Below are 135,176 nucleotides of genomic sequence, written 5' to 3'. Positions count from 1 at the left end.
GACATTTCGAAATCTAACATGAATTACTGTACTATTATTATGGCTTCTGGTAGACTTTTGCAATATAGTGTTGCGCAGTTTATTTGATTACATGCTATTAAATAAAAGATCCAAATTGTGTTCATACAGTTTTTTTTATTACAGTGTTCATGCACTATTTACCAACTTTAAAAAAAAAAAAAAAATTGTATGAAAAAGCAATAAATAAATAATAATAATAAAACAAATACATATTTGCTATAAAATGACTTGGATAAATTAAGTGCTGTGATTGGCGTAACAAGATCACATGACCGTGCGGTAAGAACTGTCTTACCGCACAGCTATGATATCATAGACCAACTGGCTGTGTCGTCCAGTGGTTAACGATAAGGGCTTGTAACCAGGAGGTCCCCGGTTCAAATCCCACCTCAGCCACTGACTCACTGTGTGACCCTGAGCGAGTCACTTAACCTCCTTGTGCTCCGTCTTTCGGGTGAGACGTAATTGTAAGTGACTCTGCAGCTGATGCATAGTTCACACACCCTAGTCCCTGTAAGTTGCCTTGGATAAAGGCGTCTGCTAAATAAACAAATAAAAAATAACTTACTTACTTGATCTATTAATATTACTACACCTTCATAGTAACAATGATCTAAACAGTGTTTCTGTAGGTAAAAATGTCAACATACAACTGAAACAGCATTTAAATCACTCAACAAACAATGGCTTTTTCATCTCTGTCACTAAGAATTACAGAAAAAAATGGCAAATATACTGTGGTATTTAGTCAGAGAACAAAACAAAGAAAACTCTGAGGTAAGCAGTAGCAGTAACACTTTATTCAAAAGCCATCTGAGAAATCACCACGCAAGACTCACTCAGCATGTAATATATATGCAGCAGCGGCATCTACTTATTAAACTAAATATCGCCTTATAAAACTGACTAGTGAGTATGTGATGTTTAAATTAGACACAGCAGATACATCTCACCACAACCCTCTGATTTCAGAAACATATTTAAAACAAAATTAAAATCTCTCCTGCTCTCTTCTGACACAACCGTTGGGCTTTTAAACAAGGTTGGATTCGGCATAGAATTCTATTGTGCTCACCGCGGACGGGAAGGACTGCAGCACTGCGCAAACTGACTCGGAAGTCATTTAGTCCACATATCATCTAATGCTGGTTTACAATCTAGGGAAATTATGCCGGTGTCCCAGGAAATAAGTAGATCAGGAAATAAGTTGATCAAGCTCTAGAATTTAAAGGAGAGGTTCCATTGTTTCTAATGTAAACGAGCCTAGGCCAGGAAATAAGTAGATCGAGCCAGGAAATAAGTCGATCGGATATATTAATGAACAATAAATAATTTAAAATTAATGTTGTAAGTATAACTTATATCAATTAGTAGATCGGATTTATTTGGCAGTATGCTGCTAGATAAGATGATGTGAATATTGCTTTAGATCTGATATATTAGCCTAACAAAAATGCATATTTAAAATGACTTTTGTACGTATAATTTACATTAACATGTAGATCGGATATATTCAACAGTATTACGCTAGATAAGGGAATGCGAATATCGCTGTAATAATATATTAGCAGTAAATAAATAATTTAAAATGAATTGTATGATTGTAGATTTCTGATTGTGTATTTCTGTTTGTGTAACAAACGTTAACTAGCAAAATGTGTTACGTATTGACGTTATTTTGCATTTCTGGAGGTGTTTTTGTTTTGGGAAGCACTACAGTATGGACAGCAGGTATGCGAGCGATTGTTCAAAAGTTAAAGCATGAGTTTCAATCATGGAAAAAATTAAGCTCCATGCTGCGATTACTAACTAGGCCACGGTGCACATCAATCACATGATGTACTTGAAAAACGTTGCTTATACAGTATTATTATTTTATATTTGTTCTTTCATTTATTTTTACATACAGTACTTTGTATAATTAGGACAGAAAACGAACAGGAGACTGGTTATCATAGTGCATGTATTTCAATTACAAGTGTGGGAAGAAACAATACATGCAACAACCAATAAGACATATAACGAGAAAGAGATACAGTATATTGAATTAAAGTGAATTATCACGATTTAAAATCATGTAGATATACACATATATACGGTATCTCTCTTCCTCATTATATATGTCTTTTTGATATATCTCTATTCCTCATAAATTCCTGTAGTGCAACAACCATGTAAGACATAATGAGCAATTATATCTACCATGGCATACGTTTTTCATTTATGTATTTGTCTTATCAAGAGGATTTGACAGGGTCCCTTTTTTTACATAGTACAAATCTTATCTCTTAGTAATACTATATATTACTGCAAGGAATACAATTGTCACGTTTATGAAGAATATGGTATTTATGTTCATGTATCGTGTGCAAACAACATGAGATTATTTTTTTAATTCCCAACCTGAGTACACGACACAATTCCTTTCTAAAAAAAACTTTCGTTGGGCTATTTGTGGTTAATTTTCTTCACCCTATCCTAATTTAAAAATCACAACCCTAAACCTAGAACCTTTTTTTAAATAAACATAAGACATGCAGACAAATCAAGGTACTGTATATACTATCCTTTTTTTTTTTTAACAGGCAGTGGTTTTGCCACGTCTAAACTGTAGTAAAGTTACAGCTACACTAATATTAAAATGTAAAAATACGACCTTGTCATACTAATATGATGGATGCAGCATGTCATCAGATTATATTACTGAAACATTTTAATTTTGATTAAAGATTGACAACATTTTGACGTGTAAAATAATTTAATATATAAATAAATCTCCGCGATCACACATAAACTACATCTGATTGACAACGATGTTATAGAAACACAGGGCTGCCAACTTTTAGGAAACTGTTTGAGTGAGACTTTTGAACAAGTACAATTTTAGCGCGCGGTGAAGTGCTGTGAGTGACTTAGTTGCAAAACAAATAGACATTTTTTTTTAAAAGATGGAAAATCATTACCTTAGGTGCATTCTGAGCCAGCATTTGAAGCTGCTGCATGTTCACGGTTGTAACTGGAAGCAGCTGACTTGGAGGCCTTGATTACTTCTGCTGGGGGCTCATACTTGAAGCAGTTGGGCTCCATACCGGACATCTTTATTGTCATTATAGAAGACAGTGTGCCTTCCAAGGCCAGAGCATTCCGTGTGTCAGTCTTGTTTAGTCCAATCATTGAAAAAACTCTTTCTGCATCAGCATTAGAGTGTGGCAGGGTTAGAATTAGTTGTGCCACCTTGCTCAGCATGGGTAGCTTAGGCATTCCTGTTACTGGACTCTTGATTGTGGCCATGTGTGCCCACACTTTATCCATCCTGTGGTACACCTCCTGCTCACTGACTCTGCTCACCGCCTGCTCCCAAATGCTTCTGGGAATGTCCTTTTCCTCCATAAGTTGATAGTCCAGGAACTCCTCACTCAACTTGTCCTGTTCTTTGGGATCTCCATATGGAAGCAGATGACTAAACCTGAAATATTTAGATTGAAAGACATTATATAATTAAAAACCCTTTACTTTTCTGTTTCTTTCACATGTTTTATCATTTTTTTAAAACATTGTATCTGTTTCCTGTGTTGCTATCTTTAGTAAATACATTACCATGAATCTAAGAAGCATACCTGTACACAAAGTATAGGGCATCATTCACATCACAGTCCATCTTCTGTTGAAAGTCAATGAATTGTGAATGTTCAAGGACTGGCTCCTTGAAGGGCAGCTTCTTAAAGGCATAGTCAACAGCTGCAACAAAGAATGCCCTCACAGCCTTGTGGAAGTTGTCTACCTGGTACTGACTGATCTCACCAGCTTCATGCAGACGGTTGAGGGTTGTTCTTGTTGTCCAGCCAACATTAAGCTTGTGATCTAGTTAATAACAAAACTTAGAATAAATATATTGTTCCCTTTAGTGTTTATTGCTTTATGCAAGTTTTTATTTTGTTATAGTCAGATTCAGTTTGACATTGTTTTACAAAGTTTAAGATTACCCAAAAGAGTAATTAACATCAACAGTAAACATTCCTAGAAATTAATCTTTTCAAATATTTTTAATACCTGCCTTTGAATTCCACATCTTTAAAATTATTTTTACATAGATTTCTATTTTTAGCACATACCTGCCACCTGGTTCTGTTTGTCTTTATACTCAACTTCACACACATCAGCATTTTTTATTGCAGTTGTGGTAACAAACTTGGACATGAGTTTCTTAACATAAGACCTCATCTGAAAAAAAAAAATCACAAATTATATTAATAATAATACAATGGTAAAATGTTCAAAACAAATCATTATTTAATTATACAACTTTAATTATAATGTTGTGGAAAGAAGTGAAGAATATTATATATTTACCTGTCCATGGAGAAGATACACAGATGGCTCTTGGCGCTGAAAGAGTAAATTAAACTCTGTGAAGACAGGCAGTGTGGCCTGGTAGAATAAGAGGTGTACCTCTGTCATTGGATCCTCAAAATGCTTCCTAAGCCTCTTAAAGCGGGCTTGTTTCTCAACTGTAAATGACAGAGACAAAGATATATCAAGCATTATAGCAAGATGCAACTGGCATTTTAAATATCTAGGTGGATGAGCTAGGGTTGTCACCTGCCACCAGAGTCATTTTGTACAAAAAAAAAAGTATACTTTTAAGTATATTTAATATTTAATGTCCCGGGAAGTCTTAGAGATTTCCCGGGACAGCAGCCTTAAAAAGAGAACAATCCAGGCAAAACCAGAACGGGTGGCAAGCCTAATTAGTACTCACTGTTAGACTTGAAGTAGCTGACAAGTGCTCGATACAGCTGTAGAATGCGGACTACTGCCGTCTCCAGACTCAGCCACCGTGTGGAAACATGGTCTATGACAGCCATGTACTCAGTATCACAAAACACACAGAATTCTGAAAAAAAAAAAAAAATTAAAATGCTGTGATAGTGGCATTTTATACAACTAGGAAAAAACTTTTTTCTATTGCCTGAAACTGTGTGCTGGTAAAGACTGGCTTTTCATGATTTATTGTTATCATTTCAAAAAGGCTTATTATATTATGAAAAACTCTTACCATCCAGTCTACATTTTCTCTTTGTGCTTGCTTTGAACCAGTATCCAATATCTACAACCACATCCTCCACATCAAAGTCTGACAACTGAAATAGGAAATTTAATTTCAACATTTATAATTTAAGCCAAAGTTTTCTATCTACATATCTTTTTAAATTATTGTTTTTTCTTGTGCATAATTATTTTTGTTTTATCAGAAAATTATCACTCTATAATTATCAGGTTCTAACTAGATTGTTTACACTAATTTGAATCCTCTAAATGATACAGTGAAACTTGAAGGAATTGAAACTTAATGCATATCATCAGTATAAAGTGTCGGTACAAACCTCAATATAATGAGTCCCAGCAGCACTGGCATTGTTGTGAACTATGTGGCAAGGACAACCATGGACATAAACAGTCGGATTTATGCTTAATATCCTTGATTTGATAGAGTTACAGACACACATGTTCACATTGGCATTGTCCACTGACAGACCTACACAGTTTTGCCATGGGATGTTATCCTTCTTGAGGACACTGTCCATTTTTTCAAAAATGGTCTCTGCTGTGGCAGCATTAGTGCCAGTTGTGATGCACATATCTAGGAACATGTGTTCCACCCTGTCTACATCAAACAGCTTCACAGTCAATGGGTTCATCTTTTCCCTTCCTAAAAAAAATGAATTGATAAAAAAAATAAACTGTGGATAAATACAAACATCACAGTTATTGTGCTTCATTTAATCAAAAACTAGGATTAATGAAAATCATTAAAAGTCCTTCTTTTCTCTAAAATGAGATGTACCTGTATCATTTGATCCATCAGTTGACAAGGTGTATGGCCTGTTTCTCATCTTTTTGACCAGCTCATCATGAAGGTATGGTGCTATCGCCCTGTTGATAATACAAGTAGTCTTGGTCCTTGCAGCACCATATCTCTGTGCCACATCTGAATCCTTAAAACACTCTTTCATCAGTGGGCTGAAGTGGTCAGCAACTGCAAGGGGGACATTGTGATTTACCATCGTCACAGCAACTTTGATCTCAGCTCGTCGTGCCTGAAAACAAAGTATAAAAAAAGAATACTTTTACAGTCAGAACAAAAAGCTGTTTCTGTGGTTAGTCTTCCAGTGTAACAAATGGGAAAAGTACCAGTCAAATGTGTTTGCCAATATCTTCTGTACAAGAAGAAAATAATTTTGGAAAAACAAAATGTTAAAGAAGTTATTCATTCATACCTTCGCCTCAAGTTGTGTCATGTTTATCCACCTTTGGAGCTGTGTTCACTGTAAATTTGGTAATTTGCTGCGATTGCTCCACTGCCTTGACCTTCCTCTGGTGTGACTCGCTCTCTATGTGACGCTCCACATCTGCATGGCCCATATGGTAACAAGCATTCTCAGTTCTGCAAATCTCACACCAAAAATGATGCTGCGTGAGTCCCTTCTTAATAAAGGGCCATTCTGTTGTCCACCCGGGCTGGAATTTGGATTTATAAGTGGCTGCCCCACATTTGGTTCTTGATTTTCCAGAAGAATTTGACTTCTTGGCTGGCACAGACTTTTTTGTAGAGTCATCTGGTTCTGTCCCATCAGCTGAATCTTCCCCTACACACTCTATCCTGGCTGCCTTTTCAGCAGGTACATCAGCATGACCAGGTTCTGGTGACAGTGGTGTGTCAAGCCTTCCTAGGCCAAAGAAGGCTGTCAGTTTTTGGCTCTCTGGTACTTTTCGCTTTGATCCTGGTGGACACACTTTGGGTTGTTGCTGTCTTCTAGAGCCCTTTGCATGGTTTGGCTTGTTTGATTTACTCATCTGTAAAAAAAAAAACACACTTTTTTTGTATCGGTGTCTAGTGCTCAGTTAAGAGATCAAACACTGGAGTGTGGCAATTCGTTATTTAGACAGTTCAAAGTTATTCATTTAGACAGTTTTTATTTAGACAGTTATTTAGTTTATATTTGAAAATGGTGTCTGACAAATTAATAAATAATAACAACAACAATCGTATTAATAATAATACTCCTGGTCTATAATTTCAGTAACGGATATTTGCATATTTATAAATCATTCAACATCGAGCTCTAGAATGCTTTTATATATATATATATATATATATATATATATATATATATATATATATATATATATATATATATATATATATATTTATATATAACAGTTTATCTGTCAAAAAGAACTCAAAGCAGACAGACCATCATCAAAGCAATTTGAACTTAACCACGAATAATATAAATAAACTATAATAAAGTTTTTTGTTAAAATTACAATTGATGTCATTAATCTGATTTTATAATAGCAGCGAAGGATACTAGCTATATCTATGAACTTCAAAGCAACGCATAATTATTAGCATCATAAATAATCACGGATGATCAGATAAGCACAAATCTTAAGAAGATTAAAAAAAAAATTGTGTGTAACCGTTTTCCTACCTCTCAAGCTGTACCGGGGTTTGTATCTGCACCTCTCACTGCTGTCTCTGTCGCATTTCCCGCTCGCCGCTGCTTAAGCTCGCGGAGGACTTGTGATGGACTGTTACAATTCTTCCCGCGAACCCCTGACTGGTTAGCAAGGTGGTTCATTCCGGCAGATGAAGTGCGACACTCTGACTTTTCAGCAGTAATAAATAAAAACATTACACGTGCAGCCATTCAGTTACAGTGTCTTCCAAGAAGAGTGTTAGAAACTGACCCCAAAAATTGCGTGACACTTTTTTACCAATGCGTGTGAGCGTGAGAATATGCTCAAATGTGTGAGTCTCACGGCCAGTGCGTGTGTGTTGGCAGCCCTGAGAAACATAAAAAGACAGGGATTTAAAACATTTTACCGTATAAAGAACCGTCGATCACACATTTTAAAGTTCATACGAAAAGACAGTGGCACGAACACGCAACAACAGACACAGTCTAGTAACTAAAACGGCCAGATAAAAATAAAAAGCCATGCAGTGAACCTCCCCTTTAATCAAACTGTAGCCCCGCCTTACTTTTGTGTACTTTTGCCTTACTGCGCTTGCGTGATCAACTTTTTTCCCGCTCAACTTATTTCCTACGACACCGGTACCGGCCATCGATGTGAAAACAGCCTCTGAAATTATTGGTCAGCTTCTCTTGAACTCCGGCAAACCTGAGCAGGATCATGTCCTACCCACACACACACACACAAAAACACTCGAAAGCTCCTCCCTTGATGTCAAGTACCAGTGCACTGTTTAGCTGTTATCCTCCCTCAGATATGGGAAATCAGTCTGCTTTCAATTCCCAAATGCCATTTTATCTCGGAAATGTTACTATAAATGGGAATGGTCAATGTAATGTTTATGGCAAATAAAAAAAGTACAACATATATGTATTCAAGGATTGTTTTTTTTTCAGTGGAAGGATACATAATACATTTCAAATTTTGTCCTTAAAAAAAGCTGGTTTGTGTAATTATTTTCAAAAAAAAAAAAAAATGAAGCCATTTTATAAGCGAAATAACCCACTCCAGTGTGTGCGGTAAGACTGCACTTCCTGGGTGGTCGAACTCACAACGCACCCAGGGCGTGTAGTAAGAATTGTCATACCGCACACCCTGTCGTGGGCTATTTCTTACATATTTCACAGCAGAAATAAATGCTGAATGTATTTGCTTGATTAATTGTGTTCTTCACAACAACTGCGAAAACTGTTAACTTTGAAAAACATACATAAAGCTTTCGCTATATATCTGGTTACTGAATAAAGATAGGAAGATTGTGTTCAGAAATCTAATATGTAAAAACCTTTATCCTTTATTCAATAAAACACAAAGCTCTTTTTTGTTAATTGAAATCTATTTTTACACAAAATGTGCATATTAAGGCTTTTCTTGGAGTATCGCCTGGATGTCTGCCTCAGATATGCCGGGTGCTGGTTGTATGCTATGACGCATTTGCAATTCTGCAGAAACTAAAGTGCTGACAGAGATTCTTCGGACATTAAGCCCAGGTGTGTAACTCTGATGTCTTTACAATAAGAAGAACAAAGCAGTTGTTAGTTATGTAACCCTTGAAAAAATATTCTTGCATGCTGGCAAAAACTGATAACTGCAACATGGTGATAAACTACAGCCTCTTTCAATATTGTGATGAACTGGTTCTTTTTATGTTATTTTACATTTGTTCATACAACCCAAATACATTTCTAAAATTATGATTCCAATAAAATGTAATCTTCGTTGTAAATCTAGTAATCTGTACTAGCAGTTTAATACCTGATTTACGTAAATCCTTTTTTAATTCAGTTGTTAGTTACAGTCTGTAAAGGCATGCCACACAGCTACCAAGCTGTTCATTCAAAATACATAGTATAAGAAGAAAATTAAATCAACACTTTTATATGGTTCTTTCTAAATTCTGAATATTACTATTTGTTATACCTGAATATCTGCACGGAGGAAATAAAATACGTTAAAGTGTGATTGTGTGCTGATAGTTTTGTTTTTATTCAGTTATTTTTTCAAATCAATACATTTCCAAGTTTCAGGTGTCAGTTATGGAATTACTGCAGGTAAATATATAGGTGTGTCATCACCCATTAAGTGGCCATACAACATTGATCAATGCTGCTATTTTAGCTTTACATATTTAATAATATCTTTTTTAGAGATGTTATTACATCATCAATATTTAGATGGCATTTTGCATATCTTCAGTTGCTATTATGGTTGCATTGGTGGTCGTCAGATGGGAGTTTAAAAAACATGAAATGGATAATATATCATTGGTGGTTTGCAGTGCGCAGGTATAGAGGTGATGTAGTACTCAAGACAATGACAAACAACAAAGTACTGGTGACCGTAACCCTGGTTCCCTGAAACAGAAGACGACCACCAATGACATTACGTATGGGATATGCCTGCCCATTGGGTAGGTATTGCTGAGCTCTCTATACCAGAGCTGCTGATAGGCCCCTTCCTGGGATGATGCACTCGGTCCCGCCCACCGAGGGGATAAAACTACCATCCAAAGGAAGACATTTCTCTTTTTCCATCGACCTCGCGGTTGGTGGTTGGTGGTCGTCTTCTCTTTCAGGGAACCAGGGTTACGGTAAGTAACCTAACGTTCCCTTTCAATTCGAAGACAACCACCGTATGGGATAATGTATACCAGAGCTGTCGTGAGGGAGAAGGAACGGCAGCATATGAGGGACGCACAAGCACTGTCTAACCCAGAGGTTAGCGGTGTGAACTTACACACTCAAGGACACTTGTGCCCAGAAGGCAAGGCAGGGTCTACCACATTAAGACGGTAGAACCTGGAGAAAGTATGTGGCGTAGCCCAGCTAGCCGCAGTACAAATATTAGACATCGAGTCACCTCTGAAGAGGACCCAAGATGTAGCCAACCCTCTAGTGGAGTGTGCGGCTACCCTACCAGGTGGGGGCAAGCCAACACCATTATACGCAGTCGAGACTGTATCCACAATCCAATGTGACAGACATTGCTTAGAGAGGGGCTGTCCTAGGGTCCCTGTCCCATGACATATGAAGAGCTGGTCAGATTGACGCAGAGCTCTTGTCCTATGCACGTAGCATCTCAATGCCCACACTGAGCAGAGGAAATTCAATCTCTCATCCTCTGTTGAAGCAAACGGAGGTGGATGGAAGGACTCAGGTTCCACAGACTGATTAATGTGGAAGGCTGTGATCACTTTGGGGAGGAAAGCAGGGTTGATGCGCAGAGACGCCCTGCTGCCATCCTCCCAAATACGCTTGAAGGCCTGGTCCCGTAGGCGTTCCATTACCCAAGTCGAGCGTTCACACGATCATCCTTTATACATAGCAAATACCAGCATCCACCATATTTTCCCTCTCTGCTTTAGCCTGAAGAGCTGGACTCTCTTTCTTTTAAATATATTGCATCACCTTCTTTGCAATAAAATACACAACCTACATTGTTCCTCAAGATCCTACAATTTGACACTTAACAGGTTGTTACATTGTATAATATAACTGAAAATTAAAAGCAAACAAAATGCAGCCAAATTTACTGTCTTAGTTTTGTTTTGCATTTTGTTTTGTGATTTTGTTCGGTTTCCATTGCCATAAAAACGATCAGTTGATTGACAGGTTTGTACTCACATGATCCCTTTGGCTGTGTGAAAGGAGTCGGTATTATACTGGCACAGATTGCGCAATTTCGTGCTGTGTGAATGGGTATTTAAAACAAAAAAAATTGAAATGTCTCTGAGATGGCTCAGTAGCGGCATTTGTGTTTGAAAGGGGTAAGAGATTTGCTACTCTTTGGAAAACAGGCATTAAAAATGACTCACAGTAAACACTGGGTCAATTTTAATAGAAAAGAAAAATAAGTCTCACCTTTTTCTTACTCTATTTTGGTAGTACTTTCAGGTTGTGTGTGTTTCCATGTATTTTTTTTATTGTTTATTTAACCTAATATTAATACAGGAAGGTATATTTCAATATTTGAGTTCCAATTTGGCCTTGCATGACTATTGATATCGTACAGCTTTCTTAAACTGTATTTCCACAAACCTTTTAGGTTGTGTTGTAGTCTGCCTCATTTGGCCACAATAATACAAAAACTACAGGAAAGAACGCAAAAACCGAGATAGCGTTACACAAATACAAGAAAAAAATGTAAAAAAATTCCATAAGAAAGCACTGTATACTATCTTTGTATTATTTGCTAAACATTTTTTGACTTCACACAAACTGCAACCAGGCAACGGGCATGAGGAGCAATCTACACTGGATAGTTTTTTCAAGAGAAAGGAAATGTAATTACTGTATTCAGCATGTAAGTGTAGCTTCTTTCCTTTTTCATTTCTTTACTGTTTTCTTTTAAACATACCTGTAGCAAGGCACTTGCCCTGAACAAGGGGAATTAGTGTTGGTGTAATTTATATGTGGAAACGGGTTTGTTTTGTGTGCTTTTTGGAGTTGTTATGTTTGATCAAATGATTGTTTACAGACGGGCGCTCAATTGAAACTTGCTGCCTGCCTGTCTTCTGTATGCGTTACCATCGTTGGTATTGTCACATGACCTGTTTGTTTACTTTCTGTTTTGTGTTTAATAAATCCTGCATCTTGCAATGCAATGCGGATATATATATATATATATATATATATATATATATATATATATATATATATATATATACAGTACTGTGCAAAAGTTTTAGACAGGTATGAAATAATGCTGTAAAGTAAGAATGCTTTCAAAAATGTTAATAGTTTATATTTATCAATTAACAAAATGCAAAGTGAGTGACCACCCTTTGCCTTCAAAACAGCATCAATTCTTCTAGGTACACTTGCACACAGTTTTTGAAGGAACTCGGCAGGTAGGTTGGCCCAAACATCTTGGAGAACTAACCACAGTTCTTCTGTGGATTTAGGCAGCCTCAGTTGCTTCTCTCTCTTCATGTAATCCCAGACAGACTCAATGATGTTGAGATCAGGGCTCTGTCGGGGCCATACCATCACTTCTAGGACTCCTTGTTCTTCTTTACGCTGAAGATAGTTCTTAATGACTTTCGCTGTATGTTTGGGGTCGTTGTCATGCTGCAGAATAAATTTGGGGCCAATCAGATGCCTCCCTGATGGTATTGCATGATGGATAAGTATCTGCCTGTACTTCTCAGCATTGAGGAGACCATTAATTCTGACCAAATCCCCAACTCCATTTGCAGAAATGCAGCCCCAAACTTGCAAGGAACCTCCACCATGCTTCACTGTTGTCTGCAGACACTCATTCGTGTACCGCTCTCCAGCCCTTCGGCGAACAAACTGCCTTCTGCTACAGCCAAATATTTCAATTTTTGACTCATCAGTCCAGAGCACCTGCTGCCATTTTTCTGCACCCCAGTTCCTGTGTTTTCGTGCATAGTTGAGTCGCTTGGCCTTGTTTCCACGTCGGAGGCATGGCTTTTTGGCCGCAAGTCTTCCATGAAGGCCACTTCTGACCAGACTTCTCCGGACAGTAGATGGGTGTACCAGGGTCCCACTGTTTTCTGCCAATTCTGAGCTGATGGCACTGCTGGACATCTTCCGATTGCGAAGGGAAGTAAGCATGATGTGTCTTTCATCTGCTGCAGTAAGTTTCCTTGGCCGACCACTGCATCTACGGTCTTCAATGTTGCCCGTTTCTTTGTGCTTCTTCAAAAGAGCTTGGACAGCACATCTGGAAACCCCTGTCTGCCTTGAAATTTCTGCCTGGGAGAGACCTTGCTGATGCAGTATAACTACCTTGTGTCTTGTTGCTGTGCTCAGTCTTGCCAGTAAACTGTCTTCAGCAACCTCACCTTGTTAGCTGAGTTTGGCTGTTCCTCACCCAGTTTTATTCCTCCTACACAGCTGTTTCTGTTTCAGTTAATGATTGTGTTTCAACCTACATATTGAATTGATGATCATTAGCACCTGTTTGGTATAATTGTTTACTCATACACCTGACTATATGCCTACAAAATCCCTGACTTTGTGCAAGTGTACCTAGAAGAATTGATGCTGTTTTGAAGGCAAAGGGTGGCTACACCAAATATGGATTTGATTTAGATTTTTCTTCTGTTCACTCACTTTGCATTTAGTTAATTGATAAATATAATCTATTAACATGTCTATTTTTGAAAGCATTCTTACTTTACAGCATTTTTTCACACCTGCCTAAAACTTTTGCACAGTACTGTATATATATATATATATATATATATATATATATATATATATATATATATATATATATTAGCTCAAAGAGCCAGCTGCCCTGTACAATATATATATATTGCTGTTATTGGGGATCCGATAGATCCAGTAGACTTTCTGGAACTGTATTATGTCTTGCAGCAAGATGATGTTTAGCCTGTGTTTGTCTTTTTGAACAAATTCGTGGAACTTATTTTTATTTTAATAACCTTGTTTATAAAAAAAAAAAAAAAAAAAAAAAAAAAAAACTTAACTACAAAGCACTTTTTATGAGTCAAATGGCAATAATTTGAAACATTGAATAAATGGTGTGATATTAAAAAAAAAAAAAAACACTGAATGAAGAGGTATCTAAACCCCTCGTACTGTATGCTTATTTTTTCTTATTTGGTCAAAGAAACGACAGGGCTACTTCCAGCTTGATACGGCTGTTACTAGAGTAGAAGGTTATTTCACTAACAGTATTTTCAAGTCTCCTCAGCATAAGGTGCAGCTGCTGGAAATGTTTCATGGTCAATTGTACAGCTTTTTAGTGTGAAAAGACGATTTACCCACCCGTTAAAGTCTTTAAATGTTTTAGACGCGCACTTCCTATAATGTGTGGTATGTGCGTGCTACGTCACATAATTAATGACTGTGGACAGAGGTTGACGACTTTCTAAGCTGTGTGGAAAGCAAGCCACTGTTTCCTAGTGGGACTTTTATCATTATTTTTTTTAATTATTGATAGATTAACCAAATGCTTATGGGTCTTCCAATTGAATAGCTGAAAAATAATTTCACAAACTGTACTATATTCCAGATTCAAAACATTTCCATGACATCCCCCTTTGATCTTTTGATTGATTAATTCTAACTAAATGTGGCTGTGTGGCTTTGAAGAGAAGGGGCGTGTGGGACAGATATATTGTTGATTAACAAATCCACACATTGTTACAATTCCACAGAAAACTCTTGATTCCTCAGCAAAATCAGTCAGAACAATTCAAAAGAAAATTGAATACCATTTCATTATGCAACAATCATTTCAACAATTAGTTAATTATAGTAGTACACATTTCAAACAGTAAAACTTACAAAAGGGCTTGCGATTTCAGTTTAGCATTTCATATTGTTTGCTAAAAGTAACACAATTATACATGAACATTTCATAATTACAGTTCTTATAATTACACATTCATTTCACATTTCTTCTAGACACGTTCAGGAACAACAGCAATTTCATCGTCACTTATTAAAATCTCCATCAATTGCACAGACGTTAGATTTCAATTCAGCTTTTGCTTTTCTTTCATTTAACCATTGTTCAGACAAGCTTACAGCCCACTTATTACAGCCCACTTATTTCTCGAAAACCGATCCCTGGCAATGATATTCATCAATAACGATCAATAACTTTAATTTCTGTTCCTGGCTCACATTTGTTTGTATTTTGCCTTTTTATTTTTCTAATGTCACTTTCATGTTCTACATCTAAAACCTAGTCCTCACTACTACCTTCACTTACAACAGACACTTTTGTCTCTGTGTAAGTGGGATTTCAAACTCATACTCAGAGGAACTCATGACAGCATTTCCACAATGTGAGAGACATTTTAACTGTTTAAACTAAGTGTAACAAAAGAGCAAAAACCAAATCCATTGACCAAATTAGCAATCAATTGAATCAAGTCGAACAAGTATCAATTAAGAAGAAATGTTTTAAGTGGCATAAACAACTCACAGTGTTGAATTGGTAAGAAACAGCACTCAAAACAGTGAATTATTTTTACAGATTCAACACTTTGAGTTGTTTATCCCTTACTTAATAAACAGTAATATACAGTGGTAACTGATGTGATGGAGTGAAAAAAATTTCTATAGTGGTCTTAATCTCTGCATTAAGACCCCAGCATTATGTCTTTACAGTACCTCTCCAGGGGGAACACTTAAATGATAGAATATAAATCTATATTTTTTAAAGCTTATACTCACTGAATAGATCACATACCAATCCACTGTCACTTACATTATTAAAATGGGACCTAATGTATGATCTTTTTTTTTCTAAATGGATATGTCATCTTACCTCCCTGTCCCACCCAATAGTAAGGCAGAGTAGGAGTATAACCCTGTAACCAGAACATTTTAAACAAGATGCTGCATTTCAGAATGACTTTTAGAATGCAAATACACTGGTTGTAGTCTTCAGAGCATTGCAATAGAAATGTAGATTTAATTGCAAATTCTATTCCAATTAAGCAAAACAGCAGTTGTGACATATTGCCCTGCCTTGGGGTTTTACATGGAGCTGAATAATGACCACAATCAGTGTCTTCAGAAATAGATCTAAAAGGGGGGAAAAGGGAAAAAAAGTGGTGAAGGTATGAAGACAGTTAAGATTTAAAGCACACTAGGTACGTCTCACTTCAAATATCAACATTGAATAAAGAAAGCAACCACTGTGTCTAAACAAAGATGTTGCTTTCTGGTTTACCAGAAGTGTAGTTCACTTCTTATAAGGTAGGAAAGTTACTATTGTTTTGCTTGCCTAGCTTAACAAATTCTCTCAATCAGCACATACTAGGAAAGGTTGGCTGTGTCACAATTTTGGCGAAAAACTGTAAGCAAAGTAAAAATACTTTAAACAAGCATTTTAAAGTTCAAGAAAGCAGCAACTGAACAGATGGCAATGCATTTCATAAATATTAAACAGTATAATATACTATTCATGTTTTATACAGTATATAGTTTTCAATAAGAACATACAAAATATATAAAATAAAGACTCAATTATTTTTCTTTTGTCAGGCAAAAAAAGAAAAAAGATACAGATAATTATTCCTAAAGGATCTTGTTCTAATCTAGGAAACAGTGATGCTATACACAGACACGTTATCACAAGTTATCTGTAACACCTTGTCCTGCTAATGCTTTGAAGAGGATTATTCCTGCTTATTTTATTTGATCCAGTGTTGGAAATCTGCAAAAAGCAGGGAAAGATGTTAATTTTGGTACATAAATACTTAGCAACATTTTAGATAATTAGACTTGGTACCAAGATAAATATACACACTATCGTGCCCCCATCTGTGGTAAATTTATTTATCTCCCCCAGTATAATCAACAGGACATCTCCATAAAAGAGATGCTTCTTAGTGTACTGTTATGTGTCGTATAGTCATACCTATAGTATTACTAAAAGAAACTGATGAAGATTCTTTGGCAAACATTTTGACTGATAGTTTTTCTCAGTGTCTTCAATGTCTTAATTCTTTGTAAAAGAATGAATGTCAGCTTCTGCAAGGTTAGATTTCAGCGCTCCCAGCACTGCTTTCAAAGGTTGTGTTTGCGCTTTGCAGCCCATGGCATTTTGAGTTGTTCTCATCATGAGCAATGATGTCATCATCAAAGGGCATGCTAAAGCCATCTTCAAAGTAAAAATAAATCAAACGCCGTGCTTGACTTAAATACATACACTAACAAAATATACAGCTATGGCCAAAAGTTTAGCATCCCCTAGAATTTTAGGATTGAGACATCATTTTTAAAAAAATTACAAGTTTTGTATATTAAAGTAGTAAATGTCTCTTTTTCAGGTTTCAAACACATTTTAAAACAGAAAAGCTATACAAAACCAACTGAACTGCCAAATAAAATAATGTGAGTAGTTTTTTTTTTCTAACTGAAGGACGAAAAATACCCTGAACTTCAAAAATACACAACGTTTGAATAAAACTATAAAACAAGTAGACAGACGTTTCGATAAGAAATCTTTTCAATGAGATGCTGTTGAAAGGTTTATCTACAGGACTTCTTATAATTCTGTTTCAAAATGTCACATTTTTAAATTTGTCAGTTTTTTGTTAAATATATGGAAAACTACAAAGCGGTTGATAAAGATGAGCAAAAAAGGCTGTATAAAATAAACAACACAGGTAATGAGCTATATGTTATGCTCAAATATATGGGAAAACCATATTCTTTAATTCTAATACAATTGCTCAGAGAAAAAGTTTTTTATTAACAAATAATAAAAAATGTTCTCAAAAAGATAGGTGTAAGAATTATTGGCACACCTAAAGATTCTTATAAGTAAAATCAAACAAAATTAAATCTGCATTAACATTCTACTTCTTTAAGTTCATCTCAGTCTTAAGGAACTGTATTGTGGCCTTCCATGGCTTCCTGTTTTACTGGGGTATAAAAATGAGGTAACATGCATGTGAAATCCATTTGTCATCCATCACCATGGGGAAAGGCACTCACAAATGAAAAGAGACAACTGGTTGTTGACCTTCATAAATCAGGCAATGGGTACAAAAAATAGCTAAAAAACTAAATATACCACTTACCACTATTCGGGCATTAATTAAGAAGTTCAAAACCACTGGAACAGTGGTAAACTTGCCTAGTAGAGGATGCAAGTGTATCTTGCCCCCACGCACAGTGAGGCAGATGGTTCAGGAGGCAAAGGGAAATCCAAGGGCCACAGTTAGAGAATTAGAGAACTTGGTTGCATCAATGACGCCACCATGCCAATAGGCAATTTGGAAGGGTTGCCAGAAAAAAGCCTTTATTGAGAGCAACCAACGAACGTAAGCACCTGGAGTTTGCTAAACAGCATTGGCACTTCGATTGGAACCGGGCGCTATGGTCAGATGAGACGAAAATAGAGCTCTTTGGCCACGCACACCAGCGGTGGATTTGGCGTCGAAAGAAGGATGCGTGTGCAGAAAAGAACCTCATGCCTACTGTAAAATATGGTGGTGGATCTTTGATGTTATGGGGCTGTTTTTCTTCCACTGGTCTTGGGGCCCTTATTAAGGTCAACGGCATCATGAACTCTACCCAGTACCAGGACATTTTAGCCAAAAACCTGGTTGCCTCTGCCAGGAGGCTGAAACTTGTCCGCAAGTGGATCTTCCAGCAAGACAATGACCCCAAGCACACACCAAAATCCACTAAGAAATGGTTAATTGACCACAAAATCAACATTTTGCAATGGTCATCTCAGTCTCTGGACTTGAACCCCATTGACAACCTGTGGTTTCAATTGAAGAGGGCAGTCCATAAGCGCAGACCGAAGGATATCAAGGATCTGGAAAGATTCTGTATGGAGGAATAGTCTAAGATCCCTCCCAGTGTGTTCTCCAATCTCATTAAACATTATAGAAAAAGACTCCATTATCCTTGCAAGGGGAGGGTGCACAAAGTACTGAAAACAAGGGTGGCAATAATTGTGACTCTTCATTTTTTTGGGGGAAATAAATTTATAATTTGAGAAATGTGTAATTTTGGTTGATTCCATTGAATCATTAATAAAGTCAAATATATTCCACATGTTGGAAAATTACAATATAGCTCAGTACTGGTATTATTTATTTTATACAGCCTCTTTTGTTCATTTTTATCAAGGGTGCCAATCATTTTGGAGGTGACTATATATATATATATATATATATATATATATATATATATATATATATATATATATATATGCAACATGCCCCAGTCCATGCTATTAAGCTATGTTATTGATGATATACATTAAGAAGTTTGTTTCTGGAGGTGTGCTTTTCTTGAAATTATAATTACAATATTCAGTTACATATTTAAATGTATTCATTAATGTAGGGACCAGGGACCTTTGGGCTCTTTTCTGTGTAATTTGAAGTGTAATCACCACAGACCGACTCAATGTCCTCAGGTCATTTTGCAATTAACAATATACAGTGACACCATAAGCCAAATGGTAGCTCATGTTGCACCGTATGTTACACACATATTTTCTTTCTGCTATATGATTGTGCTAATGCAGATCTTGTGTCAAGTAATCTATTATATAAAAGAGGAACAGCCATATGTTATTCTTAATGACTTTACCACTATGTATATCCAAGATGTAGAGAATTATTGCAGTGTAATTAGTTGACATGGCTGTTTGTTATTAATATAATTATGTAATTCCCATGGCCACCCTGCCATGAGACTTGAATATGAATGAGCAAGTTGAGATACCATTGTGCCATTGTTTCTTCTAATGGAATTTCTACAGATTAAAGCTGTTCTGATATTTTACTTAGTGACTAAATGGTTAGGTGGTGATACTAAAAGGGGTATGGGAATTCTTGTTGTGGCTATTTTTAGCATGGTGAACTGACGAATCCCAGTTCAGCTTAGACTTGCCAGATGTGTTCTGAGCGATTCTTTTCACTGAAGAGATTCCTTTGTGTTTACGTAGGTAGGGTGATAGTAGAGGTTCATTCCGCGGGCAGGCATTGTCAAAGCCAATGAGTTTTTATGCTGAGAGAATCAGACATACAGGTCTAAATTATTTAATAAAAAAATAGAAAAATGTCAAGCACTCACCAAACAGTAACAATCTAGATCATTCATCGCTTTATTTACATTAGAATCACCTGTCCCATACGTAAATAAGCGGCTAGAACTGATAGGAGATATTGATGGTGAAAACGTCTTGAAAACGGTGTTGTGTCGGAGTATAGAAATAATAGTAATTTTGTATTACTATTATTTGAATGTATGATTTGGTGTATTAAAAACACTGTTTACTGTTATTATTGTTTTACAGCCTGGGTGGGGTTAAAATGACCCATCCAGATAAAATCGTGAGAATGCGTGGTCAACAGCGAGTGCTTATTGACAAACTGGCTGTTGACCACGTGTATTAGAAACCCCTTGCCGAATGTGGTTGAGGGATAAACTAGATAATTGATAACCAGTTAATCCCCCCGCCACAATATAAAAACAAGCAGCTTTGGCTGAACAGAGTTGGTATGTTCAGAGGCGGAACGAGAGATGTGAGTCAGGAGAAACAAAACTTAAAAGACTCAGTTGCTACCCGTGCTGGTTTTACACTTGTTTGATACAAATGATACTTGTTTTTTCCATGCCTGTTTTGGCCGCTGTGCCATTTGTTTTGTACCAGTGTTTTGTTCAAACCATTTATTAAGGCAGCAGTGTGGCGTAGTGGTTAGGGCTCTGGACTATTGACCGGAGGGTTGTGGGTTCAATCCCTGGTATGGGACACTGCTGCTGTACCCTTGAGCAAGGTACTTTACCTAAATTGCTCCAGTAAAAACCCAACTGTATAAATGGGTAATTGTATGTAAAAATAATGTGATATCTTGTAACAATTGTAAGTCGCCCTGGATAAGGGCGTCTGCTAAGAAATAAATATATATATATAAATATATTTGTTATTAAACATGCACATCAGTGCTACCATGCCCTGGAGTACTGTCATGTCCATTCTCCTTCCTGGTCTGATGTCACCCGCAAGCCAGCGTTGCCACAGGTTAACAACATTAACAACTATAATCACTTTAGGTGCTAATCAAAAATTGTTGTTAAAGAAATCAATTTACTCTTAGACCTTAAAGGAAAAAAAACTGGTGACAGTCAAGGGGTTAAATTATGTATAGAAAAAGAAGAAAGCAATTAAGTCCAGGATGATTGGTTACTGTGATATTGGGGTGGGGGGTGGGGGGGGGGGGGTACTTTATAAATGTTGGCTCCATTCCTCAATACTTTTAATGGGGAAATCCTTCAGTTCCTGCACAGTGCAGAACCAGTATTATGGCTGCATTTCTTTGAAATGTTTCCTGCACTGTTTTGCTCATGCAGATTTTCTTTCTTTGTGTCTTTTTGCCCTCTGGTGCACTCAGTAAACAAGCATTTTATTTTTATTTTGAATCTTAGTATGGCAAATACATTTCTTCCTGTGTGATTGTGAAAGAAAGATAATGATTCTTGGTGGTAAATCTCCCTCTCGACCTGTGAGGGCACAAAGTAATGGGAACAGAGTACTCTGGACTACGTGGCCTGACACTTCGTTCCGAGGGGTAAAAGGAAGTCGGTCATGTAGAAAAGAGACGGAGCTTCGGTACATTAACTCATTGACCCGGAGGGGAAATGATGTGGCAGCTGCAGATCATAAAAAGCAGCTGCAATCGTTTACCAAGAGGTCATGAGTGATGGTATAAATAGGGGTCGAAGCAATGTTATCTGTCCCTTCATTTTAGTTATTTAATAAGTGACCCGGAAGGACCTGTGTTTGGTGAAATAATCGTGAGTGTTTGTTTTGTTCTGTCTATTTGTTTGTTTGTATTCACTAAACAGCTAACACGTTCTGGAGCTGTCGCCAGAAGCCAGCAAAAACCCAGAACAGCACTGCACTCGTATCACTGTACTTGTGTCTTGCTCTTAATTGTACTGTACTCTGTGATTCTTGAAATGTATTTTTGTTTACGACTGTAAGTCGCCCTGGATAAGGGCGTCTGCTAAGAAATAAATAATAATCACTAACTGTATTTGCACCACTAGCACTAATTCACGCACTAACGGACTTGTGTATGTGTTTTGTGTGGGTGTATAATAAAAACAGGACTATTATTTGCGGGGCAAACCCGGGGATTATAAATTAAGTAATACACACTGCTGTATTACTTACCTTCATTATTGTTTACTGTTTGTTTCGCCATCAGGCACTGGACAAAAACAAATAAAACAAACATTTTCACCTGGATTACAATTGTCTGTCTGTTTTTTAATCACTTACATCTGTACACTATTAACGACTTTGCCACAGTGATCTAGTGGGCCTTTGATTTTACTTTATCTTCACTCAGCGGTACTGTGACACCAAGTTAAGGATACAGTACTCATCCATAAAGGCTTTTTTTTAATTCACTATATATTGAACCTGAACTAAATCTATTGTTAATTTTGTCTGTTACACCAGACTTGTCAACTTCACTGCAAATAACAATATTTTACTGCATTGATTTAAAAAAAAAAAATAGACAAAGGACACAGGTGAAACTAACTAGTGAAACAAATTAAAAACTGCAGAAGTGTTCAACACCGATAACCCAATGGTGAATTGCAGTAGCAGGTTATTTGAAAACCCTGATGGTCCACTAGCATGTCCAGTTGTTGTTTGTGGGTGTGGCAGTGAGGCTGCAGTGGTGATGTCAGACCAGGAAAAGAAAACCAAAACTACGGGGCTAAACTGAGCCGCAAGGGTGTCCTGTTCTTTATTTATTAATTAAACAAACAAACAGTGTAAACAAAACACAAAGAAAATGGGCACATTGGCCAAAGTAAAAATAACACAAGCAACAATAATTCTTTCTATAAACCGAGTTCGCTTATTGGTAGCATTTGCTCTCACTCTCGCTCTTACTCCTACACTCTCCTCCACTCTGAGCATGGAGTGGGTATTTTATACTGTGGCTTGAGCCTTAATTACCTATTAAACAATTACCGTATTATTACCTTACAAGCTACTTAGGATGGGGATTCAACCCCATCCATGCCAACCACATTTTACGAGACTTTTTCGCCAATCTCAAACAATAAATAAAAATGACGGACGTCTTTCGTCCGTCTGCACACAAACACATACAATGATAATAATACTACTACTACGACTAATAATAATGCAATACAAATAATATAAATGAACACATACATAGATAAATATCCACAAGGGAAGGGTAGCTCGTCACAGTGGGAAATATGTTTTATATGTGATAATATGTAAGTAAAATTCCAGCAAACTGGTTTGTATCTCAGTTCAACTGAGACCTACCAAAGTGGTCAATACAGTACATCCACCTGGTATCACCCATGGGAAAAATACTTTAGGAAATATGTCCACAGTTTGCACAAAACAAAAGACATACCTTCCAACATTTTTCAAAGAGTAAAAAACAACATTGTTGGGCTTTTTTTTTTTTTCTTTTTTTTTAATATAAATCTCTGGACTATTTTTATGTGAACTGATGGATACACAACATGGAAGTGTATGGTGTGGTTCACATGCAAAAACAAGAATAAGTCTCACCTTTTCTGCCACACTATTTTGGTAGTACCTTTTAGGTAATTTGGATTTACATGTAGTTTTGTTTTTGGGGTAGAAATTCTGCAAATGCAAATGACCTAATTAACCCTTTAACACTGGCTTAACCCTTAGCGGTCCATTTATTCAGCACGTCTCAGGCGCGTCGGGTCCAATTTATTTTCACACGCGCAGTTTATTTTAGACACGCTGTTTAAAAGTATCTTTTCACAGTAAAACAGGTTTAAAAGGCACTGCATATCAACAGGACACTCAGTAATGCATCTCCAGCCCCGCCCCACCCCTTGTTCGCTGTATTTTTCACATACCTCTTCATAGTCGTGCATACTGATAAATCATCTCCTGATCACTCGTTTTATCACCAAACACCTCAGTAATGCAAACCAAGTCATTATTGTATTACTATAACATCTCAAAAAGCTCTGCAAATGTCAGTGATATTCTTTGAGCGCTGGATGCGGAAGCATCTATCTTGTTTGTTTATGTCCGTGTTATCTGTGTATATGTGTATTGCTCAGATCCGCCCCTTTTGTTTTTCGGCTTCTCTCGGCTCCTATCGGTCTCACTCAGCCATTGAATGTTTTTTCTCGGCTTTTTCGAGAGAAAAAAATGACTAGAGACCTGTGTTTTACGTCTTTTTGATGATGTCAGACAGGGTCCGACATAGGACCGGAAAGGGAAAATTGTAATGTCGGACCTGGCCCGATATAGGACCGCAAAGGGTTAAGCCTCTAGCACCCGTAAGAATGTAATTCTCATCTCCCTTCATATGTCAGTTGCCATTGGGACTGTTGACAAGAAAAAAATGGGAGACTGTGGATTTCTACAATGACACAGGGTTGAGGTGCTAAACAGAGGGTGAAAACACACACATACTATTACAATATAAACAAATGTTTTTCAGCCTGTATGGCTGCAGGCTCAGTGAGTGTCTTTTCTCCTCCTCACCTTGGCACTCCCTGTCAACAGAGCGGTGTTCTGACCTGCTTATCCACCAGATGGATAGACTCCAACACTTGGACATTCACTGATCACTCCTGATAATAATCCTTTTGAGTTGCAAGCAGATGAAATACAATCAGTAGTTCTCAGGTCCCATATAGTTGCTCCAGTTGGCCAGCGCAGTGCCTTCTCCCCAAGAGATCCCCTGCTAGTCCACACAGTTCCCTTTTGTACTACTGGCCACACCTTCATCAAGATGTCCTAGCCAACCGCTAATAAGTTGTGCTTGTGACACCCTCTAGCATCTTCACCTGTTGGGAGGCCAGATTTTACTTCTTATATCACCCTTCACCCTGCCACACAAATCTTTATTTTTCACAGCAGTATCAAAAATATATAACGAAACACTGCATTCACATGTGCCAAAATTGTTCAATGAAACATTGCTAAATACTGCAACACCACGCCACAAGACACAAATGTCTACTTTCTAATGTTTTTCTTTAGAAAATGATAGATTGTTTTCTGTTACACAAAAAACAAACAAAAAAAAACCCAGTTATGTCTGATGCCATATGCTGAGAAGATTTGCCTTACAATTTAAGGCTTTTGAAAATAGTATTTTGGAGCAAAGCTATGAAAAGTGGAGCACTGCGAAATTAGCTCATGAGCAAAATAACAAAATGTCCTGTTACACTTTAACAATGTGAAATGTGTAATTAAATTATGCATTGCTTTGTTGCTAAGTGAAAACAAGGACCCACATGTAGAGAGCATTAATGACAGTAACTACACAGACCAGGCACTGTGATATTCACTATTCCACAATTTCAAATGACATGTATTATCTTTATATCGTTGTATGTAGCATTGCCTCATTAGTCTAAATCAAGGCTAGCAGGAGTGAATTATTGAACATGCAGTACAGTACATCTGTATCAGTTAAGTACATGCAATTAGAATTTTAGAAAAAATCTTTTTTTAGCAAAAGTTTTGCTTTTGTGGATGAGGAAAAAAAGTTACAAGAAATAGATGTTTACAATTATTTATTAAAGCAATTTTTTCCACCCTCTTACACTAGGAAAACCTTCTGCATGTACCGGCAAATCACTGACCGGCTCATCACTAAAAATATTAAAAGATAAAAGTTGCTTATTCAGTAGTTAAATCATTCTGCAAGGATATCAGTTTCGGATTTGTGACTAAGGGACATTTTCATAACAGTTAGATTTAGAAAACATTCAATTAAAACTGGCTAATGTCCCAATACTACTCTGATTGGGTACATGCAATTGTCAAAATGCCAAACAGCTCACAAGTCAAAAAAGCTGTCCTTAACATCATCAGGGTTGTATTCTATTGAGTCAGTTTGGCTTTTTATATCATCATCATCAGACTCTCCATCACTCGATTCCCCTTTATCCAGAGGTGGCTTCAGTAGCTCACACTGAAGACCAATTTCTGCTGTATCTGCTTTCAATTTGATCTGAACCCCTTGGGAAAACAAATATGTAATTTAAATATAGATGTACAGCTGTTATCAAAAGTTTACAATATATGTGAACTGTGTATGGTAATAATAATAACAGCAACATCATTCAGACCTTTGCATTCTCAGCATACTATATTGATGACAACTTTACAGAAAACTTACCTCTAGACTTGACATCAGGACCTATATCTGTTCTGTAGTATTCATTAGGCTGTTCCTCAGACTCTTGCAAACTGGGGCAATTGGTTTGTAAAGCCCTATTTCTTGTAACATCTGTAAAAAAATTACTATTAAGGGGGCCCTACCATGGTATTGGACATACCATTTTAAGTCATACATTTAATGGAATCGCTGGTTTAAATGGCCATTAATAAGGAAGAAAGTGTAGGCTATATATGTATCATTCTATTATTCTCATGTTTTGCTATATATATATATATATATATATATATATATATATATATATATATATATATGATTTCTGACATTGACTGAAAAAATAACCATTTTGTGATTTAAACATGACCAAATTTGGAAAGACCAAAATTAAATGTTTTTTCAGTGTTTGAGTAAATTATTTTGCTCAAATTGCGAAGTGTAAAATACAGACTAAGGCTGAGACCAAATCAAAACTTTGACAACCCGCTAATCGCACTTAACAAAACTGTATTTAATAGCGTTTTCTTTTTTTTGTAAGTATAGAAAACGCTATTAAATACAGTTTTGTTAAGTGCGATTAGCGGGTTGTCAAATTTTTGATTTGGTCCAGGCCTAAGAAAAAAGCGAAGCAGAAGACAAAAACATCTGCATCGGTCTTTGTATGAAGTGATCTAAAAAAATTGCGAATTGAAAAACGACAAACAATCAAAGAGAGAATCAGAGAAAACTAGAAATCAGCATCGTTCTTTGTGTAAATCGATTTAAACAAATTGCAAAGTGGAAAATGACACACCAACAAAGAGAGAATCGGAGGAAGTAGAAAATAGAAAGCTGCATCAGTCTCTGTGTGAAGCTATTTACACGTTGCGAAATGAACAGGAAAATAATAAAACATCAATATTTTTCAATCAATATTTATTTTATATAGCATCTTTCATAGTGACCACCATCACAAAACGCTTTACAAGATAGTGAGGAACAATGCATAATACATTAAATACAGTGAAATACAGGGCATAGTATATTGTGTAATGGAAGATGTTTGTGGACTTTTTTAGTCATATCATTACCTTACTTACAACCACATTGTCACACAGTTCTCACTCTCAGACTGTATAATATAGTAATAACAGTGTATATTATAGTAAAACAGTTATACTATTAATATGTCACATACATTTTAAAATGTATGTAATGATATTCCATTAAATGTTCACACTGTTCAATATGCTAATATTATGTTATATAATAGTTATTATATTGCTTAAAAATGTGCAGAGTTAAATACTTCTGGCCCACCTACTCCTAAATTTTTTCCAATCTGGCCCCCTTAAAAAAAACTATTTGAAGAGCCCTGCTCTACATCCTTGAAGCATCACTAACTAATTAAGTAAAAAAGTGACTTAACAGTATCCCTATTATTCGCTTTCCACTCAACTGAAATGACACAGAGCTGAACTTTAGCTGTCAGTGTTGTTTGCTGACATGCATTCTTTTAGCTAGATTAGAACTACAGTTTGACAGAAGGGCAAAGTCTTGGCAGGGAGCCATGCTGAACCCCCTTCCTCTCTGTTTGCTCTGGTGAGACTCAATGACAAACATCATCAGTATGTTTTAATATCCGTTTAACCCTGTAACAATGATGATGTGTATGTGTATTCGTTGCTATGCAGGCAGGAGATTGAGAGAGGTTAGAGTTGACACACTCCACAGACGAGCAGGCAGGTTTTATTTACAAACACAATTCACATATACTTACACACACTATTTACAACCAATACTCCTGCCCTGCCACATACCTCTCTACTTGTGCAAAGCACACATGGCCACCACCGGCCACCTCCCCCCTTCAATGACACCACTGCATGGGTAGGGGGGAACGTTGTTTTTTTTGTGTGGGGTTCTCTTTCCACCCCTGCGCCCCCTTAACCCTTTGAAATTTTCCCTTTCCGGTCCAATGTCGGACCCTGTCCGACATCATCAAAAAGATGTAAAAAACAGGTCTGTAGTCGTTTTTTCTCTGGAAAAAGCCAAGAAAACTATTCAATGGCCGAGTGAGACCGATAGGAGCCGAGAGAAACTAAAAAAAGGGGCGTATCTCATGAATACAGATAGCCCCGACACCACATAGATAACACGGACATAAACAAACAAGATAGCTGCTTCCACATCCAGCGCTCAAAGAATATCACAGACATTTGCAGAGCTTTTTTTAGATGTTATAGTAATAAAATAATGACTTAGATCGTATTATTGAGGAGTTTGGTGATAAAACTAGTGATCAGGAGATGAGTTATCGGTATGCACTACTATGCAGAGGTATGTGAAAAATACAGTGAACAAGGGGTGGTGCGGGGCTGGAGATGCAGTACTGAGTGTCCCGTTGATATGCAGTGCCTTTTAAACCTGTTTTACTGTGAAAAAAATACTTTTAAACAGCGTGTCTAAAATAAACTGCACGTGTGAAAATAAATTGGACCTGACACGCCTAAGACGCGCTGAATAAATGGACCGCTAAGTGTTAAAGGGACCGAGAATCAACAACAGGGGACCCGGAAACCCTCGACTCCTCCACCTTCGAAACCCGCCCAACAGCTCCTCCTCCAGCTGTCAGGACAGCAGCTCCTACTCCTCTGGCTGGCAGGACGGTACTTCCTCCTTCTTTGGCCCTCGGGGTGGCAGCTCCTCCTTCTCTGGGATAGCAGCTCCTCTTCTGGCTCTGTGGGTAGCAGATTCTCCTACGCTGGCTTTCTGGGACACTAGCTCCTCTCCCTGGCTTTCACGCACACCTTTGGTGGCTCACTCTCTGGCTTTCACCCACACCTCCGGTGGCTCACTCTCTGGCTCCCTCAGCAGCGCCTCCGGTGGCTCACTCTCTGGCTCCCTCAGCAGTGCCTCCGGTGGCTCACTCTCTGGCTCCCTCAGCAGTGCCTCCGGTGGCTCACTCTCTGGCTCCCTCAGCAGTGCCTCCACTGGCTCACTCTGGCTCCCTCAGCAGCGACTCCGGTGGCTCACTCTCTGGTTCCCTCAGCAGCGCCTCCGTTGGCTCACTCTCTGGCTCCCTCAGCAACGCCTCCGGTGGCTCACTTTCTGACTCCCTCAGCAGCGCCTCTGGTGGCTCACTCTCTGGCTCCCTCAGCAGCGCCTCCAGTGGCTCACTCTCTGGCTCACGCAGCAGCGCCTCCAGTGGCTCACTCTCTGGCTTTCACCCACACCTCCGGTGGCTCACTCTCTGGCTCCCTCAGCAGCGCCTCCGATGGCTCACTCTCTGGCTCCCTCAGCAGCGCCTCCGGTGGCTCACTCTCTGGCTCCCTCAGCAGTGCCTCCGGTGGCTCACTCTCCGGCTCCCTCAGCAGCACCTCCGGTGGCTCACTCATTGGCTCCCTCAGCAGCGACTCCGGTGGTTCACTCTCTGGCTCCCTCAGCAGCGCCTCTGGTGGCTCACTCTCTGGCTCCCTCAGCAGCGCCTCTGGTGGCTGCTGAGCATCACCTGTGGCTTGGCCTTGTCCCCCCAAAAAATTCCAGGGGGCAGGAGCCTCAGCTCTTTCCCCAGCGGCCCTCCCCCCGGGAATCTCGATCTCCCCTGGATGTTCCGCCTTGACTCTGCGAAACGTAACGAATCCCACTGACACCATTTCTGACAGTGGAGACGTGTGTATATATATATATATATTCGCTGCTATGCAGACATGGGCTCGAGATGGAGGCTGGAGTTGACATGCTTATCAGGCGTGCAGGTTTTATTTACAAACACTATTCACATATATTTACACACACTATTTACAACAAATGCCCATACACACACACACACACACACAACCTCTTCATTCGCAGGGCTCCTGCCCTGCCACAGACCCCTTAAGCTGCTAAACTGTAACAGGAAACCTTGGCACACGCTAAGACAGATTGTTTTTAATTGTTCTTTATACCATGTTCATTTCCATAATATTTAATTTCTTATAGAGGCTTGGATTACCAAGGCAGATAAAAAAAAAAAAAACTGCCACATGTTAGCAGTTTCTGCATTATTAAAAAGGGGGCAAACTAAAATATTTTTTACCAATTATTTTTCAACCCTTTGTTATTAGTGATCTATAAATAAAATAGTTTTGGTAAAGAAGGACTGAAATGCTAAATGTACAACAGTATTATTTTTTCTCATGTTTAAAAGTTAACTACCACATTATCTCTATTTTCTACTGTAAATGACCAATAATGTTCTGGTGCTCATATTCTAGCACTTAAAATGAATCATGTCTCAAGAGAGATGTATCCACTCTTCAGTTATCATTTACTTAAAATCCTCAATAATTACATGTGTATAGCAGACTACTACTTTCAGTTACATCTTTAAAATACTGTAAATGCCTGCTGAATCTATTGAGACTGGTAAATTAGATTGCAAAGACTAGCATGCTTGGTGGGTACACATTCTAATCAGGAAGTTCTTTAAATCAAGTATATTAGAAATAATTTAGAATGGAAGTGTGTACAGTGTTAAAAGCTCTGTCCTATCCCATACATAAAAAACAACAAAGCTACAAGAAAAGGACTGTCTTGTAACTGATAATGATTCTAACTTCAGGTCATTCTTTTTTTATGTGTGTACCACCACTGCACTTTAAAATAATGGCTTCAAATTCATATCAAATATCATATATATCATGTCTCTTAGGGTTGGATGGGTGTAACATAACACATGTTTTGTTGTTATTTTGTAATGACATTTCTAGTCATCATACAATAATAATAATAATAATAATAATAATAATAATAATAATAATAATAATAATTTTATAAAGCGCCTTTCATGACAAGTCATCACAAAGCACTGTAAATAAGAACACAAAATACAAATAAACAGTAAGAAAAATATTAAAACATTACATCTAAAAAAAAAAAAAAAAAGCCTATTTAAACAAATAAGTTTTTAGGCAAGATTTAAAAACACCCAAGGATTCAGAGTCCCTAATTTATTTGGAAAGGGAATTCCACAACCTAGGAGCATAGGAACACAATGTCCGATCACCCACAGTTCAGAGTCTGGTCGTGGGGACACATGAGTCCAACATCAGTGAACCGCAAATTACGGATAGGGGTATAAATAGACAAAAGATCAGTTGTGTAAGGGGGAGACACACCCTTCAAAGCCTTAAAGTCGGTAGGTGGCTGTGGCAATGTGCCCCACCCCTGTGTGCATTTGTGTGGTACATGTTGTATGTTACGTGTTGTGTGTAAATGTTGGTGTATAGTCATTGGTACACGGGATATAAACGGGTCTGTGTTTCACGTGTATTTAAAAATGTAGATTTGTATTTAGGCACGAGGATGGCACAAAACACTACACGTGCATTTAAAGTATGTAATATGTGAGCACAGGGTTGCACGTAATTCATTCACGTGCTGGGATTCAAGTGAATAATTAATTAGTAATTGAATCCCAGCACAACAGTATATATAGATGCACATTTCTTTCACTCGGGGTTGGGTGTTCGTGAGTGGAGAACGGGTGAGAGAGAGGAGAAAGAAAGAAAGAAAGAAAGATCGATCGTAACGTTTGTTTTTGCTTTACTCACCGTGTTTGTTTGTCTCCGTGCACCGTTTGTTAAGTGTTGGTTCGTTTTGTTTATATATTTATTTTGGCGCAAGTGCCGTGTCCTGTTTTGTGTTCTGTTTAAACCTTTTACTTTGTTAATAAACGCTGAGTGCTACCATTTGCACTCAGCTTCTCATCACCACCGTCTGTCTGTGTATTCCTTTCTGGTCTGACGCCACCCACTCCAGCCGTCTTTGTGACAGTGGCCTGCTCGACAAACTCATACGGCTCTGTTTTGTTTTATCACATCGTGTAGCTTACACATTTCTGAGGTATTTTTTTTGTTTGTTTGTTTCTTGGCTCTTATTGTTGGTACAGCATCATCTCTCAATCTGTGAGTGAAACCAAAGGGTCTAGCTATCTCTGACGTGTTGAAGCAGTGGTTCTCAAAGTGTGCTGAACACATTTTGTCCAAGCCCTGGCAACTTTTGGATTCTTTGGCCACTTTTGCAGGTTAAAACCATCTTGGTTTGCTGCATCCACCTAAAACACATCGGCGTGGCATTATGGCAAAAACCGAACTAGAAGTTAAAAGTAAATCATGGATTGTATCGTTGTCTTCAATATGAAAAGTAGTAGAATGTTGGATTCGTTCACGTCATGACATCACGGTAAGAGATCGCGGAAGTAAAAGATGGTTCAAGAAAATCCTGATTTAATCGCTAAATTACCTATTTTTTTAATTGGAAATTGAAAAAAGAAACATCTTATCGTATTTCTATGATATCAAAGGGTAGTTTAGTTTGAACATAAGTATGGATGTTTGGGTTCCCCTTTAACATGAAATAACTTGAGTGAAAGAATGCACCCCAGTAGTTGTCTATTTACAAAAATGTAAATAAAAAACAGACAGACACACGAAAAACACACTTATTAATAATTCACAAAAGCTTATTTTTTGCAATAGTTCTTTTATTCAATGTTTCTATATTTTAAAGGTTCATTGATTAAAAACAAAAAAACAACAAAAAAAGACACTGTTTGTCCGCAGAGCATGTAGTTTTTAAGAAAGAATAAATTAATATTTCCTTCAACTGCACCAATAACCCAACTATAATGTATAATGTATTTACCAAGCCATTTACAATTATAAGTACAAGGACAATTACACCAGCACTTTTAAGAGTATGTTGTTTACAGAAACTCTGTCTTGCTCTCCCAAACACATATACTGTACATATATTGCTTGAAAAAGTGTATTTTCTGTAATTTGTACCTGCATGAATACAAGTTTTAAACCAAAGGTTTATCAGATGTGAGCACTGGCTTTGTTCTTCCTATCTACATTTCAAATAAAATTATACAAATATATGTGCTGGTTTATCGAACCTATTATATTTAAATCTCTATAGTCTTCCTTTGACATTGATTCCCAATTAGTCAGGTTGCTTGTTGTGATCTAAACGACGAAAAAGCATTGCACATACCTGGGAAATATTTACCCACAAGGCAGGTATCAGAAAACAGCATCCTAACACACTGCTACCTAACGATGTACAGTATACTGCTTCTACTGCACCACAGCATAAAGGGATTAAGAGCTTTCTGCTGTAAATGCATTTCCTTTTACTAGCCAGGTTATAGCTAATACTTGTTAACAATATTTCTCCATATTAGCATAATGGAATAACAAACATCAAGACAGAGACCAGGGATCTGTCTTACATCAGACAGTACATTTTTGTAAATGATTTAAATTACCTTTAATGGTTTGCTTTGGCCAGTATAATTCCGCACAACATATTTTACTCAAACTAACAGGTGGCTATTCCAAATTAGAAAGGTACACTACAATCTTTCATCAGCATAATGATCTCGCCACTCTACAGGAGTCTGGACATTTGTTAAGGTGGTCTATTTATCTTCTTGCACATATATCAGAAAAACAGTTAGACAAGAGTGTACTTTGTTTACAAATATACATTGCATTACCATTCATATCCAGCAAATTGCTAACATTCTTGATACATTGGCTAACATCTTTTCTCATAAATATTCAAAGTTCATATTATTATCTTTTTACAACAAAGAATGAAACATGGATATAGTTTAGGAACAAATACTTAAGAATGCCCTTTGTGAAAATAAAAAGATACCGTATCAAATACACACACACAAAAAAAAGCTGACAATGAACAAAATAGAATCTCACAAAACACTGACGTTAAAATGTTAAATATTTTTTTCTTTTTAATATTTTAAACAAATAACAGTTACGGGCTGCTTGTGACATTGCATGCGGTACATAGAGATATTTGTCGTGAGAATGGAGATGAAATTTGATGTTTCCACACTGACATAACTATTTGTTAAAATAATTTTTTTTTTTTTTAAACTATACATTCTAATATGAAAATACATGTGAATAAGAGACATAAACCTTAATGCAAAACAGGCTCTATTTTTTTTTTTACTGAGACTATTTTTAAAAGTCTAGTTCTGTATGATGTTTGTGTACCTCTACATTTGTGTGTGTCCGACTGCTTCTCACAGCTAACAATGTAATAATTGAGTGCTTAATTCGTGAATAATGTCAAATAGTAATAATACAAATACAAAAAAACATGGTATATAAAAACCAGGTTCATCTTGCAAACAGCTTTCTGACAAATTCTATGTACACATTGCAGATACGAGTGTATCTAACTCCAAATTGAACCCTGCAGCCTTTGGACAAAGATGACAGAGGTAAAATATATCCAGGCTTCTTTGAAGGCATCCTGAACTTACGTGAGCTCAATTATATGAATAAACTAAAGTAAGTTCATGTAAAACTTAGTAAAAGAAGCCAGTTTCAATTCAGTAGCCCTGGGGGTAGGATGGCAGCCCATGAGACTACACAAGGCCTTTCTAATGTGTAAGTTTAAGAAGGTCACATTTCTTACAAAATGTGTGTACTTTTGGCATTCTTCACTGGAGTGCTACATTTTGTATATATGCAACATTGCCCAATGTCATCTCATTCACACTTATCCTGATTCAAATCAAAGCTTATGGTGCTGCCTTTGCTATACTTTTTAGGTATGGCTACACTATAATTTAGATGTCATCTAGGCCTGTGTCCTGCTTGTAAATCCTTATTCCATATTACCCAGCATAAAAAATAATAATAATAAATAAAATTTAAAAAGTTCAACCAACAACAACTTGATTCTGGAGTGTAATAAAAAAAAAATGCCTTCTCTATTAAAGGAACATACAGCAACCTGGACAAGGAAATGTGATTTTCTCTTGAATAATTTACTGCATACAGAACTTGTCATAGAATTTAAAACACCAACAATTGCATTAAGGTTTACTTATCCCCGATATGTGTGTTTAATTTTTTTTTAGTGCTTTTTTTATTTTTTATTTTTTACAGATGAGGCCATGTTTCTGATTAAACTAAGACATTGCCATGATTGAGAATGCATTACACAGTATCTGGAACACTAGACCTACCACTGACATTTAGTTCATTTTTATAGCACAGTCTATTGCATAATGGTGATAAGTTTATAAATATTATAAATGTACACTTATAGTTATTAAGCAACATAACTTAATGTCCGTCTTGTTCTGAGATTAGGAATAGAAAAATTGTGTCATCCATCCTACTGTCAGACAAACTGTTCATCCTAATCTAGAAAAAAAGCAGCAAATATAACTTGTATTTCCTCTTGGACCCATAACACTGGCATGGTCTTAATTAACCAATATTCAAGGATTGTACTTTCATAGACGCATTTTAAAGAGTCACTTAATATCTAGCATCACATCTACAGTGCTAGTTTGAACAAATTTAGGTCTCTGAATTGAAAAAAAAATAAGTATTTACCTAAAAGCTGTTTAGGTTGATTATTTTATATGTGCTTTCCAAAACACATTTTATTTCCACAGTGATGGCATGGTTGCTGCACTTGAGGAATTTATTCCTTGTTTATTCTCTGAACAGTGAAGAAAAAATGTCTTACAAAGTCAAGTTTTGGTTGATGTTGGATTCCATTTACAAAACAAAAGACAAACAAAAAATATCAAAGGAAGCCACGTCCCAAAAATTCAGATCTGAAATCATAATAACGGAAGACTAGTGTTAACAGCTTTAAATAACGTCTCTTCCAAATCTTCTAATTGTGTAATATATATATATATATATATATATATATATATATATATATATATATATATATATATATATATATATATATATATATATATTGTACATTCTTTTAAAGTTGAGGGGGAAGGGGTGTTTAAAATATTATACAAGAGTAAACTGTACAGGTGATCTATCAGGTCATTGTTTTAAAGAATCATTGAGAAAACAAAAATAGTCAAATATTTTTTTAAATTTTCTTCAACAGTGTCCTGCCGCCATACATTAAAAAAAAAAACAAAAAAAAAAAAAAAAACTAGGGGATCATAAATTTGAGGCAAAACGAAGCTTGTCTTGTTCAGCCTCTGTACTACTTAAGACTGTGGACTCCCTTCTTGACCCCAACGAATCCCTGTGCTGGGAGGTGGGAGGCCCACGCACTGGAGGCAAAGCCCCCGAGGACATCTGACGGAAGAGGTTAACTCTCTGTGGTACGGTGGCTCTGATGCTGCCCTGAAGGCCTGTCCCCTGGACAGCAGACACCGGAGCAGGGCTGGATGCCAAGGATTCCCCTGGTGACGGGTGTGGCCTGGAGATAAGCGAGGTCTCATGGGGCAGTGATGGCTGGGATGCAGAGAGAGGCCTCACATCTCGACTCAGGCTGCCGGAGTGCAGAGCCTGGGTGCTCTTGTGCATGTCACTTCTCTGAGGTGAAGGTGCTTTCTGCAATTGCTGCTGCTGTTGTTGTTGTTGCTGTTGATGTTGAATGAGTGACAGTTGAGATGCCGTCGGCGAGCTGTACTGGAATGTTCGACCTGCCAGCGGGCTCTGCACCGGGGGGCTGCACACGGCTGTGGTGTAGGAGCAGGGAGATAGGATTGCTGCCTGCTGCTGTTGCAGGGGTGTCTGTGGGCTGGGGGAGGCCGAATTCAGGTTGCCATGAGACATGCTTGGCATGGCATAGACAGGTTGTGATGGCGCCGCCATGACCCTCGTGGACTGTGCGAGGGAGGAGGATGCACTGTAGGTCAGGGCTGAGGACTGCTGGAACTGAGAGTTGCCCAGGGTAGTAGTGTACGGCGGCTGACCCGGGGAGTTAATGATTGAATTTCCAGAGATCGGGGTGGGGTTCATCCCCGTCACTGACTGCTTGCGGTCTACCATCATTACCATCTCCCGATCCTGCCTGATAATCTGCTTCAGGAGCTCGTTCTCCTGAGTGTTGAAGACACCTGCGTTCAGGTCCTTCTGGAACTTCTGCAGCAAAATGGAATTCTTCTTCCCTGTAGGAGAAGAAAAAAGAAAACAGATGGAAGTTTAGTCAAATGCTATCAAATGAAAATCTTTCAAGCTCAGAAAGTAAACTGAACAAAAGGTATATACAGATAATATATTTTGGGACAACAGTAGGTGTTTATAGGTTTTAAATAAATTATTTTTTTTACTGTAAAACAATTACAAAAACTGACAAAATAAACAAACAACCAAAAATAGCCTCCTATCTCACTGTTGTGCTTTGCTATGTACTGATGTAGTACACAGGGTGCTGTTTATAATATCACATATTTCCAATCAGATCTTCCCAAATCAGTTGACTGCATATTTAGCAATTCTGGACACCACCTATCATTTGAAATGAAAGATACACTGTATCATACTAAAACTGTAAGGCATAGAATGTTGGTTAAAGGCATAACCAGATTAACAAAGTCATCATCAAGTGTCTATAGATACACAGGATTTGTGTGGTCTTCTCTTGGTTTAGCTAGACATGTCTCTTCTAAAATGTATTATATGGCTCTTAACATAAGTGCTTTCTCTATTGAGTCAAACCCCTACTGTATATAATACCTAAGAAAAATCTACAGACAAATTAAATTAATATTAATTTTCGCTGAAATTGAGTAACAGTACCACTTTTGCAAACTGATGTTTCACTGACAATATGACTTGACTGGACAGAGTGGAAATAATTGTAAGTTAGATGATTTTGCAGAATGTCATCCCAGCTGCTTTTATCTTGCCTGTTATGAGTTTCGGGCCATGCTGACACTTATGCAATACTCATATGGTATTAATTCAGAAAGCCCCAGTATAACCATTGGATGTACATCTGAAGCACCACCAAACAAAAGCAACTTTAATCAATGTTATAACAGAAGAAGCATAAGTTATCGCATGGGTGGGGGGACATACAGTACCATGGATGAAGGCATTCACGTGACTTTTTTTGTTTTTATGCAGAATTTATACGTTTTGAAGGATTAATTAAATAATTAATTAGTAACTCATTCAAATAAGGGAAGGTGCTCAAACAACGGGTAATTTCAAACTGAATTCTTAGAGAGAGAAAATTCAGTGGAGGTTTTATGTTATCTCAGTAGGCAATGTTTCGCTAAAATGCATCAGAGAACATTAAATTAATTTAAGATATATAGAAATACTGTCCATTGACCAATTTAAAGTATGTATGTGTCAATGTGAATAATATAAAGTACATGTTGGATTTATTTAACAACCACTTACAAATTATTAAGCAGTATTAACACATGTAAGCCTAAAGATATATATAAGGCAGGATTGGTCTGATCTAATTACATAAGGAATTGTGTGAAAACTTAGGATAAGTCCAGAGTTTTAACACACAATTGGATTTGCAATGGATGTACATAACTGCACTCAATTCCCTCAGCATGGAAAGGCGTTAGCAAAAATTGGCTAAATTATCTTTTAGCTTAGCACCTTCCCAATATGTAATTACAGGTCTCTGGTAAGCAACGTCACCTGCCAGGGATAATCTGCTGAAATTCTGTCCACAAATGTCTCTTCTGACCTTTGATACCTGGTTGTATCTGCCTGCCCAATCAGTATTAGACCACAAAATGGATACTAAAATACTGGAAAGTAGAATTATATAAACATACATGAATGTGTCCTCTGCAGTAGGAAATGGTTAATGTGGAATAAAGCTTTCAATAAAGCTTGTAACGGCCTACCGAGCAGACATCCATTCTCTACTTAGAAATTGCGAGTTAATGTATCCCTACTACCAGATTTATTTGGTTTAAACTCCATCTACTGGTGGCAAGTTACGACATTAAGAGAAGTCTTGCAAAAGGTGTTCAATGATGCAATGACTGATAAACACTCCCTCCTCGCCCCTCTCAGCATGGAAATGTGTAGGCGCCTTGCTCTAATCACTGAGCAGGCAAGGGAGATGACTATTTTAAAAAGCCTGCAGCCGTCCTAGATTATGTAATCCATCAGGAGATGGCGCAGAGCATGGAACATTTCAAAGATGATATTGGAAAAACTCCCTAGTGGTCATTCAGATACTACATGCAATAACTATGACTGTCACGGTCTAGAGGGCGTTCCTCTACTTACAGCTGACTAAACTGAAACAGTACTTCAATCAAAAGTCCAGTGAATGCAATTCTTAATGAGTCATTGAGTCTCACCTTTTTTTCCTGCTGCCTGCATTTGTTGATTTTCAGACATTTGCTATAAAATGGACATTTATAGATTTTTGTTGTTGTCTGTTTAAAGATATTCTCTGTCAGGACTGTACATTTTATGCAATAACTTGAAATAAAAATAATAGGTCAGCTTGTGTCTAGTTTTGCTGGAGGTGGATTTCACAGCATGCTTTTTCTTCTCTTAGTTTTCTTCCACATTGTCACATGACTTTATTATAAAATGTGTGGTATCATTTTTGTCTTATCATAGCAAGTATTAATTATTATTATTATTATTATTATTATTATTATTATTATTATTATTATTATTATTATTATGATGAATTAAATCAAGTTACATTTATTAATCTGTTGGTGACTGAGATTCTGTTAGAGTCCATATTTGCTGGACGTGGTACAGAGGCACAAGGCAGTGAGGCTTATGACAATCAAAGCTACCGATCGTAGTTTTTAAATCATCATATTTCAGCATCTAAAATGTAAGAACTGGACAACTCTGCTTCCAGAATCACTCTGTATTGCTACATCCTTAATAAAAATATATAAACTTTTCCTCTAATTATTCATCTGTACGTCTCCATTTATTTATTTTTTTTCAAATGGCTTCCTAATGTGATCTAAAACAGCTGCTGGGAAATCAATGGGGCATTTTGCTTTGCAAAATTAATGCCTTGCAGTTCACATTTTACAGCATGTTTTATGTTCCCTTTCTCTTCTACACCGTTACATAATTTATTCATGAATGTTTTTTTTCTTCTTTATACAAAATACATTGACTTCAGTCCTAATAAGCAGCTTCTTCAATTAACTCATGAGTCAAAGCTTTGTTAACAATTCCCAAAGATGAAAACCATGCTATAAGAAATACAGTACAGCACATATTTGCAAGGTACTGTACATCATCATGATGAAACAATCTTAGAGCAGCCAATCTATCGTATTCCTCATATACAACATTTAACATTGGTTCAACACTAGAGGTTATCCAGCTGAAGCTTTGAAGTCTTCCAGCCTGTCTGTGCACAGGAAATAAGACATTTGTATACTATAAGAGACAAGGTGAACTGCAGTTGATGTGCTCAGTTTGTGCTTTAACTGTGCATTGAATATATAAAATGGACAACCTTCAACCTGTTTCAGGACAAAAACAAGTTAAAGAGGATGCAATATCTATTTTTAAGAGAAAATATAATTGTTTAATATCTGTAGCTCTCTTTCTAAGAACATTTTACAATCTCAAGGTTAATGTTAAACCAAGGTTCCATCTGCTCTGTGGCCCTTAAAGGTACCATGGATTTGAGGCAAAATGGGATGGTTAATCCAAGTGTCCAGTACAGGACATTGTTAAATTAACCCATGTCCTGGCTAATTTCAATTCAAGACCCTTGTTTTTGTCTAGCACTCTCTTCACCACAAGGCTCCCTCCTACCTCCAAACCCTTGTGTCTCCCTACACCCCCCTCTCATCCTCTCCGCTCCTCTACTGGCCTTCCCTCCACTCTCCATCCTCCCCTGCCTGCTCCTTCTTTTCCCTTGCCCCTCTGTGGTGGAACCACAGGAGTGTTCCGTCTCTCACTGCCTTCCGCTGCCTTCTCAAGACCCATCTGTTTAGACTGCACTTGTAGATCTCTTCATCTACCCCTCCTGCTATGCACTGGATTTGCCTGACCTAAGCACCATGTTACTGGATGCTCAGTTAATGCACAATCCTTGCACTATTGCACTATTATTATATCATTGTAGATACAAATCATTTGAATCCTAACTTGTTACTTTTTATCTCATAATGTAGTCTAGTAGCATTTGCACTTACTGTAAACTATACTGTATAAAATTGTTTTTGCCCTGTAATATCTGTAAGTCGCCTTGGATAAAGGCATCTGCCAAATAAACTAATAATAATCATTTTGATTAAAATTCTTCCATTCCCCAACCCTAATAAATGGAAGGGGATGGGACAACCTTGGAAATTAGATGTTGCAAATCATTCGATCTATACTGCATAAATCTCTTTAATAAATACATTTCGGGGACTGTTTAAGAGTTATGGTCTCCATTTTTAGAAACACATGGTTTGATAGATTCTTCTTACAGAGCCCCAGTGGCCTGGAACCCTTTGCCCTTTGAATTCCACCAGTTTAGTTGAATTAATAATGCAAATTAAAGTATATGTTCTTTGCAATGTAATAAGATGTTTACCTGCTGCCTATTGTCCTCCCAGGACACTCTTGAACACGAGATGTGCTCATCTCAAGAGGCATTCCTGGTTAAATAATTTTTAAATAGAAATAAATGCATTTTGCAACATGTTATTTGATCATTGCATTGTATTTTCTTTACACATGTCCCAGATAAGCCAAACGCAGTCAATATACAGTACATCTGGCATTGACCATGAAATGGATTTTTATCCTGAATTAGCCAATTTTTACATTTTGTATTCATTTTTCCAAAATGTTTTGCTAATCAAGTCCACTTGTTTTAAGTGTCATTTGCATATAATAAACATTTGTAATTATATTTTGTTTATACTGTAGATAAAGAAAATAAATATCCAGATAATACATATTCAATTATATAGTCATTTACTAAAAAGGGCAAATGTAATGAATTGAAATGTATGACAAAGGGCATATGCTTTGAGCTACATTTACCAGCATTACTGCAAATTGGGAACAGCTACGATTACTGGTATTTATTGTCATTGATATCTTGAAAATAATGTGCTCAGTGTTAGTTGTGCAAGGATGAACCAGTTCCCTGCCACTCAATGTATATTATATATATATATATTAGGACTGTCAAGTGGTTAAAAAAAAGAATTATTATTATTATTATTATTAGCCCTGCATAAATACCCTGTTTTCCTATTTCTGGATTCTGGATCCTATTTGTTGGTCCCTCTTCATAGTTTTATATTTATTTACAATCCAGCATGTGTTGTTAAATTGTCTGAACCAACTGCTAAATCACAATGGAGTCAGTTTATTACTCACCTTACTGCATTTATTTCTTATTTATTTCTTAGCAGTTAAAATTAAACTGTACCTTAGCAGTTTCCTTTACAGTTTCCTTTACTGAAACTGATATTTTTCATTGCCGTTTAACCCTTTGACGCCTAAGCAGAAAGAATGAATATATGGGCATGAATATGACCACTTTGGGGTAGATGTACTAAAGTGTTGCGCCTGTCACAATAGTCACAAACCTGTTGCAAACGAGTCGGAAGTCTAGGGTGAAATGTACTAAACAAGCACAATGCTGTTAGCGACCTTTTAGGGAATGTTTTGCAGCAGCAGTTTTTCTTTGTGGTTCAAGCCTAGATGAATATGTAATTATGGGCATTCCTGCATAAATTTGCAAAAAGAGGGCAGAGATAAATTAGGGTGCAAATTAGGGTTCTAATTGCGTCAATTTGTTCAGAAATTTGAAACAGTCGCAATTGTTACTGACATTTCCCAGTCCGCTTTTTCTCGTGCGTTCCCAGTTGTGCTCAATGCTTTTTTGAGGCGAACACCCAAATACCTAATTTTCATGAAAGGCAGGGTGCACTTTGAAAACAAATTTCTGTGACACTTCGGGTTTCTCCAATGTGTTGGGAGCAATACACTGCACACATGTGCCACTAACCCCTCCAGCTCATTCTGAGCATCTGTATAGATCTGATCTATTTTGTGTCAATTGTCTAGGCTACTAAGTAGGCCAAGTTAAATAATAATAATAATAATAATAATAATAATAATAATAATAATAATAATAATAATAATAATAAAATCATTTCGTTTCAATTTAAAATAATCTTTTATTTGCATTGTACACCAATGTGTACAATGCAGCAGCATGGTTTATTTTTTGTTACAGGTAAAGTTAAAGTTAAACGAAAGTGCGCTAGGTATTCATTTCATTTTACTACTTTACTACATCCTGTATAGGCCTACTGTACAGATTTACATTTTTACATAATGTATTGTGTAGCCTACCCAAAACACATTAGTGTTATTTCAGCGCAATGATATAGACAATTAGCATTGAGCACTATAAATGTATCTGTGTGCGATTTTATTGTATTGTTTTTAAACCCAACACCTCCTTATGTCAGACAAACATGTCCGGTTTAGCGAGGGGCTACTGTATGATTTTGAAAAGTTTTTTGGGGGTGAAGGTGTATATATATATATATATATATATATATATATATATATAATTAAAATAGGTAAAATGAAGTCAAAACAGAATGCATTGTACAGGTGACGTTTACATTTAACAAAAACAATGTTATTTTGATTCTTGCACCTGTGCATGTATCAACGTTATCCTTCGGGCACCCTCTGCTGCAGCAAACCACAACTCAACTCCCGCTATTTATTTGAACAATGTTGCATGACTCTCGTAATGTATAATGCCAGAGATCTCTCTAAGAAGACGCAACAAATATTTAAATTAGTATATTGCGGCTCTCTTCATTAACATATTTTCTCTTAGTACATATGATGAAATGTTTACTTTGCTAAATGTCGCAACGAAAATGCAAATTGTGGTATGTTAGTACTGCGACTGGCCCATCTTAGTACACCTACCCCTTTTTATTTTAGCGCTTGTAGTTTGGCAGAGCAATACATCCACAGAAAGGCCTTATGTAGATGTTTCCAATTATATAATGTATTTTGTTTTGAAATGTATTACATTTTTTTATACAAGCCACGCACACCAAAAAATTCATTAAAAAATGTATAATACATAATATTTTTAAAAATTGCCAACTTTGACCCCTTTCTTCGTTAGATATAGAAAAATATTAGGATGTTACAGTCGCAAAATTTTATGAGGATTTCAAATGAAAAATCTGATTTTAAATATCTTCTACCGTTGAGGTGCTACAAGATTTTGTCTGACCAAGGTCTGTAGGCAAAATGCCAGAAAACTGACCTATTTTCAGCACTGTCAGCTATTTTAGTCTAGACTGAACAAAATATCACAAAGTACATTGCCAAATCGTATTGAAAACACTTTTTAACCTTAAAATATATGAATAAATACAAGTAAAGATACAGTTGTTTTTATTTTTCAATAATTTTGCATTATGATGAGAAAAAATATTTATATTCAAACATTATAGAATTCAATATAACCACGAACAGCAAAAAAAAAAATCTATAGAAATACAAACTATAACAAAAAAAGGAAAGTAAACTAATTGGGCTACTGCAATAAATGTAAATAAATAAATGCATTTCATTTTTGGCACATACAGATAATGTACTGTATATTTTCTGACTTTCAATCATTTTTCATTATGAAGAGAAAATCATATTTATAAACAAAAGGTATAGAATTCAATATAACCACGAATAGCAAATCAACAATAACAACACCAAAAAAAAAGTCTATTGAAAAAAAACCGTGGTGATCATAAAGCAGTAATCGTAAAGATAATGGGGGTGTAGCAATAAATGTGACCACCACTGTAAGCAAGCAAACAAACAAACAAATAAATAAATAAATAGATAAAGTGATGTAGTGGGGTGTATGTTCTATCAAGTACAAGCCTCTCGATTTTGTCCTCTTCCAAAATACGCGCTAGCAGACATGTTTCCTGTGTATGGGTCTTTGAAGTGTATCATCAAAACTGGCATGTAGGGATATATTTTTTGTTCTAGTGACTTGCCTTATTCAATGACAAGCCTAGAAAGACTGATTTGATTGACCCAAGGCTTATTATTGCCGTGAGACATCCCGGAAGAGAGATAGCGTCATCAGTGTTTAGGCACTGAAATTAGAGCGGTCTGGCGTGTAGGGGTTAAAACAAATAAAAATGATATCTTATTAACTTAGTGATGGTTATATCCTCCATAATTGTAAATAATATAGTTTAAAATAAATGTAGTTATTGAAATAAAATTAAAAGTAGATAGCTAAGCACTGTTCATTGTGAAAAGAACATCAAACACTTTTTTGTCATCATATCCAAAAAGTGCAAATTAAAAAGGAAAATGTAAGGCTTTACAAAGCTACAATGTTATCTGGTCTGCAGTTGGTCGCTATCCACTTTGCAACAGCATTGGTTATTTTATCATACTTAGCTTGATTTATGGGCTTGCAGTGATCCTGAATTTCTAAAAGAGTACTCTGTCGAAACTGACGGGTTTCATTTGCTGTTGTGTTGTTGTTGTCTGTAGCAGAACAACGGCTACAAAAGTGTATTTTGAGACGTGAAAGCATGTTTAGCATGCAGGTGGTACAACAGACTACATACACTTCTGTGATACTGGAACTCACTTTGACAGTAGATACAAGTAACCCTTTTTCTATCCAATGAACCATCAAAGTTTTAAAAAAATAAACTTCCCATTCACAAGTCCTTCACTTTTAGTGCTTTCCCCTATATGCAGTTCTGTGACTTTATTTTCAAACAATGACTCGACTTATTCAATTGATGCATGCACTCGAGTGGTGCCGGAGGAAATTAATTACAGTATGCAATTAATTGACAGCCCTAATATATATATATATATAATCTCACTCAGAAAGATGCATACCTTTGTCGGTCATATGGGCAGGCGCAATACCTGTTTCAGTAGTCCCTGACTAATATTTTTTGTCCCGCCTACTTATACCTCGTTTGCATGAACCACATAACCCGGGTAAGTGCTCGAGTTGCCCCCCCACACCTCCGTTTCCATGTTTTTAATAATACTTGAGTTGGCTCCCAATTTGGGCGGGAGCCCGAATTATCTGGCCCAGTTTCAATCCTTCAGACTTTAAAATTCAGGCTGGGAGGAAATTACATCACTTAAATGTCAATCAAAAATGTTGTAGGGGGTAGGAAGATACAGTATAATGGGACATTTTAGTTGGTATTAAAGTCGGTGGATTTTATACTTTGGGGGATTTTGATGGTTTTTGAATTGCCATTTTTCACTTAGCACGGTCACAAAGAAAAATGCAACGGATTTGGCTGTTAATTAAACCCTTGTAAAAAAAAAAAGAACACAAAAAATGCTTAACGTTAAAAAGAACGGTCCTACTACAGTAACAGGTGCAGCTTACAGTGCCTCTGGGTTTCTGATATCATCAGATCAATTCCAGATTTTTTAAATCCTTTGATGGAAATGTCCGGTCTACTTTTAATCACTGTCATTCTCATATCCACTTTGACATCTGACACATTATTTCCCTTGTCCGGCGCTTCTTTCCCTGTTCTGCATACCAGTCTGCTAGAGGTATATGTACTGCATGAAACAAATGCGAAAGAATATCTAGATGGATTTATCTTTTTAAATCATTGACAATTTGACTACAGTACCATCTGCAGCGAATGCATGGCTTGACCTTTAACTTGCAAGTATTTTCTTGCCCAACTCACTTGATAACTCGAGTAACTCGGAAAACCATGGAAGCGCCTCTTTTTTCACCAACTCGAGTTTTCCATCAACTCGAGTTCTGGGAGAATTCAGACCAATTTGGGTGCACTCGAGTCAACTGGAGTGACTGTCCATGGAAACAAGGCATTATATTTTGCATCCCCAGTTAAGAGTGGCCTCTGTCAAAGCATTTAAACTAATGAGTTGTATTATCACAATTTTCTTTTTTTATATTGTACAGGATTTTTCTTTTTTTTAATTGCCCAAATAATTATACAGGATTTATATTCTGCCTTCCTGCTCTTTTAAGAAAGCCAGGTTCACAGATGTCAGGAAATAAATTATTAAAAATAAAATGATTTTCACAAGGCTCCAGGTATTCTGTTTTGTAAACCAAGAAAAAAAAAACCCTCACTGGCTGTCGTTGGTCAATGTATGGTAAGATTGACAGAGGAACCAACCAATGGTATTGTAAGCACATATAGCTTGATACTGCACTGTCAGTTTCATTATATCCAGACATACTCTGTTGTGGCAGAACCGCTGCTTCTCTGAGTGTTAGCAGAGCTCCATCACGAAACAAGGACATTGTGAATGTATTCATAGTTTTATGAAAAGATAATCTTGTCTGTACCACTTTTCCCGCTATAAATATGTGAAATATCTGTCTATATAATGAGGAAGAAGTGATACAGCCGTGGTCTTGCTAATAGCCGTTGTTCCTATGACCTTAACAGTGACAACAGACATCACAAAAAATAGCAATTTCTTCTGGGAACATGTTTAAACATTCTGTAGTTAAGATCCATGCATATTTATAGATACATATGTTATTTTTACATGTTTGTGTGAATATATGAAAGACGTCTATAAAACTTTTATGCAATTTTTGATATAACATTCGTATTAAGTCATGTACTGTATTAGAAAACGGACTCTCTTTTTTACTATTTAAGTTCAATTATATATTGTTTAACTGGGTAATTAGTTGATTTGACATGGGATTTCAAAGTTTTCTGTTACTCATTAACTTTTTACAAGAGTTGTGTAGTAACTATCTTATGTTGCTGCTTCAGCTCTTAAAAACATAAAAAGCAACAATAGCAACATTTTACATTTAAGCAATAAGGCACGAGAGGGCATGGGTTGTGCTTGGATATTGTCACTTATTGGTGCATTGTTAGGCACGAGACATATTTGAGTTCCTGCACCCAACCAAGAAGTGACAATATCCAGCACAACCCATGCCCTCAAGTGGCTTATTGCTTTTATAAAACTGACTTATAAATGTTTTATAAAAAAGAAAGGAGAATTCTATATAGTTATTCAAGGTTTATTAACATTTTGAGGTATACCCTTCCACAATAGAAAATAGTTCCTATGAACTAAAAATACTTCCATGTTTTTTTTTGTTTTTTTTTTTAATAAAGACTTTAATAACTATAAAAACCTTGCTAGATGTGTTTCAATACATTTTTCTGACTTTAAATAACTATCAAAAAAAAACTTGCTTAGTTGTGTATCTGTGATGTGCCTGCCTTCCTGCATATTTTATGTAACATTGTTGCTAAGTAATACACTCACCATTGGCTCTAGTGTATACAATACAGCGCATAAGTTTAAGATGCTTTGTTAAGATGAAGATTATTAATTATTAAGTAATTCATTTAAAGTCAAATTGTATTTTCTTTTCAGAAAGCCAGTCATTTAAGCATTTAACAGCCCAATTAGTTTGTTTTGTGGTATTCATTTCATTTCGAGGTTTTTTTTTGTCTCCATAAAGAGTGAGTGTGCAGTAGTAAAGGAAAAGAGAGTGAAGAAAGGTGGGTCGGATGGTTAAGACACCACGTGTAGTAATGTAAATACTGTCGAAAAATATAAAAATATACAAAATTAAAAATGAATGAAGAGTCAGTTTCACAAAACAACGGCTGATACCAACTAAAAGGAGGAAAATAAACCTGAATATCTTATGGTTACGATATACTACAAATAAAATACCAAAATAGCGTCTTGTTTAAAATAGCAAACTGATTCATAGTGCAAATTATTATCAACTGGAAGATATGACAAGACACATTGATGTCTTCAGTATCTTCCATGACAGCAGGTTTTTTTCTTTGATTTTGGTGGTGCAGTGATACGTGGTTAGCACAGGTGCACTGATTTGCCTTTGTTCCTAAGTAGTTCCTAATCGTGACACTGTGCTGGATATTTTAATGGCTTGGAACACTGATGGACCAATCAGCATGCAGCATTCTAACAATCTGTTTTATAATATCGGTTAGTCCGTACTGCAGTAAAACTAGTATGCAAGCTTAAAGGGTATTACGTTTATTTTAAAGTGTTTTTTAAGTTTAATATGATCTGGACTCTGTGGCTGGGTCAAAATAGGGAGACCACAACCAAAAATGGCGATCCCACAGACATGGCGCTGCGGCTAAGTCAAAAAATTGACTCTGGCGCTTGTCTTAAAAACAAACTATTATATAATAAAAACCACATAGAAAAAAAATAATTTTGTGCTGAATGTAATTTAGGTGAAAAATACAATCAAAAGAACGATACTTTGTGAGATTGATATTATATTTTAAGAAGGTATTATCCTATTAATATAACAGGTTTTGTTGTCTTTTCCGATTTGTTTTGCGACTTTAGAGCTCTGTTAAACATAAAACCACACACACATACTTAAATAGTGTAACTAGGCAGACATGGAAATAGGCAGACGTGTAGCACACAAAAAGTTACATAAAAATTTATATATATATATATATATATATATATATATATATATATATATATATATATATTGTGATTGGTGATTAATAGGGTAAGCTTACATCAATTTAAAAACTGTTGAATTGATGATACGCACACACTGTCCTTCTCATAGGGGATGAACCCGATCACACTCTGTTCGCTCACCCTATTACTAGTGATTGTATAAGCTTACTAGTCACTAATTAATAAATTCAATTAAAACAAATACAAAACAAATTGGTTACTTTATCTAGTTATTTATCCTATTTTATTTTAATGCCAAATGTCATGGTGTTTTATAACTAACTGGTATCTTGTTTATACCATGAATGTTTACATTTTCTATAAATATCACTAACACTGGTTCCCCGAAACTCATTTGAAGGTACATGTACTGGTACGGTAATCTGTTACTTTTCACACAAGGCAATAGTACAGAGTAGACAGTACGGAGCTCTTCCCTTCCCACAGGTGAAGTGCATTCTTCAGAATCCGGTGTTTTAGCAAGTCTTTAGAAATTGTTCTATCAAAAAATTGCTACATAAAAGATGTAACGCTAAATTCAGTGACGTTATTATTTGTTTATTTAGCAGGTGCCTTTATCCAAGGCAACCTACAGAGACTAGGGTGTGTGAACTATGCATCAGCTGCAGAGTCACTTACAACAACGTCTCACCCGAAAGACGGAGGTTAAGTGACTTGCTCAGGGTCACACAATGAGTCAGTGGCTGAGCCGGGATTTGAACAGGGGACCTCATGGTTATAAGCCCTTTTTTTTAACCACTGGACCACACAGCCTCCTTTCATTATGACATCTACAAGCATATATGCTAAGACTTGCATACTAACCCATACAGTTATACAGGCTGTGTGGTCCAGTGGTTAAAGAAAAGGGCTTGTAACCAGGAGGTCCCTGGTTCAAATCCCACCTCAGCCACTGACTCTTTGTGTAACCCTGAGCGAGTCACTTAACCTCCTTGTGCTCTGTCTTTCGGGTGAGACGTAGTTGTAAGTGACTCTGCAGCTGATGATGCATAGTTCACACACCCTAGTCTCTGTAAGTTGTCTTGGATAAAGGCGTCTGCTAAATAAATAGCTAATACAGTATGATTTCCATTACATGAGAGTAGGTGTTAAAACTTCATGCTGATATTGGACTCGGCTGTCATCAAGATAAGCACCAAGACATAGCTTCTTTTACTGTAAACTAATATGATCCATCTGTGTTTCCTTCCATCTGATTATGTAGATATCCTTCTGCCTGGTGTTGATTGCTGAAGTGTAATGCTGGCTCCAGGGATCAGCCTATTTTGCCTCCCTGGAACATCAGCACACACAACAGCTGCAATGCTGGCTCCAGGGATCAACCACAGTGCGGCCTCCCTAGCGCATCAGCATGACAACCGTCTGGACTGAGCTGAGTAGGGTACTTCTCTGGGGTCTTCAAGTGAGCACCTTCTATCCTTGGTGTTTTGCCGACTAGCCCACAACACCTTAAGAGGGCTCAACAGTGATTCTGGTCCCAGCATCACCCCCCTCCGTCCCCAACTCAGCTAAGCCCAGCTTATTTATTTTCCTTTACATCAATTTTTTTTTTATTTCTAATGTGCTTGAGGCCCCCAGCCAGAATATTTTTGTCTCAACCAGAGCCAGTTGCTGCTCCTCTCTGCTGCTTCGGAATAAGTTCTTCACTATGCGTCGCAACTCTTGACCACTGAATCCGATGTCTCTGAGAAACTGGGTTGTGGAGTGTGCCACAAATCCTCGACAACCCACCTCCACTGGGTAAACCTGGACTCTCCATCCTCGCTGTTCCGCTTCAGTGGCTAGTTGAGCATACCGCAGTTTCTTCCTCTCATACGCCTCATCCACAGCATCCTCCCATGGCACTGTTAACTCTACCAGATGAACAAGGCGTGCTGATCCAGACCACAAGACAATATCATGTCGAAGGTTAGTGGTGGCAATCTCAGGTGGGAAAATAAGGCGTTGTCCAACATCTGCCAGCATTTTCCAGTCTCTAGCAGCTTTCAGTCATCCTAGACGAGTTTTGGTTTTAATACCTTTTCTTGGAGGTTGCTCCCCTGGATGGCAAAATGTTGTTCTTCGTGTGTCATCTATTGCTACCTGTTGGTCATGCTGCACTTGTCTTCCAATGCTAAGGCCAAACATCACATGCATCTGGTCATGGCGCCAAGTAAACCGTCCTTGCCTAAGACCCACCTTATATCCTGTCAAAATGTGTCTTAATGTAGCTGGCAATGAACACAGAGGACACCACAGATCCTGTCCTAACCATAGATTAAGGTTTTGTGGTGATGGGAGAACATCATATGTTGACCTGATGAGGAAACTGACCCTGCTCTGTTCCATTATCCATAGATCTCACCAGCCGATCTTGCGTTGTTCCACACTCTCCCATCTCGTCTATTCTCCTTGCTTGGCCTGGGAAACTGCCTTTACACACCTCATCCTCTCCTCCTGCTTTTGCACCTTGTTGACTACCAGCTTCCTCTGTTGAGCTGGGGCTGCTTTGTGCCATGTAGGAGGAGCTGAACTGAGACCAAGGCCTCCTCTTCCATGCTGTACTTGCCCCATGACTGATACGAAGGGCAGCCTTTGCATCTTCCACAGCTTCCTTTGCCGCCCACTTTCTTCCAGTTTTCAACACAGGTGCTCCCTCCCTCACACATACATCATGTGACTCTACCAATTTCATTTCCACACTTAAATTCCACACTTGAACCTTGGCACACTTAAAAATCCTCAGTTAGAGCTGAGACTGGCAGCTGCAGTATCCCTTTACCACACAGTCCCACTCTGCTGAGGCAGTGTGGAACTCTTAACCATTTCCTGACGTATGAACTGATTAATGCTTCCAGCTTCTCTACTGTTGTCAAGGAAACCTCATACACAGTGAGTGGCCACTAAAGTCTTGGCAGTAGACCAAACTGAAAGCACCAGAGTTTAAGTTAAGCGCCGCTGTCTATGCTCTTCAACTCTTGCACTGCTTGTTGTCTCACTTCTCCCATACAAACTGTGTGGTTCATTTGGGATTTAAAATGTTGCAGGAAAATTAATCTTTTTTTTCCTAAATAATGTTGTGAGGTGTTTCATGTTGGTGTTCTTCATTTAACTACAATATACAATTTTGCATCTTTACAGTTTTAAAAGAACTATAAGAGTTTAACAAGGATGAAACTACCAATGCTCTGCAAATTATTTACAAAGAGGAATGTACTACAAAAACTTTTTAGGAGGGTTCAATAAAAAATATATATATATATTTTAGTCTGAATGCCCTGCTCATACATGTGCCCCTTTTGAAAAGTAATTTGATAATTTGCAACTGGTTTTTCAAGTCCAAAATGTCATGTATACAACTGGGTGCTTTTAGAGAACAAATGATAAGGTCCTCTCTGGGAAAATAAGTCAAGCAAACCCTGTTATCTTTATTTATCTATGCAGGATAGCTAAGTTGGGAACCAACATCTCCTTTCAAATAGGAGTGCTGCTTGAACCCAGGTGTACATCTCAATAGAACTGAGGCACATGCAGATGACATGAGTTGCCTTTAGTCCCATGTGGTTAAGTCAGGGTGATATAAAACCAGCATCTCTCAGCTCATACTTCTGACTGCAGCATGCATTTTTAAAATGAAGAAAAATACACGTAGCGTGCAGCACAATGCCAGTAAAATGCAAGCACACAATAACCAAAATCTTACCAATCCGGTCAAGCCTGTCAATCGCAACTGTTTCAAAAGCCCTCCTCATCATTGGGTATTCCTCCAGGACTTCATTGAAATGGTCCACTGAGAGGGAGTATAAGCGACAGTAGGTATCGGCTTTCACACTGGCAGTGCGTCGTCCCTTTGTCAGCAGGCAAATCTCTGGATAAACATACAGAAACACACAAAACATGGAAATGTTGGTAAAGTATGTCAGAATTTACAATAAAAAAAGAACATGGAATTGAATAGCAAACATGGGAAGAATAGGAAGGTATTGAAAAGAGCAGGTTTGTATTGATGGACATTAGTTGTGTCACATTTCTCAGAACTGGCTGCCAGTGGCTTGGGAGAGAGAATTATACATAGATAAAAATGAATATACTCAATTATATGCATGGACATGCTCCCCAGTTTAGACTGTGTCTGTCATTTAGAGATGATTTGTGATAGCTTCTAGGAAAAGCTGAAAGAACCCATGTCTAAAAGTTAGTACAACACTGATTAAACAGATTCTGTAACATTGCACCCAAAAGGTTATCAATCTCTTCCTAACCAATTTGTGAAAAGAGCTTAATAAAATTCACCTTTAAATGTAATTAAATGCACTGCACATTAAAACAGTAGTAACTTTCTATGTTTTTTAGAGTACAGCATGTGTGTGTTGATGTTTTGTTGTTTACTATCAGGGTAATCCCATCTTTAGCTTATCCTTGCATTAATCTACTTTAAGGGATCAAGTTGGTATTGAAGGTGGTTTAAAGTACAAACAACCCTGCAAAACCCTGTTTTTGGCCTAGCAGTAAGCCAAGTAACTATAACAGGCCTCAGGTTAGTTTTCCTATTCCTTGGCTGAGCAGCATGTCCATTGTCTTGCTAGCATAGGCGCTGACTGTTGGTGCTCCGGGGCTCTAGCACCCATGGGGAAAAATAAGCCAGTGCTCAGCACCCACAATAGTTTTTATGTTATAAAGGTGATTAATCTGCAGTAATCTGTCATGTTAAAAGGTTGCCCTGAAATGAAACTTTCAAAAATTGCTAAAATTAAAAGCTCCCACATAGTGCAAATACATTTCTCAGTCCATAAATGTAGACATTTCTCATTTCTCTTTATCGAGTGGCAGTAATAGTGCTGCAGTAAATGGGCATATTTTCTGTCTGTAGCTTTTCAGTTAGAGCAGAATTGTGCTAAACCAATCTTGCTCCAGCCTTTTGCTTTCTCCTTAATGGCAAGCAAATTATTTTTTTTGAGTTTATTATTGTGAGATTCTTTAAAACTTTGTCTTTAATAGTACATTTTTCTTTTCAGGGAAAAATAAAATTCTTTCTGTTTCCCATTTTGGTGTTACCAGTTTTGTTTCGCTATATTAATAAATCAATGTAAAATGCAAGTTTGCTAGCATTTTCTTTTTTTAAATAAAGTAAACATTCTCAGTTTTTAATATAAATGTTTAAATAAGAAAAAAGACATTGTTATCACACTATTTTTATTTTATTAAATAGGAAAACATATAATAAAGCAGCGAAATCTGGGTGTGATGTTTGATCCAGGGTTAACTTTTGAACCGCATGTGCTAAACACTGTCAATATTTATTTTTTCCACCTCAGAAACATAGCTAGGCTAGAGAGCCTATTCTTTCGCAATCTGCGGCTGAAAAACTAGTCCATGCGTTTGTGTTTTCCAGGACTGACTACTGTAATACTCTGTTTGCTGGTGTCTCAAATTGCATCCTTGCCAGACTTCAATATGTCCAGAACTCTGCAGCCAGAATTCTGTCCAGGTCTTCCACCAGAGATCACATTACTCCTGTTTAAGAGGCCTTGCATTGGCTGCCTGTTTGGTTACGAGTCGATTTTAAAATTCTACTGCGTACCTATAAGGCTCTTCATGGGCTGACCCCACTTTATTTATCTGATCTTTTATCTTTTTATACTCCTACCCGCAACCTCCGCTCACATGATCTTAGATTGTTGAGTGTCCCTCGTGCTCGCCTACGCACTATGGGCGACAGTGCATTTAGTTGCTATGCCCCAAAATTGTGGAGCTCCCTTCCTATACAGATTAGAGACTCTGCTACTTTGAGTGTTTTTAAATCAAGTCTTAAAACTTACTTTTTTAGAAAGGCTTTCTTATGATTCTGTATTTCTGTTTGGCCTCTGTGTTTTTTTGACTTGTTGTATTTTCTTTTTGTTAAGCACTCTGAGACGAATGCTTTTAAGGGCGCTATATAAAATAAAGTTTATTATTATTATTTGAAAATTCTGCGCCTATGCCTTCTCAGCCTTAGCCAATGTAACACTTAAACACAACTTTTGATCAAAGGGTTATGTGAACTAATCTAGATCAATGAAAGTTGTGTATTTCTGCCATTTAAACTCAGTATCGTTGCTTTGTAGAGAATATGAAGGTTTAGATTGACTGTGTTGATAAACTAACAGCATTTGAAGTTATCTGAAGTTCATGTACTGTTTGGGCAGATAGAGAAAATGAAGGACTTTACCAATCCACAGCATTCATCTTCCCCAATATCACTTTTCCACTCTTAGAATGATCCTTTATGTGAGGTACTCATTTTCTAATTTATTATATTGTAATAATAGTAACATAAAGTATATGATTGTATTATTACAAAGATATAGATATATGACAAAATTTGGTAGTCCTCCCATCGCACATATCACAATACCTACTGCTAACACCTGCATTAAACAGTTGCTCTCAATGTAGCTATTGATATCTTACAAGACCAGCATTTCATATACTGTTTGCAGACTTTTCACTTTTGCAGTCTTGAGCGATGCAATAAAAGGGCATACTGCAGGTCTATACACTGCTAGCTGTTGCCAAGTTAAATCTGATCTTCTATGCCTTGCTCATGCTATGGGTAAAAATATCACTGTCCATATGGGGAGTTAATTGTAGCAGATTGGTTAGCACTGTAGCAGGTTGGTTATCACTGTAGTACATAGCAGTGGGCTTTTTTTGTTATTGATGAGCATGTCAGGGTGGAAGGTTGCAAATGAGGTAAAGCAGAGGTTGCTCAAGTCACTCAGTGATGATGGTCTACTTGTGATACCAAGTTGAGCCATTGTACTTCCGATAACTCCACTAGATTATAACTAGACTAGAGTGTATCAAATACAGATGCTGTAAATCTCTTCATTGTAAAGATTTAAAGTGGCAAACTTCTTAATCTCTCTGAGATATGCAGCTGATCATGAATGCTTATGCCACTGCATGTTAATTCCAGTGCCAGTCTCCTCTTAGCAGCTGCTACTAGATTTAACTGATAAAAGCACAGGAGATGACCGGAGATAGGCCTAGTTGCTTCACGTTTTGCTAGGGTTCTTTTCGAGGTGAGAGTCACCTTGGATTTCTTAGTCTGTATAGGTTATCCCTGAAACCTCAACCACGCTGAAATTGCACTTAAATGTCATTGAATATCGAATTTCCCAAAACATTAAATATCAGGTTTCTCAAGTGCCACCTGGGGGACACAGCAGGTGAAATTGATATGTGAGGTAAGTTAACAATGGCCGAGAATTGAACCCACAATCTCCCAATTTAAATACGTCTACTGTATTAACCTCCTTACGGTGGTATCACATTTCCGTCTCCGTTAAGTCCATTAGTACTCTTATGTTTCTTAGGGAATTGGAGTTTGGGATGATTAACAAGAAAGCAGGTGATAAACCATAAACACATGTTTTTGATGAGCTGAATCCCATGGGTTTATATGCTGTAAGCTCTATCACTCAGACATTAGCTGCAGAATTAAATTTCTCTAACAGTAAGCTTATCTCAATTGGCTTTTTTTGTGTTTTATTGGAAAAACAACAAAAGCATTTGGTATAATACGATTATGGATAATCTTAACTGAAAAATATCTATATATAAATAAATATTTAAGGGCAAGGAGTATTTTTGCTGTATTTATTTTGTTCTGATGTGCTACTTTACCATCAACACATTATGAAACATTTTCTTTTATTGACATTTTTACACTGAAAGCTCTAAAGAGAGTTACCTAGTTTATAGTTGTATTAATTTAGAATAACTTTTTATTGCTGCTTTGTAATGTTTATCATGTGGATAAAGTTTGTAAGGGGGATCTAACACATGTTTAGTGTAATGCAGTGCTGTCCAATGGATGGTTTATCAGCAACGTATGCCTCATGGAGCGCCAAAATATGCTTTCGATTTAGAGGTGTATCCCATTTAAGGCTGTTAATGGTATCAAAACGAAGACAACAGTTATCTTTAGTAGAAAGTACGTAGTTGAAATTCAACAAAACTAAAGTGTTTAGAAACAAAACTGAAGCAGTGTCTTAATTTAATCTTGGAAAAACTCATTTTAAGAACAATAAATATATTGAAAGTTTAGTATCAATTACAAAAGTGCAGTGAAAAGTAATATGCATTTCAATAAAAGTTTTTAAAACTGCACAATTTCAACAAGATTTCGAAATTCAAAGTGAATCGGTTTATGCATTGCTAAAGTTAATAGTATTTGGCTTTCTGTCCTTGTTTCTATCAACAACCGTTGATAGAGAAGATAAATGGATATGAGAGAAAACAGTAATATTTCAGACTTTGGGAGGCTTAGTTTAATCTGACTACTATGTGAACATAATTGGATAGCAACATTAGTCAATTCCACCTATTGCATAGCAATGTTTTTCACAGTAAGTTTTCAATTATATTTAGTATTCACTATCTAAACATGTAATGCAACACCAGATTCTGAGCAAATGCTTATTGGCTACTAATTGGCAGTTAATAAATAATAGCCATGCATCCTTTTAGACACTAAATGTATTCATATAGGGGACCAGTGGGGGCAAGTTTTTGAGTGTTCATATCATTGAACATCAGTGAAGGTTAACAATTTGGGCCACAGGTCCGAGAACGTCTTGAAAATCTACTACAAGGAATATCATGTGCATCGTGTAAGTGTAAGAATGTTAGAGATTCACTTTTGCATCTATCACACAGAGCTTCTTTCTGTAACAGAAAGTTGATCAGCCATTTTTACATATGAGACACATTAGGTACCAGGGCTTATTCAATTCAATGTATGGTCAACTAACCTCCAAAGTAAGAGCCGTCTGTGAGTTTCATATCATTGTTTAATTTGGTGATCACACTGGCCACGCCATGCTGGATGAAATACATCTTCTTCCCAATGGTCCCTTCCCGTATGATGTAATCATTAGGCTGAAACACCTCAAACTTCAGCTTACTGAGCATGCCTGTCACAAAGTTAGGGTCCGCGTTGGCAAACAAGGGCATTGTCGCAACCAGCTTGCGACAATTGAAGTTTACTATCTCCTGAAAACACAAGAATGGGATGTATTATTTTAACATTACATATAGTCTTTATCTTTTCTCCAGTTCACATTAACTATGTTAAACATCTTAAATAATACTTGAGCTGTTAGTCTTCCTCAGGATTTCCATTGTCTTACTGTTTTACGATGTTTGCAGTCATTCTGAGAAACACTGGTTACAATATTGAGATATTATCATTTGTTTCTGTTAATGTCTTTACCTGATTTTGCAATTTAAATTATATGTGAAGCTACCTTCATATAAACATGCCAGTGCCAAAGAGCGCTAACCTTTTTTTTCAAAATGTAGGCTTTAAATTTGAAAGCACAGCTCAAGTTATACTAGATGATAGTTTACAGCATGATAGCAAGGACATTAATTTACTCCTTACTGTTCAATTGTATGTGCTCTGTTCTCAATTCAGCTGGCATACTGTTCACAGCCCAAGCAACGCATATTCTGCATAGAGGCAGTAGTTATTTCTGCGACTTGCTTTGGCTTCTGGGTAAAGGACCATTGCACAGCATACACAATGAAGAGGCTCATTATGCAAGGATGTATGCAAGGCTGCAAACCTGACTCATTCTGTGTCAAAAAGACCAACCGTCTTTACTGACCCGCTCTGTTGTGTTTAATAGTTTTACTTAAATACATGTATGTGGTAACACATTTCTGTTATCTTCAATGCAAAATATACTTTAGAAATACAGATACACCTTCTCTGATCCCATGTTTGCCTTTAATTCTAATATAATTTCTACTTAGTAAAAACTAGTATCCAAATCTACAGTTATTTTTAAAAGTAAAATGTCAATGTTCCGCTTCAGGGGAAATACAGATCTGAAAAGTTCTGCACAGCTCCATCTTAGAAGCTTCTTTCAATATTAAACACAACAACAGTGTGTTGTTGCGATAGACTACGGTGACATTATTTATAAAGTATCAACAACCATGGTGTTAAGAAAACAGGATCCTTTGTACCATTCTGCACTGAGGTTTATAACCAACCTGGGTTATTCTGTTGTGATTTATATAGATTGGCTGGTCTGACTTCTTTATCTTCACAAACCACTGGTACATAATTGTTTATAAGGCTATCCTTGGCAAAACCACAAATTATCTTAATACTCGTTTCTAATTACCTCTAGTAGTACTTATAATCTTGGATTATTATTATTATTATTATTATTATTATTATTATTATTAATAATAATAATAATAATAATAATAATAATAATAATAATAATAATAATAATAATAATAATAATAATAATAATATTTGTTTATTTAGACGACGCCTTTATCCAAGGCATCTTACAGGGACTAGGGTGTGTGAACTATACATCAGCTGCAGAGTCACAATAACGTCTCACCCGAAAGACGGAGCACAAGGAGGTTAAGTGACTTGTTCAAGCTCACACAGTGAGTTAGTGAATGAGCCAGGATTTTAACCGGGACCTCCTGGTTACAAGGTTGTTTCTTTAACCAGCTCAGTTCCTAGTGTTCGTACGGAATTTGGAAAAAGGGCATTCCGTTTTCTTGTTCCGTGGTCTTGAAATACACTTCAGGAGAACTGAAACTTACTGTCTTGATACCTTTAAAGACATTTAAACAAAAAATTGTTTCTTGTAATTTGATAAGATTGTTTGTATTGGTTGTGCTCATTTTCATTTTTTTTAAATTATTATTATTATTATTATTATTATTATTATTATTATTATTATTATTATTATTATTTTTATTTGTATTTTTATTATATACACCACCTTCATGACCAGGTCTCCCTTGAAAAAAGAGATTTTAATCTGAATGTGACTTTTCTGGTTAAAGGTTAAATAAGAATGTTTTTTTTTTACATACAACAAAAACTCTACAGCCATGACTTCTGATATTTTGCTGAAAATATACTCTTTGTGAAAGAAAAGCAGTTAGTAAAATGGAAACAAAGTAAATCCTATGTGTGGTCATCAGCCCTTACTAGTAAACCACAGGAAGCATGTCATGCATCACATCTCTCACGCATCCAAATGATTGTATTTCAAAATTAATCAAAAATAAAAATTGTCATTACGGTAGTATTACTTGTTATTCTGAAACAAGGTAGGTTGCATGCATTTAAAGGAATATTGCTTTAATTATATAAACTCCCTCAGTTCACTGCCTTTTGGGAACCATGCTCATTATATGAATAATTGTACGTTCAGTTCTGCTTATTATCTGTTCTGCCTACCACATCTGCAGTAGCAGGGACTTTGACCCCAATCATATATTGCATATAATAAATCAGATCCTAGTATCCAGCTCAGAACTCCATGGGGAAGCAACCTTTGGGCTTCATCTATTTAAGGTCTTTAGTTTGTCACGTGGCTATTTAAAAATTGACCACATGCTGCAAACTTTCAAGGATGATAAAACATAATATTAACTGCTGGCATTGTCTTACCTTGCAGGCATTATCAATGCATCAATGGCATTTTGTTCTGAGCACTTACAGTAATCACTTGAGAACAATGAGTACTGACTTAATGGGGCTATCTGCGTGGTGTTGTCAGTAATTTATATCATTTACTGCACTCTACTTCTTTAAATTGTGTAAAGAGCAACATCCTTATTGTATAAATTAAAGAAACAAACTTGCTTACCAAAGTTACCTTTAGGGTTTCACATGATGTGTGTTAATATATGTTAATTAAGGAACAGAACCCTCATAACAGAGCATAAACCGTTAGGTTTAACCATGTTAGGAAGGTAAGAACAATGAAAAATAAGCCCTGACCACTTTTAAATTGTGCTCTTATAGAGCTTTTGGATTTACGGATGGGCAGACCAAGATTGACAATACCTTTTTCGACAGATTTAATTGCCCTTTTCAATCAATTTAAGAATTCATATATAGTTTATACAAATTTGCAATATTTATTGTTTAAACTGTATCTGACAAAACACTGACGAGGCACATTTGATATTGGTTATCAGTAGCTAATTAACTGTAAATATTCCCTTACTTGATTCCTGTAATCAATTCCCATAATTACTTGCACAGCTTCTGGATCTTCCTCGTTGTCTATTGTGGGGATGTGTGGTTTGTTTTGTCCTTTTGGATCATACGTAGTGTATGAGCTTCTTCAAAGTACATTAAGCATATATATTATTATTTTTTTTTTTTATAATTGATTTTTGTTCTGTCCTGAAAGGGTCTGTTTACCTTTTGTGAAAAAACTCTGACGTATGTATTATTGGAAAAGCAAATCAGTTTTAGAAGTCCTATTGCAAATTATAATTATAAGTGTATAATTTTAAAACGAACTGGCTTCCCAGCTTGTGTGTGGTTCAATGAATGTTGAATACTATAGAATTTGAATTCACAAGCATTGTATCCTACAGTTATATATGAACTGTGCTTTCTGTATTTTATTGTAAGGGCTTCACAAAAAAAAAGTTATAGGCCATAGTGCAATTATGTTGTGAGATGGTCATACCTTGTTTTAAACAAAAATTAGATTTGTTTTCCAATTATCTTAATATATATATATATATATATATATATATATATATATATATATATATATATATATATATTATTATAACATATATGAGTGTGTGTGTTTACAAGGAAAGCCAAAGTTAACATAAAAAAACAGTTTAATACGCCAGCACTTGTATTATTATTATTATTATTTGTTAATTTAGCAGACGCCTTTATCCAAGGCGACTTACAGAGACTAGGGTGTGTGAACTATGCATCAGCTGCAGAGTCACTTACAATTACTTCTCATCCAAAAGACGGAGCACAAGGAAGTTAAGTGACTTGCTCAGAGTCACACAATGAGTCAGTGGCTGAGGTGGGATTTGAACCGGGGATCTCTTGGTTACAAGCCCTTTTCTTTAACCACTGGACCACACAGCCTCCTTATCATAACATTGCATACAGCAAATTCTAAGCTGAAATGACTTACCTCGTTGAGAGGATCATTTAACTCGCTCAGAATGTTATCTTCGTCAAAGATCTTGCCTTGATAACGATGCTCATAGTAATCATGAATCTTCTGACGCATATCAGCAGGCAGCTTATGGAAGGACATGTACTGTTCCACTTGCTTGTACTGTAAAGAAACAAACATTATACCAATAAATTAGTAAACCATTAAAAACGGATACATTAGTTAAAGGTTTCTACTTCTTACATCCAGTGCCTTAAGATATGGTTGTACATCTGAGGTTTAAAAAAAGTAGACTAACATTTCAGTGGGTATGAGACCATTCAAATTGAATGACATGGCCATGGTTAAAGATCATTTGTACAAAAATTAAACACACATTTGACAGTCATTCTTTTGAAAAGCTCTTTTCCTTTTCCCTACTCTTGTTACGATACAACAGAGAGTATCACCACAATATTTGTAGCTTTTATTTGTGCAACATCAAGATTAAAAAGTGAACATGTCAAATCAACGTTTCGGTGCCGTGCACCCTCATCAGGATTTACAAAACATAAAAGTCAGTTACTAAAACGGCTGTTGGTTTGCTATTGAATAACTGGCCTTTGTTCTTTCATTTTCAGGTCTTGTTTTGTGGCAGGCAAATCCAAACAATACAAAAAACAGACAAAACTGATCTTGAAAACTTCATAAATCCAAAAAGGGTGCTTAAAAAAGGGATGTGAAATATTTTTTATAGGCTTACTGAAATTCTATTTTTTTGCAGATTGAAGCTGCTTTTTAATGAGTCTGTATATCTGACTTACATTAGAAGCACTGGTTGTACCCTATTTTGAAGAAAGGAAGCAGGTGGCAGGTGGGAGTGCAGGGAAACTAAGATGTCCCCAAGGGTGCATTGTGCTGCTTTGAAGAGTCAGCAGACTTTCCTGTACAAGCTATTCTTCAACATAATTAACTACCTGCAAACATTAGCTGGGACTGCAAAAGTATGAAAAACAGACAGCGGAAATTCTATTTTGTTTTACAAAATTAAACTAGTGTATCTGCCTTTACAACACAGAATAAAATATAGTTAAAAATAAAATCAGAATTCAGCTTTAAAAAAAATAAAAATAAAACCTTAGCTTATTGAATACGGAAATCAACATTGCTCAGCTGCAATGCATTTCATCTGTTTCTACTTGTGTGCAGTTCATGTACAGTACTGGTACAAATTATGGAAACCACTATGGATTTTCAGCAAGACTAGGGTTGGGGATTGTATTGCCCTTTTTCTTTCACTCAGAACTCTTACTTACTAAATAGCCTGGTATCTCAATAGATAATCGTCTCTTTAAAAATATGCTCAATATATTATTGAGCAAGACATTTTACAAGGAGAAAGGTACACCGAAATGTTCTAATGTGTTTTATAGGAAGGCAGTGCAACTGGGGATGGAGAGCTTGTTGCCAGATAACTTCACTCATACTACTTCTAAATGTCTTGGCATCCCTAATTCAACAAACTACATATGTTCCACACAAATTAACAACCTGGTCCTTTCTAGAATGTTTCAGACCCATTTCACAATGACCCTGGGATGCTCAACCTATTCTAGAATTGTGCATTAGTCTTGAACCAATAAAGAATAGGTCAACACATTTTAACATTTTTTTAATGGGACTTATGAAAGGAAAGGCGAGTGTGGTTACAATGTTTTGGAAATTTGCAATATAGGGAGTCATCCACAAATAAAAAAGAAAATCATGCCAGTGGAAAACTGTGAATCTCCAGCAAAAAGCAGGGAAAGGGATTAGATTTGCTCGAGAGATATTTAGCAGTATTACAAATCAGTAGATTTGGTACAGCAATACATATGAAACAGCGATACATATTATTATTATTTTTTATTTTTTTCTAATTAACCCCTATGTGGCCCAATACAATTGAATCAATGACTTTGTAACTCTTGTAAAAACAGGGGGGTGATGACACCAGATAACTCCATTGTGTACCCCAAAACATTAAAAGCTTGAAGACACCAACAAACTTTTCACTGGGTGACAAAGGCTTTATTTTCTGTACTGCAGCTTAAAAATGCTTAAAGTAACTCAAAGTGTCATTTAATTGATTTAATACACCCCTCTCACTTTGTTAGGAGGTTTTCAATCATTGTTTATGGTTTTGAGACCATTTACTCCAATACTGAGTAATCATTTTTCTATATATAAGTCTTTACCTGGCTTCAATCTTTCCAGAGAATCCTAACTGCCAGCACTCCAATCTAATCCTGTGACAATGTGACCTTTCAGCTCCTCTAACCCCACCTCCTCTGGTTCTTTATACATGGAGAGTAGATGGGGCTGGCAGAGTTCAAGTATCACAGTATAACATCTTGAAAGGAATGATGAATTCTGTTCATTACCAGCAGTTTAATAGCTCAAAACAAGCTCAAAGCCAGGTAAAGACAACTATAGAAAAATGTATAATAACTCAATATTTACAATACAATGATTGAAAACATCTTACAAAGTGAGGTTAAAAAAATTAATTTTAAGCAACTTCTAAAAATGGATAAAAAGTCAAAAGCAATACAATGTATAATATAACCTTCAGTATAGGGGACTTTGGTTAATTCAACATCAATCTATATGTAGGTATATCTCTGTTGACATGACTAACACTTTTCATTGAACTATGAAAAGGGATAGGGGAGTTTTTGTAGATTTGTTTTCTTTTATTTCATTTAATAACCTTGTAATTTCAAGGTGTCTTTATTTGTTATATTTTGAAATCCCTCCTACATTCTTTTGTGTTGGATATTGTTACATTCTTCATAAAATGTCCCTATTTTTTATAGTATAAATGTTGTAGCACTGACACTATTGTGAGGCAAATAGCATCCTATCTACTGAAGTAATTGGGTGAGTGTCTGCATTGGCACAGGTACAAAACACCAGAATGGATGGCAGTTGGCTACCTAGTAGAGCTTTATCCTAGTAAATGAATACCAGCTTAGCAGACTGTTGCTTGTAATCAGAAACCCAGAGACAGGTCCCAATAATAAGTAATCTATAGGATAGGAGAGAGGCAAAGTGAAAATAGAAAAGAATCAAACAAGAGCCTGTCCTTGCGCTTCATTGATCTACAGTCTAATTGCAAGGTGATAAGACAAGGTTTTGTTTGAGAGAAATCGATTTACATTCGGTACACAACAAAGTTGAAATCTATTGTTTGAAGTTTCAGCTTTCAAAGGGAGATCTGAGATAGTGGTGGCATTTTGCCCTGATCCCCAGGATGGGGTTGGCAAATACATTGATCAAATATTCAAACTTTCTCTGCTAATCCCTTTTCATCCACTGTGGTGATTTTATAAAACATGTATGTGGCTGCAGTACAGATACTCTCTGTTTTTGTTTTCCAATATGAGTATTAATAATAATAATAATAATAATAATAATAATAATAATAATAATAATGTTTTTTTTTATAATAAATAAAACTACAAACAAAAGTTCTGCTTATGCAGTGCCCCCACTGCCGCTAAGCCGGTCAGCACGAGCCTCCGTCCTACGCTCGCTTGCTTTACACTGGGATGGCCGAAGTTCCCCGTATACCTAACCCCGTCCCCGTTGGGTGTGTAGCTACGTATTTTGATTTCACTTTTAATTATTTCCAGGCTGGCTGTTATCCTCAGCCAGACTTGCCTCGTTTTCCTCCTTTTTTTTTACACCTGACGTCTGCGGTCAGGGTCACAGTGTGTTCCCCAATCCGGCCACCCAAGTACACCTAAAGCACCATTTTTAAGGGCCGAGCAATCTCCCAAGGCCCCCCTCTCAGCCACTCAGAGAGAGGGAAAGCACACACACACTCTTCCCCACCTCTCCGTGTCATCGCCATGACTGACAGGCGGATCATAGGAGACTGCTGCCCTCTACCTGCAGCACTACGCATGTGCCAAATAGTCAGTCCAGGTCTCCCCTGTTACACATCCTCCCACTCAGAATGGCACCACCGGTCCATTCGAAAATCCTACAACCCCATGCCTTCCTGAGAGAAAAAATCTGCGTTTTGATGCAGTTTCCCTGCTCGGTGGACTACCCTGAAGGCATAGGGGTGCAGGGCCAAGTACCACCGCGTGATTCTGGCGTTGTTATCCTTCATCCGGTGAAGCCATGCTAAGGGGGCATGATCCATAATCAGGGTGAAGTGTCGCCCCCGGAGGTAGTACCAGAGTGACTCGACTGCCCATTTTACCGCGAGACACTCCTTCTCGATGGTACTGTAGTTTTTCTCGCGGGGAAGGAGCTTCCTGCTGATGTACAGGACCGGGTGCTCGCTTCCCCGCACCTCCTGAGACAACACTGCCCCGAGACCTGTCTCTGACGCATCCGTCTGCAGGGTGAACCGCCTACTGAAATCAGGACTGCACAGCACTGGCTTGCTGCACAGTCTACGCTTCAAAGCGAGAAAGGCTCTCTGGCACGGCTCCGTCCACTGAACCGTATTTGAGGCAGCCTTCCGGGTGAGGTCTGTCAAAGGAGTAGCAAGTGTGGCGAAGTTCGGGATGAACTTCCTGTAATAGCCCGCTAGTCCCAAGAAAGAGCGCACCTGGGTTTTGGTCGTAGGGACCGGCCAGTCAGTCAAGGCTTTCACCTTAGCAATCAGCGGTCTGATCTGGCCGCTCCCTACTCGATACCCCAAATACTCTGACTCACTCTTCCCAATGGCACATTTCTTTGGGTTAGCAGTGAGCCCAGCCTCCCGCAAGGATTGCAATACAGCCGCTACCTTACACAGATGACTCGGCCAATCCTCACTGTGGATAACCACGTCATCTATGTAAGCAGCGGCGTACTGCTGATGGGGCCGCAAAATGCGATCCATTATCCGCTGGAAAGTGGTTGGTGCTCCGTGCAACCCAAAGGGCATGGTCCTAAATTGGTACAACCCGAAGGGAGTCGAAAACGCCGTCCTCTCTCTCGACTCTGGGGTCAGGGGTATCTGCCAGTACCCCTTCGTTAAATCCAGTGTCTTCATAAAATGAGCCGTGCCTAGATGCTCCAGCAACTCATCTACCCGGGGCATGGGATAAGCATCAAACTTCGACTTTTCATTAACTCGCCTGAAATCAATGCAAAATGGAGTTGACCCATCCGGCTTATCCACTAAAACAATCAGACTGTTCTAGTCACTTTGGGACTCCTCTATTACCCCCAGTCTAAGCATCTCATCAATCTCCGCTTTCACTACCTGCCTTCTGCGCTCAGGTATGCGGTACGGCCTCTGGCGAACTGGCGCCCCCGGCTCAATCTCAATGTGATGGTGGGCTACTCGAGTCTGCCCCGGGACGGGAGAAAACACATCAGGAAACTCCGCCACTAGCGCCCGAGCCTGACATTTCTGTGTCGGTGTCAGATTATCTGCAATCTGTACCGACCCCTTTTCCGCCAACACAGAAAGATCAGGTCCCAGGTCTGTGACGTCATCTGCTTGCGCCACTAACAAAGCCTTCTGTTGTAACCAAGGTTTCAACAGGTTTACATGGTAAATGTGCTTTTCTCTCCGTCGCTCCGGCTGGCAGATCTCATAATCCACCGTCCCAACCCGGCGTGTAACCTCAAACGGCCCAGCAATAGAAGCACCTTATCCCCCGGCTGAAATGTGCGCAACCGGGCTCCCCTGTTATATTGGGTCTCCTGTCTGTGCTGAGCCTGTTGCAAATTGTCATGTGCCCACTTTCCTACAGACTCAAGACGTTTGCGCAGGTCCAACACATACCGGACAGTATTGGTCGAATTGTCCTGCTGCTCCTCCCACATCTCTCTGACCAGATCGAGCACACCCCGGGGTCTCCGTCCATACAGCAGCTCGAATGGCGAAAAACCCGTGGAAGCCTGGGGTACCTCTCTGATAGCAAAGAGAAGGGGCGGAATCAGCTGGTCCCAGTAGCACACGTCACTATTAATAAATCTGCGCAACATGTTTTTGAGGGTCTTATTAAATCGCTCCACAAGACCATCAGTCTGAGGGTGAAAAACCGAGGTCCTAATGGTCTTAATCCCCAAAAGTCTACATGTTCCGCGGACTAGCCGGGACATAAAGTTGGTGCCTTGGTTGGTCAATATTTCCTTGGGGATCCCCACCCGGGAGAAAACCTTTACAAGCTCGTTGGCAACAGATTTAGCAGACGCAGATCGGAGGGGAATGGCCTCTGGACAACGCGTAGCGTAATCCAGAATGACCAATAGGTGCGTGTATCCTGCCGCACTCCTTTCTAACGGACCCACTATATCCATTCCAATACGCTCAAATGGAGCCTCCACCAGGGGCAATGGCATCAGTGGCGCGCGTGGGACGGTTCTAGGGCTAGCTTTCTGACATTCCCCACATCGTTCACAAAAACGTCTGACATCACTGTCCAGCCCCAGCCAATAGAACCATGTCACGAGCCTCGCTGTAGTCTTGTCCCTTCCCAAATGACCAGACAGGGGAATAGCGTGAGCAAGCTGCAACAAATCCTCTTTAAAGGGCTGAGGAATGAGCAACTGGTGACGCACTTCCCCAGTCTGGGGCAATTTCTCAACACGGTACAACAGGTCTCGATTAATTTCAAAGTGAGGGTACGTGGCAGCGCGTCTGGGCTCGACCACACGACCATTTACCACCGCTGCTTGGTCAAAGAGCCTGCCTAGCACGTCGTCACGCCCTTGCTCAAGTCGGAAGTCACGGGAACGAGCTAAAAAATCAGCTCCCATGGCTTCCAACTCGGGATCAGGTCGGTCCCGAGCGGAGGCAGCCGAGCCAGACCCCTGCGCTGACTCCGCGGCCTCCCCCCCAGACTCTTCCCCAACCGCCCCCACCTGAAACCTCTCGGACTCCCTCCATTGCCAGCCCTCATTCTTAGCGGCCCGGCGTTCCCGTTTAGTTTTGCGGGGTCTGAATCTATGGCAATAGCAGTCCGGATCAGTCCTCTTTCTTTGCCAATAAGGAAGACGGGGCTGTCACAGCAGCCAACCAATCTTTAAACTGCTTGCAGTTCCGTCCCAGAACCACAGGCACTGGCAATCGAGGACACAAACCCAATTGCACTCGCGTCACCTGCTGGCCAATTTTCAAATTCACATACATTTTGGGATATGTGCGCACATCACCATGAATACATTTAATATGCACCTGTCCCGTTATTTGTTTATGCCCTGGTGAGATTAAGCTCTCTTGTATCAGGGACTGACTACACCCTGAATCTAAGAGAGCCTGGGTTTGTGTATCATCCACTGACACAGGAATCACAAAACCCGTCTGCTGTAGTGACTGATGGAATGGAACAGTCTTACCTGGTCGGATGACATCACATCCCATAGCGGGGCAAACCCGGTCGATGTGGTTCACCTCCCAGCTTGTTCCACACATCAGTGAACTGGTTTCTCGCCAGGAAGCTTCAGCAGGAGGTAGAGACACAGGAGCCATCAAAGGGGCTCGACGGCAGGGTGGCCGCGCGAGACCCCGGTCCAACACTGCAGCAGCCCGTGGGTGACCCCACTCTGCCCCAGTTCTCGGGCCGGGAGCTCCCGCCACCACACTCCGTCCAAAGACCTGTCGACCCCTTCCCCCAAGTCCCTTCGCCCTCCCTGGGGCCCGTAGAGGGGGTGATGCTGGAGTAGCGCCGTTCCCAGGCAGCTTAGCGGGCGTTGGTTCTGCTGCCTGGTACTGCTCCGCGAGTTGGATCGCCAAATCCAGGGTGGCGGGTGCCTGCCGTTGTACCCACACACGGGGTCCCGGAGCCAAGCACTACAGGAACCGCTTGATCACAACCAGCTCCACCAACCTGGCAGCGGTAGTAGCTCCCGGGTTTAACCATCCACGGGCATAATCCTGCAAGCGATGCGCGATGGCCCGGGGGTGTTCCTCAGCCGAGAAGCTCACCTCCCTGAACTTGCGGCGGTAGCCCTCCGGAGTCGCACCCACGCGGTTGAGGATGACAGCTTGGGGTACTCCATCATCGCCGACGGATCCAGGGTGCTCACCGCCGCCTTCGCCCCCCCCCCATTGGGTGTGTAGCTACGTATTTTGATTTCACTTTTAATTATTTCCAGGCCAGCTGTTATCCTCAGCCAGACTTGCCTCGTTTTCCTCCTTTTTTTTTTTTTACACCTGACGTCTGCGGTCAGGGTCACAGTGTGTTCCCCAATCCGGCCACCCGAGTGCACCTAAAGCACCGTTTTTAAGGGCCGAGCAATCTCCCAAGGCCCCCCTCTCAGCCACTCAGAGAGAGGGAAAGCACACACACACTCTTCCCCACCTCTCCGTGTCATCGCCATGACTGACAGGCGGATCATAGGAGACTGCTGCCCTCTACCTGCAGCAATACGCATGTGCCAGATAGTCAGTCCAGGTCTCCCCTGTTACAGGGAGAAATAATATTACATTGATTTTTTTTAAAACCATTACATTTTGTTTTGTTCAAAAATACATTACCATATTATATAACCATATTATATAATAATAATAATAATAATAATAATAATAATAATAATAATAATAATAATAATAGAAAAACAACAATGATGAATTTCCGCACACTATTCAGTCAAACTATACTTACATATGTGTATGTGGGTAATATTGGCACGAGTAGAAATGAATGGACTGAGACTGAAAGCCAAAGTCTGTTTATGGGCTGCGAATGCCAATGCAACCCTTACACAGATTTGTTTTCTCATCATTTCCAACCTTTATTTAGTTCAGCCAATTTCATTGAAAAGATGGAAAAGGTTGTTGAAGAGAATACTGTTCAGGTGACATCAACCATGCTTATATGGAAAATACAGCACAGTAAAAACTGAAAGTGGCATTGTTGGTGTAATGAGTAGTGTAATCCAGAAGGCAAATGTGCATTCTGATTGGCTGAAAGTTCCTGAGCAGTCTATAATATAAATTATACAGTAATCTCTTTGTAAAATATCACAGTGTAGAATGTGATGGACAGACAGGCACAAACCACGAACAAGAGTCCTCATTTTAAATGAGGACCCTAAAATGGGGTTTACTGGTGAAAATGTTATTGGCATAATGGTCTCCAAGTCATCCATTATACACTATATTAGTAGTAGTACTGCAGTATTAAGGCTCCTTAATACAAGTCAAAGTACAGGTTAGAAATGTGAACATGATTATTATTTACTCAACTAATTACAAAGAACTAAGTGCTACTTGAAGGCAAACACTACTGCTTTAATTGAGTAGTAATTATTACAAACTGATTATTAGCACAGGTAGATTTAAATTAGTTGTTAAAGCACTTCTGGCTTCTTCATGATGTAATTGCTACTTACAGTATTTATCTAGAGTTCAGAGCAAGAGCACATCATTTTTTCAAAGTTTGGGCTCTCTGCGCTTGTAAAGGTTTTTAAACTCAGCAACCCTCTACAAGTTTTATGTAATATGCAGTTCTTCTTTTCTGTTACAGGATTCAGTAGCACATTGCACTGCGCAACCCAAAGCTGTCTCCTCGAGTTTCACACACGAGAGAAAGAAATTATAAAGGCCAGTTGACATTACACCATTTTAATGTCATGGCTCCCTGTGCATATGCTGGCAGACCTGCTAATTTTCTTAAACATTTTAAGGACTGAACGTCATTGTAACATGTTCATACTTGTATGGGATACATTTAGGATTATCAAAGCTCAGTATTTATCAGTGTTTATTCACATATTGGTTGACCCAACCATTACATTTCTGTAGTTAATAGTACCAGGCAATCCTTTAAGTAAGCAATAACCCATGACAGGTTGTGTGGTAAGATATCTTCCGCATGCCTGAGTGCGTTGTGAGGCACGAGGCCAAAGGCTGATATATGAGTTATAATTCTACTTGTATTCACAATCTCATCTCATTAACTTACTCCAATAGTTTACCATTCATTTTGATTGTCCGTTCACTAGAACAAACCCCTCCCTATATCGAACCCCTCCCTATATCAGCAGCAGTGTGGAGTAAAGGTTAAGGCTCTGGACTCTTGACCGGAGGGTCATGGGTTCAATCCCCGGTGGAGGACACTGCTGTTGGACACATTGTATTTTAGTGAGGATGCTATTAGACACCCCAGCAAGCAGGGCGTTACAGTAATCTAAGAAATAAATAATGATCGATCCTGGAGAAAACAAAAGCATGAACCAGTTTTTCAGCTGCAGGTAGAGAAAGCATGGGATGCAGTCTGGCAATATTTCTAAGGTGAAAAAAGAAACCTTGACAGTATTCAGCACATGCGATTCAAAAGTTAACCCAGGATCAAAAATCACACCCAAATTTTTCATCTTAGATCATATATATATATATATACTGTATATGTATGTATATATATGCAGCCTCTAATTTTATAAAACCTTTTCAAGGGCAAGCTATAATTTTTGTTACATTTCCAATAATCTCTTGCAGGAATAGCAATATGAAATAAATCAAATCATTTCTGTTTATTCCTTCCACGTCAGAGCTGGCAATTAAGCCTCATGAAATTGAATGTGACACATTTCATGCTTTCTAGATGATTGAAACCCACATAATGTCATCTGTACAATACACTACTATTCCAATTTGCAGCTGGATCATAAATATCCAATAAGATAACAAAGTGATTGTCTTATGCCTTAACTAAAAGTAATCTACAAAAAATACATACGACAATGTGACGGGGTACACCCTGCCCCTGTGTGCATTGTATGATTTTGTATTATTATAATTTAAATGTATTGTTTAGTTTATAAAAGCACAATGTTTTGTTATTGTTATTTTGCAGCATGGATGGGGTTAAAATTATCCATCCATGCTAAACTCGTGTAGAATGTGACCGTCTCCAGATTGATTAATTTATTGCTAATTTGGAGACGGTCACATGCATAAAAACCCACAGCTGTGGTTGACCAGGGTTGGGTGTTCAGAGGCAGAACGAGAGAGCGAGACAGTAACAACTAAAGAAACAAATATAAACAATTCCTACCCGTGCTGACTTTAAACAAGCACGCTACTTGTTTGATTTAGTGTTCGCTTTGTTTTGCGTTTTGTCTGTTTGTTTTGGCCAATGTGCCGTTTTGTTTTGTAAAGTGTTTCTGTTTTGTTATTTTTTTTTATTTATCAATAAATCTTGCGCATCAGCGCTTTCATTACCACAGTCCTGAGTTACTTCTTCCTGTTCTGACGTCACTCCAAAGCTATCCTGTTCACAAATAGTTATTAAGAATAGCTGTAATGTTTTAGTTTATGGATTTAGTTTATATAAAAATTCGGCCCATCTTGCTCGTTTGGTTTTTAGTAGCTTATTGATCCCAGAATTTCATCAAGCAGCTTCTTGAAGGATCCCAGGGTGTCAGCTTCAACAACATTACTGGGGAGTTGGTTCCAGACCCTCACAATTCTCTGTGTAAAAAAGTGCCTCCTATTTTCTGTTCTGAATGCTCCTTTTATCTAATCTCCATTTGTGACCCCTGATCCTTGTTTCTTTTTTCAGGTCAAAAAAGTCCCCTGGGTCGACATTGTCTATACCTTTTAGAATTCTGAATGCTTGAACGACATGTCTTTTAATCCCGGGTTAATTCCGGTCGCTCTTCTTTTCACTCTTTCTAGAGCAGCAATATCCTTTTTGTAACGAGGTGACCAGAACTGAACACAATATTCTAGATGAGGTCTTACTAATGCATTGTAAAGTTTTAACTTTACTTCCCTTGATTTAAATTCAACACTTTTCACAATATATCCCAGCATCTTGTTGGTCTTTTTTATAGCTTCCCCACATTGTCTAGAGGAAGACATTTCTGAGTCAACATAAACTCCTAGGTATTTTTCATAGATTCCTTCATCAATTTCAGTATCTCCCATATAATATTTATAATGCACATTTTTATTGCCTTCGTGCAGTACCTTACACTTTTCTCTATTAAATGTCATTTGCCATGTGTCTGCCCCGTTCTGAATGCTGTCTAGATCATTTTGAATGACCTTTGCTGCTGCAACAGTGTTTGCCGCCACTCCTATTTTTGTGTCGTCTGCAAATTTAACAAGTTTGCTTACTATACCAGAATCTAAATCATTAATGTAGAGTAGGAATAGCAGAGGACCTAATACTGATCCCTGTGGTACACCACTGGTTACCTCGCTCCATTTTGAGGTTTCTCCTCTAATCAGTACTTTCTGTTTTCTACATGTTAGCCACTCCCTAATCCATGTGCATGCATTTCCTTGAATGCCTACTTCGTTCAGTTTGAGGATTAATCTTTTATGTGGGACTTTGTCAAAAGCTTTCTGGAAATCTAAATAAACCATGTCATATGCTTTGCAATTATCCATTGCCGATGTTGCATCCTCAAAAAAATCACATATTATATACATACAGCACTGCAAAACACACTGTGGCGGAGTGTCCCGCCCCTATATATTTATTTATTATTATTTGTATTTTTGTTTGCGGCACGGATGAAAGTGCTGCGTCTTTTGTTATTTGTTATTTATAATTTAAAACCCAGCGAGGATGCGTGGCTGATCAGGTACTGATTATTTAACTAGCTGACAGTCACGCATCCTTACTAAACGCGTGCAGACTGTGGCCTAGGGGTAATAAGATAATTAACAGCTAGTTAACCCCTCGGCCAGAGTATAAGAACCTGCAGCTGTCCGTACTGCGGGAGTTGAGTGTACAGAGGAGAGTACTGGGAGCAGAGAGAGCGAGGAGAGAGAAAACAGTTCAGAACACTTGATATATGTAAATATACTTGTTTCTGTTTATTTGTTTGGCCAACGCGCCTTTTTGTTTTGTGTTTTGTTTGTTTAAATCTTTTGGTTTATGATTTAATAAATACGCTGAGCGCAGCAGCATTCAGTTTCACCCGCCCATCCACTGTTTTGGTTTGGTTACTTCCTGGTCCGTGACGTCACCACACCTCACCACTGCAAGCCATCCTGCCACACACACATTCACCACTAACACCAACGTTTAACTCTCAAAATGAATTCTAAATTAACACCCGTGATCACCCTTGTTAAACACCTGTGGCTGGAGCCTAATTAATCATTAATCATTTATTCAATTTACGGCCACGTGTTTTGACAGGGAGGAATTTAATCCCCTCCCTGCCAGCTCAATATTCCCCACACATGTGCCCCGGCAGGGCTTTTACCCTGCCACACAGGCCCATGAGGATTTCAAATTGAATCTGCTGCATAGATACTGAAAAGTCAAGGTAATACTAATAGTATATATAACTATGTGACTTATTTCATTTTACCGGACGACGCTAGAATTATGCTTAGTTTAGGGTGACCATACGTCCCCATTTTCTGGGGACAGTCCCCGGATGAGGTACTATGTCCCTGGGCAAATAATGTCCCTGGAACGGTCCCCGGTTCACGAAGCTCGTCCCCGAATAAACTTACTATTAATTTCTCGCATTGGTCTAATGTAATGTAAATGTGTTAGAGATAAATGTCAATGTTTTTTTATCATTAAATTACATCCAACCGCTTTCTTGATTCATCACTGACATTCGTAGTAACCAATCAGGTTTTGAGTTTAGTTGACGATCCAACCTCCGTTTAAAAAAAAAAAAAAAAAGTTACCATGGGTTGATTGACAGAAATTCCTACCACTCAGCTTCTTTGTATAATCACTGACATTTTACTGTCTGTAGCCTATCGGTCTAGTTTGCTGAGCTGACCCGCTCTTGATTCAACCTACAGTAAATCCAGCTTCAGTACACACTGGGGCGAGTGTGAAGTACTAGACTTAATTTAGATTAGAGTATTAGACATTATTTAGATTACTGAGTTTTTTAATAAATGCAAAGATCTAGCACAGCCACCTCTCTTCAAACAACCTGCTGCTTACTTTTTAAACACAGTTAGAATTTTAGACCCGAGTAGGCACGTTTTCATTCTTTTGACTCGGTACTAATAAAATTAATTCCTGGATGGGACAAACAACATGACAATGAACGTGCTGCGTATATGGCCTTCATTAAATAATGTCAGAAGCCTTTGAGTGTAACTGAGTTTTGGGATTATTTCTAATCAATGTCTGCATCTGTATAACTTGGCAAAGCTTTGCAAACACTTTCAACCAATTTAGTGGATGCAGAACGTGCAGTCTCAATGTATGGGCAAGTCTTCACAACACAGACAGAATGTTGGCATCAACTGCTGGAGGAAATTGCATGCTTTCCTTTAACAAATGACAGCACTCCGTTTTAGTAAGGAAGCAAGTACCACTAATTTTAGGCTTTTATTGTGCTCTGAAATATTATCAACTTATGGTTATTTAATGTTTCAAAAGGTCCGCAAAATGTCTGCGAATTCCTAATTTGATTCCATAACCTACCCGTGAAAAATATGTAAATTCACTGCGATTTAAGTACATCCCTACTTATATGGGGGCAGAGTATTGCGGAAGGGTAATTTTGCCTTGAGCCTCATAACCCCCTTGAAGTGTGGTGTTATCCCAGCACAACACACTCCCTAGCATGGGTTATTGAAGAAAGATCTACTGTACAGTACAGCAAAACAATGTATTTCATAAAAATATACAGCCCCAGCTTAAATAACATTTTCCAGGTCTTAATGGGTTCATTATTAATGGGACTTAGAAAACCTGGTAGACTCAACACCTTGAAGACCGTATTTGCACACCCCTGATGTATATAAATGAATGCAGAGCCTGCAAGTTATACCAGAAGAAAATTAAACAAACCCCAAAATTTAAATTCTACAAAACCAAAACCAAACAGAAAACAAATATTAGATCTTCTGTACAAACTGTTGGATTTTCTTAGACCCCATTCAATTCATTTGTACAAAGGCAATACAATCTAAAGCTTTTTAAAAAATACATCATTCTGTGTTTGTGTTGAAATACAAAAAGTAAAGCTTTAATGCTGACAATGAGTGGATGTCTAGGACCATTGCTGCTGTAGAAACCAAAAACTAATGAAAAGCAAAGCTTAGGCAGTTGTTACCTTTTCCTGATACTGTCTTCGCGAAGAGTCCAGTGACTGAATGAGTGCTGTGGCATGACCGACGAACATGGCGTAGCAGGTGGCTCCCACAATCATGCTCAACATGGTTATCCAGAGGTCGGACATACTGACAGGGGCACGAGCACCGTACCCAATGCAGAGCATGTGGCTCATGGCTTTGAAGAGTGCATATGAATACTGCTTTCCCCAGGAATCGTTCTGCAAGAGAAAAGGGGGGGAAATTAAAGTTGGCAAGATGTATGGCATTTTCATCCCCTGTGCCCAACTGTAATGGATCACTAATTTTTGAAAGGACATTCTGCCATATCCTTCATGCATGAGAGGAAAGCTATACTAGTTAACATTCACAGCCTTAAACACATTTCCTATGGAAACTTGATGGCTGTAAACATTAATGATCAGCAACTATTACTCCCATTTGCTTAACATTGCTTATTTTTTTTATTAAGCACAGCCACATTGTTGAGAAGAAACTGACAGAAAAGGCTTGCGCAGATTTCAGTCAAACAGAAACTGTAGCAAAGACTAATAACAAGTGCACACAATGCATACGTTTCTCAGAATAATGAATCTGCAATGTCTAATCTATGCTCACATCTGTTCATCATATTACAAAGAGTTACCTATAATACTGTTTGTTCTGACCACTCAGGCTAAGAGTGTACAAATACAAAGTGACCCTTCTTTTTGCCATTGCCTATGGGAGGCAGGGAAAGTCTAGTCCATAATCTACACCAAAAAAAATTATATAAATACATTTCTGTAGTCTATAGTAGTCTTTTAACTAAAAGTAATAAAAAAAACCCCGCAGGAGACATAACAAGTACTGCAGAAAATTGAGCTACATTTATACCTTATGTAGCACTGATATGTGCTATATGAAAAATATCAGTGCACTTGAAAGCAGCATGCAAGTTTCATTTCACTCTGCACTGTTTCTAAGCTGTATGACCAACTGCAAAATATCCATGTGACATACAGTAGACAATATATCAAAGTATTAATGTGTGTCTTTCCTTTGACCATATTTAACCCATCTAACTGTGTGTTATGTTCCTGTTCTGATAGAATTCACTCATGGATTAAATTTAGTACATGTGCATCCCCCTTATAATGCCAAGCATGTACAAGAGATTGTAATTCTTGACACTAAAATCCATATTCAGGATAGAAGTAACATTTGTTATAAATTTATTGGCAGTTTATACTGAATATTATCCAATAAAATGAATGGCAGTATATCCAAACATTTTAATAAATCAATTATGTAACAAGATTAATAAATGTGATTAATAACTTGACTTAGTTCATATTGAAACATATTAATAGCTTCACAAAAACATATTAATCATAGGCATCAATCGGATTTTTAAATTCATGTTACACTGTCAACTACAAAATTTAGAATGAAAACGTTTCTATTAAAAATAATAATAATTAAGCCCATAGCACAAATGTATTCAATACAACCCATAAGCAAAAACAGCATGTATTCATGAATACGGTAACTATTAATACAAAAAGTCCCCACATAAGTTTGTTTCAGTTATTCATCATATCCATATTGAACATTGGTATAGGTACCTAATTAGATTTCATTTTTTATAAACTGAAATTCATAAAGCAAATTATTATTATTATTATTATTATTATTATTATTATTATTATTATTAATAATAATAATACATTTCTTCTATGTAAATAATGTAAAGTAATAATAAAGAAAATTATTACCTATTTTCATCATGATACCACCTTTTTTGCAGGCACTATTATATATCTGTGTCACTGACATGTGGCATATTACTTATTTGAATCCTCAAAGCAAAATACAAAATCACACTAAAAAGCCATGAATATTGCTTAAATGTTTCAAAATGGAAATCTGAAATCTATACTGCATTTTCTTTTCAACAGCAGTTGAGGCATACAAGTGTGAACCAGTTTTACATTTCACTGCATCTAAAGCTTTTATTCAAGAAGATTGCAGGCAAAACAAAAAATATAGGAATGAGCCAAAAATATGTTTGCAATTAACATTTAACGTTCAATCTGTGGCTAGAGTCAAGAAAGATACATTAGAAAACTGTTATCATACCATGATAAATGATAATATATGAAAGGAAATTTAAACTGTCAATGTTTAAAATGTTTAGGTTATTATCATAACCCTGGCTCCCTGAAATAGAAATGTTACCATTATACCTGTTGACATGTCTGAGGTCGAGGATTGGTCTGAGGCCACCATCCCGCTTGGGCACAAGGAAGTACCTGGAGTAGAACTTTTCCTTCAAGTGGAGAGGGTGTACCGTGCAAATAGACAGTTTTTGTAGCAGAACTGCCACCCTCTGAGACTATACCGCAGTATCTCTCAGATCTTTGACTACCATTGTAGTCACGCCCTGAAAGGGAGGGGGACCGTGCCTGAATTGCAGAGAATAGCCAGTCTGAACAGTAGTAAGCACCCAGATGTCCATGGTGCACCGACACACAATACTCCAGGTGGCTCCCTGAAAAGGGGCCCTGGGCTAGTGGCAGCAAGTTCCTAGGGTTGCTGCTGGGCTTGTGGCTTAGCCTGAGGTTTTTGCCTCTGCGCCTGGCGGCAGAACTTGTTAAAGCTCCCGCTGCGCACAGCCGCGGGCCGGTTATGAAAGCCATCTCTGACCGTGTTGATAAAGCACCGCTGTTAGATGCCCCCATTACACCAGGGCATACCTTTGGTCCTACAGTGGATGAGATGCTGCTGCGCTCTCACCGAGCACGGGAGTCTACAAACAACAGGCTGTGTGCAAAAATGACGTGTAATTAGTAAACTAATACAATGTCAAAAATTATCGCATTAACCATTAAGGAGCAGGATTGTGTTAACACGATCATCCTGAAGAGGGCTTCTAGGACCGCAATCATGTTTTGATGACTTACAGGGCCACCGTACTTTGCAGTACAGGCTTGAAACACATAGTAATGGGTAGGGGAGGTACTGAAGTTCACTTCCTGATAGTTTTTTTTTCTTTTTGTGTGACGTCACTGTGAGGGGCATTTAGTGTCTAAAGGGTGGAGACATTTTACAGCAGCCCAGTAGAGACAAAAGCAGAAATAAAACATCACAGGAACTTGTTTAGAGCGGATAAAAAAAGGGGAAACACTGTAAATCTGATGTATTTGACTTATAATTATATTAGAACAGTGGTTCTCAAACTTTGTCATAGTGAGCTTCCCTGAGCTATGAAAAAAATAACTGCGCCTCCCCAGTTTACTAAAACAATATAACAAACTGAAAATCCTATATGTTGCAAAAAATGAATAAAAAAGTAGAAAGGATTTGATCAATATAGAGCAGTATGAGTTTCAAAAGTATTAATTCAAAAACAGTACAAATGGAAGCAGCTAAAATCTTTTTTTTTGTCCTGTTAACTTTCTTATCTTAGTGGATTTTAATGTAACTTTAGAATTGCTGCTTTTGTATTATTATGTGTATACTGTTGTTTAAATCTGTTATTTAAATGGTCTGATTGTTGCAGTTGTATGTGTGACATGCTATACAAATGTAGTGTGGTTTGTTCTTTTTTTCTGCGATGTACTGTACAGTGCTTTGCGATACTTTTGTATAAAAAAGCGCAATATAAATGAAATAAATAAATAAAGAAATAAACTCATTGAGCTTCCTGTGAAAAAACCTTACGGGTTTAGATACTATGGTTGGGGTGTCTTGCAGGGCTGCATACTGTGGTTTGCCAGTATTTCGCTGCATAAAACCCATTTGAGGCCTCGGTGCACCTCTGGACCCACTTCATGTAAAGCCCAATTTTAAATATGCTTCGTCATATTTTCAGCTTCTGCTTTTTGCTGGATCCAACGCTGCTGCCCTCACTTCGGTTTGTGTTGTATGTTTTTCTCCCTTTTGTCACAAAATGATCCATTTCTCATTAAAGCTGTTTCTCACTGTAAGCGCGCTGCTGATACTGTTTTGTGACAAAGGATTGTCTGCCAGAATTGTGGCGAAATGTACAAAAATGCCTACACACAAAAACCCCAGAAGAATGTTCCCGTGACCATAGGGATTTTGTTGTGGAAGACAGCAAAGGAAAGAAAGTACAAGTGTGCAAGTACTGTGGAATTACTATACATATTGAGACACACACAAAAAAAAAACGCTCAAGCATTTTGGAAAGTAACCAAAAACACTAATTTCATACAGTATATAAAAAACAAAAAGCCCCCCCAAAAAAACGATTTACATAAAATAGCTAAAAATAAGCACCGAAAAAATACAATTACTAAAACCCGAAAAACAGAAGCCCTAAATATGATTTAAAAGCATTGATTTTGATTTACATAAATTATCCTTTAAATACTGGTATTAAAAATGTGCTTTCATGTAAAAAGAAAACACTTGACAACCCCTAAAATATGAATTTAAAATATAATAATAATAATAATAATAATAATAATAATAATAATAAAATGACCCTACTGGGTCATGTGATGTGGTGCTTGTGGAAAAAAATGCCATATTTACCCCTAACTGATGTGCAGCATACAGTCCCATGAGATTGCACTTATTATTTTTATATTTTATATTTTGGGGAATAATAAGTTTGTTGCTTTCTAGAGATTCCCTGAGTACATGACTTTGCCCTCAGACAGTCATCATTGACACAACCATTAGTACCCATATCCACATTGCACGGCATAGCGACATCAACCAGAACCATTAATGCTGTTAAATCCTGTGCAGATGAAGTAATGGGAACCTCTTCATGAAGTGTTTATTTGATCCAAGGGCAAGCATGACATGGCTGTATGAATATATCGTCTTAGGTCTAAAATTGTATATCATTGTTACTCTAATAAAGTAATACATAACTAATAAACAATCAATAGTGATGCATTTAGAAACTAAAAGAAACCTACCAAATTCAATGACAAATGTTTCGACTAGACATCTTATTCAATGTTTTGAAATGTTGGAATGGTTTGGGTAGTGAATCAAACCATTTGAACATTTAAAATCTTCAAATCTATTAATCTTTAATAATAATAATACAAAAAAAATCTTAAGAAAGGATGCACAAGAAAATGAATTAATGAACAGGAACCTATGCATAAATGTGCAGCCATCAAATGGGATTTTTAAAATATGTTTATTAACATGTGGCATGGATATGATTGCCTGAAGGAAATCACCTAATAGGTAATCAAAATCCAATATGCAGAGTATGAGTAGAGGGTCGTTTGGCTTGGCTTGCCATAAGTTTAACTGATTTACATTGCTTTTGTTTTGCAATCATTTAGAGTGCTTCTAGGTTATGTTTCTTCAACCATCTACTCTACATATATAATGATAAATAGGTGAGGCCAGCAGAGTTGCTCTTGTATCTGCTCCTGCCTCTGCCTCATTTACTGTATACTGTATTACATTCTCACAAAAACATCAATACAATTTCATAATTAAACCACTAAAATTCTAAAGTGCTAAAATACATACAGGGAAGAACTCTGCTATAGGAAAGGGCTGTAATCCCATTCATTATTCAAACCAGAAGGGTACAAAGTATTTCATGTATAAATCCAAAAAGATTCTTGTTGTAGAAGTATGTTTAAGTGATCACCACCTCGCTTTGGGCAATTAACCTTCTCTATCCCCCAGAATCGTAATGTAGACGGTGAGCCGTGTCCGGCTGTATGGAATGTCTCGCCATAACGTAATCCATATTTTTTGTTCTAATGGCAGCTTTATGTTCTTTAATGCTGTGTTTTAATCTTCTTTTTGTCCTCGCCACGTAAGATTTTCCACATGGACACACTAGCATATATACAACAAACGTTGTATTGCAATTAATACATTGTTTTATTTGATACCGTTTTCCACTGTGGGGATAACAGAAAGACAGTTGACAGTATTGTCACACACGGCACAATTGCCACATGTGGAATATATTTTGCCCCACTGCACTTGTATCTAATGTTTCACATATGACTGAAAAAAATTAATATAGAAATTATAAGGACGTAGGCACCACGCATCCTTATAATTTCTATATCACCACTTTATTTCTACCTAATGCTAACCTTAATTCTAGCATTCAAACTTATTCTGAATTAGTTGAGAGACACATTGACAATAAACTGTATATATACAGTGGCTCTCAAAAGTATTCACCCCCCTTGGACTTTTCCACATTTTATTGTGTTACAACATGGAATCAAAATGGATTTAATTAGGAGTTTTTGCCACTGATCAACACAAAAAAGTCCATATTGTCAAAGTGAAAAATAAAATCTACAAAATGTTCTAAATTAATTACAAATACAAAACAGAAAATAATTGATTGCATAAGTATTCACCCCCTTGAGTCAATATTTGGTAGAGGCACCTTTGGCAGCAATTACAGCCATGAGTCTATTTGGATAAGTCTCTACCAGCTTTGCACATCTGGACACTGCAATTTTTGCCCATTCCTCTTTGCAAAATTGCTCAAGCTCCGTCAAGTTGGATGGGGACCTTTGGTGAACAGCAATTTTCAACCCTTTCCACATATTCTCAATTGGATTGAGGTCCGGGCTTTGACTGGGCCTCTCCAGGACATTGACCTTTTTGTTTTAAAGCCACTCCAGTGTGGCTTTGGCTGTATGTTTGGGGTCATTGTCCTGCTGGAAGATGAATCTTCTCCCAAGTCCCAGGTCTCTTGCAGACTTCAGCAGGTTTTCCTCCAGGATTTCTCTGTACTTTGCTGCATCCATTTTGCTCTCTATCTTCACGAGCTTTGACGCAGAGAAGCATCCCCATAGCATGATGCTGCCACCACCATGCTTCACGGTAGGGATGGTGTTCTCAGGATGATGTGTGGTGTTAGGCTTGCGCCAAACATAGCGCTTAGCGTTGAGGTCAAAAAGCTCTATTTTGGTCTCATCAGACCATAGAATCTTCTTCCACTTGGTCTCAGAGTCTCCCACATGCCTTCTGGCAAACTCTAACCGAGATTTGATGTGAGTTTTTTTCAACAATGGCTTTCTTTTTGCCACTCTCCCATAAAGGCCAGTTTTGTGAAGCATCCAGGCTATTGTTGCTGTATGCACAGTGTCTCCCAGCTCAGCCGTGGAAGACTGTAACTCCTTTAGAGTTGCCATAGGCCTCTTGGTGGCCTCCCTGACTAGTGCCCTTCTCGCCCGGATACTCCGTTTTTGAGGACGGCCTGTTCTAGACAGATTCACAGTTGTGCCATATTCTCTCCATTTCTTAATAATGGACTTTACTGTGCTCCGGGGGATATTCAATGCCTTGGAAATGTTCTTATATTCTACCACTGATTGGTGCTTTTGAAGAACCTTATTCCAGATTTGCTTTGAATGTTCCTTTGTCTTCATGATGTAGTTTTTGTTAGGAAATGTACTAACCAACAGTGGGACCTCCCAGAGAAAGGTGTATTTTACCTGAAATCATGTGAAACACCTTAATTGCACACAGGTGGACTCCATTCAACTAATTATGTGACTTCTAAAGACAAGTGTTGATCAGTGGCAAAACTCCTAACTAAATCCATTTTGATTCCATGTTGTAACACAATAAAAAAAGTCCAAGGGGGGGGTGAATATTTTTGAGAGACACTGTGTATATGTGTGTGTGTGTGTATATATATATATAATCTGCACACTGTATGTTACAGTACTCAAAAGAGAATTAAAGAGAATTCAAAGTTTCTCCTTCAGGTCAGGGTTCTGTAATGTTTGTTTCTGTAAGCTATGCCACATGGGCTGGGATTTCTCAAAGGCATGGTTTTATCAAGTGTAGCATATACTGTCCTGATGCTTTGACTCAGCGAGGAACAGCTGCTTAAGTCAAAGAAGGTATCGATTGTGGCATGTGCCCCTTATCCAATCTGTGTCTCTCTGATAATGGCCTTTTTAAATAGGATGAGCGTCATCCAGTTGTTATGTGCATGTTTCATTAAAAGCAATTCACAGCCCAGACATAAATCTCATGCCTACTGAAATGTTACCAGTGCTCCTGTTCCCCTCTATATACTGACTAAACTCAGATGATTCAAAAGCAGTTTGTGGAATCAAATTGAATATTACCACTTTATTGAATATTACCACAAGGAGGCAGTGTGGTCCAGTGGTTAAAGAAAAGGGCTTGTAACCAGGAGGTCCCCAGTTCAAATCCCACCTCAGCCACTGACTCATTGTGTGACCCTAAGCAAGTCACTTAACCTCCTTGTGCTCTGTCTTTCAGGTGAGACGTAGTTGTAAGTGACTCTGCAGCTGATGCATAGTTCACACACCCTAGCCTCTGTAAGTCGCCTTGGATAAAGGCATCTGCTAAATAAACTAATATAATGTTTACTATTGAATCCCAATCAAGACATTTCTATTCAGAATACACTCCGCAGCCTTATTCCAACCTGTATTAATTTGCTACCAGTGAAAGTTTTCCAACCAGCTTTGTTGATAAATACGGTTGGAGGGAAACTGCATAAACTTCCTAGAAACATTTTTCATTTCTGCACATAATCCTCACCCTTTTGCCAACCTTCTTTCTATGGAGATGATGAAACACTAATGGTGCTGGAAAAATAACTGTCTGAGAAAGTAAGATGGATGGAAAAGAAGACAATGCTTGTTTTAGGCAAATAGATGTTCCTTTCTGTTATATAAAAACTACATAAGTAAATGGAGATTGCAGAGTGGAAATGGAAACTATAAGACGCCCAAAGCTTCATGCAGCCTTTAAGAAAAAGCAGTACACTAATTATATACAGACGTGCTCAAATTTGTTGGTACCCCTCCACAAAAAACGAAGAATGCTCAATTATCTCTGTAATAACTTGAAACTGACAAAAGTAATTGGCATCCACCATTGTTTATTCCATATTTAATAGAAATCAGACTTTGCTTTTGATTTTTTATTCAACATAATATTGTAAATAATAAAACAAATGAAAATGGCATGGACAAAAATGATGGGACCGCTAACCTAATATTTTGTTGCACAACCTTTAGAGGCAATCACTGCAATCAAACATTTTCTGTAGCTCTCAATGAGACTTCTGCACCTGTTAACAGGTAGTTTGGCCCACTCTTCCTGAGCAAACTGCTCCAGCTGTCTCAGGTTTGATGGGTGCCTTCTCCAGACTGCAAGTTTCAGCTCTTTCCATAGATGTTCGATAGGATTCAGATCAGGACCCATAGAAGGCCACTTCAGAATAGTCCAATGTTTTGTTCTTATCCATTCTTGGGTGCTTTTAGCTGTGTGTTTTGGGTCATTATCCTGTTGGAGGACCCATGACCTGCGACTGAGACAGAGCTTTCTGACACTGGGCAGTACATTTCGCTCCAGAATGCCATGATAGTCTTGAGATTTCATTGTGCCCTGCACAGATTCAAGGCACCCTGTGCCAGGCGCAGCAAAGCAGCCCCAAAACATAACCGAGCCTCCTCCATGTTTCACTGTAGGTATGGTGTTCTTTTCTTTGAAAGCTTCATTTTTTCGTCTGTGAACATAGAGCTGATGTGACTTGCCAAAAAACTCCAGTTTTGACTCATCTGTCCAAAGGACATTCTGCCAGAAGGATTGTGGCTTGTCAATATGCATTTTAGCAAATTCCAGTCTGGCTTTTTTATGTTTTTCTTTCAAAAGTGGAGTCCTCTTGGGTCTTCTTCCATGGAGCCCACTTTCGCACAAAAAGCGACAGATGGTGCGATCAGAAACTGATGTACCTTCACCTTGGAGTTCAGCTTGTATCTCTTTGGCAGTTATCCTTGGTTCTTTTTCTACCATTCGCACTATCCTTCTGTTCAGTCTGGGGTCGATTTTCCTCTTGCGGCCGCGCCCAGGGAGGTTGGCTACAGTTCCATGGACCTTAAACTTCTTAATAATATTTGCAACTGTTGTCACAGGAACATCAAGCTGCTTGGAGATGGTCTTGTAGCCTTTACCTTTACCATGCTTGTCTATTATTTTCTTTCTGATCTCCTCAGACAACTCTCTCCTTTGCTTTCTCCGGTCCATGTTCAGTGTGGTGCACACAATGATACCAAACAGCACAGTGACTACTTTTCTCCATTTAAATAGGCTGAATGACTGATTACAAGATTGGAGACATGTGTGATACTAATTAAAGAAACTAATTAGTTTGAAATATCACTATAATCCAATTATTTATTATCTTTTCTAAGGGGTACCAACAAATGTGTCCAGGCCATTTTAGAATATCTTTGTAGAATAAGCAATAATTCATCTCTTTTCACAGCTTCTTTGCTTTATTCTATGACATACCAAAGGCATGCAAGTATATATGATAAAATAGCTTTTAATTTCATCACTTTTCAGGAGGAATGAAGCATTATTTCAATGAGCTGTAAGGGTACCAACAAATTTGAGCACGTCTGTATATTGTAAAGAATGTGCTATCGTTTATGAGGTTAAAGACGTCGTGTTGTGTAAAATAGTTTAACAAATCCAAACAAAAGCCGTACTTGCAGTGAAACACGCCGGAGCGTGGTTTTATTTGAAAACAAACAGAAAACAAACAAAAACCTATCCCGTTCGCGGGTCCTAAACTACACATTTATTATTTTCCCTTTAAACTAAACAGGGGCAGGCTAATTCTGCTTACCCTCAAAACAAAGTCTCCTTTTCACTTTTACAATTCTCCGTTCTCTCACCGTTCCATCTCTCTCTGGGTCTCTCCTCTCTCTCTCCCTGACCAACTCAGCTTAACCCATTTTAAGTGCTGGGCAATCAAGCAATTAAACAATTAAGACCAATTGCTAAATACTTAGTTTATGTTAATTTTGTTATTTTACTTTCCTGGATGGAGTGTGTACAGCTGACCAAGATTGCTGTGGAATGTACACTCCATCACAATATATATACACACAGTGGCTCTCAAAAGTATTCACCCCACTTTATTTCTACCTAATGCTAACCTTAATGCTAGCATTCAAACTTACCCCAAACATACAGCCAAAGCCACACTGGAGTGGCTTAAAAACAAAAAGGTCAATGTCCTGGAGTGGCCCAGTCAAAGCCCGGACCTCAATCCAATTGAGAATATGTGGAAAGAGTTGAAAATTGCTGTTCACCAAAGGTCCCCATCCAACTTGACGGAGCTTGAGCAATTTTGCAAAGAAGAATGGGCAAAAATTGCAGTTGTCCAGATGTGTAAAGCTGGTAGAGACTTATCCAAATAGACTCATGGCTGTAATTGCTGCCAAAGGTGCCTCTACCAAATATTGACTCAAGGGGGTGAATACTTATGCAATCATTTTCTGTTTTGTATTTGTAATTAATTTAGAACAATTTGTAGATTTTATTTTTCACTTTGACATTATTGACTTTTTTTGTGTTGATCAGTGGCAAAAACTCCTAATTAAATCCATTTTGATTCCATGTTGTAACACAATAAAATGTGGAAAAGTCCAAGGGGGGTGAATACTTTTGAGAGCCACTGTATATACATTAGCCCTTCACATTAAAACAAATATTATTAAGCCCTTCAATGTAATTTTAACGGGAAGCTAGCAAATGAAACAAAATAGGTTAACTGGCTTTACAGAGCTCTGAAATTTGTGAGAAGAAAAATGTGACAGCAGTGACATGAATGACCCCTAATGCTCATCCTCAATTCAGAATACAATGCTTAGAGTACTATTTTATAATACCCCACATGTATTAGCGTGACATTTGTTTAATCTAATTAGAATATGTCCAATTACTAACTCAATGGCTGCTAATTGCACTGTATAAGACACAAAACAAGACTATTTTGAGGTGTTCATGGGTTTGCATTATGCCTAGAGCTTCTGTTTCTTTCTCTCTCTCTCTCTCTCTCTCTCTCTATATATATATATTTTTTTTTTCAGTGCTTATTTTTTATCTATAGGGCAGCAGTGTGGAGTAGTGGTTAGGGCTCTGGACTCTTGACCGGAGGGTCGTGGGTTCAATCCCAGGTGGGGGACACTGCTGCTGTATTTCTGGGACTGATAAGGTATACTGCAGATATATATTTTAACTTGCACCTGTCTAACTAAAATGGCACCTGCAAACAGAAAAACGTGCCTTACGCAACATTCACAGAAACATCAATACAGGGAGTGGATAGGAAGTGCATTCTCAAAGGATTTACCAATAATTGAACTCCAGTATCCAGGGAGATATTACCATATGCTTCATATAACCCAGACAACACCAGATATTAACAAGGATTGCTGTAAATAATGAAGTACTGTATAACTCTTTCAAATACAATTCTACATTTTGGCAGATTAGCTAATATGTATTACTCGTTGGGGTGAATACAGTGCAAAGCTAAACTGAGATGGTAACTAAATCCATCATAGTTTTACAGAAGTTATTTATACAGTTCTGATTCAGGTAGCTGCTGGTGAATATGTTTGTACATGTCGTTCTCATAGTTACCATTAACATGGGATTACAGTGATGCAAAGACAATGTTCCCCTGTGAGGGGACTGTTTGCACTTTACTGTGAGTTCTTTTTTGTCTCGTTTCTGAGAACGACTGGTCTCCTCAAACAACCGGCTTTGAAATCATGCTGCATCTGCAATACACTCATTCTTCGGCAACACATCAACAGCCTTGCTGCACACTGATTAGGGGTCCTGGAGGCACTTCGTAATTGAAATGCATGTCCATGTGCTACTGAAATTAAATTACTTCTATGAAAACAATAAAATAGATAAGGAGCCCTGCAAATTCAATTAAGTGTGAACACAAGTGTCTTAAACAAGAATGATACCAATTCTAACCTTTGCTTTTGCTAAAGAAAATACGAGTCGTATTTCACCCAATGGCCCTGTTCCGTAGAGTCCCCAGTATTCATTTCTTTGCTTTGAAAGTACATCATGAAAACAGAAAACTAATTATTAATATAAGGTTTCCATTCTGTGTTGCACTCTGGGTCGCAACACCATGTGTACAGCATAAAGATTTTCTTCTTTGTATGAGGACTTTCTAGGCAGTTTAACATTTGACCCATAGCTCAGACATAATAACGTTTTCAACTGAAAAATATATTCCATCCCATCATGAAAGAAACACCAGCTACAAAAGCTCAAATTCCAGATGTAACCAATCATTTTGCACATTTCACACTTCTCAAGGAATGTTGTAAAATAATAATAATAAAAAAAAAATTATTCTTCAACTGATTGTCCCTATATTGGGCTTTCAGTGCCACGAATTTACAGCTCAAGTACTTTTTTTATTTACTGCCGTTAACCTCTAGCCTTCTTGATGAGAAACAACAAAACAACAGACACAAGAACCTATACTCCATATTACTTAAAAACACAGCTTGTGCATATACAGCACTAAAGATTACAGCAAAGCTTTCTTAAAATTGGGTTACAACCATATTATAAAATAAGCATGGGCATCTTGCATGTAAAACAAATCTGCAGACTTCCTATTCTGCTTAATTTTAATACTTCAGTTAATACTCCTGAGCTACATGTCCTCACTTAAACCTTTAAGTATTCTGTTGCTGGGTGTGTGTGCACCACCATTCTGCAGTGATGTTTTTATACCTTTCCAGTCACGACCAGGCAATAACTCACAGCCCCGGGGAGCTGGTGTGTGTGTCAGCCTCTGCACTGCATACGGCAACCATTTTCTGTGTGCCCTTGAATGACTTTCCTTTATGCAGGGGTACATGTCCATTTTTTCTTTTTCTTTTTTTTTTTAATAAAAAGGAAAACTCATCAAACATGTCTCTGCTGGAACATAACAAATGTATTATAGTAAAAACTTCCTTGTCAGCATATCTGTGTCCTATTTTATTTCCCTTCCATATATTTATAACGTTTGTAACATTATGTATTTTGTTGGCAGTTGTCCACTCAGCACAGAGATTTTAATCTATACACATCTTTGTATCCCATAGGTACAGCAATAGGAAACTCATTTGTCTTTCTCCTTCCTATTTTTGTTATTTTTTATTTGCAGCAATTACTCAGTTTACAGACACACACATATGGCACTGTGGCAGGGCGGAAGCCCATCTTGTAAATAGTGTGTCTATGGGTAAATAAAGATTGGGTATTTTGAATGTAAGTTTTGCAGGGATGGAGTTAATTCCACCCCTGCCAGAACTCACGGGAGGAATGTGGCCATTCCCTAATAAGATAATTGAGTGCTAATTTATCAATGGCCACATGTATAGGAGGAAGCTAAATCCTTTGTTTGGTGGAGATATTTGGAAGGAGTGGGATCCAAAAGTCCAGTGAAGGCACTGCTCAGCCTGGACAAGCAGAAGCATTCATTGGAAGTGTGTATTTTTTTGTTTTAACCTTTTAATTTAGCCCTTGTGCCTTGTTTATTTTGTTCCTGTGTTTTTGCTTGTTTGCGTGTCAAAAAATGTACAGACAGACACAGTCAGTGTATGTAGATACATCACTGACTTGTATCACAAGGGACTACCTAGAATGTTAAATATATTTATATTTTTTGGTTTTCAAAGCCTGTTTTATGGAGGTTATGCAATTTTATCTAGAAAATGAAGAGGTTCAACTGAATGCACTTTAACGGTATCACTTTTCAGAGAAATACACACCAGATCTGTACTGTAATGTACTGTGACAGGCTGTCTCTTGCATTTCCTATTGTGACAGACTTGTTTTGTGCAGATCTTTGTTGTCTAGCAGTTTTTCTTTGGCTGATTCACTTGACATCTGAACTGAACAGCAGTAAAACTACAGTATTACATTTTTTCTACCAGCCCATTTAACAAAAACTTTGGAAACTTTAAGATAGTTCAACAGTAATATATTATATATATATATATATATATATATATATATATATATATATATATATATATATATAATGAACATGCATTTACCCTTATATAGGTATAACAGGCAGTGTTGTGTGATACACTGCTATTACGGATTCTGTCCTATCCCCTGTCGGTGAGACTAACGTTTTTAAAACCATAGATGCAAAGGAGCCTGGCTCATTTGTATTCTGGTTTAGATGCTCGCTTGCGATGCACTGGGCTGCCTGTTCACGTCCAGCCTCTGCCCTGTTACATTGGTGCCAGGACCCGGATCTCATAATTTGGCTGTATCCGATCACTGAGGTTAAAGGGGGGGAAGAGTGTAACAGGCAGTGTTGTGTGATACACTGTCACTATAGATTCTGTCCTGTCCCCTGTCGGTGAGATGAGATGAGGTTAAAAGCGCTGAAACCACGGATGCAAACGAGCCCGTCTATTTTGCATTGTGGTTTAGACGCTCACTTGTGGAGTGTGGGGTTGCCGGTTGGCGTCCAGCCTCCGCCCTGTTACATAGGATAGGAGATGCTTCATCATGTTTGTTTTTGAAGATATTCTTTCTGTATTTATAGTCTGTGTGTGTTTTTTTTTATTAGAAAACTAGAGACATTTTATGCCCCATTTCTTCTTTTCAAATGGCAATAAATGAGCCTGGAAATATAATAAAATAAAATATAATGTTTTCACAGGAGGAAATCTGTTCTTTGCTATTCATGGGTGATAAGAGCATCTGGCCTTTCATAATACAGGACAACTTATCAGATGGTGCACTATTATGCATATTCATTATTTTTCTATCTTCATTTTACAAAAACTGTTCAAGCCTCCCTTGATTCCCATTTCTGTTTCTTCTCTGTTTAACAGCTACCTGAATCTATTTTTTCTTGTTGCGTTCTTTGACATCTTCTGTCCTACCTGGCTTTCCTACCTTCCCTGTCAATCTAGTTTTCTCCGATAGACACTCAATCAGAAAATTACTGTATACTCAATTGGACAGTAGACCTCTCTGGTTTCTGACATGCTTAAATTTGTAGCTAGTATTTCATCAATGATTTGCTGAATAAAGCAAAGGTACAGTATGCATCATAAAGCAGCCCTGTCTGATTATTATATATATATATATATATATATATATATATATATATATATATATATATATATATATATATAAGAATTGAGTTTTCTGTATAATGCACACAGAAGGTACACATAGAATACATATTACTATTGGCTACATCCCTCATGTTCTCTTCTGGTTTAATTCAATTTAATAATCGAAATACACCCCCTTCCTTTAAATTCAAATGATTCAAACAAATTGCATACCCTGTCATGTCTTTTTTTTATTCTATTTGAAAACAACATACGGTATTTATCATACATTAGACATTGGTCTGTAATCTTAAGGTCTAGAAGTTTTCTGCTTGCTCATACCATTGCCACTGGCTCATACCAGTTTAGATCACAGAAACAGGGTGACATCAGATATAAAATTGTGGTCCAGTGGTTAAAGAAAAGGGCTTGTAACCTGGAGGTCCCCAGTTCAAATCCCACCTCAGCCACTGACTCATTGTGTGACCCTGAGCAAGTCACTTAACCTCCTTGTGCTCCGTCTTTCGGGTGAGACGTAATTGTAAGTGACTATGCAGTTGATGCATTGTTCACACACCCTAGTCTCTGTAAGTCGCCTTGGATAAAGGCGTCTGCTAAATAAACAAATAATAATAATAATAATACATAAAACTGAATGAGACTTAGGTTTATGCCGTTGCCAAAGCTATACTTAATGCTATGCTATTCCCTATCCTGATTGGACTTACTTTGCATAATCGATGCTAGATCAGGCTTAACTCAGAATTACATAACATACTCACAAGAATTCTTCACATCTATACAAACAACACACAACAATAAAATATGACTGTCAAGATTAAAAGAAAAAACACAATGGAAATTTAACAATACTTACAACCATACCGTTTAGCGACACCCAGCAATCTGGAGGAAAATCCTGGAGTAGCGGCACTAGGAACTGGAGACAACCATCCCAGTGGCAAAGAAGAAGCATCATACTAATGAGATTAAATATTCTTACCACAGCACTTGCCAGGTCATAGGTCATGTGGAAGATCTAAAAAGAGAGTAGAAAAGAACACATTACATCTTTGCAAAAAAATAAAACGTATTAAGCATGCAAATATCGATTCCAGTGTAAAAGCACAAAACATACGCCTTTTTAAAATGATTTAGTATAAAGTATGAAAAACCATGCAACTTGATTTAAAAGCACTTTACTGAAGAAGATATGTATGATTGAAGTATTCAGGTTATTCAGGTAGTTCAAAAGAATATGTTCCACAGTCTTAAACATTTTCTCTTCACAAGAATAAATGTCATACATATAAGCCTCATTACATACTGACTTAAAACTTAACATAGTTTGTAGCGAGAGGGATTTATTCAATTGATCTAAACTGCAACAGATCTAAATCCAGATGCCAGTTAAATCATTAAAAAAGGGCATCATTTGGGATCTGAATGAGGAGGGGTAAAAAAGTGGTGAGAGCAAAATCATAGTTTGTCAGTTTAGTGTTTTTGACACGTTGTCTTTATAGTCAAACTACCATGAGGATTTGTTGCTACATTAACAAAATACTGTTGATGGGTGTTGCCTGTCTGATGACACTGTGAAATCACCTTTAGACCTTGGCTGAAATATAGAAGATATAGTTATAGTAACAATCTACTGTACAGTACATTGCATGGTGCAGGCCTGTACAGTATGCAATGAGTTTTATGGATATAAGACTTCAGAAATCAGGTAATGCAATGCAAAATCAGTTTTGTGATGCTTTTGTTCAGCCAGTGACAAACAGTAGCTGCTGCACCAATCTCTTTTCACAATTAAAGGAAGTTTTAGGTTGTGTCTAGATCTAGATTGTTTTGTGAACATTTATAATGCAGGTAAGAAGAAACCATGAGTAGCTGTCATTTTATATTGAAACCAGGTATTGATGCTACGAAACAGTCCCTTGTTTTTTAAACACAATGATGTCTCGTGCCCATGCATGGCTAATAATAGCTGGGTGTTTCCCCTCATTGAAAAGTAAGTGCAGTAGCAGAGAAGAGGCTGTCTCCATCAAGATCTCTCAGCTCAGCTCAGATCACCGCTAGCTCACCGCTACCACCCCTGCGCTGACTCGGGAGGGCGAAGACAAACACACACTGTCCTCCGTAGCGTGTGCCGTCAGCCGACTGCTTTTTTTCACACTGCGGACTCACCATGCAGCCACCCAAGAGCTACAGCGTCGGAGGACAATGCAGCTCTCGGGCAGCTTACAGGCAAGCCCACAGGCGCCCAGCCAGACTACAGGTGTCGCCGATGCGCGGTGAACCGAGGCCACCCTGGCCGACCTAAACCCCAACCCCCCCCCCCCCCCCCCCCGGGGGACGGTCAACCAATTGTGCGCCACCCCCTGGGAGCTCCTGTCCACGGTTGGCTGTGGAATAGCCTTGACTTGAACTCGCGACGTCCAGACTATAGATCCTGCACTTCACGTGGAGCATCTTTACTGGATGCGCCACTCGGGAGCCCCTCAAGATCTCTTTTAATGTGTCAACTACCGGTTGTCCCTGTCCATTTTTGATTTTAGCTTGAGCCATTTCAGAATCCTGCATACCCCTGTACACCCCTTTCATTTTTAGAAGACCGCTTTAGTGCTGCTATGAAATTTAAGTACACAAATCATATTTGAAAATAACTATAACAATTCATGTATACTGGTATACAAGCTGACATTCTGAAACACTGCTGAACACAAAAAACAATAGCGCACAAAGGGTTAATACATTATCAAATAGGAGGCATATACTTCCTAAATAATCTGAATTTTCTTCATGAAAATATTACACATTCACAGCAGCTCTGTAATACAAGCATTCTTACAAAGGAAGCATATTTATTATTAGAAGAACGATAAACACTGGTATATGGTGCACTGTTGAGCAATACGTAAGGCAGGGGGTAAATGTTGATTTGAAAGTTGTTTATAATTACACAGGCACAATCTGTTTAAATAAAATATTCTTATTTCCGAGACGATGAAATTGTTTTGTCCCGAGGAGTCTCAGGAAAGAACTGTGTTTTTCTGACTCCCTTCAGGTTATACCAGCTCACCACACTGCCTTATGGGTTTCATGGGGCTCCAGCCACTTCCCAGCAGATGATGGGCTGTACCAAGCAGCCCCATCAGCAACACACTGTTGCCTACATAGATGATGTGATAATTCACAGCGTGGATTGGTAGAATCATCTGCTTAGGGTAGCAGCCGTGTTGCAATCCTTGGGGGAGGCCAGACTCACTACTAACCTGAAGAGGTGTGCAATTGGGAAGAGTGAGTCAGAGTATTTGGGATATCGACTTGGAGGGGCAGATAAATCAGACAGCTGATTGCAAAAGTTCAGGCCTTGGCTGATTGTCTGGGGAGGGGGGGGGGGGGAGGGGAGGGGGGGGGTCTGCACTACACACCCTTGTTCTTCCGTGTTCGGCCGAAAGGTGAACGTCTGCTGAAAGTAACCATGAACACTTTAAACTCAGGAGAGCAAAACAACAAACCAGTAAACGTATGTTACCCTGTTAATCTGTGCAACTGAAGTCACCGTGTTTGTAACTGGGACTTGTCATTGCTCGTGGATCAGGTTTAGTTTATGGGATCAGGGAACGATCCCCAGCCAGTATAGCGAGGGTGTGTAGCGCAGCGTACTCTGATTTGAGCATGACTCTGATTTCAGCATCGTACTCTGAATTGAGCACGTGCCTCAATTTAGTGGAGGTAGTGCTCGACCACTGTTTGGTCAACTTTTATTTTCTAGTTGTTTTTGAACAGTTTTTCTTTTTTTTGGCCTTTTATATTTTTATTTTCATGTTCTCCCACACCAGCACTACCATTGCTGGTACCCTAATGGTGGCCACTTACCACTGCAACTGAGTTGCAATAAGAACTGTGCATTCAACTGCACACATGTGTGGCCTGTCAAGTGCAATTTCTGTGTCCGGCTACTTTATAACAGTGAACAACCCACACCTCCCTTTCACATTCCTGATTTCAGATTGAATGTTTTGTTACTATCATGGACACAAATTAGTCCCTGTCACAAAGACGGCCGGAGTAGGTGGCGTCAGACCAGAGCCAGGAAATAAAATGACAGAGAGGTGTGGTTTGGTGGAGCTGAGCGAATGGTTTCGCTCAGCATTTAATAAATAAACAGAACAGCAAAATGAAAAGGTTGTACAAACAAAACACAGGGCACGGCACTATATGCCAAAATAAAGAGACAAACAAAACAAACACAGTGAGTGAAACACTTATATTTACGTTCTTACTTTCATTACTATTTAGTTTCTCCTTCTCCACACTCGTTCTCCACTCACCGAACACCCAACCCCGAGTGAAAGAAATGTGCATCTATATATACTGTTGTGCTGGGATTCAATTACTAATTAATTATTCACTTGAATCCCAGCACGTGAATTAATTCTGTGCAACCCCGTGCTCACATACTATACTTTAAATGCACGTGAAGTGATTTGTGCCCTCCTCGTGCCTAAATACAAATCTACATTTTTAAATACACGTGAAACACAGACCCGTTTATATCCCGTGTACCAATCTCTATACACCAACATTAACACACGCAACATACAACACTTAACACACAAATGCACACAGGGGCGGAGCACATTGCCACAGTCCCCCATCTTTCTTGATATTGTATGTTGTAACTGAGTGTCAAGGATCTTTTGGAAATATGTTGTTGCAACTCTTTGATGTATATGTGCAGTCAGCTTTTTTTATTCTTTGTTGCTTTATTTGCCTTCGAAAAAAGTAGAAAAGTCAAACAAAATTAAGAATTTGCAGTGTTATTAAAGATGCATAAACCCAAACACACCTTTTTGTAAGCCATGTAAGATGTACTGTATGACAAATAAAATTGAACAATTGTTACTCTATTAAGAAAAACAGTATGTCATATTCTAATTATAACTGTAAATTGTTAACATCTAGAAATAATACCAATTCAACCCTTGTACAGTAATTAATTGCCAGTACCGTAAATATAAAGTCAGACTGTAAGTGTTCAGTTCAATTGAATATATTATTACATCCAAATGTACATGTTCGTGTTGGTATTTTTTATGTTGTCCTCCAGTTAAAGATTTCTGGAAATAAGTAGGATATATCCACAGCCTATGATATAGATAAATCATATATTTATATAAATTATTCGATACAAAAAGTGGTATTCTGTTTTCAAGTTCATTGTTCACTAATTATGTTGTAATTAGGCAGTCATGCACAACTAAGATGGTTCCTTATGTGCATTTAACGCACAGCCAATTTAAAGCTCATTTCTCCCTAGAAACAGAAATTGCATTTGCTTGAACTGATGATACTCTGAATTTGTTACAGTTCTTTTAAATACATATGTAAACTAAATTATCAATATCAGCACCTTGAACCATGTATAATGATAACTGTATTAAACAAATATTAGGATACACCCATATCTTATTGTGCATTTCTCATCCATTCATTTGTTTTTTCGATTATTACATTTTAATAAAAAATAGTCAACCTATTTATGTATATTCAATTATTTTTTAAATTACATAAATGTATGTAGCTTATACAGTAATTGTAGCTGTTGTGAAATGCATGCCAACATATTATTGCAAAGGACTACAACATAATTTAACAAGAATACATTTAAAGTATATGATGTTACTGTACTCATAACCAACTGATATTTTGTACCTGTTGCAAAAATAATGTATCTTGGGTAATCTAATCAGGCAGCAAAACATGCTCAACATACTAGCACTGTGTTGTTGCTGCATTATCTATATGGATGCTGATGCAACTGCTGATGATTTGGGGCAGCCCTTGTGCAGTGCCATGACACACATTGCATGTGATTGTAACCTGGGATGTTCCCTTGTTTTCCTGGAAAGCATACTGCAATCAGACACCTGCTGTGTCTCAAAACCAAGACTATCAAGGAAAAACTGGGGCAGATGGCTACCCTACAATTAGAAGTGAACCTTACAGTTGGTTCTATAGCTTGCACAGTGCCTTGTGATGCCTGACATGAAATGTGGTGTAGAAGTATTATGATTATTATCAACCCATTTGTGAATAATGTACTGTTCACTGGCTGCTGTGGAAGTAGAGTACAGCTTTAGGTAATACAACTGTGGAATGAAGGACATAAAGCACTTATGGAAAATATTCAGCCTATATAATTGCTTACATCGGTCCGCCTTTTGTGCTGAGCTGGGAATCACTAAATACTGATTGCTCCTTGTTGATCCTCCTTCCCTTATATCTTGAGACAAAACACTGTGTAAAAAGTACATTATTAAAGGAACTTCTCATGGGGTTTTATTATTGGAAGTAAACTGAATGGCAGTAGCATTAGACACAGTATTCAAAGACTGCAATACAGCTATACTGCATACAGATAATACAACAGCTCCTTTTAGCAAAACTGCAAAACTATTAGTTTTGAGCTTGTTATTCTAGCAGTAACTACATTTTTATTTTTTGCAACATTACTTTAGTGGTAGAACTTGCTGTTTGTTCTATATGACTTTGTTATATTATATAAACTTAAATTATAGTAACCACAAAGACTAATTCTGCTTTGTTCAACTGCTGTGGGGTTCTAATTAGTTGGAGGTACTGTAGCGGGATCTTGATGTTTGTGTGTATGTGTGGGTAGCTGTTATTTCCTACATATTGTAATGAATCTTCTTCTCGCTGCCAATCAGTTAATAATACTGACATCAGTATTACACTGCTGAGCTTGATTTAATTGAATGGTAAGACTTTTGTCTTTGAACTGTATGGTTTGTGGTTCACATCCAGCTCTTCCCTTTCCATTCAATTCAGTGGGCTAAGATGCCAGTTCATTGCACCATCTGTGGGTTCTTCAGACATATGTCTATAAAGATTGAGCTCGCTTGCTATGGCACCTCATAAGCAGCAAAATGCCAACAATTACATTGTCTTCCCTAATGTCTGCTGTTGCTAAGTTTCATTTCTGTACAACAGATAAATCCCTCTTTATGTCTGTGAACTGATGACTTTGAGAAAGGATCATCTATAGGAAAATAATATTTCTATTACTTTTTCAAATCATTGTGTTATCTATTATATTATTAAGCATGCAACACAATGTAAATAATTGTAGATAGCATAAAGAGTGCCATTGTACAATATAGTAGAGCCCAAAAGCTTACTGAAACTACAAAACAGGAAGACCCTTAAAAGGGGATTTATTACTCTATCCTCAATCTAAAACTAATGGCTAAAATCCACTTTCCTGTTTTATTGGACACTGTGACATTTGTACAGCTATTTGACCATAAAAACTGAAAGCACTAATGGGCATTCATTGTGATTGAAATTACTCTCAGTGTGCAAAACATTTCTAATAGATATCTGCCACAATAAATTATAGAATTCATAAAAGTTGCTGAAGGGTGAAAGCCAGATGAATCTTAAATAAAATATATTTGCCTAAAAACATTGCCTCCCCAACATATGTGAGAGACTGACGACATACCTAATTAAAGAAGAAATCAAGTACTGGACTACAGTTTATTACTGCCATCAGCCATACTAAAATACAGTAGGGACAGTAATAAACTTGCTGATAGCATGGAATAATGTTACAAAATGTTACACATAACCACTGTGCTTCAATGCATCCTATAAAATACTGCCCTGTAAAAAATACTAATCCTTATTTTACCATTATAGGCAGAAACCATACTTTTAGCTGCCATTGCACATGTACTAAACAACACTCTCTGCAAAAGAAAGAATAAAGACATACAGTATCCATACATATAAAACTGATTTTAGATGCACTACAGAGAAATTTTATATACAATTTGTAAAAATAATAAATAACTTATTCACCCTGAAGAAGTCCTTCACATTTAATATTTATCAGGGAATCTCAAGTTACATAACGATCCATTCATGTTTAAGCTGTCTGATTTTTTTTAGAATGTGGCACCGTAGTTACCATATCTAAATATATAAAGTTAATATGCACTGTTTTATTCAGAGAACATCATTTTACTGTAGATTCAAAGCCATAAGTGCTTATTTACTGTGCCAGTCATAAAACAGTGGTAACTTAAATCTGATAAATCCATTTTGAAAGAATTCCTGCAAGGATAATGCACCCAAATCAACACCTAAGTTAATATCCAAATCAATGTTGATTATGAGATCCTGAGCTGTATTTATGGGTAAAATGTAGACTAATGCCACCTCCATCCCCCTAGGTGGTTAGTGTGAGGTTTAGTAACAAGGAGGGGCTGGCATACTTGTCTTGGCTATCAGTTGCAGCATTCCATTTCATATTTTAATAGCGTCTGATGTTAATTTGGCAAGTCCAGTTTTAACTATTTTACCAACTATGTCCATCTGGTGGCCTTTCCTGTTAAAAGCATACTGAACTGCAGAGTCAAGTTTGGTAAAAACACAGATAAGTATGATAAATCATGATAAAACACAGTAAATGCACAGTATACAGTCTGTTTTACACAGGTTTAGGCTACAGATTCAATTGGGGCAAAATCAGTACAAGTACTGCAGTTTAGAATATACATTTGTTTCATTCACCTTTGACAGCTATGTGACCACCAGCCAACCCCTCACATATTACACGAACATTTGCTGCCTCTCTAATCCAAAAACCTTTACTACAACGTGTATGTGAGTTAAAACAAAAGACACGATTCATTCAGAATGTACTGATTACTCATGTCCTATAATAACATGCAGGTGTCTGTGATTTTCCATTGGTATAATACTGCACAGTGTAATAGGCAGGCAGTGCTCAACCAGTAATGCTGAGAATACTGCTGAGTAAACACTGGCAGAAAAACACACTGAGTTTACAAATGAAGATTAGCAACATTAATCCTGAGGTGCAAGTGTCTGTGATGGATTACCAGTTTTACCCAGCAGTGCAGCAATCAGTGTGCAGGTGTCTGTGATTGACGGCACCTGGTTTGTCCTCTGGAGATTCTTTAGCAAACTTTGAGAGATACAGTATTCTGTTTATTTCAGATCGGATCTGTCTGATAATCTTGTTTAAAGAGTATATATTTAAATTATACAAATGTAATTTTTAATAGATGTTTGACAGTAGGAGATAATGGTGTGCTAACAAGGGACGAGCCTTGATGGGCCGAATGGCCTTTTCTCGTTCTCAAACTTGTCTTATGTTCTTTTGTGACTGTTACTGTACTGGTTGGCTAAATTATTCTGTACAAAAGACAAATATCTGTACAAATTTCTTAATTTAGATATTTTGGTAATACTTTGAAGTAAATTATGACAGGGTAAGTTCGGCAGCTCATTTTAAACTTCTCCTTTAAAAGATAACAATGAAAATGCCTTGTTATATAATGCACAACTTTTCTGATACATCTGAGTGCTAAAACAGAAACATTACTAAGACAGCTGCTGTGCCTGCCCAACCAGGGAGACATCAAAATGACACTGAAAACATAAGCCAACTTTGAAAAAACACCATTCTATTATTCTTTCTAACATAGAGAATGAAGTATGCATGTGTATTCATATGATGTAATGGCAAGGGAGGGTTATGTACAAAAAAAAAACATATTTTATAAATACATGAAAGAATCTTTGTATTGTATTTTATTTTTCTGTACAGTAGATATTGATCCCCCCAGATGAAAACAACATTGCAGAGTAGACGAAGAGGAGACAGCAGATCAAACCAGCAGAAAAAAAGTAGGAGGGATACACCTGAGTCCAAGTGAAAGTAAAACTTGTACAAAATGATAGTGGCTTATTGGGATATGCTAATGAGATGTAAGAATATTGGTTTAGAATTAAATCTAGTATATTTGCCACTTAATGAACACTGTTTATGGCCAATTAGTATATTTTACAATGTTCTGTGTGTTTATATAGAGCTAAATAGATGAACAAACCATAAATACTGCAGCTGCTTGTACTGCATTTTACTCTAGAGCACATGCTTCAGTATCTAACTTTGCGTGCAATGCCTGAGAAGCTAAGAGCCTGAGAAAAGCAGAAACAGCCTGACTCTCACGAGACTGTGCCCTGAAAATGCACGGCTGATTGGCTGCCTGCATCCCTGCCTCTGAACCTCAAGTAAATGGAGAAGAGTACATTTAAGAGATGCCAACAAGCTATATAACACAAATCCAACTGGACCAGTACTGGAGTGGAGTTACTGCATTTGTTTAATGCTTGATTTAAAATCCTAGTCCTTTGGCACAGAATTATTTTTTATATGTTCACAAATCTTCTTCCAGAAGCAAAGGGGAGAGTGCTTTGAAAGAGAACAGACAGATACTGTGAACAAACACATTAAGAGGCTTTTGACAGGACCAGGAATATGTTATATACAGTCTACAGCAGGACAGAAAAGCAATCCTATTTAAAAATGAAAGGATTCAATACGTTATATATATAATATCAGACTTGTATGATTTTAAAACCAGTAAGCTATTAGCGTCATTCCATTCAAATCTTTACCTTTCAACTTTGCCAGTAAAGCTCAACATGTATATGGACAGAGAGCACATTGGGCCCACACAGTTGAAAGTCACATGGTTTGACTGTAATGAAGAAGGCGGTTCAGGGCTGGCACTTAGCATTTCCCAGGCAAGCTGAAGGCCAGAAAATAATAATAATAATAATAATAATAATAATAATAATAATAATAATAATAATAATAATAATAACTAAATATTAGAGCAACAGACCTCAAACCAGTCAAAATGATTGCAAACACCTAAATAAAGAAAATGCAAAAAAAAAAAAAAAAATGACATTTGAACCTGCATAATCTTTAACTATTAACAACATGGCTCCAAACAACCCTCAAATTACTTTCAGTCCTTCCCTCACTTGAATATATCCCAGAAGAACACTAACAACACATTGCATTCACCACAACCTGTTTTAAAAACACACGCACGACAAAACTGAAGATTTGTGGAAACATCCTTTTCCAGAATATAGAATGCAAAGATGCACAGTATCCCAGAAAACATTTGCAATGATCAATTAAACAGGCATTACAGAAAAAAATAAATAACTGCATTCTTCTTTGTTCACTACATGCTACTTGTCTTTTGCTAAAGTTCTACAGAATGATTTTCTAATTTTAATCACTCTAAGTTAACTCAATCAATATTGCAACGCCAGCCTCTTAGCATATCCACCCAGCCTATACTTCATGTCTCTTGTTTATCATGGTCACCATAAATTATTTTCCAAATCACAATTAAATTGTAATCTTTGCATGCTCCATTACTCAAAGTGAGCATCAATCAGCAGAATCAAGTCTTGGAATGATGCACAGGGGTTAAAGAAAAGGGCTTGTAACCAGAAGGTCCCTGGTTCAAATCCCGGCTCACTCACTGACTCACTGTGTGACACAGAGCAAGTCACTTAACCTCCTTGTGCTGTCTTTCGGGTGAGACGTTGTTGTAAGTGACTCTGCAGCTGATGCATAGTTCACACAGCCTAGTCTTTGTAAGTCGCCTTGGATAAAGACGTCTGCTAAATAAACTAATAATAATAATAATAATAATAATAATAATAATAATAATAATAATAGTAATTTATACATCATGGCTTTGGAAGCATGGCTTCACATGAAATACTTTATCAAGATAACAAAAAATGGGCATCTAAATCATTATTTTACAATGACCTTGATAGTCCTTACTAGCTGTACATGGCTAATTGTGATTTGTACAGTAGCTATGACTGACATATTGGTTCAGAAAAGTAACCTGATGCTTCAAGCCCTTTGTATTTCATCCTGCTTATAAGTGCAGTAAAACACCTGTCCAATGCCAGTGACCCCACCCATCACCACTGAGTAGGCTGAATAAAACAAAGGAAGCTGCTTTCATGAGAGCAGCTGATCTGGAAAGACCAATAAACTGGTGAGATTATTAGATCATTGGTGTTTTACAGTTTTGTGGTACTGATACGTTTAAAGAATAGGTTCTTAGAGAGTTACAACCACATTTACATAAATACTGTACATTAATATATAAATATAAATGTATATCACTTCTGAGAGGTGAACAAAAATACAGACCACTTTGTTAGAAAACAGTATACTGGTAACAGCAAAAATGCTGCAATATATCTTAGCTGTACATTCATGATTTATACAATAAATACATTTAGAAAAAAGCTTAGAATACAGCTTAGGTACAGCAACATTCATTCTTAAGATTTAACAAATTAAATAAAATAAGCTGTTTAGAATTTGACTTTTTAATATGGAAAATAGAAACAGGCAAGCTTGTACCACTTAAATTGCATTTGGAATTCTGAGTAATTCTGAGTTCAACTAAATTGTAGCCTCAAACCCTCCAAGCATAAAATGCTTGAAAACCGTGGGAATAAGGTGGAGACGAAGAGGAAAACACGAAAAGCTATAGGGCTGCAAAAGAAGACTTTGGAGCAAGCTGCCAGGCAAGCTGAGAAGCAGCCAGCGTAAGAGCAAGATTAAAGGCCATTGAGTACTGCAAGCCAGGATGGTTCTGATAAAAGACCTCAGGTGGCCTGATATTATTATCCAAACACGTGGGATATTCATAGACCAGCAGCTGTTTCAATAACAGTAACCAGTGCTGATTCTTTCAGATACTCCTTACATGCATAACTTGCTACTGGAGAATCATTCCATTAGAATTGAAATATAATAATGTTAAACTACATTATTCTGCAATAACTAACTGTACTTCCTCCTGCATGTGTATTATTATAATAATAATAACTATTATTATTATTAGGAGTAGTCGTAGTATTGGCTATATTTTTTGTTTGTTTGTTTGTTTGACAAAATGGCTTTTCAAGCTAAGTCTGCATAATCTATATTCAGTAATGTTTTAAATGTAAAACTTAATACCGACTACAGTAACTGATGAATATGGGGTTATTATTTTATTATTATTTGTATTGTGTTTTTTTTTTTATTTCTAAATTTAGAGTCATGAAATATATCTAATATATCACATTACAACTTTTTTGTTTAACATTTGAAACAAGTATATGGGTTATTTGGCTAAGAAATATTTAGATGTTAGCTGCATAACCCTATTTAAAACAATAAACACTCCTAAGTGCAGAACATGTACAGTTTTCTAATATTTTCTACTAAGGCACCAATTTTATTTTGTTCTCCCCAATCTAAATGAGCATTTCCTCTGGTATTTATGGTTAATGCAATGCAGTACTGTGAATTGCTTTTAATTACAAGTGTTTCAACACCAATTACTGTATCAGATTCCCCTCAGTGACTGTATAGGCACCGGCAACAGGAAATGACGTTAATAAACCTGCAATGGCCTCACGATGGCAATACTACATTCAGCCTTTATGCAGTATGAATGTAATATAATTAACAACATAAACTGTGCATGCAATACTGTTGATTTTAATAAAAGCTTATGTTAACTCCTCAATGATTCTCAGTTTGAATTTGTGGGCAGTCAATAGTAATAACATTTTCTAAAAAATGTTTTAAATCACACATTGTTTGGACCATTTTCTCACCATAAAGGGAATGAATAGAAGAGGCTTGATAATCATAATTTGCTATCTGCACACTAAAGAGTTCATACTGGTATAAAATGGAACAGATACACACAAAATGACAGTGCTTTCATTTCAGCTTGTTTCAGAGAATTTATGGCTGCCTTTCAAAATCCAAAAAAATGTTTTCTTCTCACAAGCACTGGAATGTCTCAGGTCGATATAAGGAAACAAAAAACCCTGGGGAGGGGTTAACCAAGTGTGTTTAGTAGCATGTGGCACCACACACTTAATCGGAAGGCTCTTGGTCAAGTGAAGGCTTAATTTTAAAAATAGGCCAGATTAATGTAATCTCTTTACTTATCTAACTACAATAGCTGAACCAAAGTTAGTCTTGTAATTATCTGCTACACATTCACAAAAACATTATTAGATAATGCCTAACATGGTTGAGTCTTAGAGCCGTGCATGTGCATTTATATTATTATATAATTTATAAGCAAAATGGTTAAACTGATTTTAAGATGATACTTCTTTTCACGCATATGAAAAGTGCTTTAAACATGCATCATCAGTCCCTGGCTTACTGCTCTGACTTGTAAAATTGTTAATGATTTTTCCTATTTTTAAGCCATTAAATATTTAAGACAAATATTCTAAAATTATATACACAAAGCATGTCGCCTGTTAAGACAAAGAATCTGAAGTGGTTACAGTAGTTACTAAGAGGCGCTGAAGTGACCGTGGAAAGTCTGCTGTGGTGATCAAAGTATAAGTACAAGTATAAGTATAAGTTGTCTAAGTGCTGAGTGTGTAACCTTCAGCCAGAAGGTGGTTCTATTGCTTAGCATAAATTGCTTATTTCACATCCCCACTGCTCTTCTTCTAGCAAGAGTGTATGCTGCTTTAACTGTTTCTAAAACACGTATCCAGTACAACAATATGCATGCTGTTTTTATATTTATTATGCTGTCTCTAACTAATAATTAAAAGGATGTAACGCTTCTGTGCCCCAGTGTACAATTGCACAGTAAAATGTGCTTTCTTTCTGTTAAAATATGACATGCTGTCTACCAGCTTTCAAAACTGCAGTCTTCAAAATGTTGACAACTTAAGTTTGCCTATATAGTCCAGATTTTCACATTTACTCTCACCCCCTCAGTGTACAGTGTTCAGATTTGACTATCCCTGACATCACCAATAAGGAATAGTCAAGGCTTTTCAAATTTATTTGTATTTATTAGTTTTAACATTACTGGTCCATCAGAAATCTTATTTTCTGTTACTCACAGTGTGTAACTTATAATAGACATGGTGGTGGGCGTGTTTGCCTGACCATTATCTGTTGGATATCCTCAGGGATACTTTATAATTTATTTAAATCTGCAACTACAACAATACTGACTGAGCCCCTGAGCCTCTGGACACCTCGCACAGTTTACAGCAGCCAGTTCCCGAGTTTAAATCAGTGCCCGAGGCACCTGCTGGTGGCAGCCATCCCTTCATAAGCAGAAATTTGCACATCTCCTGTGATGCCTGATCACAATTTGAATGTGCCAGTTACTGTGAATCATGCCAGGATTCACACATACTGAAACATTCTGTTCTATCACAGTTATAGTACTCCAGAGTTTATTTTCTTCACTATCATTTATTTATTTATTTATTTTAAATGCTATTGTATGGTAAGGCTGCAAATATAGCAAAAATGGTAAGGCTGTGCTGACCGATCATGCAGAGAGTTGTGATGCATATATATCCTATACAAGTTGAATGTTAATTTTATTTGTACTACTACGACTACTACTAATAATAATAATAATTAGTACAATAATGACAAATTGGTGTTAATCTCACACAACCCAACATAAAGAAAGTACAAAATGTCACATCCAGGTGGCCCCTTAGAATCAGGTTGTTAATAAAAGTTTAATAAAAGCAGAATAAACTCAACCCTTTTAAATGTCAATCATGTGTTGAAATTACATTGTGAAGGTGACTTAGTTGCACAAGGTTCTGCTATTTTATTATTGCACTGTGTCAATGTGATTGGACTGGATTGATGAAGCAAGTAAATTCAGTATTTTTTGTAATATCTAAACTCTTTTGTTTCTTGGAGCAATAAATACAAGTTAATCCGAAATGCCTAAGCATCTCTTTTCCCCTGAGATATTAATACACTTTCACTTCGTGCCCTTTCAATTAACAACCCATCTCCCTTACAGTGCACTCTGCTCCTTTAGCATAACAAATTACCCAGTAATAATGTTTTTGCAATAAAATGAACTTGCGGTTCTCCTTTGTGCACTCTTGGGCAATAAACTAGTTTTCTAAAGAAGAAAACATGCCCAAAAAAGCAGTTCATCACTGAACATTAGTATACCCCTTGACTACAAATCTGCACACAGGTTTCCAAACAACCCGTAAGTAAGTTACTCAGTGGTTAGGGTGGTGGGCTGCATTGCAATGGATGGGGGTCACACACACGCTTCTGGGCAGGCACTATACAATCTTACTATAACTACTCTATCAAATTGGAACAAAACATCAATTGTATCAAATACATCTTTGTTTAAAATCAGTAGAATAAAAATGGAAATGTACTAAGCTGTGCCCAAGACAAATCTGGCAGGTCACATGCACTGTCAAAGTGACAAACATTTTTAGTTTGCCTTAAATAGACAACAGCTATTTCACACCCTCTCTACATAGGAGGTTTGTTGAAGGCCTAAGCAGTCAGACTAGCACAGTATCTCACTACCATAAAATGGCAGCACCGCTGTTAGTCCAGCAGCTACTGTATTGTTATCTGATAATGATGTTAAGTAGGCTATACGTAGCTAGTGTGAAGCTCTACGTACATGCACATATAAAACTCCTGTTCCCAAGCTTAGAAGTACTAAGTTTGGGGAATGTAGGACAACAGAGATTTAAGAAACAGAACTGATTCCATTGTAACTTACCGGTAGTTAGTATGTGTGTCACCATATTCTGAACACCTGAATCTGAACGTCTAATTCCATGGTTAATAATACTATTAAAATTGTTTATCCACATAATATTATTTTAATGTTTAATAAAGATATTGTGAGTGATAATAACATACTGTATATGCAGTACAAAAAATGAAAGAAGTTATTTACAAACCGCTAACCAAGATCTTGCAACAGTCTCTTGACACAGGGGTTGTACCGACAGACTGGAGAATTGCAAACGTAATACCAATCCACAAAAAGGGAGACAAAACTGAACCAGGTAACTACAGACCAATAAGCCTGACTTCTATTATATGTGAACTTATGGAAACTAATAAGATCCAAAATGGAAAATTACCTATATGGTAACAGTATCCTGGGAGACAGTCAGCATGGTTTTAGGAAAGGGAAATCGTGTCTAACTAATCCTTGAGGATGCAACATCGACAATGGATAATTGCAAAGCATATGACATGGTTTATTTAGATTTCCAGAAAGCTTTTGACAAAGTCCCGCATAAAAGATTAATCCTCAAACTGAACGCAGTAGGGATTCAAGGAAATACATGCACATGGATTAGGGAGTGGTTAACATGTTGAAAACAGAAAGTACTGATTAGAGGAGAAACCTCAAAATGGAGCGAGGTAACCAGTGGTGTACCACAGGGATCAGTATTAGGTCCTCTGCTATTCCTACTCTACATTAATGATTTAGATTCTGGTATAGTAAGCAAACTTGTTAAATTTGCAGACACCACAAAAATAGGAGGAGTTGCAAACACTGTTGCAGCAGCAAAGGTCATTCAAAATGATCTAGACAGCATTCAGAACTGGGCAGACACATGGCAAATGACATTTAATAGAGAAAAGTGTAAGGTACTGCATGCAGGCAATAAAAATGTGCATTATAAATACCATATGGGAGATACTGAAGTTGAAGACAGAATCTATGAAAAAGACCTAGGCGTTTATGTTGACTCAGAAATGTCTTCATCTAGACAATGTGGGAAAGCTATAAAAAAGGCCAACAAGATGCTCGGATATATTGTGAAAAGTGTTGAATTTAAATCAAGGGAAGTAATGTTAAAACTTTACAATGCATTAGTAAGACCTCATCTAGAATATTGTGTTCAGTTCTGGTCACCTCGTTACAAAAAGGATATTGCTGCTCTAGAAAGAGTGAAAAGAAGAGCGACCGGAATTATCCCAGGTTTAAAAGGCATGTTGTATACAGACAGGCTAAAATAATTTAATCTGTTCAGTCTTGAACAAAGAAGACTGTGGTGATCTGATTCAACTATTCAAAAAGCTGATTGATGTGATTCTGGGATCAATAAGCTACTAACAACCAAATAAGCAGGATGGGCCGAATGGCCTCCTCTCGTTTGTAAACTTTCTTATGTTCTTATGTTCTTATGTACAATGCAGAGTAAATGTGTAGCATAAAAACGTCATTCATAAGAGGCTGATTAAGGAGAATATTGAAAACCGATTGGTTATTTATGCTTGGCCTATTCCCAAATGACCTATCAATAAATAGTAAAGTATTAGGAAACAATGCTGTAAGTAATTAATATTAAATTCAGTAGTATGTACACAGGAAAGATGCAAATATTATGTGGTTTTTTTTTTTTTTTACTAAAAGATAGACATAGAAAGTCAAAGTATTTTATTTGTATCTGTGCTAGGAATCAAATTGACAGACATGACAGTGGCTCTGTATTAATTTTTCAAGGAATTTCGGTGTAAACTAGCAACATCACCACAGGACAACTGCATGTTTTTAAATAGACAGAAATAAGACATGTGTTCAATGTACAGGCTTGAAAATAGCATGTTTGATATTAGTTTAGAAATGTATTTGGAGTTTTTTTTTTTCTTTTAGAGTTTGAGGTCAAAAGCTTTAACTTATTTAACTTAACTCTGCTTTTTGTGGATAACATAGTGTAATTAAAAGTTGAAGTATAATGGTGTTAGACCTACACCCATATATAGTGCATTAAAATTAAGTACAGTACGGTAATACCAAGTAAATTCTGAATACATTCTACCAGTTTTCCTCTTGGTACACTAGCTCTTTGCCATATCATTGTTTTTTTCTATGCAACCACTACAGCTGCCAGTAAGGCTTATTTGAAATGAAAGAATGCATCACATGGTGATTTATGCCAATATGTGATATTCATGGCAGACCGCTCCCAGCCAGCACTCGCAGCATGTCAGTTCATTTGTGCTTGCTGCAGAGAGATGATGTCTGTTCAAATGACAGCTGACCTTGTGGTTTATTACAGGTAGGTATGGAAGTGTGAATTCTCTATTTTATCCTTTTTTACAGTAAGAAGTTGCATTGCATTGCTGGCATCGTAACATAACTCCAGCTTAATTTAAGCACTTGAGCTGTAGATAACATATGCTGCATGTTATTTAGATAGACCAGCATGACTTGTAATTACCACCATCTTGTTTTGTTGTTTAAATTGAACTGCTTTCACATTTTTTAATTATACCTGGCTAAAATAAAATATACCATTTCAACACCCTTTAGTTAGTTAGTTCACATCCAGGCATAAGTCAAAGTCACCTTAGAACCACATAAGACCATCTTAAACATCTTTCTGGTGGTCATGGCTAAAACCACATTTTTTTTTAATCAGTCTTTGCAATTTGGATGATAAAATAATAATGTTGTTACTGTTAATAATTGTTTTATATTTTTTTAAACAGGCGTGTCATCTTTTCTAGCCAGCATCATCACAGTAGTATTACTCATGTAAGCATAAACATAAAATTAAACACATCTTACCTCTTCCCACTGGTGTATGTATCTTATGAGTCTTGAAAGTCTTAGCAAGCGTAAGAGACTGAGGATTTTTGTAAACCTCACAATGCGAAGTGCTCTGGCAGTCTTGTAAACTTCCGAGTCAAACCCTTTCTCTACTATTAGAAAGATATAATCCACTGGTATGGAGGAGAGGAAATCGACAACAAACCAGCTCTTCAAGTAGTTCATCTTGATGACTTTGGGGTCCAGAATGATCTCTGAACTCTCCTCTATGACAATCCCAGTTCTGAAGTTCATGACAAGGTCCACAAGGAAGATAGTGTCTGAGGCTACATTAAACACAAGCCACGGCGTGGTTGTCTGTTCTGTAAAGAAGGTGATTCCAACAGGTATGATTATCAGATTCCCCACCATCATTATGAGCATGATCAAATCCCAGTAAAACCTAAAAAAAAAAAAAAAACAGTAGTCAAATAAAAACTAGTCTCAACAACAGCACAATCCATTAAGCAACACTGCAATATTATTACAACCACTCCCTTAGGAAACACTGTCTTCAATGTATTCAAACAGTCGTAAAACAAATCACATAATCAGTTTTCAGCAACCTGAAACATAATAAGAAAATGGACACTATGGTGTTGACGTGAGAAGGTTTTAGAGACCAAAACACCTTTGTGTATTTATTTATTTACTACTTGCTCTTTTTACTCTAGGTAGATATAAGAACAGTTTTAAGATTTCAAACCATTGTGTATGGTACATTACAAACCAATGTCAGTTTCCTATTAAAAATATCAATACAAGGCAGTTACTAATTGCTATACATTGTAAAATCCTGAATTTATTTGGAACACGTTTTCATATTATGCCATCATTTGAGTCTATATAAGCTCATGAAAAAGCCATTTTTAAGCAATAAAACATTTTAATAGCACCTTTTAGACAGTTTCATACCCTTCACAAGGTTATTGTTGAGCAAATGTGGAGCTGGATCTGTGGTGAATTTTTAAAAGTTTGCTTTGTTAAATGACAATTTATCACAATTGTGTCGTGACTTATTATTTTCGCTATCATTTCCATTCCATTAGCGTTATATATTATGTGTCCTTATTACAGCCCTATCAATCAGGCACATTAGTCATTTCCTTAGTCGTATAACTACCTAGGTTTTAAACCATTACACTCTTGTCAAGACTCAATTTCCAATTAATTAATATCAGACTCAGCAGAAGGTTGTTAAAATGGACGTTAGACCACCTGAAAGTTAAGATGAATTTGCAACATTCTTTTTTTTAGGGAACAAGCATGACTAAATGATTGATGATAGATAACAGCAAAATAATTTTTTTTCTCTTTCCAAAATTGTTACTTTTGCTACTAGAATATGTTTGGGCAAACAAAGCTCTTAGTGGGTAACAAGGAGATTCTTCCAGACCTGCTGTGTGTGTCTGACATTAATCACATGACAAAACCACCATATGATTTGCCACAAATGGCTTAGAGAGGCCCAGGACTGATGGCAGGGCACGTTCAGGTCAGGATTCAGGTAAACTTGCAGAGCTCTCATGGCATCTCACTGTAGTTGGCACTGCCATCATTTCTCACCGTACATGAGAACTAGTCTCTCAATTTGCATTAGCACTAACTTTGCAAGAAAGAAACTAAGAAAAAAAGGACAAATTATGAAGTAATTTTTAGAGCCAGTTAAGAAAACAAAACAAATAGGTAGCAGATCTAAATACAGATGTTGTTTAAATAATGAAAATTGGACCCTTACTGGTGTTTTACATTTTTACAGACAGAATACAGCACACTAAAGAGACCCATGTGTAATGTTACTGAATATGTTTGATTTCATAGGCTATTTTAATTATCTAAGTAGTGTCTTAATTTATATTTCTATTCTCATTTATATTTCTTTTCAGATCAACTCAATAGTCCCTTTTGGTTTTTATTATTATTATTAGTATTATTTTTTATTGTAGCTTAAGTCTTTTAACTGAACAATACATAAACAGTATTTCTAGAGACAGTTACTACATTTTACGTGACTAGCATACATTCAACTTCACTTGGGTCAATATGATTCTCCAAGCCACTTCTACTTCAAAAAAATAATATTGATGTGGTTGTGAAGGATGGCTTGCAGTGGTGAGGTGTGGTGATGTCACAGACCAGAAACACAGACTCAGGAAGTACGGGTGAGAGCTGAAATGCTACGGCGTTCAGCTAATTTTATTAAATAATTAAACAAAAACAAAAGATTTAAACAAACAACAAAACGCTACAAAACAAAAGGGCACGTTGGCCAAACAAATATAAATAAACAAATAAGCGTGCTGGTTTTACCCCAGCACGATACTTAGCAGTTGTTTACTCTCTCTCGCTCGCTCGCTCGCTCAAAACCTGTCTCGCCTCTGACACTCTCCTCCGAGCACGGACAGCTGCAGGTTCTTATATTCTGGCCGAGGGGTTAACTAGCTATTAATTATCTTATTACCCCTCGGCCACAGTCAGCACAAGTTTAGTAAGGATGCGTGACTGTCAGCTAGTTAAATAATCAGTAGCTGATCAGCCACACATCCTCACGAGGTTTTTAAAATATAAAAGCAATAACAAATACGCAGCGCTTTGACCTGCACCGCAAACAAAAATACAAATAATAATACAAAATACATATAGGGGCGGGACACTCCGCCACAGTGGTATAAATAGCAAATTAATATTTATTGCATGAGTGTAGACTTAAGGTGACCACAGACCCCTTACGAATAAGTAGTTGAGGCAAATATTCATATAATATATTGAACTAACTTTCTGTGAGATTCTAGAGGCAAGGGCCCAGGCTCTGGAGGTGAGGGCCCAGGTCTGGGAATTCTCTGCCTGAACTGTAGGTTGCCTGACCAGTAAGTTGCAGAAGTGCTATGATTTTCCTCTGTGGGAGTGCAAAGGTTAATGCAACTCTGTTGATCTCCAATTTGTCACACATGGGCTTAACACCAGGCTTGTTACCTCACCCTGCACTAAAAGCAGCAATTATTTCAATAGGGGTTGTACAGTTATTTTATGCAAAAGTGTAAATGGCTGTTCTTTTAAAGATGGTGGGACATCTTTTGCAGCAGTTTTTCTTTCCTTTTTTGTTGGCAAAAAAAATATGTTGTGGCAGTGTGCCCCGCCCCTAGTATTTTGTGTTATATGTGGAGTGTGGTGTGTTAATGTTGGTGTATATGTATTGGTGCACGGGATATAAATGGGTCTGTGTAACATGAGTGATTTAAAATATATAGTTGTATTTAGGCACGGGGATGCATAATCGCTTCACATGCAGATAAAGTATGTAATAGTATGTGAGCACAGGATTGCACAAATTAGTTCACGTGCCGAGATTCAAGTGAATGATTAATTAATAATTGAATCTCGGCACAACTGTATATATAGAGGCATGAAGCACTCACTCAGGGTTGTGTGTTTGTGAGTGGAGAATGTGTGTAGAGAGCAGAATAAAAAGTAAGAGAAAATAAATAATTGCAACAACGTGCTGGAAGCACCAGCACTGTACTTTTGTTTGTCTGTTCGCCCACTGTTTCTTTAGTGTTAGTCTGTTTGTCTATTTATTTTGGCCCAAAGTGCCGTGTGCTGTTTTCGTTCAACTTTTTATTTGTTTGTGTGTTTAATAAAACACTGAGTGCTGCAGCGTCTCATTTTGACCCGCCAGTACTGCCTGTCTGTATGTTCCTTTCTGGCCTTACGTCACCCCATACAGCCAGCCTGTTCACAGATGTTTATTAGTTTAGTGCTTTTAGTATGAAAGGTGAGGAACACAGCAACTGAGCTTAACTCTGGTATCTCTGCAAGCACACTTATTCCTGACCTGAAAATCCCCTGCAGTCCAGAGACTGCCAACCGTGTCAGATTGCGTAGTAGTTATGTGATGTTGACTAATGCACACTGTTGACCAAATCCATTTCATTTGTGATCTTAGCCAGATACAAACTAGAGGTATACACCCAACCTACCCAGATAAATGTTTCTACCTAGCTATCAAATTTTAACTCTTTAACAGTAAATTGTGACAGAATTATTGAAGGTATAAAAAAAATGAGCATTAACCCGCTGTACAATCTGTATGCCATAAAAAAACTATACGCTTTAATGGGTAGGTGTACAAAATACCCGACTGCTATTTTTTAAGCTGTAATATACAAATCACTATTTTAAAATATAAACTCACTGATCATACACACATTTATAATCTTTAATCATACTAATTCTGTTTGATTTTTGGGGAGTGTGAGGTCTCCATAAAGGATAAGGTATCTGTGCAAAAAGCAGAATCTTCATTTGACAGGCTCACACATAGGTTAAACTGTAAATAGATTTCCAAAGTGACTTGCATGATAGTACTAAAGTAGTAGTTTCTTTTTTAAATCAGCCCTACTATGTAGAGGTTAAAGGTGATGGGAAAAAGTGTTAGTGTGGGAGCTGTAGCTTCAATGAACTTGCCTAAATGCACAAAGCACTGATAAACTGGAATGCACATGCACTAAAATAGACACTTAAAAGAATCCTATCACAAAGTAAACTAGCTTGTGCCCTGTTTAAAAAAAAACATTCCTCTTTACAGCTTTCTATTATTTAAAACAAAAATAATAATATGGAGCAATTTCTTCTACGAAACATAAAGTTAGCTATGTAAATAATTAATATTATTTGCCAGCTGTACATTTTTAAAACCTATTTGTTACCAAGGCTTTATTTTCTGGAATAAGAAACATACTTTTTCAGTTGGGTAATGTCCAGTTCAGGAGATTACTTAAAAAAACTGAAAATGTTACTTACATCCTAGACTGTACTTTCAAATCAATAAAAAAAGTATATATGCGTGCCATCCCTTTAAAAGTAACCTCATTAATTTGAAGTAGTCTGATATTTTGAAACCTACAGTAGACCAGGTGCTGCATTTCATAACTGACAGGCACAAATGCAATTGAATGAATAAATGCTGTAAGTAGCAAAGACACATTCAGTATTTACTGTATGTACTATTGTCAGCTGGCTTAATTATATGTTATCCCTGTAAAAATAATGCACATGTAAATCTCTCCAGACTAAAACAAAAGATTATTAAGATTTACCTGGTTGTTTCCTTTTTTAACTAGCCTTCGATGCTTCTGCTACTCCCGAGTTTTTTTAATCCAAAATACAGAAATATAAAATATACCTAAACTGTTCATCTGAACTCCACCCACAAATCCTCCCACAAAACAACTTCCAACCAGACCATACCAGCTTACAAATAATTATTCTGCTAAATCACACTGCTTTTTTTACCCCAAAAGCCCCCCCCCCCCAAATAAATAAATAAATAAATAAATAAATAAATAAATTGAAAGTACATAACATTGTAGTGTGAAGTGCATAAAATAGCAACTGATAAATAGGACATCTACATACTTTGATTATGTGTCCAGAATATTGTACTTCAGTCAGCGTATTAATAAGTATTACATTATTTACTAATGGACAAACAATTACAGGAGGAACCTGTAAAACGACACTAGACTATTTATCTATTTATAAAAGAAACACTTTAATTTAGACTTATTTTTAATTAAAATCCTGTACAAAATTCAAACATTTTTTAAGACAGATTGCATCTAGTTGAAATATTCCCGTTGAAAAAATTAAACGCAGGTCTATACAATAGGTTCCACTGAACCTTACATCACACGGGGGCTGGGGTGTGGGGGTGCTATAGTACAATAAAGATAAAACATTATTTATTTTAACTCAGCCTTGTTTTTGTTTTTTAAAAAAAATCAGGACCAGTACATCTGCAGCGTAAAGTAATTGCGATAAAACGCCACAATTGTGTTCTGTGTCGTTCCTAAGGACCAAGTTCAAGCAATTATGCGTGAGTTATCAAAAAAGATTGTAATATTGTTTGTTTTTTTGTTAATAACACACACAAACGCATTTTAATGATGTCATCTTTTACTCGCACTATAAAGGAAGTAATTGTGCCATTTAATTATTTAATTAAGCCATTGCGTTCATTTACTGAACCAAGGGTATGTCTAATGGTATCAGATTGCGATGCATAAGGCATTGTGTAGCTAATCTCAGACTGTTGCTGGACAGTATTCCTCTAATACCAGTTCACCGTCGATTTAAATACTAGCGTCAGGTGGTTCAAAGGGGTGGACTATTTTGCGGTGATCGATTACGGTTTATTGCAGGAATGACTACAGTAGGTAGTAATAACCCGCTCACCACATAGCAAAGTGGGAGTCGTCAAAATTGAATATTACATAGAAGGTCGCTTACGTAAAAGATCTCTTACTCTTTGAGTTGCACTTCACTAGAACTGTCGTGGCTTTTCTTCTATGTCTCAAACTATATTTATTTTTTAAATGTACAGTAAATCATCCTCATTGTGAATCGAAAGACATTTCAGCACCACGGATAGCTCCCAGTTAAGGGTCTGCCAAGTATTGTTCATGCTATAGAAACCTTTCCAATATCTGTCTGTTTTTCCACGATGGTTATACGACAATGCAGTTTTTCATATCTCCAATTATGTAACACATGTATTAGCGCAATGCTAGAATGTGATTCAAATTTAATTTGAATGTAGCTTTTGATTACATTGACTCAGTGTTTTTAGAATTATATATGTTGTATATCTTTCCTATCTCATACAAAAATGTTTGTGGCGCCTAGAATATTGTATTCTGCATATCATGTTTGCGGTAACGGTAATTTCATTTATATTATATTTGTGACATATTGTAAATGGCAAATAAGAGATGGTGTCCATAAAATTGGTAGCAGATTGAAACATAAACTATTTTACTGTAAACGCATTTTACAATCAGTCTACGGATTTTACACAACATTTGATTTTGAACATTAAATCTAAATAGTGTGAGCAAAACGTATATATGATCTGGACTGAACGGAGTTGCGACATGTAGATGACATATAATGTAGCTATTTGTGCCAACCTCGTTAAAAGAACCCGAGTAAAGGCTGACACCGTGTATGAAAGTAGAATATTTTACCATAGCGCTTCTGAAGTGTTTCAGAATGCAGAGAGGGAGGTGTTGCAGCATCATGCTAATGCGATACAGGTGAAAACTAGTATTGAGATATCGAATGTAATCTGCAAAAAAGGATGAAACAATAAAGGTATCCAAGCTAAGAATGTTAAATAAATTGACCCACCAATATCATTCGGAACACATAGTGAAATGTTAATGTCTGTTCATTTTAGTGCATTTTTTTGCCCAAATGATTATTATTAAGCTAATAATAATATATTATTTTATGTTTAAAATATATGTTAAGCTAGTGATACCAAAACATGTGATTCCCATTGTATTTATTTACTTGTGTATTTATTTATGTGCTTATTTGCTATGATGCAAGATGACATTCGCCAATTTGAACCACAAGGGCATCTCATTTTTAAAACTCAACCACACCAGATACAATAATACAGTATTGTTAACACACACACACACAAACATACACACACACACACACACGCACACACACACAAAACACAGTCATCTAAGTAGATTATATTACTTGCAAATCGGCATTGTTAAAATGGGGGCATTAAACCATGTAAATCTGTTTTACTGCAGAGAGCAAACTGAATGTGAGCAACGGCGTGAGAAGGTGACTTTCGATTCCTTACCTAAAATCGCTATAGGGATGTATAATCCAGTATCCAGCAGTTTTGACCCGTTCTTGTTCTTTTTCTACCCCCTTCTGGCTGCCGAACATACGGAGGGAGAACTTATTAACCCCGGGCTGTAGCATGGCTCCGAATTGCCTCTGCATGAAGCCGTGCTGTCTCGCTGCCCCGTCCAGATCATCGAACCCAACCATGGCTTCCTCCCGATCCATCTTAAAACCCACGGAATTGACATGGTCTTTTATGTTCTGGCTTCCCATACTGTTCTTCTGTATCGAATCTTGCCTTTGAAATGCATTATTTCCATCTGATTTCTCTTCTTTGTTGTTGGAGAATGAATTGGATTTATTTGCCATGTTTTCAAAATGTAATGTCTCCCTGCTTCGAAGACAGTCTACTGCTGCTCCACACTGAAGTCAAGAGGACCCGCTGCAAGCTCTCCTCTTGTTTCATTTGATGCCCTTCAAATGATCAGCTCCACTGCCTGCTGTGCAACTGCTGCAAACCGAGGCTACGAGTTCTGGTGAATCCACCAGATCAGATGTCTTAGGCTACTGCCACCTACTGTTAGAAATGGAAATTTCAGTGTTCTTGCTTGATTTCCTGCCTGGGTGAGTGTGGGGCGCAGACTGATAACGAATAACAGCTTGCATTAGTATTAGCATAGAATCTTTCATAATTGTTTCCATTTATGGTGTACTGTAGGCTCGATTTTATTCAGGCAATGTAACAAACCGAAAGTAGCTTTAATCAGGCAATGTAAACAATCTGAAAGTAGCATTAAGGTGTATTTTACATTCTTATTATTTATTTCTTAGCAGACATACAATTGTTACAAGATATCACATTATTTTTGACATACAACTACATTTTTTTTTTTTTTTTTTTTTACACATTATTTTTTACATACAATTACCCATTTATACAGTTGGGTTTGTACTGGAGCAATGTAGGTAAAGTACCTTGCTCAAGGGTACAGCAGCAGTGTCCTTATCACCCTTATAGTTGTATGATTTTATATCTCAGTGTTTAGTTTTAATCAATCACTTTTTGTATTTATCTTTTATTATATAATTTGTAACCATTTGACCACTTGCAACCATTTTCTATTGCTGTTCTGCTGCGTATTGTTCTATTTTTTATCTATTACATTCCTATGCAAAGCACGTTAATTTAACATGTCCTTAACCACTAATTATAGTCCTTGTGTACCTTGTATACATGTCCTTCTTAACAGTTTCTACAACTACATTGATATTTCTAAGGTCCCCCACAGTTATATTATTGTCTTATATAAATCCGAATGCCAACATAGTATAATGTTTTTTGAAGAGCAGGACAGTTATTGTAATTCTTTCTTATATTCACTCTGTACAATATGGTTGATCTCTTTATTCTACATACACTTTTTTTAACCAAGACTTGTTTAATTTCAAGTCAATGATTTGAACCAATGACTCTAGAGAAGATTAATAACCTTAATGATTTAGATTTATGAAAACTTGGCTTGAATAATTCATTTGGATGTTGCCACTCCACAACTCCCTCGTGGTCACGGTGATAACTAAACATTAAATAAAAAAATACACAAAAATAATATTAATATATTATTTTGAGTTTCATCCAGATCCGTCTTAATTCACTAGATGTTTTGCTACTTCCACAAGGAAAACAGAAGGAACATGGAAATCTTTTTTTTCCCACTTTTTGACTGCTTATTTCTCCTCATCAATTAACATATAGTACAATATTCGATTTGAATGTGGTTTTAGTAAAGAACTTACTGAAATCTGCTGGAAGCAGTGACCTTGCCAGAGTTTAGAGACCACATTGCTTCTTTCACTTCACTCACTGATACCTTTTTATAACGAGTGCCTATGACTCCTTGACTGCAGGCTCTTCTTGTCTCTCTCTCACCTCATTATCACTGACTCACACATTCTGACACCCTTAATGCTTAGTATCTGTATGTTCCCAAGCCTTATGGATTTCACTATCCAAAACCATGACAGTTGTGCCCCTTTGCACACACATTTGTATCCTTGGTTTTTATATTCACATTCACATTTGGTCTGTTTACACGGTTTCATCTTTCTGTCTGTCAGAGTAGATCTTAATGTGTCTGTTTGAATAGAAATCAGATTAACATACTGTTAAGCTTCTAGTTTACATTTGAGAAATCATTTCATTTAATGATTACATTTAGTGCTTCCAGACTTTTCATTTTGAATATTGTTTATATATTGCTAACATGTGTGTATTGTTGGCTACTTGATGTGTGTAACACTACATTGAGTAATTCACATTGAGTAATTCCAGACCTAAATTATTATTTATTTATAGGGACTATTTATAAGAATCTTGAATGAGGATGCAAGCACGGCCCTCTTTAAATTATCTGTAAATATTACCACACTTGTATTTTCCATTTCTATTACACAGTAGATATTTCCATTACTGTCAGTACTATGTAATCAATACGCTCTGGTTCTAATCAATTTCCACTTACTTATTCAGATGTATTGTGTTATGACTTGCCACAAACAAGGTTCAGTTGCCCTTGCTCATCCTAACTATCATCCTATCTATCTGAATCCAACGCCCTATCCTTTATTAATACTGCCCACTCAATTCTGTGTTGTATTCGTTTTAATATTACATGGTTCCGTCCATGTTTAGAAAGCAATACCTGCAGGATATAAAAGCATGCTGTCCTGGCATACAATATCTATAGTAACAGTCCATGCCATCCTGATAAATTGTGATGACTTGAGTAATATCTTTCCAATATATTCAGCAGATTTCATTACAGCAATTTTTGATGTTAAAAGCATTTTGGAATTCAGCAACAAAGTTGACCATGTAAACAAACCACAGCTTGACATGCTAAATGTTGGTATGCTTAAAGAGTTATACTCTTGGTGCCCTTTAACACTCTGTCTCCCTGTTTAAATCCTGCCGCCTCCGTCACCCCACTAGGCCATGTCGTACCTTGTAATCCACCCCCTCACTCACCAGACATTGTCCAGCTTACTTATTTGAGTTAATATTGAGAGAATCCTAATTTTCTTGTTTTGGGTGACACCTGAAAACACTGGTGTCTACTTTATAAATCTAGTATTTGGAGCATAAATTGCTACTGAATACTTTCTATTTATTTGACATGTATAATTATATGTATATCATTATTCTTTATTCCATATCTTAAAATAGCACTTAAGCTGAAATCTTATTTGTTATACTATGTTTTAAAACTGACTAGTTTGTAAAGCATAGCTCACAGCATAGGGTTCAAGTGGAAACAGGTGGGGGTTTTTTATCCTACATTGAAGGCTTCTGTTGTTTTGGCCACTGTAGCATCTGTTGTCACAACAAATTGAATGGACTTGACCTGCCTCCAGACTTAGCCATTCTAGTAACACCTAGGAGACTGTCTTAATAGACAGCATTGACGGGGGAGCAGGCTGGAGGGCACCAGTTATCATGCCCCATGTGAAATCACTGAGATCATTCTTTCTCAAGATTGTCTCTCAACAGTTGCACACAACTCTAACACAGCTAGTGGATTACATGGCATACTACATTTTTTGGCCAGTCAGTTTGCTGTTGTATACTATTACTCAAGCGTTTCAGTGATCTGCTTAAATGGAAAATGCTGCCTGCATGATGAAATAGCAGTGTCTTTTACCTTCTAAACATAGATCTAATCTAATAAATAGGCAACACACTATCTGACTGCTGTCTTTTATCAGGAAGCATTTTTAAAAACACATTGGAGTTCAAGACATGTATCTAAACAATAACCCACCATAATTCTAACTAGCTTGTCAGAGGCATTCATCCCCCATAACAGCTAGACATTCTAAATTAGAGGTATCAAAAAACAAACAAGCTCGACAGCTGTACTACCAAGTTTCATAATTAATTAATTATAAATAGACTAGCCTTTCTCTAGATATCGTGTGTATGTAAAAACGTAATGTGAATGTGTTCTGAATAGCATCAGCAGTTAAATGATCTGATTACTAAAGAAGAACTTGTGATTAAAGACATTTTTGGAATGCAATGCGATCACTAATACTTGTAACTGTAATTTAAATAAATAATGCCATGAAAAGCTCCTTTGTGTACCTTATTCATAATTTTAGAATTCAATTATTATGCTGTTACTTAGCACTTCTACACAGCTGGGCAACATACAAAATATTTTATTTGCAGCCATACTGCTGTTGGTGAAACACACCACCTATTTGTTGAATGTCATCTCTTGAGTTTAACAAGAGTTTGTTTGTAAATTTGTTCCATTGAGAAACACCTAGTAATTAATTAAAACACCACACGGACCTGATATGTGTAGTAAACAAAAAAAGAGATGTATATGTTTAAGTGTGAATTACCTTTTTTTAAGTTTCCCCTGAGCTACAAAAAACTATCCTAATACAAATTTAATTCAGTATGCATCTCATGCTTATAGAGTAAGTAGCGGCGTTCCGGAAAATATAACGTTATACGTCCCCACATGCTGCTACAACTGTTTAAATAACGTACCTATAATTTTTATTTTCATTGTTAACATCCTGACAATTTTTTACACTTTTTTACACAACTTTAAAGTCTGTTTCAAAGTTATTTTCAAAATGTCTGCTCTAGTGCACTGAGGTTTGAGATCTGTCCTCTAAATCACTGCAGGAAGCGATAAATTAAAAAAAGCCTAACAAGTGCTCTGGTTTTTCTGTTCTGTACCACATCATAGATCGCTATTGCTGTGTTACCTGTTTGACAATGTGGGCAATAATCCTTACACTATCAGTGCACTAGAGCGGATATTTTGAAAACAGATTTGAAACAGACTTTAAAGTTATGTGTAAAAAGTTGTCAGGATGTTAACAATGAAAAGAAAAATCACAGGTACGTTATTTAAACAGTTGTAGCAACACGTGGGGACATATAACACTATATTTTTCGGAACCCCGCTACTTACTCTTTGAGGTAGAAAATTAAAAGACAATACAAATTAATCAAGTTTTAATGAAACAAATAATTACTTTTAATTCACATTTTACATAGTATTGTCTCTTGTGTTATTGTATTTACCCATGCCTATGCAATAATATCAGAAGCTTGGTAAATGTTTAAAACATTTAGATTTCCGTGCAGTAAGAATCTATACATTTATTTAAATGTATAAGCTATTATAAAGCAGAAAGCTGTTTGTACTGCACTGCAAGAAAACCTGTTTCCAGGTGGTGGTGAAGCCATCCCCTGGTCTGTTTTTTTATAAGTGATGAATTAATGATGAATAAATAATTGAATACTGTACACCATCTTAAAAAGAAATCCATTTACATTCAATTTCAGGAATAATGTATACTGCTGGTAAGTGGAAAAGGACTAACATTCTATTTCAAGATAAAAAAAAAAAATCTGGTGGTAACACTAGCTGAGATCAAGGGGCTGATGTAAGGCTAGGTGGAGAATGAACAATTGCGGCTGCAAAATCCAAATTGCCTAACGGCCAGGCAATTATTTTGCACTGTGGCTTACATAATATTAAGAGCAATTCAAATTACTCAATACGCACAAATAATGAGCTGCAGTCATAATAATGAGGGCCACAATGTGCATCACGTTATTTAGCGGCTGCTCACCTGTGTATCAGGTTATTTAGAGGCTGCTCTTACAGTCCAGTGGTGATGGGAGGGGAGTTAGGAGTACAGAGAGCAGTAGGCGCTGTATGAGATTTGTGGAGCACGAAAATCAAACCAAACAAAAAAAATGTGTCAAAAAAGGGCAGCAAAGTCCTCTTGGCACATAAGAAAAGTTTTCTGAGGAGGAGCTGAGAGTCCTTACGGCTGAGGTCACTCAATTAATTGAGTTATTTGGAAAAGCCTCACTTCTGCTACCAGAGGCCATATGGCCCTCAATAGTGGAGAAAGTCAGTGCTGTAGGTTACTAGGAGGACAGTCAACCAGGTGATGACAAGGTGACAAACAAAAGCAAAACTCGCAACGCAGCACAGACATGCAGTAGGAACAAGAGGAGGTCCGCTATCCACATTACAGCACTGGAGAGGCAAGTGGAGAGGACAATCCATCCCAAACAAAGTGACCCTGGGTTTGAATATGTTGGGTCTTTTCCGTCTTGCCCTTCTCCTCCGAAAGTTTTCCTGCCTGTCTTACAGCCAAGTGTCGCCACATCAGGCAGTGTATTACAGCAGCCATCCTGAGGCCAATGACAGGTCTCTGAAGGTGTGTGGTTTTATACAGCTCTTAATTACTTGCTTATACAATGGTTTGCACCTTGTCAGCAATTGAACCAAGTGCAAGGCAAAATCCCTACATTTCATTATAATCTTTGTGCCCACTTAGTATTCCAAATCTCCACCCAATTCCTTTTCTTCATTTGAATATATTTCAATATCATTTAAATGGATTAATGATGACAATGTGCTAATTTGCATACTGGTCCAGAACGGCAGATGGAAACCATTCTTTACATATGGCGCATTTTTAGTGACCGCTAAAGTCCTACTTTACAGCAGCTATACACATTTTTTGCAGCAATATGGGTTTTTTAGAGCTGCAAATCACTTTGCACATATCCTTACATCAGCCCCCAAGTGTTCCTTCATTAGAATGAGGGCAACCAATTGTGTGGGTAGGCTGGTCCGGCGCTGAGCTGATCGGGAGGTCCAGAGAGAGCAGGCCTCCTGAGCAACCCTGTGTGTCAATTCTCTTCCTGGTCTGACGTCACCACAAAGCCATCTCTGTCACACCCACTTACAAAATAAAAAATCTGCAAAATAAGATTGTAACCTAATCTTTCATCAGTTCATACTTATTAATTTAAACTAGTCTGACTAATAATGGAGGACAATGTGTAAATTATATATTACTGTAGTAATAACTGTAGTACACAACAACAACAACAATAATAATACTAATAAAACAATTTTAGAATGCAGTGTTTATGCCTGTTTGTCTGCCCAGAGAAGTGTGTAGTGCCAACGACAGTCATAGCTTTGTTAAATCCAGATTTGTAGCAAACACTGTGCTCATGTGCTAATTGCAGTAATCCAAAGGATTTCTCATTTATTTTTAGTAATAGATGCCCTCATACTAATCTCTCTATCAACTGTTTTATGAACTTGAGTAAAAGCTACTTGTGCTGTGAGCTAAATAACGTGGTGTGACAAAGTGGTTGCTGATTATGTACAGGTGCAGAGGTGATGCAGTGCAGGAATAAACAGGCAGAGATTTGTAAACCGGTATGGAAAATAGTTGTTTTATTTATAATCCAGGTCTAGTGACCAAATAATAAGCTCTGGTAATACACAGCAATATGTAAAACCCGGAGTACAAAAAACAGGGATTGCAGCCCTAAATAACAAAGACACGTTATCTGCCCCACAATAATACTCACCACGATCACCCATCCCAGTGCATGCAGTAGTGCTCGTGGTGGCTGATAACAATTTATTATAGTTCGTGACAGTTTTAGTGCAATGGTGATCCGGTTTGGTGCTGGCCCAAGGCGACAGCTCCGGATTCGTGTTAGCCGTCTGGTGGTTCAAAAACACAGACAGTTACTAACAAATTACAAACAAAACAAAACACTCACGAATATTTCTTTTAACACACAAGTCTCGGTGTCTCTCAGGGTCCTTCCAGTCTCAATAAAAACCAAGTGAAGGAAAAGATTTACAATTCTCCGGCCCCTTTTATGCGATTATGCATGACCCCTTGGTAAACGATTGCAGCTGACTCTATTGCCTGCAGCTGCTACTTTGTTTACCTTCCAGGTCAATACGTTCCTGCACCAGAGTCTTGCCTTTTTCCAGGCTGACTGACCTCCCGTCATTTTGTGTTTTTCTTACAGGGTCTGGTATCCTGTTATCTTATGTATGGAAATGTTTTTCATATTATTTAGAAGCCCATAAACAGCATGAAAGGTAAACAAACAGTGTGTATTTTATCATTATTTAATGTAATACATTTGCAATTTTTGGAGTGCTGTTTGAAGTAATATACTGTAATTTATACAGTATATACACATATACAATGCTTGAATATACATATTAATAGCTACATCTGTTTTTTTTTTAGTTTTGGATAGTACCTACCTTCACTCTTTTATCTAAGAAACATTTAACATTTTAAGTAACCTATGGGTCCAATATATTATTATCATACAATATATAATACAATGTCACTATCACCACTCAATGTCACTACCACCAGACAGTATATTATAGTGTTTGATAATATATTGTAACCAATATAATACTTTATTTATATGCCACAATGCAACATTTATGCAAATTATCTTTTATATGGCCATGTTGAGATCCTGAAAAATTCATAGTTGTGACACATGAGGTTTGGTAATGATGTCTATGGCAGCTCCTGTTGACATGCAGAATATATTGCTGATAGGGGCAGGGGAGCTTGGAGAGATATACAGTAGAAAAGGTGCATCGATTAGAAAATGATTGATTTTGCTTTATATAGTCATTTTATATGTAGTCAGTTTCTAATTTTGGAATGATACAAATATCTGTCTGTGTAATAGATTTGTTTCCAGCACTGTATCTGATACACGCCCCCATCTAAAGGACTTTGAAACTTTAACAATGGCATTACTTGGATTGGCATTTTATTTTGTTTTATTTTTTATGTACACAAGCGCTCTTTTTTAATGCCTAAAAGGCAAGCTATTTTTCTTTTAATGTGTCATTCGACTTCATATTGAAGCACTGACATGTGTTGAGTTTCCATGTACAATATAATATTTATTTTATGTAGTTTTATTTTAAAAAAGCTTAGAACTTCAAAATCTATTAAATACAGAATAATATAAACCATTTTTGTGACATTTTTCTTTTCATTTTTAAATAAACAACGCTTATGTTTGTGGGGTGCATTTGCACCCCATTCTGCCTGCCCTGTGCATGGATATTTTGCCACTGACAAAAGGTTAATGCTTGAAAACATTCAGTTACAGATGGAGGTTTTGCCCTCTAAAGCTTCTATATCAAGCACCAGCAGCATCATCATTACAGAGAGAAGATACTAGTGAGTGTGTGGGAGAAGGCAGCAGTAAGAGAATTTCAAGGGAATATGTAGACCAACAGAGTATCTAATCGAGTTAGCAGGTACATTTACACACAGATGTTAGCCAGGCTGTTTGTGTGACAGCTTTAGATGACTTATTTACAGTAAAGACAATGCTTTTGGACCATGCTTGAGCACCACCCTACTGGCTTCTAATAGGTGTTTTGTTTACAGCACAGAGGAATTCCCATGGCTGGCACCAAATCCAGTGTTATTGACGAGTGCTGTAAAATGCTTTAATAATATCTGTCTGTGGTACATCCAGAAGGTTATACTTTGATCCAATCAAAGGACTTACTGCCAGCCTAGGTCATATCACCAGTTTTCAATTTCAGTTCTAAATTAAATAATTTGCTATTACCTCAGTTTTCAATAATAAAAATTCAAAAATCATTACATTTGGAATGTTCGCCAAGATTGTAAACTTGGTGCAAGTTGGATTGAAATCAGGCTTGCATACAGTCGATCGCTCTGCACTCTGAACAGCAGGGCTTTTACTAGGTCAGTCACTGGCGACCCATGAAGTTTAGACATTTATTTTTATTGAATTCTAATTGGACATCAAACCAAAAATGTTTCACACATGCAAAAACAGTATAAATAAAAAATATTTCAGGCTATTCAGAATATGTCAATCTGAAAAGGTAACTGGCAGCCATTGTACAAATAAAAGAAAAAAAGGAAACAGTAGGATCTCAAGGATTAATATAAACTAAGCTCCTTGAGCATTTCTATTGAAAAAGTACATATTATCTTTTCTGAAAGAGCAAATTGTTTGCCATGACAAATGGTATTTCAGAAATGTGGTTTAAAAATGTCCAACCTTAGTTTTGCATATTAGCACTTTTTTTTTAAATAGCAGTTTGTAAAAAAAAAAAGTAAGTGTAAATAATGTTGTATTTGAAACAGAGACACAAATAATGTTGTATGTCATTGCATTTGTAAAACTGAACATTTTCAGGTTGAAGTGTAAAATATCTCATTAACAAAAAATATAACTCAGGGTCCCCGAGTACCTCACCTGGTGTGCAGGTTTCTCCTCATCACTCGACAGCGGACCCTACTGGCTAGGCGCCTGATGAGCTCAAGGGGACACCTGCAGGCTGGCCTTTGTCCTCCAAAGGCTGGTAGCTTTACATTACAGCCCACGGTCACTCACATTCCTACAGTGAATGGAATTCAGTGTGTATCTCTACCTCCTTAAAACTCACAAGTGCTTCTTTCACCACTGTTGAAAGTTACTTGCAGAATAATATCCAGGATTGTTCCTGGTCTTGTTTACACTGAGTTAACAATTTTCCTCCAAGCTGTTGCCTAGCACAGCACATTATTGTTGTGTATGTTGATTTAAGGGGAATAGGTGTAAATGTCCTAAGGTACGATTGAACCACATCACTTATCCCTGTATTATAGTATACCAGTACTTCTGTACAATTTGTAAATAATAAAAGTAATAATAATAATGAAATGAGGGCATTGTTTTTTTCTGTTTGGGCATTACATGATTAAATAGCATTTTAAATACTATAAACCCTGACATAGTAATGCTTTTTTACAATGCATCTAGAACACAAATAGTTGTTTTTTTATGTAAAAATATTGATTCTGCTGTAACTTCAGTTGTGAGCAATATCTGAATGGCTTCACAGTCATGTACCCTGGAGTATGGGCTGTTATCATTCTCCTACAATGTTTTTGCACATCATTGATTATATCGTTCCCAGAACAAATGAATATAGTAAAAGAGGCATAATGGAAAGACCTTGAAAATGCTCATACCACATGTCCCAGTGGAACAAATGTATGAGAATACCAGATAACTGAACAACTATAGCTCAAACAGGATTTAAAATCAGTAGAAATAAAGTTGTTTGAAAGAAAGAAAACCAGTGACTACAAGTGAGCATTAATACAATCAGTGCTTAATTTGTAAATCGGGAGGTCCCGGAACACATAGTGAGCGCGAGAGGGGGGGCTCTGAGGTACCGGAACACATGAGAAAAAAAAGTGACACACAATGTAGCCAGACAATGTAACTATAACCTGTGCTAAGGTGTCATCTTTAGCCTTGGCTACAATGCTTACTGCCGCTAAATAGGCCTTGGTTCGGGCATGTTCAAAAACCTTTTTTCTGAGGGCTCTTTGTTGTTTTTTTTACGTCAAAGGCAGACGACGTTACTGTAAATTCCGCCCACTCTTTTGCTAGTTTCATCCCTCCCTATAATTAATACTTCTAAGTCATCTTGAGTAAAGTCAGCCAAATTACTAAATAATATTAATAACAATAACAATAATAATAATACTACTAATAATAATTGAGATATACACCTAATTTCCAAAATAAATAAATACAAACATCTACTGGTATTGTAACGTTATTGTACCCAAGGCTTAATTATATAACTTGTGATTACATATTTGACCTTGAGGAATGAATGTATTTTATACATGACAATTTACAACTACGGTTAAATATTTTATAATTTAATAATGACGGCGATTCCCCTTAGTCCACAAGATGAAACGTAGTATCAGCTACGATACAACAACCTTTTAGGAGGATATTGCACATTCTAATGGATAACGTTCTTAAACATCTATTATATTTTACACGCACATTAAACATACATTTTCTAAATGTTATTTTACTGTGTTAAACACAAAAAAAAACTAAATATATACACGTTTAAATTTTGTTTTATAAAATATACATGTTGCGGTTATGGGTGTGCTTCAACGTGTGATTGATTACATGACTAATCCCAAAGGTTTACTGGATAGAAGAGGAATTGGGCAAACCACGTTTTGCTATGTGCTGAATAAATACCACAGATTAGTTCCACAAGTACCACTCGTTCGAGCCTCTCTTTTTTGTTGTTGTAAAAAACAATGGGTGACTCCAAATGTATAGAAAAAAAACACATAAGAAATGCAATTTACTATTTTTTTTAAAGATTAAATTAAATTAAATTAAATTAAATTAAATTAAATTAAATTAAATTAAATTAGATTAGATTGATACTGATGGCTAAACAATGCTAATGGTTCAAACTGTTATGTTATCTCCAATATATTTGTCAAACTATATTTAATTTAATGTTTATGAACCAAGTCAACCAAATATAGATTCTCCCTAGCTTTTGTGATGTGCAGTTTGTGAACGACTCGTTCTTTCCGGTTCAAGTAAACCTACGTAAACAATCTTAATGCGGTCTACATTGATTGGTTTTGTGTCATTGAATCAGTGAATCAAGTGAACGAAATGAATCGAGTCACCAAACTGAACTGAATCAAATGAATCGAGTCACTAAAAAGAATTGAACTGCCCATCACTAGTCCTCCCCGACCCTGAATACAATGCAAAAGGTTGCCTACCTATACTGTAGTGCCAGAACAGCATCAGATATGGGGCTGAGAGTGAGAACAAGATTAGCTTTAAATCAGACTTAATCCAATCTAGTGTTGCCGAAATGGACTTTGATCAAGGATAAACAGCTATAAAGAGTAATGCTACAGTACTGTTAGGGTATTGGATTACAACATGCCTGCAAGGCAATTGCACAAGAAATGTAATGGAAAATATGGAGTCAGTCATTCTAATCTAATGACAATATTTTCACTTGACCTGAACCTATAAAAACCTTTCTTTTACCATCAACAGGAAAATACTGCCCATCATGGACAATGCCATTGTCTTGGTAGTTCCGTTGTTATTCTTTTAATAGAGCAATTTTCGAAACATTTTATGATTTCTCCATGTTTTGAGAGTACTGAGCTTCACCTGCAACTTAAGTACAAATTAATAAAAAAAAAAACCTAATGTTGTGTAATTGTCTTTTTATCAATTGATTGAAATGAAGTTAAATAAAATGTTAATATATGTTGAGAACATTTTTTCTTTTGTATCACATCTGGGCACCCCACTCCAGAAATATTATTGTTTCAATATGATATTCCCTTTTATTTATTATGCATAAAATTATCTACATTGATTTTCTTGTTTCAAATAGTGGCGTTCTTGGCTGTATGCAAACATATGACCCTAATCCATTAGAAATGTTTTATATGTCTGGAGGAAGGAGGTGGTGAAGGGGGGAACTATTCTGGTCATACTGAAACAAGAAGATACTTGATTTCTCTATTAATGTCTTTTGGTGAGTCACACACCTGCAAATCAAATGCCCTACATGAATAGTTCTGTGACCCAGTCGCTTTCTCTCCCCCTGTACTTCCTCCACACTCTATTGTGTATGGTGTATTGACCATTGAAGTGAGGGGGAGGGTCCAGAGTTCTAGTCTGTGTACAAGAGAATGTTGTTGGCTTTTGGTCTAAAATATGATTTTTTTTCTATGAATAGCATTTCATGTCTATTTTCTTAAATTCACTTAATTTGAATCTCATGCTTTTACATTCAGAAGAAAAAGACAAGAGAATTGAATTTGCCTCTGAAACCCTTTGGAGGGCCTCTTTTAGAAGAGAGGTGTGTCTCACTTCCTTACAACCCCTGGAACGAAGATGGTGCTAAATGGAAGCTTTAACACTCTTGACACTTATTTACAAATAATAAAACAAATGTAAAAGGTCAATTGGATTCAAAATCAAGGCAGTTACCAGGTAGGCAGTTGCCATGTAGAGTGTGACAGACAGAGATAAATAGCTAAATGAAATGTATCATTTCAGTTTTAGTAACTCAACATAAAACAGATACTTACTAGATACTGTACTTTGTAGAATACAGATTACACTTAAATGTAGATGCATTATGTGGACATTGTAATATAAATTAAGTAGAGCAAAAATTCCTAATAGTCAAAAGAAATGTGTTGTTTACATGAGTTTACATTTATTTTGCCTGGCCACTTAGTAGTCCAGATCCCGCCCAATTCCATGCTCTTTTCTTCATTTAAATGCATTTAAATATAATTTAAATGGATTAACTCTTTCAGATCATACAGTAGCACCTCGTTAATCTGGACATATTTGTCCGACATAAGGAGGTGTCAGGTTTTAAAAACAATACAATAAAATCGCACACACATACATTCATGGTGCTCAATGCATTATAAATGTAAATCATTGCACTGAAATAGCACTAATGTGTTTTGGGTAGGCCACACATTACATTATAAAAAATATAAATCTGTATGGACTTTAACTCGCAGACGCATCGCAAAGCAAGACTAGTCTGACAATCTGAGCTACCGGATAGCTAGGATTTACTGGGCCCTGGTGCAAGACTGGGAAGTGGACCTTCCTCCCACCATCCCCTGCCCCCCCCCCCCAAAAAAAAAAACAAATAAAAAAAATGTGCAGCACTATCAAAGACAACCGATTGAAAATAAATAGGCTACATCAGCAGCAAAATCTGATTGGGTCAAAAACGTATATTTTTTTCATTTTCCAACAAAACATATTCTAACGTTATTTCAAGATGACTGTGAACAAGACAGTAATCAATCAAGTAACAATATCCAAACATTTTAATAAACCAATTATGTAAAAAGATTAATCAATTTGATTAATTACTCGATTTAGTTAATATTGAAACATATTAATAGCTTCCAATTAGTCACAAAACGCATTAATCATAGGCATCAATTGGATTTTTAAATTAATGTTATCAAGTACAAAACAATAGTACCCTATGAA

The 135,176-nt window shown here is 37.2% G+C and overlaps 2 protein-coding genes across 2 annotated transcripts; both read right to left on the bottom strand.

The window, feature by feature from the left end:
• Nucleotides 1-2,866: 2,866 nt before the first annotated feature.
• LOC117399850 (uncharacterized) lies at nt 2,867-6,435 on the bottom strand. Its single transcript, XM_058995655.1, has 9 exons — nt 6,300-6,435; nt 5,867-6,119; nt 5,406-5,731; nt 5,078-5,162; nt 4,781-4,915; nt 4,372-4,529; nt 4,134-4,242; nt 3,639-3,882; nt 2,867-3,487 (listed from the first exon to the last, which is right to left on the bottom strand). The coding sequence occupies exons 1-9, from the start codon at nt 6,318-6,320 to the stop codon at nt 2,986-2,988; spliced, it is 1,833 nt and encodes a 610-aa protein (XP_058851638.1). The 5' UTR covers nt 6,321-6,435; the 3' UTR covers nt 2,867-2,985.
• Nucleotides 6,436-36,005: 29,570 nt separating this feature from the next.
• LOC117408873 (potassium/sodium hyperpolarization-activated cyclic nucleotide-gated channel 1-like) lies at nt 36,006-121,260 on the bottom strand. The gene is made up of 8 exons (XM_034014251.3): nt 120,414-121,260; nt 112,727-113,150; nt 94,273-94,434; nt 77,484-77,702; nt 62,523-62,669; nt 58,326-58,566; nt 53,231-53,395; nt 36,006-37,184 (listed from the first exon to the last, which is right to left on the bottom strand). Exons 1-8 carry the CDS (start codon nt 120,767-120,769, stop codon nt 36,226-36,228), a joined length of 2,673 nt encoding a protein of 890 aa, XP_033870142.1. The 5' UTR covers nt 120,770-121,260; the 3' UTR covers nt 36,006-36,225.
• Between the last annotated feature and the right edge of the window lie 13,916 nt (nt 121,261-135,176).

This window comes from Acipenser ruthenus, chromosome 2 (genome assembly GCF_902713425.1).
Source record: "Acipenser ruthenus chromosome 2, fAciRut3.2 maternal haplotype, whole genome shotgun sequence".
In the NCBI taxonomy this organism is placed as follows: domain Eukaryota; kingdom Metazoa; phylum Chordata; class Actinopteri; order Acipenseriformes; family Acipenseridae; genus Acipenser; species Acipenser ruthenus.
This window is presented reverse-complemented; position numbering and strand designations above follow the sequence as displayed.

Bases quoted from the DNA above. Each gene is read 5' to 3' on its own strand.
- LOC117408873 (XM_034014251.3), bottom strand. From the start codon at position 120,769: ATGGCAAATAAATCCAATTCATTCTCCAACAACAAAGAAGAGAAATCA. The intron at 62,670-77,483 runs GTAACAACTGCC...GTTTCTTTACAG, and splicing joins GAAGACAGTATCAGGAAAAG to TACAAGCAAGTGGAACAGTA. The intron at 58,567-62,522 runs GTAAGTCATTTC...TTGTGTTTTCAG, and splicing joins TAAATGATCCTCTCAACGAG to GAGATAGTAAACTTCAATTG.
- LOC117399850 (XM_058995655.1), bottom strand. From the start codon at position 6,320: ATGACACAACTTGAGGCGAAG. The intron at 6,120-6,299 runs GTATGAATGAAT...CTTTGTTTTCAG, and splicing joins TGACACAACTTGAGGCGAAG to GCACGACGAGCTGAGATCAA. The intron at 5,163-5,405 runs GTTTGTACCGAC...TTCCTATTTCAG, and splicing joins CTGGGACTCATTATATTGAG to TTGTCAGACTTTGATGTGGA.